Raw genomic sequence first — 105,319 nt, forward strand, 5'->3', positions numbered from 1 at the left:
TGCCTTATATTTTCAGGTCATCTCCATTGTCAAAGAAGAAGAAGATTCAACTGTACCAAGCATACGTGAGGTCCATTATGCTATACGCCGGAAGTTCCACAGCCAACACCAACTGGAGAAGATTAGAAGGCACCGAAACGTCATGCTACAGAATCATCGATGGCTCAGCATGGCAGGACCGGGTGACAAATGCAACCATCCAGGAAAGGCTCCAGTATACACCACTGAGGGAGGTGGCTGAGAAAAGGACACATTACTTCTTCCACCAGGCCACAAGAAGACTCCTAAAGACCAGGAATATCCTCGAGAATAACAGGATCCAGAGGATATTAAGAGAAAAACACCGTCTGATCGACCACATGATCAGACGATAGCCAGGTGGTTGCAAACCGGTCAGGAAAGTAGGTACGAGGCCAGAAAAAGTACCTACAGAAGAAGATGTCCAGGAAACAAACAACGAGTGAAGAACCAAGTCCCAAGGATGCAGTTCAGAGGAGGTGGTGCATATAGCGGAACACTTAGAAGAAGAAAATGAAATATCTTAAGTTAGAATGCAATGTAAATTTTATTAAAGCAATAAACGTTTTTATTTTATTTTTATTTTTATTTTTATTTTTATTTTTATTTTTATTTTTATTTTTATTTTTATTTTTATTTTTATTTTTATTTTTATTTTTATTTTTATTTTTATTTTTATTTTTATTTTTATTTTTATTTTTATTTTTATTTTTATTTTTATTTTTATTTTTATTTTTATTTTTATTTTTATTTTTATTTTTATTTTTATTTTTATTTTTATTTTTATTTTTATTTTTATTTTTATTTTTATTTTTATTTTTATTTTTATTTTTATTTTTATTTTTATTTTTATTTTTATTTTTATTTTTATTTTTATTTTTATTTTTATTTTTATTTTTATTTTTATTTTTATTTTTATTTTTATTTTATTTATTGAAACACACATGTCCCCCGGGGCTGGGGTTGATACGAGCATGTGTGTGTGTGTGTGTGTGACACTTTATAAAGTATAGTCATTTTTGCTTAAATAGTTATTTGTGATATAAGTGTTAAAAGTACACGTTTAAGGCACGCATGTGAAAGTTTGCAGAATGAGCGAAGCGAGTTCTGCAATTGACATGAATGGCTTAAAAATGTACTTTTTAACACGCATATCATACAATATTTTTTCTACAAACGTAATTACAGGACAATATCTACAAAAACTTTTACTTGAACTTGACTGACATTCCATTTTTATATTTTTTTGACATTACATCAAAATTGTCTATACGGTAAATACGAACTGCAGTGCCATAAAAATTTTAAAGCAATAGTGCCTTAAAGTAGCATTTTTAACGCTCGTATGGAGTGCTAAAAATTGCATTTTTAACACGGTTGTAGAAAAAATAATTTAAATAACATTGTTAGTATTAACTTTATTTATTTAGCGTATGGCTTAAGTCATCACAGAATATATTTAGATTTATGCATTATACAATGCATCACAAACAGATGTCCAATTTTTTTTATATATTTGATTGACCCTTCGGTTGCCATTACAAAGTCCATAGGGTCGCCAGTGTATGCTCTGCGTGGGCAGTCCTGAACAATGTGTCTGATTGTCTGTCTTTGTCTTGCAGCGCCGCAGTCACAAGAAGGCGAGGGAAGTTTACTCCATCTGTAGAGGGAGTCGGCGCATCTTCCACAATTTTTTCGAAATCGATTAAGGGCTGCCTAAATCTTACGGGGACCTTCAAATTCGCCAGTTTTTTCTATGATGTCCTGTAAACTATGGTAATGCGGATCTGTCTTAATTTCCCAATATTCTCTCCATCGGGTATTTAAGTCAAAGTTGGATTGCTGCAGCGCTTGAGCAGATTGTAGAGGGGGTAACCTGGATCGGAGACGGTCTCCAAGAATATCTGGGATGTCGTTGTGGACTAGAAGCTGGCGACTGTCCATTATTTTGTTATATTCTTTAACCAATGCATGTTTTCGGCGTAGGTTGGGTGGTGCTATATTACTAAGGGTAGGTACTGGGGTGTAGCGCTAGTTCGCCTCCACGTGGTGCACCCTGGGTAACGCTAAATGAACTAGCAAAATTTGGCGGCAGACAAACAAAAAAAAATCCTGCCAACATCACAGATTACAAACAGAAACCTTAGTATTAACTGTAGACTAAATTCACTTTGTTATTTGTAAAGCTGATAGTTTTACACAAATTCTGACCAAAAATTCTTTTAGATCAATTCAGGTCAAAGTTAGTCACTTTTTTAGCCACAGAAATAATTAGACTACAAAACATAAATAAGACAATGTGTGTTATCGAATGTAAAAAATTTGAAGATAAAATGAAAATACTGAAAGCCAAGAGTAAAGTAATGAACTACAAGCAACACCGAGTATACATATTATATGACCTAACACTAAAAGAGATAGAAACAAAAAGAAATCTTAGGAAGATAGCAGCAGAGGAAAAGACTAATGGGAAAAGGACAAAAATTGGCTATGGTTTCATAATTATTGAAGACATTAAGTGGAAATGGAATCAAAAAACAAGCCCGATAGAAAAAGTAACATACAATAAGAACCACCTCGTTCAAAAAACTATCTGAAGAAATCACAATGATGGACAGAGAAACAAAACAGGCACATAACAGGGACATCAGCAGATTTAAAGATCATAACACAAACGGAAGGAAAAGCAAATTGAAGTACAACTTAAATACAGAAAAGAACAAAACAACTCTGAAAATGGCGTCATGGAATGTAAGAGGTATAAATGGGAAGGAAATAGAACTGGGGGAAGAAATTAAAGGTAAGAACATTGAAACAGTAACTATAACAGAGACAAAGAAAAAAGGAAGAGGATCAATAATCTTAGAAAACGGAATCCTACTAATATACAGTGGAGTGGAAGAAACGAAGAGAGCCCAGGCAGGAGTAGCGTGCATGATAAAAAATGGCAGTATCAACAAAGTAAAAAATTTGATATATTACAACGAACGCATACTAAGAGTAGACATAGATATGGATACAGAGGAAACCAACGCGAACCTAATCATATGCTATGGACCAAATGAAGATGCAATAAAAAACGAAAAGAACGAGTTCTGGGATAAATTACAAGAAGTGATAAATGATTGTACAGAGAAAATTGTGATCACAGGAGACATGAACAATAAAGTAGGGAGAGAAGCTGAAAAATGGAGCAATGTCATTAAACCTTATGGGGAGGAAAAAATAAACAAAAATGGAAAATTACTACTCAAATTCTGACTAGAAAATAACCTGGTGATTATGAACACACACTTCCAATATAAAAAGATACACACAATCACAAGAGGAGTCAAATCAAGAGGAGAACAATCAATTATAGATTATACTAAGTATAGTACAAAAAACAGAGAAGAACTTAATAAGAGATGTAAGAGTGAAAAGGAGTTATAAAATTGGCAGTGACCACTATTTACTAGAAACCACATTCAGAAGCAAAAGAAAAGAAATAAAAAAGAGAGAGAACCTGAACAGAAAACACAAAGAAATAATAAAAATTTATAAACTAAGGGAAGAATCAACGAAAATAAGATACACAGAAGAGCTAGAGAAAGAGATGAACAATGAACATGACATAACAGAAACAATAGAAGAAGAATGGCGAAAATTTAAAAATGCGATGATAAAAATAGCTAAATCAATATATGTAACTACAAGAAATAACAACAGAGGAAAGCGAACATCTTGGTGGAACGATGAAGTGAAAAGAGAAATAAAAGAAAAGGAAAAATTATGGAAAGAGCATTATGGAAAGAAATTATACAAGACAAAACACAACAAAAATACGAAAATTATAAGAGACAAAGAACAAAAGTTAAAGATATAGTTAAGAAAGAGAAAAAGAAAAGTTGGGAAAAATTCGGAGAAAAAATGGAAGAAAACAGCACAGAAAACGTAAAATTATTTTATAGAACACTGAAAAATCTAAGAAGCAACAAAGAAACTAAGCTGAAACAAATAATGAACAAGGAAGGAACAATAATAAACGACGATAAGGAAATAATGGAAAGATGGAGGGAACATTTCCAGCTGATACTGAATGGAAATCAAGTTAATATAATGGAGAAGGAAAGCCACATCAATAGAGTATCCATGAGAAACACGGAAAATCCAGAAACTATAGAAAAAGAAGAACTGGAAGAAGCAATAAGAAAGAAAAAGATTGGAAAAGCACTAGGAAACGATGAAGTAGTACCATAAATGATGAAATATATAGGAGTAAAAGCAAAAGAAAAATTGTTATACATATATAAACTAATATGGAATAGAAAAGTAATACCCAGAGAATGGACGAATGCAGTAATTATACCTATATACAAGAAAGGAAACACAAGATACTGTAATAACTATAGAGGTATATCACTAATATGTGTAGCAGCAAAAGTATATGAAACCATAATAGAAAGGAAAATCAGAAAAGAAATAGAACACAAACTAGATGACGTACAAAGTGGATTCATGAAAGGACATAACACGCAAGACCATATATTCACCATGCAACAAGTAATAGAAAAATCCTTAAAGAAAAATAGAGAAATATATCTGAGCTTTATAGACATGGAAAAAGCATTCGACTCAATCAAAAGAAAAGATATATAGGAAAGCCTAAAGAAGAAACAAGTAAGTGAAGAACTGATAGAAGCAACAAAAAGTATATACATGAAAACAACAAATGCAGTAAGAATGTCAAATATACAGTCAGAACCATTCGAAACAACTCAAGGAGTTAGACAAGGGGGAAGTCTCAGTCCAGTGCTATTCATAAATGTAATAGATGAGATAGTGAAAGAATGTAAGAAAACTTTCACAAAATGCTGCATCGGTTGGAACAGAATGCAAATGATAAACGCTGAGATGTGTATATTTGCAGACGACATAGTATTAATTGCGGAAACAGCAGAAAAACTGAAATACAACTTAGAGAAATGGAATCTAGAAGCAAACAAATACAACTTAAACGTAAACAAAGAGAAGACTCAGATAATGAAAATCTCAAGGAAACAAGGGACGGAAGATCAAATAGAAGTAATGATAGATCAACAAAAAAGTTTTAGAGTTCTAAATCAGTTTTAGAGCAATAAATAAATCACCTGGTTGTAAGAAAAAATTCAACATCACGTATCTCGGAAACAAAGCATTTGCGGACATATGTTTATAAAGCAAACGGACATTATTTTTTCCCCTTAAAGTTTGTCATACTTATTTAGAAATTCCCTGTATTGATGAATAACATTGCTAGTTGTTAAAGTACCTAACTTTTTTATTATCCAACATAATCGAATGAATCAAAAAGCAAAATATTAAGAAAGTCTAAGGCTACAGTCAAGTTTTAATTTAAATATTTTATATACGCTGCAACATTCCACAGGGTGTTCCAAAATTTGAGGAAAAACACACTATCATTGTTACCCCCGGTATACAATGACACTTATCTCTTTAGCAATAATATTATTACATCGATATTCTTGAAGAATAAAGCTATAATATACTAAAAAAATCACTCAAACCGGACAACAGGTTTAGGAAATATGAAACGTCAAAATGTCCCATTTTTAAGGTGGTGCGTTAATTTTGATGCTTAGTGTATATATTTATATAATTTCATACAAATCGGTCTAGGCGTGGGAGGAGAATGACAACTAACACTATTACAAGAGAATTTTATAGATGTAAATAATTAGATGGCAACTAAAAATAGGGGTTGCTGATAGAAGGGTGAAAATTAAGGGTTGTGTGTATTTTTTAATGCTACATCATACAAAATTAAGGTAGATAAACTTCTCCAAAAAAATAAAATAAAATATCAGGGGGGCAACCCCCCTTATAACTTATGGGTATGAAAAATAGATTACAACCTATCTATTCACAGTCCTACAGGACAAACGTGTAGAATTTCATAAAAACCGGTCAATTAGTTTCGGAGAAGTATGATAACTAACACTGTTACAGGAGAATTTTATATTTATAGAAGTAGCTAACTTAAAAAAAATTAAGTAGTAATAAGTAGTAAATTAAATAAAAAAAGTGGCTAACTTTGACCGTAATTAACCTAGGAAATTTTTTTTTAATTTTTTTTGTAAAAATACCAGCTTTTCAAATCCTAAAGTAGATTTAGTCTATAGTCAATATTAACTACGGTATGCAAATTATTTATAAGCCATAAATGATTTTACTTTAGTAAAATATTTTCGGAATGTTAAAAATGACTTTTTATTGATTTTTTTAATAGGTTGAACACAAAACTCTTCACCTGGTTTCCACAGAATTGCTGTATCATTTTTATTTTCTGAGCAATAACATTGCAAAACAACTGTGGGAAAAACAAATTGAATAAAATTTAAATTAACTGACGAATTGCCTTGAAATTTTTTGTGTGTTATATTATGGTCTGTTTGACCCTACTTTTCATGCAATATCAAAGTTCATTTCGGCAAAAGTTATAGCATATTTTTGATATTCGAAATTTTATCCGTATTTTTAAATTTCCGAATCAACAAATGATCGTACCAAAATTCAAAAGCTGCCATCTGCTGCTATTTTATGTTTGTTTAAGGATTATTAGTTAAATAAGCGTTCTTTGTCCAGCATGTCCACTGTCGTATCATGTAAATTTATTCTTTCTACGATTAGGCTGTTATTAATTATATTTAGATTTTATTATTCTTTCTATTTTATAAAAGAAATAGTTATTCTCAATCTTCCATCAGTTTTTCGTCTTTGAGTATTAAATGTTCTTTTTTATTTCTTAGTATTAGAATAGAGTTGGTCTTTTAATTTTCTTTCTCCTAGGAGATCAGTCCAGTAGTGAAATCCTTCCTACCAGTCAGGACGCGGTGCTTAAATCATTTGATCTTCGCTAGAAAACCAACAGCCGATTGAGCGTGTGCGTTGTGTGCGTCGAAAATTCTTGCGTCCGATTTATGCTGCGACTAACACGCCTACACTAGCACAATTTATTTCCAGTACGCAAATATTTTCGACGAACATCTGATTCGACGCAAATTTTTACCAGTGAGGACATGGCAAGGATAATAAGCTAGAAATAGACCATATTCGGGACACTAAAAGATCCAGGTAGCTCACTACTTTTTTAGTTATTGTAGACCTATAGGAAGAAAATCTACCTGTTTCCTGTCTAGGGTCTGCGTCCGTTTTTAATTAGTAACAATTTAGTGCAAAAATCGCGATTTTTCGAATTTTTGCACCCCAAAGCTAAATAGTTGACATAAAATTACAAAATTTAATTTTCTATAACATTAAAAAACCTTCAAAATGCCGATTTTTGAAAGTTAAAAAGTTAATTTTTTGCTACGCAAACTGCAAAATAAGTGAACATCGTTATTTGTTAATAACTTTTACTAAAACTGTCTTAGAACTTGAGTGTTTCACCAAAAGTTGGGTATTAGGGTACTTAACAAACCCTCAAAATTTGACACCGATTCATTGATTAGTTTAAGAAATATTCTAATTGTTTATCCCAGAGACCTTTATTTTGCAATAACATAAGACAGAAAATAATGAAGATAGGGCAATTCTGTTATGCCAAATGAAAGTAGAAAACTGATTCTATCAAAATGTACTAAAAAAAGATAAAAAAATTATCTAATACAGTCATACAGTCGAACCCGCTTATTGGAATAGCCCTCGTGCCAAGCAAAAGTATTCCTATAACCGATATATTCTAATAACCGATCATTAGTGGCTAGTAAAACCGTTTCGGGATCTCAAATTTCTATTCCTTAAACCGGAATATTCCTATAACTGGTATTCTAATGAGCGGGTTCGACATAATCAAAAATCCTAATGCTAAATTTGTGAAATTTTGTAGTTTACAAACATTTAGAATAACTTTAAAAATATTGTCGGTAGAAAAAATCATTGTACATATAAGAAAAGCTGGTATCTTATACGAATTTTTAAAAAAGTTCAATTGATGACTAGTCGTGATAAGTGAAGGGGGAGATGGGAGCCGACAAATGCACGAGTTCAAAAACTAAAAAAGGCAACTTAAAACTACTATCATTTTCTATATCTCGGGATCTACTGAATATATTTTGATCGTTATTTTTTTAGTTTGGATGTCATTTTTCTGTACATTACAAATATGCAATTTGTCTAGACATTTATTAATTAATGAACAGTCTAATTTGTTTAAACAATTTTTGAAAAAATAATTTTTTCCCAAAAATCCATGATTTTAATCATACTATCGTTATTAATCATAGAAAAAGTGAAGGTATACGTTAATAAATAAATTATCTTCAATAAATAATTATCCAATAAAAATCATTTATTTATTAAAGTGTATTTTAACTATTTCTATGATCATTAATAGATTTATGATTAAAAATATTTAAAAAAATATATTTTTGTAAAAAAAAATTTTTTTCATGAATTGTTTAAACAAATTAGACTGTTCAAAAAGAAAGATCAAAATCCATTGAGTTGATCCGGAGATACAGAAAATTATATTCCTTTGAAATTGTTCCCCTTAGTAATCGTTTGAACTACATGTTTTAAAAATCGTAGAGGGTGCTGTAAAGTACAATGTTTGTGCAATTTAAAAAAAAAACACAAATTTCATTATTTAAAAAGCATTAATGAGATTCCTTAATTATTATAAACAAACTAGCTGTGATTTAAAAAAAAACATATGGCTAACTTTGTCCCAAACGAACCCAAGCTAATTTTTTTTTTATTTGAAAATTCGTGTCAAAATAGTATCTTTTCGAATATACAAAAATATTGTTTCTACGGACAATATTTTTAAAGTTATTCTAAATGTTTATAAACTACAAAATTTGAAAAATTTGGCATTAGGATTTTTGACTATATTAATTATTTTTTTTAACTTTTTTTAATACATTTTGATACTATCACGCTATCACTCTTATACTTTCATTTGACATACTCAGAATTGCCCTATCTTCATTATTTTCTGTCTTATATTATTGCAAAATAAAGGTCTCTGGGATAAACAAATAGAATAACCCTTAAACTAATTAATGGATCGGTCTCAAAATTTTTAAGGTTTGTTAAATACGCCAATACCCAACTTTGGGTAAAACACTAAAGTTCCAAGGTAGTTTTAGTAAAAGTTATTAACAAATAACGATTTTCACTTATTTTGCAGTTTGCGTAGCAACAAATTAACTTTTTAAATTTCAAAAATCGGCATTTTGAAGGTTTTTAAATGTTCTAGAAAACTGAATTTTGTAATTTTATGTCAACTATTTAGCTTTTGAATGGAGTGCATAAAATCTAAAGAATCGCGATTTTTGCACTAAATTGTTAATAATTAAAAAACGGACGCGAACTCTAGACAGGAAACAGGTAGGTTTTCTTCGAATAGGTCTACAATAACTAAAAAAGTAGTCAGCTACATGGATCTTTGAGTTTTTCGAGAAAATCCTTATTACTCTGGACTATAGCTTTACCGATGAGTTTTGCTCAAAATAAAGAATCACTAATATTTTATAATATATTTGTTTTTATTGTACATTTATTTATTTACTTATGTATTTATTATATTTATTTTATAGTCTATAAAGATTAAATTTATTCCAAAAACGAAATAATAAAACATACAATTATCAAGAAATAAACTAATTAGTTTTTCTATTTAAAAGCAGATAATAAATTCTTAGGCTTTTTCAGCTTTCGTTAGACACTCACGTATTTTATTCGTATCGTCACAGGTTGCAATTTTGTCGATGGCACCGATACAGGTCTTCAATGTTGCTATCGTAGCATCATCGTAGTGTGCAGCTGCTTTTGGAAAAGCTTTTTCGAATATATCTGTATTAATAGCACCAGATCCATCAATCATACCGTGTTTTTCTAGCATGCATTTCCAAAAACATCTTACTTCATTGGTATTTTTACGAGGTCTGGCTGAAATGTCGTCTGGTGCAGCTCCGGATTTTTTCAGACATTCGTCCATGCCCTCCGGTTTATCGTCGGCCCTTGAGGATTGGACCTGTAAAATAGAGAAAATATTAACTATGTTTTACTAGTAATAGCTATGGTAACATAATACAATGTAATATAACCCAAATCTAGATTTGTCGGTGGGTGTGTAAAAGAGTAGTGAAGCACAATACATAATGCCATATGCTTTTGGCATCGCTTAGCCTCTCCTACTCAATTTCTATCTTCACCTCCAAGTTGGTACACACCGGTAATCTAAGCAACCCGACTGGAGATTGGGTAATCAACCCTCAGTGGAAGGTGGGATCAGGTCTGGCGAAGAAGGGAGCCTTGTCATCCCATAAATAGGGAGTTGAACGAAGGGCTAACAACCCTTCCTTGTAAAACTGAATTGTTGCAAATACAATGGCTAATAAAACAAACAGACGGTGTGGTTCAGTCCTGGCAAGTATACTATTTAGTGCGTATTTGTCAGCTCCAAACAAAATAGTTATTTAGATAGTAGCTAATGAGTAAAAAAATTTTATTTTCGCATATATGCGTGTATAAGAGTGCGTTCAACTACTGTACGTAAGTACTCTTTAAAATTATATCACTGGAATTTATTATTTATCAGAAGTCGGTTTGATATAAAAAAATCTAAACACGTTTATTCCTTATCTATAACGACATGATAAAATCACCTGTTGTAAAACAGGTCCGTATTTCAGGATTTGCTTAGATTTAAATAATAAAGAAAATATGTCAAATCCGACTGCCGGGACTTCTGACTACAGGAGCGCCCAAATTGAAAACACTACTTAAACTTATTCTACTGCTTTGATCGAACAACAATTCCCAACGAAAGAACAAGCCATTGTATTCCCATCCATTGAAAACTTTAAACTTCAAGATTACCTGATTTCATTAGGAAAGTTGATCGAGCCCAAAAATATCCTATTTTCCTCAAGGCTTTCTAACATCAGAGTGTGTATGTACCTTGCAAACAAAAATGTTGTTGAAAATTTCATGAACAATTATGGAGGGTCTATAGAAATTAATAACCAAAAAGTTCGAGCACGCAAACTAATCACTCCATCAGAAAGACTAATTCTGTCAAACGCTTGTCCCACCATTCCGCATGCTGTATTAATTCAAGAAATTTAAAAATTGGGCCTTCAACCCATGTCTCCCATGTCATTTCTCAAGATAAGCGCCGATTTGCCGGAATTCAACCACATTTATAGTTTTAGACGACAAATTTTTATCACACCACCGCTTGCCCCAATACTTGAATCCATATTAATGAATTATGATAACATTAACTATAGGATTTATTTTGCACAAAATTCCTTGATCTGTTTTTCTTGTAAAAGGCCAGGCCATACCGCAGCAAATTGCAAAACAATCCAAGAATCAGTTTCTGAAAATTATAACCAAAACCCCCACTCCCAATCGTCTTCGCAACCCATACCTTCCCAAATACTTTCAACCAACCCCTCAAAAACTCCAACCTCACAACCAATTATCAATATAGATACAACACAGTCTACACTGGATGACATTGTTACACCTCCTCTAGCGCAAGATGCTAATTCAGAAAACCCAAGTCTTGAACCGTTTGTTAAACCTAATGGTGCTCCAGCTAAAAAACCAAAGAAAAGTAAGGGAAAGACTCCAACTCACGTACTCATGGAACCGACCAAGGCATTCATCTCAGAGCATAACCCTTCATTTGTTCTTGATTTTAATCAAATATCCGATCTATTTGAAAATGTTTATGGTGCATTTATACAGCGGTGCAGAAGGCAAAGGGAAACCACTGCACTATTTTCCCAAGAGAATTTCTTCCCATAACGATGACAATTTTGGTAAGTGAAGATGGAATGTGTAGCGACCCGACTCACACTCGGCGCCATCTCGGTTCCGGGTCGGATGGTGTGAAATTTGCTACCGGCTGCCAAGGTGTGAGGTACCAGGCACCTGGCAGAAATTGTGCGACTGAATCCAAATTTTCATTTAATTTAAGAAAATGTCAGCGAATTGGTACATGGAACGTCCAGGGACTGATCCAAAACCCTGGAAAGTTACACATAATTGAAAAAGAAATGGCAGACCACAATCTATCGGTACTGGGACTTTCAGAAACTCACTGGAGAGGAAAAGGGCATTTTAAAACAACTGCTGGCAACGTCGTCTATTTTTCAGGCCCAGATAACAAAAGTACAAATGGAATCGCAATAATTGTACCCTCTAAACTTAACGACTGAGTAATTGGATATAATACTATTGATGACAGGATAATATCCCTTAAAATGAGAATACCCACCAATACCCTACACCTTGTCCAGGTATACGCTCCTACAACAGCTGCACAAGAAGAAGACATCAACAGGTTCTATGGTCGTCTAGAAGAAACTGTTCGTTCTATTCCGAATCGTGAACTCGTCATAATTTTAGGAAATTTTAACGCCAAAGTGGGGTTATCTAATGAAAATATTGAAGGAGTGCTGGGCAAAAATGGACTGGGACAGAGAAATGAGAATGGCGACCGTCTAGTGGAGTTCTGTGTAGAACAACATCTTACAATTACATTCACGTTATATCAACATCCTCCACGGAGATTATACACATGGCGCAGCCCAGATGGACGAACAAGGAATCAAATAGACTACATCCTAATAAGATCAAGATGGAAGTCATCGTCCATAAACTGTAAAACATATCCTGGCGCAGACTGTGGAAGCGATCATCAACTCCTGGTATTGAACGTTCGACTGATTGGTATTGAACTCCTGGTATTGAAAGTCCCCAAAAGAAGACCCCAGAGAAAAGTCATGTCTCTAAGTCCATCAATGACTTCGAGCAAAACCTAGAAGATGCTCTTTCTTTAGACCAAGTAGATAGTGACCCTGAGAGCACTTCGATCTATCTGAAAGATAAGGTAATCGAGGCTGCAAAAGACTGTGAGGCAGCGGTTTCCACTGGCCGTAAGCCATGGATATCCGATAATACGTGGACTGTGATTCAACGCAGAAAAGAACATAAAACTAGATATGGAACAAACGATGAATACAGAGCGTTATCGAGAGAAATCAGAAAACAGTGCCGCAAAGATAAAGCTGATTACATCTCTCAAATATGCAGAGAGATAGAGGAACATGGCTGTCGAAATGAACCGAGGGACTTATTCCAGAAAATCAAACTCCTTACCAGAGAATTTAAACCTCAAACGTGGTCTGTAATAGATAAGGAAGGTGATTTAAAGACCGATACTGATGAAATATTGGAAACATGGCGAAACTACTGTGGCGAGCTATATAAAAACAACGAGGTATCAGCAGAAAATCAGTGGCCTTCTGACTACCCTAGAGAACCTACTGTCTTACTCGCTAAAGTCAAAGATGCAATTAAATCACTAAAGAGAAATAAATCCCCAGGCATTGATTCAATACCATGTGAAATACTACAGTTACTAGGTGACAAAGGATTACATATCATCCATTCTATCTGTGTCCCTGTTTGGAATTCAGGAAAATGGACATCTGATTGGTGTACCTCAATTTATATCCCACTACACAAAAAAGTAACTACTACCAGATGTGAAAACTACCGCACACTGTCACTAATTACACATGCTAGTAGAATCTTGTTGCATATCATCAAAAACAGATTAAAAACCTATCTATATTACCAAATACCTCAGGAACAAGCGGGGTTTGTAAAGGGTAAAGGTACAAGGGAACAAATCCTGAACCTGAGACAACTCATTGAAAAGTCTAGAGAATTTCAAGTACCTATGATTATATGCTTCGTGGACTACCAAAAGGCATTTGATTGTGTAAGCTGGATAAATCTGTGGTCAATTTTAATAGAAATGGGCGCACCAATGCACCTGGTGACACTTATTCAAAATCTGTACCAGTCTAATATAGCGACAGTACGACTAGATCAGAAGTTCTCAAACCAATTCAAGACCGAGAGAGGTGTTAGACAAGGATGCGTGTTATCACCTGACTTATTTAACATTTATGGTGAACATATCATGAGGATGGTTTTAGAATGATGGGCCGGTGGAGTAACAGTAGCTGGTAGGAAAATCTCCAATTCAAGATTTGCTGATGACACTACAATTATAGCAGCAAATGAGCAAGAAATGTTTGATCTTCTGCGAAGAGTTGAGTACGAAAGCAATAAAGTTGGTCTGAAAATCAATAAAGCTAAGACAAAAATAATGGTGGTCGACAGATTTGACACTATTCAACTGACTAACATATTACAGGAATACCAGATATTAAACACCTTTGTCTCTCTCGGGTCTAGTATAACTAACGATGGTAACTGTGAAACAGAAGTTCGGAGACGTATTGGTATGGCAAAAAATGCGATGAGTCGCCTAACTAAAGTTTGGAAAGACAGATCTATCTCTCAAAATATCAAGATGAGACTGGTGAATGCCCTTGTATTCTCAATATTTCTATACGGAACAGAGACTTGGACTCTTCGCGCATGCGAGCGCCAAAAAATTGATGCCTTTGAGATGTGGTGCTGGAGAAGAATGCTGCGCATACCTTGGATAGCTCATAGGACAAACGTTTCCATTCTAAACCAACTCAATATTAAAAAAAGGCTGTCCACATTATGTCTGCAACGAATTCTGCAATTCTTTGGTCACGTAGTTCGCAGAGGTGACAACAGTTTGGAAAGATTAATTGTTTCTAGAAACGTTCCGGGGAGAAGATCAAGAGGACGATCACCAACTAGATGGTCTGACCAAATAAAGCATTCAGCTGGAAACTCATTCTGCGAAGCTCTTAGAGCAGCTGAAGATAGAGACCAATGGAGAAACATTGCTAGGAATATTGGAAGAAATCACGATCCTCAGTAATGGGGAAACGACAGGAGAGAGTTGGTACACAGGACCCAGTCAGCATCATAAAAAACTACACTAGCGAATTTCAAGCTTTAGTGAAAATGCTAACAGCAATATACCCGTATTTCAAAAAAAGATCCATTAAAGTTAGATGTACAAAAATAAGAAAGAAACTAATGCAGCATTTACAGATGGCTTACTCGGATACTGAGGCATCAGAGACTGAAAGTGAGTTTTCTCAAGAATAGAGTCACGAACTTCTGTAACAATCCCAAATTTCAGTTTTATTTATTATAAATGGGCTTCTCATCAATTTTGCAGTGGAACATTAACGGTTTCTATAATAACCTCCCGATGCTCCAAATAATTCTGTCCAGACACAATCCAGATGTAATTTGTCTTCAGGAAACTAGTTTCAAAAATGAAAACATATCAATATGCTTTAAAAAAATTTAAAAATTACTGCAAAAATAGAACTAACCAAGAACAAGCCAGTGGTGGAGTAGCTATCTTTGTAAAAAGTCAATTGAAACTACAGTAGTTCCTCTCCAAACTAATCTAGAAGCAATTTGCATTAAAGTTAACTCAAGTCCAAATATCTACGTTTGTAACTTATACTTACCTTCATCAACGCAAGTAGACTCAGAAGTATTAACTGAACTCTTACAACAAATTCTCCAACCCAGACTTATTTTGGGCGATTTTAATGCTCACCACTTTTCATGGGTCTCTTCTACTATAAATACCAGAGGAAGATTGCTGGAAGAGATATTTGAACAGTCCAACCTTTCAGTCTTAAACGACGGCAGGCCCACTAGATTTAATATACAGAACGGTGAATCTTCATGTATAGACCTTACGATATGCAAACCAGGTCTGACCCCACAGCTCACCTGGGATAGACTGGATTTCCTATATAACAGTGATCACTACCCAATTTTTATTCATAACAACAAAAACCAATGTGGACACACATTTACCCCAAAATGGAATTTAAAAAACCTAACTGGAATCTTTTTTCAAATTTAGTCGAAAGCAGTATGACCACATTTAAAAGCACCTTAAATATAGACGAGACACTTAATAACATTGTTAGCATTATCACAGAAGCAGCAGAAAGAGTAATAGGAAAAACTTCATACATAAAACAACGCACCCCGGTCCCATGGTGGAATCATGAATGCAAAACAGCAGTTGAATCTAGCAAAAAAGCTTTTAACAAATACAAGCGCTACAAGACTGTCGAGAATAAAATTGAATATACAAAACAACGTGCTATAGCCAAGAAGACAACTAGAAATGCCAAACGCCAGTCATGGACTCAATATGTATCAACGTTAAATGCAAACACTCCCATGACTGAAGTATGGAACAAAGTCAGAAGAATATCTGGATTAAACAGCAATCATAATATCAAAAGCCTCGAGAGAAATGGAAAGGCAGTTACTAGTAATACTGAGATTGCTAAAATCCTTGCTAACACATACAAAAACCGATCCAGTAATATTAATTATAAAAAAATCTTTCATTAATTACAAACAACATGAAGAAAATAAGAAAATTAGCATTATACCTAACACAGATGAACCGTTAAATTTACCAATTTCTCAATTAGAGTATACGGAAGCATTATCAAATATCAAAGAAACTAGCGCTGGCTTGGACGATATTCCTAGTATTTTTATTAAACACCTTCCAGCGAGCGCTCACAAACAACTTCTAGATCTGTTTAATATTATTTGGCTTCAACATAAATTTCCTGAAAAATGGCATGAATCCATAGTAATACCTATACATAAACCTAATAGTATTAAAACAAGTCCCGAGTCATACAGGCCGATATCTTTAACATGCGCCATGTGTAAGTTACTAGAAAAGATTATTAACAATAGACTAAGACGGCACTTAAATAGACAAGATTGGATTATTCCAGAACAAAGTGGTTTTAGAGAGCAAAGGTCAACTATAGATAATATCATAGATTTGGAGAGTGACATTTTTGAAGCAGTCGCACTAAGGAGTAAATGTCTAGCGGTTTTCTTTGACACATCAAGAGCTTTCGATGCAGACTGGCATGACTATATAATAAAAAAATTACATAGTTGGAACATTCAAGGTCACAGCCTATTCTTTATTAAAAATTTCCTTCAAAATAGAACTTTCAGAGTTAGGACAAATAACATAACATCAGATATAATGTATCCAGAAAATGGTATCCCTCAAGGCTCGGTTGTAAGTCCTACCCTCTTCATAGTGGCAATCAATGATATTCTCAAAAACCTAAAATTGCCTGTAAAGGCACGAGTCTACGCGGATGATCTTGTAGTTTTTTGCAAAGGTAAAAATATACAAAATATATTTCGTCATACACAGAACTTTATACAAGACTTAGAAATCTGGTCACAAAAAACAGGTCTCTGTTTTCCGCTGAAAAAACTCGTTTCATCCTGTTTTCAAAGAAAAACGTCACAAACATTCCCAACCTAAGACTGTGATGAAAACCTAAAACGTGCAACGTCAATTAAGTTCTTGGGCATGACATTCGAAGAAACCCTAAGCTGGAAACTTCATATAACAAATCTGATGTTATCCTGTCAAAAGCGACTAAATCTTCTAAAAACTTTGGCCAATAAAGAATGGGGTGCGGATCGCCAAACACTTTTAATGTTATACAGAACATTAATCAGATCAAAATTAGATTATGGCTCTACTGTGTATTCTACAGCGGCTAAGACGCTGCTGAAAAAAACTTGACAGTCTTCACAATCTCGCTTTACGTATAACATCTGGAGCGTTTCGCTCAATACCAATCGAAAGTCTGTATTGTGAAGTTGGAGAACCCTCCTTAGAGGACAGAAGAGTTTATTTAAGTGTAGCATACGCCGCAAAAATCAGGTGTAACTCAAAAAACCCTACTATACAAAATTGTTTTACAGAATAGTTCCCAAATCTCTTTATAAATAAACCAAGAACGGCTAAACCCTTCTACGCAATAATTAGAAGCTACTTAAATCAATTAACCTACACGTTCCCAGAATGCTTTCCTTCCCAACTGTCCTCAATTCCTCCGTGGCAAATAAAGAACCCTCAGTGTCTAACACACCTCATTTCTTTCGATAAACATTCAACAAACCCACAGTTAATCAAATCCGCCTTCAATAATATACTCCACAACTACAAGGAGTATACAAATGTATACACCGATGCATCTAAATCAAATGAAGGCACTGGTGCTGCAGTCACAACCCCAACATCAACAAATAAATACAAACTCCCTTCAGAGTACTCCATTTCCTCTGCTGAATTATATGCTCTATACCAGGCCACTCTTGCTGTCAATGCATCCAGTAATACCAAATATATCATACTCACAGACTCTCTAAGTTCTGTACAGTCAATTCAATTTGTCTACCCATCTAATCCTTTGGTCATCAAAATAAAACAAGAAGTTCATACCGGTCAACTGGGAAAAATTATCATATTCCTGTGGATACCATCCCATATTGGAATTCAAGGAAATGAAGAGGCAGACAACGCTGCAAAGGAAGCTGCAACTAGTGATAGTGCGGAGTGTACGTAAAGTGCGGTATATGTGGGAAGAAAAGTGGAAAGTGTCATCGGCCAAGCTACGCGAATTTAAAAAATCGATAAAACCCTGGCCAACATTACCAACAAGTCGGAGAGACCAGGTAATATTAACGCGACTCCGATTAGGTCATACGCGATTAACTAATAGTCATGTGCTTTCCTACAAACAAGAACCAAGATGTGACAACTGTGAAGAAAAGTTAACAATCAAACATTTATTGGAGAAATGCGCAGCATTAACGCCAAAGCGCATGTTGTACAATATACCAAACAAACTAAGTGACATTTTAGGTCTACAGTGCAATATATCAAATTTAAAGAGTTTCCTAAGTTCAATTAACATTTTATACAATATCTAAACATACAAGTGTAATAAAAAATTATTGTTCGCTACTATTCTTTCGCTAATAGCCAATTTGGCTGATGCGATGTTGTTAATAAAAAAAAAACAACAGACGAATCTTATAACGACGAACTCATCAAAAAATGAACATGATTAGGGATTTCAGGAATCAAAAAATGGAATCTGGAATTACCAATTCTCTTAAAAGGCAGGATCTACGGCAGAAGAACTTGGAAAATACGGGATTGAAATATTGGCATTGCAGGAAATGAGATGGAAGAGCCAGGGAGAAATACGTAAGAATAAACTCTTACTGTAGGTATTACTCAGCAAATGAAATGAGATAAGGTAAAAGAGGAATAAGGTTTATAGATGATTAAATTGATTTAAACGATTGCGAAAATCCATTATCGCATTTGCAGCAATATCAGTCAGAATTTGCACCATATGACTCAAAGATAAACTGTGGTAGGTAAACTGATAATGTATATGCACAGACGGAAGAGGCTGATGAAGAAGGGGTTGAGAGATTCTATGGAGAACTACAAAAAGTATATGATAAAATCTAAAGACACGATGCTGTTATAACATTAGGCGATTTTAGTTCTAAGTTGAGGAAAGGAGAAACTTTTTTATACAGTGATGAGCGCACTAATAACCTGCAAAATAACGCAAAAGATGGAAAACACATTAATTTGTGAGATCAAAAAAAAAAAATAATGTGTGTACTTTGTACGCACGTAAGAAGTTATACTTCTACTACATATTATGTGATTTTTAAGACAATACCAAAAATTTAAAAAAATAAAAGAATAAAACGCACACAAACACATTGAAGAATGCCACAAAGAAAAAATTATTTCTGAACGATAATAATTGTTGGCAAAAATTTTAAATACGCATTTTCTGAAAAAAAAATTATATAACAAATATACTTACAATCATAAAATGCATAAAAAATAAAAAAATAAAAACTTGCATCGGGAATCGAACGCGTGAATTTCGGGGCGCTTTGATTCGTAATCGAAGCCTAGACTCATTCGTCCAATTCCACATTATTTGTCATGTGGAAAAATAGGGTAACTGAACGTTTTACTGTTTGACAGTTGTTTTGAATATAATTAAATTATGTAGTTTAAATTTTGTGGAAGAAAATATTAAAATATAACAAAACAGTAAGAAAACAATATATTAGATGAAGATTGGTAGAACTTTTGTTGGTAATCAAATTAAGTATGTAAATCAAAGCATTACATACCTACTAGATAAATAAATCTACGCCAAAAAATCATAATTTAAAAATTAAAAATGGGACCTAATTTGGGATTTCTCTCTAAAATCCCCATTCTTGAGAAAATAAATGTATGTATTCCAACCTAATCCAAATGTATAATTACAATATGATTATAATAAAAACTACTTACCAAATTAGAATGAGTTTTCCTTGTCCAAAATAGTCCAAAAGTCCAAAAATATAGGTATATGAAAACTATTTAAAAAGGCAGTATAACTATTAACTAACTTTGTTTCTTTTCCCACAAATTTCAAAACGCAACAACCATAAATAAATCAAACTACGTACAGCTGTGCCACAGCCGCCATATTGAATAATTTTTGACATGCCATTTGAACATCCAATCAGAACAAAGTTATAATGCGCATGCGCCGGAATCATAGGTTTTAACATATAAAAATTCACCCTCATATCGCCGGTAAAGAAGTATAACTTCAAAAATAAAACTAGTCGAAGTGGGAGACTTAGCGATAAAAACCTATAAATTTATATTCTACTTATTGTTTTCCACCTTTAGGGCCGGTTTTTCAGTGCTGGGTTAACCCAGATTTCTCGGTCACCGAAATTTTTATTGTTAATAAGTTTTTCAATACTAGGTTATCGCTTAAACCCGTTTAAGTTGACCAAGATTTTAACAGATACTCGCTATCATAGGTGGTTTAACTCCGAATTTTCCGACAGACTTGCTGACAGAAGAGGTTAGTTTTAATTATGACATTTTTTGTTATCGCGGAAAATATTGTATTATGTATTATTATATTTTTGATTATATCTTCATCATCAGATGAAGAATCGGAACTTGAATGCATTAATCATTTTTGTGTTATGTTATTTGTTATTTATAAAATAGGTTATGAAATTCTATCTTGTTTATTTTTCTGTCAAAAATCTATAGAATTGCACATCTTGGTTTAAAGCACTGAAAAACTATATAAGGGTTAAAATATTGGTTAAAATTTAAACTAGGTTAGCTAACCAAAATTTTAACCGCTCACTGAAAAACCGGGCCTTAGACGTATCGCACGAGTTTGGCAACTGTCACTGTGACAATGAGAATTGTAGTTGACATACTCCTCTGATACGTCTAAAGGCGGGAACAATGAATATAATGTAAATTTATAGGTTTTTAAGCCTATTTTATTTAAGCGAGCTAGACTTAACCAATTTCAAAGATACACGAGAAATAGCAGGGAAAATAATGAAAAGAGAACACATAGTGTAGGAAACAGAGGTTGAACCTCGCAAAATGGACACAAGTCCGGTTTTATCTTTTTTCTGGTATATCAATGGGTGCTAATTATGAGACTAACTTTTTCTTAAAAAATTTCGACCCGTAACCCCCATTTTCATCGCTTTAAAGGAGGTAATTTGTGGTTTTTTCGAAACGTAGCCCTTCCTGTACGTTTTGCAAAAAATTTACTTAATTGTAAAATGAAGAGGACTATATTTCCTGGTATTTATTTCCCGACAGCATATGTCTATCACCCACCGTTTAGCGGGGGTGGCGCCCCAAAGTTGACAAATTTAAAAAAAATTATTTTTCCCCAACTGTAATGAAAATTAAGAAGAAACCCTTCGTCAATTAATCACAAATAAGAGGCTGATTTTTTGATATAGGTTTCATTTAAGGGCAATTGCAAATTTTTTAATTACAGGGTCTTACATTTTAAAAAATCCCTTTTTATACCATCTGAACCACCTATGCTAGAGTAAAAAAACTTTCAGCGATTATCCATGTACTAGTGTTATTGACAAATTTGTATAATGCATAATAATTTGTATAATCAAAGTTCGAATAGAGAAAGCAAAAACAAACTTCAATAAAATGAGAAAGGTACTTTGTGCAAGAGAACTGAAATTAGACTTGAGAGTTGAAGGCTGGCAAGGTGTTATATTTTCTCGACTCTGCTTTACGGGATAGAAGCATGGACACTTAACGCATCGACTACTAAAGTTGGAAGCATTTGAACTGTGGGTGTATAGAAGAATCCTGAAGATATCATGGACCGAGCATATAACAAACAACGAAGTCATGAGAAGAGTCAACAAAAGACTGGAAATATTGGAAACCATCAAGACACGTAAACTGCAATACCTGGGGCATGTTATGCGTAATGAGAGATACAGAATACTTCAGTTGATTATACAGGGGAAAATCCAGGGCAAGAGAAGTGTAGGAAGGAGACGAATCTCGTGGTTGCGTAACTTGAGGGAATGGTACGGATGCACATCCACCGAACTATTCAGAGCAGCAGCATCTAAGATCAGAATAGCCATGATGATTGCCAACCTCTGTCGCGGAGATGGCACATGAAGAAGAAGATAATGCACCCCCATATTTTCCCCGGAACCACCCAAAAAAAAGAAGAATTAATAAATGAAATTAATCAAAAATTGAATTTTGGCCATCACTGTGGCTTTAGGGCGCAAAGAAAATAAAATATGCATAGGCCATAATGTGTAGCAGATAGTGTGTTCTTTTATTTTCTAATAAGCACTTTATCCATAAAATGATTAGGTGACGAAAAAAAAACCAAAACTGGAGACCGCCAAAGCATTTTTGAGGTTTACGGCGCCACTGTGCCGTAACGGTTGCTTATACAAAAAATGTAATAATACCTTATTTGTAGAAAAAATAGTGGGCTTTAAAACATGCTCTCCATGGTATAGGGGTAGTTTCTGCAGTTTATTTTTAAGGATAGCGGTAGTTTCCGCAGGGATGTTGCTATAATCATATATATTTATTAATTAAACCCTATTAATGGAGCATATTTGTCCATATGGGTCAAAAAGCAAAAAAAAACATTTTGTTTTCAACCCCCTTTATTTATTTCTTTTTGGCTACAGGGGTTGCATTAAAAATTGATTTTGGTGTCCATGCATGGGTAATAAGACCGTGCACAAAATGATATATGAAGCATTTTAATAAAGGGCATGGTGTGTGAAGGATTCCAAGAAAATCACTTTCTTTATTAATTCTCTTTTTTTTTTGGTGGTTCCGGAAAAAAATGGGGGTACATTATAGATATTTGTAAATAACACCAGTATATGGATAATCGCTAAAAGTTTTTTTTACTCTGGCATAGACGGTACAGATGGCATAAAAAGGGGTTTTTTAAAACGTAACACCCTGTAATTAAAAAACGGGAAATTGCCCTGGAACGAAGCCTATACCAAAAAATCAGCCACTTCTATGTGATTAATCTCCCTCAGGGTTTCTTCTTAATTTTCGTTACAGTTAGGGAAAAAAATTTCTTTTAAAACATCTTTTTCAAAAACTTGTCAACTTTGGGGCGCCACCCCCTCTAAATGGTAGGTGATAGACATATACTGTCGAAAAATTAATAGTAGGAAATACAGTCCTCTTCATTTTACTATTACATAAATTTTTTGCAAAACGTACAGGGAGGGCTACGTTTCGCAAAAACCACAAATTACCCCCTTTAAAGGGATGAAAAGGGGGGTTCCGGGGCGAAATTTTTTAAGAAAAATTTAGTCTTAGAATAAGCATCCCTTGATATACCAGAAAAAAAATAAAACCTAACTTGCGTCTATTTTGCGAGGTTCAACCTCTGTTTCCTATACCTACTAACAAGCGATAAGAAAAAAAAGAGAGGTTTTGAAAAAGCATTCTCAGAAAAAAGAATAACACAACTGATATCAGATAATCAAAGAATTGAACACGTGAATTCGTACATGTACTTAGGAATAACAGTTAATTCATGAGAAGGAAATACGTATAAGAATAACAGAAGCAGAATATGAAGCAAATTTTCACCTCTAACAGCCTCACCCTATCTTTCAAAATTCGACTTCTGAAATGTTATGTATTTTCGGTTTTTTATAGGAATGAAGGCGTGGACAATGACCGCAACATTTTGAAAAAGTAGAGACCTTCGAAATGTGGACTTTACGTATATTACGTATATTACGTCGTGACCCGTCAAAATAGCCCGGTCAAAACAGCCCCGTCAAAAAAGCCCCGTCAAAATAGCCCGAACACAAAATAGCCTCGACAAAATAGCCCGCTAACAAAATAGCCCCGACAAAATAGATCGCACACAAAATAGCCCCGGTCAAAACAGCCCCGGCTAAAATAGCCCTGGCTAAAACAGCCTCTTATAAATAATTACATAATTATTTATACAAGGTGTCCAAAAACTTTTTTTTAATTTAAATTATTTGACAAAAAGTATGAATGTATTTAATTTATTTAATTTAAAATGCATTTTACTGTTGCCCAAAAACAGAAAAAATGTTTATATCATAAATAAACATTGATTTTGGCTTAACTTAAATTTTCAAACTTCCAAGAGGCAGGGAAGACAGGACTCGAGTTCTCTGAAAAGACCATTTTTATTTAATGTGGTTAAGATAAACATCTGAATAGAGGATAATTACCGTTTCCAAAAAAATGTATTTTTAAGGAATTATTTCATGATGAATTCTGAAGGGAGCTTTTTTGTCGGGGCTATTTTGTCGGGGCTATTTTGTCGGCGGGCTATTATTCCGTGGCTATTTTGTCTGCAGGCTATTTTGTCGGAGCTATTTTGTGTGCGGGATATTATGTCGGGGCTATTTTGTCGGAACTTTTTTGACGGGGCTATTTTGACGGGGTACCATATTACGTATATTGCGTATATCCTGGACCGAGCACATGACCAACGAGGAGATACTACGCCGGAGAGGTAAAGAGAGAGAGGTAGGAATAACTATAAAGAAAAGAAAGTTGGAATACTTGGGCTACGTTATGAGGCACAATAAATATAGAGTACTATGCTGATCATCCAAGGGAAAATAGATAGCTGAAGGGGTCCAGGAAGTAAGAAACACTCGTGGCTCCAAAACTTACGGCAGTGGTTCGGATTGTCATCTTCCGAACTTTCCAGATCTGCCGTTAACAAAGTCAGAACAGCCATGTTAATTGCCAACGTTCGGAACGGACAAGACACATGGAAAAAGGAAATAGAATAACAACAGACACGAAAAAGAAAATTCTAAGCAGATATAAAGAATACATTGAAGGAAACCTAAACGCAGATATAGCCCAGTAAATGAACGGGAAATTCGGCGATAACGTGTAATTTTCAGGGGCAACTCCGAATTGCATAAAAATTTGGATTTAGGTTCTACTTACCCTCCACTTCAAAGTTGAACTTATGCTGTTGGTTGCTTTTACTTGGGGGGTGACCATCATCCCTTCTCGGGGGTGAATAAACATATGTTCAAGATAAGACCGGAAATGGATAAATTGACTAATTTTAAGCAACTATTGTTCTATAGAGTTTTTTACGTAAGTTAATACTTTTCGAGTTATTTGCCATTGAAAATGTTAATTTTTCGACAAAAAAACTACGTTTTCAGGCGGTTTTTCGCAAATAACTCAAAAAGTAAATATTTTATAGAAAAAAATGTTCTTAGCAAAAGTTTAGCAAAAAAAATTCAAAAAATGGTGTATCAGTAAAGTCTATCAATCAAATAAAAACAAAGTTGTAGCTCATGAAAAATACGTTCCTATTCGTCTAATTCCAAATCGAATATTTCAAAGTGAAATCACCGAAAAATTAAGCACTTTTCGGGAAAAACCCATTTAAACTTTTTTAAAATGTTTATAGAAGCTTTGTTTTAATTGTTAACAAAAGTTTTACCATTAAAAATAAGCGAGTTACGCTCAAAAGAAAGTTGGCCCTCTTTGTTTTTTGTAAAAAATCATGAAAATCTCCCCGTGTTTAGCTCCCAAAATGAAATTAATCGCTATCGCTGTACAAACAATTTACTAACCTGTCTATTTTTTATATGATGTGTCAGTCTCACCGGTTTAAAGTGTTTATTTTTGAAAGGGTTATAATTGAGAAAGCTTGAATGGGTCACTAATCACGAGTGTATGTAAATTTTGAACAGCCATATCTTATCCAATTTTTATCTTACGGAGAAACAAAATAAACTAGCATATATATAATAGCAAAACCTACATCTTTTTACTCTTTAAGATTTTTCTTATCACTAATACTTGTTAAGTTATTTTGAAAAAGTTAAATTCTTCAAAAATTTTTAGAAAATTTTTTTTACTATAAAACCAAATGTTTTAAAAAAGAAGCACTTCAAACCAATCAAACTTACAGATCATATAAACAATACACATACAGTTAAAATAGATGGTAAAGCCAAACGATTAATTTCATTTAGGGTGCTAAATAGAGGGAGGTTTTCACGATTTTTTTACCAAAACTTTTTTTCAGTGTAATTCGTTTATTTTTGATGCTGTAAACTTTTGTAAGAAACAAATAATAAGATTTTTTCGATACTTTAATAATGTTAATAAGGTTTTCCCGAAAAACGCTTCTTTCTTTGGTGATTTCGCGTTGAATTACTCGATTTGGAATTAGACGAATAAGAACGTATTTTTCTTGAGCTACAACTTTGCTTCTACTCAATTTGTAGATTTTACTGGTACACCATTTTTTTTTGTTTTTTTATAGGCTACACTTTTGCTAAAAATAATTTTTTCGATAAAATATTTACTTTTTGAGTTATTTGGGAAAAACCATCTGCAAACGTAGTTTTTTGTCGAAAAATCAACATTTTTAATCGCGAATAACTCGAAAAGTATTGACTTACGTAAAAAACTTTATAGAACAAAAGGTGCTTAAAATAAGTCAATTTATCCATTTCCGGCCTTATTTTAAACACGCGTTTGTCACCTCCCGAGAAGGGGTAAATGTCACCCCCCAAGTAAAAGCAACCAACGGCACAAATTCAACATTGAAGTAGATCGTAAGTAGAACTTAAATCTAAATTGTTATGCAATTCGGAGTTGCCGCTGGAAATTACACTCCAAAACGGTCATTTATTGGGCTAATAATGAAAATTAACAAAACGTGACAATATTATTATATTTGGCATAGTAGTGCAGCCATTGAAGCTTTTTAGCTCAGAAATTTTTTACTATGAACCGATTTACATGAAATTTTTAAATTAGGATTATCCTACCCTTAACTTCAAAAGTGATATTGACCCGAACTCCGTTTTCACCCTGGGGGTGGTTGCCACCCCTTTTCGGTGGTGGAATTTTTCATTTTCAAAATAGCCTCAGATATCGATGTATGACCTAATTTTAAGCAAAAAATGTTGTATAAAGTTTTTTCAAAAACCCAATACATACTTTTGAAGTTATTGGCAATTGAATTAGGAATTTTCTCACGATTTTCAACAGTTTTTTGCAAATATCTCCAAAAATAATAATAATAATATAAAAAAAATAAATATTATAATAAACAAAATAATAGCAGGTAAAAAATGAACAAACTGGTTTTTTAAAGAGTGTTTTAAGTGCAATATTAACCGAGATATTAAAGATCAAAGCCGTTTTTTATTTTGTGTGAAATTTAATCGATGTATTTATTCAATGCCATCTAGCGAAGAGCGAATAAATTTTGTGCATGCTCTTGAGAAAGGATTTTATAGTGCTTAAAATAAGCTTTAAAATGAGCACTGTTAAAAGTCTTTTGTACGTATAATGAGTGAGCTGTAATGAAAAAAAGAGGAACATCTAATGTTTTTTTTTAAATCAATGGATTTCATAAGTGCCATTTCCATCAAAATTAAAATTAATCATATTCCGTCTATAATCAACTTTAATATACAGAGTTTGATGGATTATAGCAGTTTCGCTGCTTTGGAACGCATATTTTTTGAAAAAATCACGATTTCAAGAAAAAACATTTTCGAATTTTTAAAAAAACCACCTACTTTTCATAATATCTCAAAAATAATGAAAGATTCGTAAAAAAGTGTAATAATAAAAAAAATAGGTTTTTTTCGAAAAACATTTTGGTTTGTTTGTTTTTCCTATCACACAGAAATTGACAGATATGATTGATTAAAGAGCGCGCTGTAGCGCAACCACAGTCTCTCTCGAGCCCTTTCCCTTCACCGTTTCAAAATAAAAGGTTTTTCACTACATATTATACTGAAAAAAGTTGTAGCTCTTTTAATTACCTTCACAATGGTGTTTATAAGTTGTGATAGCTTCAAAATTGAAGTAGTTATGTAGTGCAGTCACTGAAGGTTTTCACCTCCGATTTCGTTGAACCTCCATCATTTTTTATGAAAATTGGTGAGTAGTTAGAGGATACCTCAAGGAATAAAGGTGACATGATGCCAACTTGCGCTTTTACCCTGGGGGTGGATGCCACCCCTTCTCGGGGGTGAAAATTATTTGATTAAAAATAATACCATAAATCGATAGAGGGACAAATTCTAAGCAAACTTTGTTATATAAAGTTATTAATATAAATCAATACTTTTTGAGTTATTAAAGATCAAAGATTTTATTTTTTCTTAAAAAAATGCATGTTTTAAAGCTGTTTTTCACGTATAACTTAAAAACTATAAGCTTTTACAAAAAAGTTATTATTACCAAAATTAAAGATAATAAAAAGTTGAATACACTTCTCATTTAAAGAACTACACTAATGTTAATTCAAAGTAAGTTATCGGTAATTGAAGGTATATTGTTTTCGACGAGTACGCAAATCTAAGTATTCAAGCTTAAATAACGGGCAAACGATGCATTTTATAAAACATACCTATTAAACACTTAAGAAAGTAAAAAATTAAAAAATGAATAACCATTTTCAATTTCGTTGCAAAACGAAAATACAGCCGAACCATATTCCAGTCCAATCAGAGAGTGCTGCAAGCACCTCTACCGGTTTCGAAACTTATTAGTCTCTCATCAGGAGGCACATATGCTGCTCTCCCTGATCCAACCAAAACAAACCCCAGCGTGCAGTCCCGAATTGCAACGAACGAAATGGCATAGATGCCCTAGCGGCAACTGCTAGCAAAAGACTAAGTTTTCACTCTAATGGCATATAGCATATCCCACCAGAATGAAAACAATGGGAACCTTCTCTGGTTACACCTCCGAGGCTTCTACAATTTGCAAGCCATACGGATGCTGAGACTAAGGAAGATGAGGGAATTCTACAATTTACAATTCACGTCCCATCTGCTCAGCGCGGTAAAGTTCCAACGAGACTGGTTCCCTTCATACTCCACACAGAGTAAATGTAAATAAAAAATGAATAACCATTTTCAATTTCGTTGCAAAACGAAAATACAGCCGAACCATATTCCAGTCCAATCAGAGAGTGCTGCAAGCACCTCTACCGGTTTCGAAACTTATTAGTCTCTCATCAGGAGGCACATATGCTGCTCTCCCTGATCCAACCAAAACAAACCCCAGCGTGCAGTCCCGAATTGCAACGAACGAAATGGCATAGATGCCCTAGCGGCAACTGCTAGCAAAAGACTAAGTTTTCACTCTAATGGCATATAGCATATCCCACCAGAATGAAAACAATGGGAACCTTCTCTGGTTACACCTCCGAGGCTTCTACAATTTGCAAGCCATACGGATGCTGAGACTAAGGAAGATGAGGGAATTCTACAATTTACAATTCACGTCCCATCTGCTCAGCGCGGTAAAGTTCCAACGAGACTGGTTCCCTTCATACTCCACACAGAGTAAATGTAAATAAAAAATGAATAACCATTTTCAATTTCTTTGCAAAACGAAAATACAGCCGAACCATATTCCAGTCCAATCAGAGAGTGCTGCAAGCACCTCTACCGGTTTCGAAACTTATTAGTCTCTCATCAGGAGGCACATATGCTGCTCTCCCTGATCCAACCAAAACAAACCCCAGCGTGCAGTCCCGAATTGCAACGAACGAAATGGCATAGATGCCCTAGCGGCAACTGCTAGCAAAAGACTAAGTTTTCACTCTAATGGCATATAGCATATCCCAGACTTAAGAAAGTACTTCGGAATACCTATCAAATGAGCTACATAAGACGTTAATAGCATCAAAATTAAGCAAGTTATGTTGAAAATAAAAGAACCCTTTGGATTTTTTTTGGAAGAAGTGAAAAATAAAACATCGCCATTTCCACAAAAATTAAAATTTATAGAAATCCTTACAAGCGTTTCTTTATAATAGCATAAGTAATGATTTCAACAATTTTGACCGGTTTAGAATGCATATTTTTGAAAAAAAGATATAATTTTAAAAAATCAGAATTTTTCAGATTATCTTAATTTTCATTTTCTTTTAATAATAACTCCAAAAATACTCAATATACGAAAAAAATGATAAATAATCAAATTTTAGTTTTTTTGTATCAAATACTTTACCTGTTTTACTATTTCTGTAGGGTACAAAATAACCGAGATAGAAACGTTTAAAGCTTAAATTTTGCCTGCGAGAACCATGTAACCGGGCAATTTAACCTTTTATTTTTAAAGAAGTAAGGGGTTTAAAAAAATAAATTCAACGTGGTTTAAAAGCCCTTAGTATCAGCTTTCAAATGGTTTTTAGGCGAATCTCATGTCTCAAAATTAACGGAGTTATTTAAAAAAAAAACAATAACATTTTTTGGAAACATTTTTAAAAGATAACTTTTGAAAAATTTTTGGAGCATAAATTTTAATGCTATCAACTTGTTCGTGGGCTCATCTGATAGATATTTTTAAATACTTTGACAAATGTATACTAAGTTTGTGTTATAAGATGCATAATTTTCCCGTTATTTAAGCTTGAATACTTAGATTTGGGTAGTCGCCGAAAGAAATATACATTCAATTACCTACTCACTTTTAGTTAACACTAAAAAGTTTTTCTAGTGAGGAATTTTTTTCATTTTTTATTATCTTCAATTTTGGTAATAATAACTTTTTGTAAAAACTTATAGGTTTTGAATTATTTATAAAAAATCAGTTAAAAACATGCATTTTTCTCAGGAAAAATTAAAATCTTTAATCTTTAATAACTCAAAAAGTTATGATTAATTTCAATAACTTTATATAACAAATTTTGCTTAGAATTAGTCCCTCTATCGAATTATGGAGTTATTTTTAATAAAATAATTTTCACCCCCGAGAAGGGGTGGCATCCACCCCCAGGGTAAAAGCGCAAGTTGGCACCATGTCACCTTTGATCCTTGAGATATCCCCTAACCACTCACCAATTTTCATCCAAATCGATGGAGGTTCAACGAAATCGGAGGTAATAGCTCATATCCACCTTCAGTGACTCCACTAATGGCCCAAAAATTAAATCATACATATTCAATGTTTTAATTTAGAAGGGTTAAAGAACTTGAGCATATGATATTTCAGCATAGCTTTTTCGAGAACGTAGAACGATATTTAAATCCTTTTTAGTTTATCAAAAGAAATTTTTTATACAATTTTTAATCGAGGGGTTGATTTTAAGGGTTGAAAGGGGTTAACAATTAAATAATTAAGATAGAGAACGTAAAATATTTTTTACTCTATATTTAAGTCTTCTTGTCAAACCAAATTAATTTTTTGTAAATTTTTTGTATTTAGGGGTTGTTTTTAAGGGTTGACGGGTTAACAATATGATAATGAAGATAGAGAACGTAAAATATAATTTACTGTATATTTAAATCTTTTTATGTCATTCTAAATTCATTTTTTGTAAATTTTTTCGATTTAGGGGTTGTTTGCCAGGGTTGTACGATTTTCAAGGGGATTAAAATGAGTTAAAGATGAGGTTATTGTGTTCGAAAACACTTCACAATGTCACTTTTTATTATTAAACACGTTTTCTGGCGATACAAAGGGTTAATGTCAATTTTTCCATTAAGGAGTTGTTTTCACCCCTTAAAAATAAAAAACGGAGTTCCGGTCAATATCACTTTTGAATTTAAGGGTAAGATAAGAATAATTCCAAAATCTCATGTAAATCGGTTTATTGTAAAAAATTTCGGAAGTAATAGCTATTTGTATAACAAGGGAGGAAAGTGCTACTTTTCCTCCCGAGAATGAAGTTTACTGCCCGACGCGTAGCGGAGGGCAGTAATCATTCAAGGGAGGAAAAGACACTTTACTCCCATGTTATACATATGGTTTTTCCACCTTCCTCAAATAACAAGTAATTTTTTCATTTTTACTTAATTTATTTATGTAACTATAGTGTTTTTAATACAAAAACGTTATTACGTAGGTCAAAATTTTTGACGTAAGAGAACTGTTAAAACATTAGAATGGGACTTTTCATTATTACCATATATATAATAAACATGGCAATAATGAAAAGTCACATTCTAATGTTTTGACAGTTCTCTTACGTCAAAAATTTTGACCTACGTAATAACGTTTTTGTAGTAAAAATACTATAACCAACAAAATTTATTAGAACTAAAACTAACAAGTAGGTACAATATAACTGTCAACTGTCAAATATAAGTCAAATTATTAATGTAAACATTGTTAAATCAGAATAACAATTTACTGTTTTTTACCATTCTGCAAAATACAGAGTGTTTTTAAATAAACGTTAAAATATATAGATACTTACGTAATAGAAAATATATATTGTACAGGGCGTCAATAAGTTATATTTCATGAATGAAATACAATGACGTCACAATTTTGCTCCCTACAATCAGGTCCGGAAAAGTATACTTTCGGTAGAGGTAGGTGGAAAAAACCTATTTTACGCTTCAATGACTGCACTATAGCAGCAAATTGAAAATCCGAGTTATGAAGAAGTGGTTCAGATGATAAAAAAACTTAATAACAATAAACCGTCAGGAATGAACGGAATTTAGGCAGAATTTGGCAGAAAAATTGGCTAAGTAGAGTAGAGCGTCGATAATCCGAACCCTAGTAATCCGAACGATCGCTAATCCGAACGAAAAAAAAAATTATAAAATTAAAAAATATGATTGCGGACCGAATTTTTGAAATTAATATGACAATATGGGCAAAATATGACCGCGGATTTTTATTTTGTTTATGCAGAAATACATAGAATATATTTGTTTATTATGCAGGTGTTTTATTCCTTGTAACTAAAACGTATGTACATAATGTACATATACTATGTTTATGAGCTTTGTATGTATTTTGAACATATGTTCGATAATCCGAACAATTTGATAATCCGAACTACCCCTGTACCAATTAGTTCGGATTATCGACGCTCTACTGTAGTAATAAATCAATAATTTCTGTAAGAAAGCTGAATCATAGTTTTGCATGTGCAATCAGAAGGAGAAAGGCGAAACAAAATGAAACGAAATATTTTATTTTATTTAATTTTATGTATGAGCCACTCTCTCAAGCTACTTCTTAAGATAATTCTTAATAGAATCAAGCAGAAATGTGAAGAGACAATGGGAAACAAACAATTCGGTTTCAGAGAAGGATTGGGAACAAGGGAAGCTTTGTTCTCAATGTTAACATTACTTCAACGATCATGGGAAGTACAGAAACCAATTTACGTCTGCTTTATAGATTTTGAGAAGGCGTTTGATAGAGTTCAACATGATAGGTTGTTTGAATATCTAGAAATGATTGGAATAGATGATAAAGATCTGAGACTTTTACAACATCTATATTGGAATCAAGAAGCTTCTATTCTGGTAGACGGCAAAGAAACAGACAAAATTTGCATTCAAAGAGGTGTCAGACAGGGTTGTGTGTTATCCCCAACTTTGTTTAACGTATACTCAGAAATAATTTTTAATGAAGCCTTGGAAGGACAATGTGGAGTTCGAATCGGGGGAGAAACTATTAACAACATCAGATATGCAGACGAAACCGCGATCATGGCTGAAAATATCGAAGATCTTCACTTCCTTATTGATCGAGTCACTAGAGAATGCTCCAATAACGGACTTAACATAAATGCAACAAAGACAAAGTTACTTGTGGTTAGTAAACAAGACGTCGGCCCTATACAACTAATTGTCAATGATGAATCAATAACAAAAGTTAACCATTTTAAATACCTAGGATGTTGGATAAACGAGACACTAAATCCGGATGAAGAAATTAAAACTCGTATAGAAATTGCAAGAGGAGCATTTATGAAACTTAGATCTATTCTGAGGAACTCTCAGCTGAACTTACAACTAAGAATCAAGTTCCTAAAATGTTAGGTGTATCCTGTATTACTATATGGATGTGAAACATGGATCATGAAGGTTAACATGATGAACAAATTAGAAGCCTTTGAGATGTGGTCGTATCGTAGAATGCTCAGAATATCTTGGGTTCAACGCATTGCAAACAGAGAAGTCTTAAACAGAGTAGGTCAAGGCGAAGGTGATTTAATGAAGATGATAAAAAAGAGAAAACTTGAATATCTGGGGCATATAATGAGAGGTAGCAGATACAGGATGCTGCAGTTAATACTCAATGGAAAGATCGACGGAAAAAGTGGAATTGGTCGAAAGAAATATTCATGGCTCCGAAACCTTCGTCAATGGACTGGCTTATCAGCAGATCAATTATTACATGCCGCACAAGATTGAGAACGATATCGGCAAATGGTTATGGAAGCTACCCACGCCTAAAAATTTGGGCACGGTACTTAAAGAAGAAGATGAATGCAACAAAATAAAAATATCGACTAGAAAAGACGTGTGATCCCTAGTAGGTAAATATGAAGAGTTAAAAATTAACAAGTTACCTAAATAATTATTAACAAATTAAAAATACAGTTGCCTCTTAAATAAACTTACACATATTGCTACTGCTATTGCGATAAAAGTAAATGTTTTCGCCATTTTAACAGGTGATGGATAAATAATCACTGTCAAAAGTTGTAAAAAACAGGGCTTATATTCAAATTGGCATATTAATTTGTGTTCTTCACATAATAGTACGAAAATTGTTTATTAATTTTATGGTGGTATCTGTATATTGAACTGCTCTGGTGATGGGGTTGACTATCAGGAAGGCACTATGTGCTCATAACTACTTTATTTGGTTAAACTAATACCATATAAATGTATTCAGTTGATAGGTGACATTATTCTGCTCTAACGGCAGCAACCTCCCAAACCTAACTAACTAATTCGACTGGCCCACTGATCCCTCTAATCTGATCGTGTTCCCATATTTATCAAATACTTCGTTTTGTAAATATGTTTGTATATATTCTCGTTAGTGTGTCAAAATGAATAATCACAACCTTGTTGAGTAAGCAAAACGTGGACTTTAACTAAGGTGTTCTACTTTGCAATTATTATAACAAATATGCGTAATATTTATTGTTTTATAAATAAATATCTGACGAATACTTTAGTTAATTTAAGGATTTCTAAAATATCTAAATAATGAGATAAATCCCATTATATCATCCCCCTTAGAAAAGAAAATTTTCTGAGCCATGTACCGTGCTTCCTTTTTCCTCCCCGAAGAGAAGAAAAATTTCTTACTATCATCATCAACTGTCTACGTTATATGTATAGATTTATACAAATTTTTACAAAAAAATATATAAACAAAATTTACAAATATATACAATTTATTTCACTAATTATCAAACATCGTCTATTCTTAGTTAATTCTTTTCTTGTGACTCGCGAAAATCTATACTTAGAAATTGTATTTTATACTTTACTTTAATTTCAGAGGTTTAAAAAAAATTACAACTCCTTCATTTGAACTTACTTGTTAATTCTACTTCTTTACTAGACCCCTAAGACAAATCTTTTGATGTTCTCCAATTTTTAATATTCTTCTATTAGAAATTATCTCTTTTTCTTATTCTTCTTCATGTCTGGTACTTCACAATAACTACATATTTCTTCATTTTCTTTATACCTAGTACTTTCTTCATCGTGTACTATTAAACAAAAATCTTCTTCTTCTTCATATTTCTTCATTATTTCTTTATCATTTACTTTATATTTCATATATCTTCCTTCCTATATTTGTATTATTTTCATAGTTCTTCATTTATATATCATTTGCTTCATAAATTCTTCATTTTCTAACCCTTACCCACTCGATGGGTAGTTTTTCGCAACTTTATACCCTTGAATTTGCTTCCGGTCCTTTTGCACGTCCTTAGTCGTGAGAAGGTTAGTTCCAAAAAGACAAAATGGATAGTTGTGCGCTTGAAAAATCTTCTACATCTTGCATCCTTAAATTTCTTATCTGAACCTACTGCTCACCCTTAGTTGAGAATAGGATTACTTCAAAACAAAAATTGGGTATGCTAAAATCTTCTGATCTTCATTTTGTACCTTTTTTCTTGACAAGATTGTGTTTTTTTTTGTTTTGTCTAGATTGTCTCATATTAATTATGCTTTTATTATATTAAAAAATCAGTTATCTCATTACTTCATTATCATAAAACATTAAAAATCATATAAATTTATACTAAAATTCGACCAATATTAAAAACTTGAAATCAAAAATCTTATTGTCGGTATCCAAACTTCAACATTCAATAAAAATTCGAAAGAAAGTGGTAATAAAAATAGACTATATTTTATTTAAACAAATCACGAAAAATCTATTTACCTATCATTATTCTATCTAGCTAGGACTATTCTTTTTCAATCGTATTTATCTATATAACATCTATCTATCTAGGGTTATTTTTCCTATCTAGGGCCCTATACTATGTGCACATCTACTACCTATAAAATTAACCTAAAAGTTAAGAACGAGAAAAACTTATGAATAAACGCTAAATAAATAATGTGAGATTTTGCTATTTATTAAATAATAGTTTTTTCTCACTTAGTTCAGCTTAGTTCGGTTCGGTTCGCGAATGGTCACTAATTACGTCAAAAAAAAAGTCTCTATTTCTCTAATTGAGATACAGTCTTACATGACTTCATTTGGCTTAAATAAGTATATTTATATTATAGAATTTAAAGTTAGTTTACCTTAAAAAAAATTAAAGTAACTTAATATTATACTAAATATCTACATGTACTTGAAGCAATACAACGTATTCTTCTTAAATAGTACTTTTTACTGTATAAAATTCTTTTTAATTATTCGGTTTCCTAATCTTTTGTAGTCAAATCTTCTTTAAATTATCCTTAAAACTTGTCCTTCATTATGATAATTTTTAAGGCTTAATTGTCCATATTCTTTTGTCTTTTTCCTCCAATGGGGTTTCCTTGTCATATATCTTCCTTACGTCATTATAACTTGTATGTCTTTATTTTCTTCTTACATCATTACTTTCTTTTCTTCTTAAAATCATTGTATAAAAATTCTTGTATATCCTTGTACATACATAATTTTATTTTTTTTGTCATCTTCATGTTTTTTTTTTATTTCCTTTTTAGGATTCTTCTCTTTGTCTTGTCCTTTGTAAAAAAAATTCTCTCAATCTTCATTATCGTAATTCCATTAAAAATATTTCTAATTCACCTTTCCTAGTGTATAATTTCAGTAATTTTTGTCTTATGTAATGCGTAAAACTCTATTCAGCAAATTCCTCATGTATGTATTTCTGACTCGTAATTTCAGGGTCAGGTAACGACAATATAATATACTTTATGCCAAATAAAAGCCTGATATAGCATTTTGATCCGTTCAAGTTAAAAATAGATTTATGTATAATATGTAAGTACTCGTATTGAGTTAAAAATAGCTATTATGTAAATAAAAAAATCGTAAACACTTTTAAAAGTTCTATCTAGGTATTTAAATCAAAGTTCATCTATTTTCAAAAAATAAAATATAACATCACTTATGTAGTTAAAATATCAAGTAACTTGTCGAGTAAATGTTTCTTGAAACGAATATTATGAAAACTAGACCTAATTTACTAATTGTATTAAAAATAATTAATCCTAATTTATCCCAAAATAACTATATATTATGCATTTCACTAAATTATTAATAAAAAAAGAAAATTTTACGTGTATGTGAGACTGTATGCAATGAAAAAAAAATAGATTAAAAGTTACTCACGCGTACACTATTGTCATTGTCCACAATTAATTGTCCATGAAGTCTGGTCTTCTTGACGTTGGGCGTGGCTCCCATGTCTCCAAACCTTGTTCCTGCCGACGTCTGCTACTGCGACCCTGGATAGGTCTCTCCAACTCCATATTTCCCTCGCATACCTTATAATATGTACCATTTAATGTGAGGATGGATACGTTACCCCAAATTTTCTGCGCCTCCAGTTCCAGTTTCTTTCCATCTTCCAATTTTTTCCTTCTCTTCCAATTATAGAAGATCCTGGCAGGGTCGCCATATGGTGGTATCTGTATATTGAACTGCTCTGGTGATGGGGTTGACTATCAGGAAGGCACTATGTGCTCATAACTACTTTATTTGGTTAAACTAATACCATATAAATGTATTCAGTTGATAGGTGACATTATTCTGCTCTAACGGCAGCAACCTCCCAAACCTAACTAACTAATTCGACTGGCCCACTGATCCCTCTAATCTGATCGTGTTCCCATATTTATCAAATACTTCGTTTTGTAAATATGTTTGTATATATTCTCGTTAGTGTGTCAAAATGAATAATCACAACCTTGTTGAGTAAGCAAAACGTGGACTTTAACTAAGGTGTTCTACTTTGCAATTATTATAACAAATATGCGTAATATTTATTGTTTTATAAATAAATATCTGACGAATACTTTAGTTAATTTAAGGATTTCTAAAATATCTAAATAATGAGATAAATCCCATTATAATTTTTTGAAGGTAATTTCTAGTTCCGGATCCTAATTTAGAAAAAATATTTTAATAGACATAATTCAGACAACAAGTTCAAAACAAATTATCTCCACAAATTATGGCATTGTAAAAAAGGATTGGGAGTGGTTATGAATTACCTAAGTCCTAAGTATAAAAATTGTGTTTCATCTAGCTCTAGCATTAGGCGAGGAAACGAAGCATTTCATCTAGGAATTTTGTGCAGTAAGTTGAATCGTCATGCAACTTTTTGCATTCGATTGAGGAGAGTGTCAGAAAAGTTTGTGAACTAAAAATGTTCCATAAGAAAAATACAATCAAAGTGCATCTTGAAGAGATGGATTTTTTTTAACTCCTTTATTCTGCAATCTATCAGTAATGACAATAAGCGTCTTTGTTGATAAATGATTGTGACATGTACAGGAGGCTCCATTAAGCACCCATTAAGCTCCATTAAGCTATATAATATAGCTATTGCTAACTTTGTGGCATTACCTCTACTATTTACAATATTTTACTATTTACAAAAATATGCATATTACAAATTACTTAAACCTATTAATTAAGTCTCTTGGTTTGAATTTTTTTAATCTTCTTTCTTCATGTTCATGTAAGTCTTCAAACAACCGCTTGGCTAACTCGTTAGGATGTACAGACACTCTTTCTCGATATGTTGCACTATATTCACTTACCACTTCTTGCACTGTTGGAATTGCTAAGACTCGTTGGATCACGTAGTACGGAGCATCAAGAATCAGCCTTATCGTCTTGTTTTGGAACCTCTGTATTATATTTATGTTGCTGTTAGAAGCTGAATCCCAGAGCTGGATACCGTAGGTCCAAATGGGCTTTATAATGGCTTTGTAGACCAGCAGTTTGTTTTCTAGGGACAACTTGGAGTTTATGCCGATAATCCAGTATAGACGGCTTAGCTTTAGTCCTAACTGTTTGCGTTTAGTGAAAATATGTTTTCGCCATGTTAGTCTTCTGTCTAGGTGGATTCCCTAGTATTTTACATCTTCGGCTTGAGGTAAATTGTTGTTGTTAAGTTGTACTGGTGGGCAAGTTTCTCTACGGAGTGTAAATGTTACAGGTGTAGATTTTAGTTCATTTGCTTTCATGCGCCATTTCGACAGCCATTTTTGTATCTTGTTAAGGCAGATTTGAAGTTGTCTTGATGCCATCTTTATGTCTTCGTGTGAAGAGAGAGCAGCTGTATCGTCAGCAAATGTGGCTATTTTAACCATCGGTGTAGTAGGAAGATCACTTGTGTACAACAAATACAGGATAGGTCCGAGTACACTGCCTTGTGGTACCCCTGATTTTATGGCGTTCAGAGAAGAGTATTCTTGGTTTTGTCTGACAAGGAAGTGTCTATTGGTTAGGTATGATTTTAGTAGCAGGAAGTGGGGATATAGAAGTAGCTTCTTAATTTTGTAGAAGAGTCCAATATGCCAAACTTTATCGAATGATTGTGACATATCAATAAATGCAGCAGAACAATAACGTTTTTGTTGGAAGTCATCGTTAATCTTGTTAACTATTCTATGTACTTGTTCGATGGTGCCATGTTTGTTTCGGAATCCAAATTGGTAGTCTGGAATTAAGTGCATCATTCTGTTATCGACTTCATCTTTTTGACGTATATTTTCTCGAAAATTTTGGAGATAGCTGGTAGGAAGCTAATAGGTCGATCAAAGGTAACTTCTTCTAATTTTTTGGCTGGTTTGGGCATCATTATTATTTGTGCTACTTTCCAGATCTTTGGGTAGTACCCTAGTTTGAGGACGGCATTGAAGATATATATTAGTAATTTAAAGCATTTGGGTGTTGATTCCTGAAGCACTTTTCCTGTGATAAGATCATATTCTGGTGATTTTTTAATGTCAAGTTCATTCATGATTATATTTCTGGTTTCACTTACTAGAATTATTTTTATAGGCAGGTCCATTTGGATGGGTGCATTAAGTGTTTCGTCTATTTCTTTATCTTCTGAATGTTGCTCTGGATCGTATGGATGGAATACTTTTTTTAAGTGTTCGGTAAAGACTTCTGATTTTTCTTTGTCCTTTGTTGTCCATTTATTTCCGTTTCTAATTGGAGGATTAAACTGTTGAAGTTGTTTAAGCTTTTTTGTAGCCCTCCATAGTGCGTAGTCTGAGGCTACCGTTGGGGTTAAAGATTCTAAATAATTCTGAATGTTTTCATTTTTACTGTTCGATAATGTCTGTTTTAATTCTGTGGTAGCTCTGTTATATTTTCTTCTATTTTCTAGTGTTCTGTTTTTCATCCATTGTTTTCTCAGTTTTCTCTTAATATTTATTTTGTCCTTAATTGATTGGGGTGCGTTTGCTACTCCTTATCGGTATATTATTGGAGTTGCGTTCCATGCTGCTTGTTGAATTTTTGTCGTTAGGTTTTCTGTCGCGACGTCTATATCATTTTCTGTTTTAAGTGGAATACTTAGTGATATTAGATTATCTAAATTGTTTCTGTATTCTGAAGAGATGGAAAATGAAAAATTTATAACTCAGGGAATACTGACGGAAATGAGTTCAATTTTTATACTCGTATACAAAAAAATAACAAAAATTATAGCCACCTTTGAGCTTCACATTACAGCATTAGTTAGAATGTTACAGGGTTTTCGATAACATACATAGTGGCAGACCAAACTTTTGTTTTTTTAAATAGAACACCCTGTATTTTATTTTATATGCGAAATCTTCTTAACCTCTCCATTACAAAATAGAAACGTTTGGTATGCTATACAGAGTATTTACAAAGTTATTACCAATTTTATATGAGAATCTTAATAAGTTCAACTCCCTGTGTAAATAAAAATAAGCACAACGGCAAAGGTTTATTGATGCCATATTCTTTTATTTATTGTCAAAATTTTCATAAATGATTGATATTACTAATTTTATTTATATCGAATACAGGGTGAATCAAAACGCAAGTACATTATTTTCTCAGTCATTTTAAATGGTACACTGCGGTGCAAAAAAATCGATCCACCAAAAATTTTGTCATTTTTGATGTTTCGAATTTCCTAAACCTGTTGTCTGATTTAAGTGGTTTTTACCACGTTATAGCCTTATTTATTGACAATATCTCTATAATAATATTGTTGCTAGACAGTCAAACTATCATTGTATACCGGGTGTATGAATCAAACTGTGTTTTTTTCTCAAAGTTCGCATCACCCTGTGGACTATTCTGGCATTTATAAAATACTGAAACTAAAACTCAACTATAGTCTCAGGTATTCTTAACATTTTGTCTTTCGATTCATTCGCTTATGTTGGATAATAAAAAAGTTAGGTACTTTAACAACTGACCATGTTCGTCATCAGTACAGGATGTTTCTAAAATATTTGCACAAAACTTTAAGGGGTTATTGTACATGAGAAAATAATGACAATTTGCTTTATAATCAAATGTCCGCAAACACTTCGTTGTCGAAATACGGAATGTTGATTAATTAAATATTAATATTAATAAACATAATGAGCAGAACAATGAATGTAGCGGAAGAAACCTACGTTGAGTTGAAACAGAGTGCAGAAGAAGTAGGGCTAGCAATAAACACAAATAAAACAAAACTACTCATACAAACCAGATCAAATAGACCGGCGCAACAACACTTTATTGACGATATAGAACATGTGAATAGATTCACGTACCTAGGAATGGATCTGGTTGCAAGCAGTGAAGAAGAACCGGAAATAAATAGAAGGCTTGTGCTGGCAAATAAAGCATATTTCGCGATGGGCCACATATTCAAATCGCGAGACGTACACCGGAAAACAAAACTCCGGGTATATAAAACAATAATCAGGCCCATAGTAAGTTATGGCTGCGAAACATGGGTGGTGACACAGAAATCTGCCAATGCATTAGATGTGTTTGAAAGAAAAGTATTACCTAGGATACTGGGCCCAATAAGGGAAAATAACAACTGGCGAATTAGGTATAATAGAGAAATATACGAGCAATATAGCGAACCAACTCTAGCACAACACACTAAACTACAGAGATTACGGTGGGCAGGGCACGTGGTCCGCATGCATGAGAATAGAAACCCCAGAAAATTGCTGAATGCAAGAATGCAGGGCAGAAGACCGGTTGGAAGACCTAAAAAGAGATGGGAAGACGAAGTCGATGAGGATGCCAGGAACTTCCTGGGAACGCGTTCATGGAAAAGGACAGCGGTAAATCGAAATGATTGGAGAAGCTTATTGAAGGAGGCCAAGGCTCGATTTGGGCTGTAATGCCATTGGATGGATTGGATGGATGGATTAATTAAATATAAGTACTTTAAATTGAAAATTTAAAGTAATTTTTAGCGTAATTTAATTTGCAGCGAAATTGAAAATGGTTATTCATTTTTGATTTACATGCTTACGCTGATTGGAGTACGAAGGAAACCATTCTCGGTGGAGCTTTACCGCGCTGAGCAGATGGGACGTGAATTATAAATTGTAAAATGCCCTCATCTTCCTTAGTCTCAGCATCCGTTATGGCTTGCAAATTGTAGAAGCCTCGGAGGTGTAACCAGAGAAGGTTCCCATTGTTTTTGGTCTGGTAGGATGTGGAGCAACATTTTGGGTGTTGTTTTATGTGCTATTAGATTGAAATCTTAGTCTTTCGAAAATTAAGAGTTTTGCAAAAACAAAACTACCGTGCTCGAGTGACATCTGGCGGGTGTCGGACTCTACGATTTTGTTATTACAAAACTCTTAATTTTCAATTTAAAGTACTTATATTGAATTAATAAAGATTGTCGATCTCTTGTATGACAAATTTACAGCAGCGTTTTGTTAGTCCGATAACGTTAATAAGTTATGACCCGGGACGCGGAAACGCGTCCAGCCTGCACTCTGAAATTTTTCAGAAAGTGGTAGACTCGCTCAAACGAAGCAGTTAAGACCATTTTTAAGACTTTTGTAATCATCTTCCAAAATGAACGATGTACTGTGGACTATAAGACATAAAATTAATTTTTTGTTGACAATAAATCGTATATTCTGACAAATAAATGCATTTAATATTTTGGTTTACCTAAGTCTATCTTTTAGTCCATTGAATCACGGTTTTTGCTCCAAATTTACACATGTAGTTAACATGTAAAAGAAAAAAGGTGATATTGTGCCGATGTGTGCTTTTGCCCTGGGGGTGAGTTTCACCCCTTCTCGGAGGGGAAATGGACAAATTGACTAATTCTATGTAACTTTTTTTCTATAGAGGTTTTGCACTAAGTCAATACTTTTCGAGTTATTTGTGAGTGAGCGTTTTCAACAAAAAAACAACACGTTTTTAAACAGTTTTTCGCAAATAACTCAGAAAGTAAGTATTTATCGATAAAAAAGAATGTGTGTGTCCTTTGTACGCACGTAAGAAGTTATACTTCTATTATTATGATTTCAACGAAATTAATATACTTAAGAGGTTATTTGTATTTTATTTAAATATTAAACTAACTTTCTTTACCTCCAACTTTTGAAAATTTTTTATTAAGACGATACCAAAAATATAAAAAAAAGAATATGAATCGTAAGGGATTTGAACTCGGGACCTCTTGATCTCCGGTCACACGCTCTACCACTGAGCTATATTTCTTTTGCTTTGACAGGTTACAAGATTTTTCATACATACTGACAAATTTAATAGACCAAGTAAAGTATACAAAAATACTTTAAATATATTTACTATTATTATAAAATATCTTATTCCCCAGGAAGACAAATCCAAAGACACAAAAATTATAATCAATAATACATTTACTAAGAACACTAATATATCCCTATATATGATAAAATATGACTTATTTGCGCTGACAGCGCTGATACATACATATCTTAAAAGATTAGCAACGAAATACATACTGTATATGTACGCATGCGCTCGGCATTATAAAATTTCACTCTCGATCGTAAAGAAGTATAACTTCAAAAACATTCTTAGCAAAAATATACCATATAAAAAACTAAAAAAAAATGGTGTATGTATAAGGTCTGTAAACGCAGTAGAAGCAGAGTGGCTAAAGAAAAATAGGTTCATATTCGTCAAATTCCAAATCGAATATATCAACCTGAAATAAAAAAAAATGAAGCACTTTTTGGAGAAAATTCATTGCAAGTTTTATTTTTATTCTTAAAAGAAGCTTTATTTTTGTTTTATTAAAATGTTTCTAGCATCCAAAGTAAGCAAGTTACGCTCAAAATAAAGTTGGTCCTGGTCCATTTTTTTTAAACAAACGGGAAGTCACCACCTAATAAGCATCTCAAATGAAATTAATCGTTAGCGCTTCACGAGTTACTTTATCTATGTATTATTTATATGATCTGTATGATCTGTTCAAAGTGCTTATTTTTGAAGGGGCTGTAGTTGAAAGAGCTTAGTCTCTAGTTACTAGTCAATTATCACGCGTGTAAAGAAATTTTACACAGCCATATCTCAACCAATTTTGCATTACAGAAAAACAAAAATCCAAAATATTCAGAAAAGTCCAACCTACATTTCTTTACTCTTTGTGATTGTTGGTATCACTAATAAGTTTTAAGTCAAATAATATCTATTAATATTAAGTCAGATAATAATTTTAAAACCAAATTATATAAAAAATAAGCTCTTTGAATCGATAAAACTTACAGATCATATAAATAATACAGAAGTACAGCAACTTGTGAAGCGGTGATCGATTAATTCGAGTTAAGATACTGATTTTGGAGTGATTTTCCTGAGTTTTTTTAACAACTTTAGGGACTAACTTTATTTTGAGCGTAACTTTCTTACTTCTGATGCTAGAAACTTAACAAAAACAAAAATAAAGTTTATTTTATACACTTTAAAAAAGTAATGAGTTTTCCCCAAAAAGTGCATCATATTTTGGTTATTTCACATTGAAATATTCGCTTTGTTTGACGGATAAAGACGGATTTTTCATTAGCTACAACTTTGCTTCTACTGGGTCTAGAGATTTCATATATACACTATTTTTTCACTTTTTTAGACGCTATGTTTCTGAAAGCAATAGAATTTGTTTCGATAAAATACTTACTTTTTGAGTTATTTACAAAAAACTGCCTAAAAACGTGTTTTTTGTTAAAAAATGAAAATATTTACTCGCAATTAACTTGAATTGTATTAACTCGGTGAAAAATGCTATAGAACAAAAGTTGCTTAGAATTAGTTAGTTTATCCATTTCCGGACTTACTTTGAACATATATTTTTTCACCTCCTAGAAGGAGTGACACTCACCCCAGGGCAAAAGCACACGTCGGCTCAATATAATTTTTCTTTTTTGACATGTTACCTATTATGTGTGTGCAAAATTTCATATCAATCCATGCGGTTCTTTATACAGGGTGTTTCATTGGGAAACGGAAATACTTTAACTGTGAATAGAGGTCACCGAGGCGGTTCTAGGTATACTACATTTTTTGCCCTACCGACTTTTATAACCGACTTACAGGGTGTTTTATCGATTTTGCCAATTTCTTTCCTAAGCCATAACTTTAGAACCACCCTGTATACTTTTTTGCTATTTGGTACACATGTGTCTCATCCAAAACCCAAACGACCGATATACAAATCACAAGAAAAATCCAGGTCCGGCTTAAAAAAAATTATAAAGTAATTGTGACCTTAAAAAAACACCCTGTATATTAAAATTCTGAAAATCTGTTTGCATATTTAAAAAGAGCACAAGAAACTAAGTCTAACCGTTTACTTCAATTTTTCGGCCAGACAATTTTATGACTTTAATTTTGAAATTATATTGAATTTTTTAAGAACTCTGACATTAAAAAGCAGGTATTATTAACTTTTAATTATAAATTATTAAAGTTATTGAATAAATACTTATTTTAAAATTAGTCAATACTTATTAACACATTGGAACGACCCAATTATTAATTACAAGAAAAAGGCAGGTCCGGATTAACAAAAAAATATATAGTAATTGTGACCTTGAAAGAACACCTTGTATATTGACATTTTCAAAATTTGTTAGCACATTTTAAAACACCACAAAAATCTGAGTTTATCAGTTTGCTTTAATTTTAATTTATATACTTTAATTTTAAAATTAATTATATTGATACTTTTAAGAACACTGAAATTAAAAAGCGGATTTTTAAAGCACTTTTAACAATAAATTATTAAAGTTATTAAATAAATACCCATTTTAAAAATAATCAATACTTATTTACGACATTCGAACTACCCACTTACAAATCACAACAAAAATCCAGGTCCGGATTAACAAAACAATATCAAGTAATTGTAACCTTGAAACAACACCCTGTATATTGAAATTTTCAAAATCCGTTTGCACATAGGTATGAAACGAGCACAGAAAACTAAGTTTAATCGTTCGCTTAAATATTTTGGCCAGATAATTTAATGAATTTAATTTTGAAATTATGTCGAAATTTTTAAGAACTCTGGCAACTCATAATAAAAATTTCGATATAATTTCAAAGGTAATGTCATTAAATTGTCTGCACAAAAAATTAAAGCAGGACATTAAACTTAGTTTCTCGTGCTCTCTTCAGGTGTGCAAACGTATTTTAAAAATTTCAATATACAGGGTGTTTTTTCAAGGTCACAATTACTTTGTATTTTGTTGTTAATACGGACCTGGATTTTTCTTGTGATTAGTAAGTGAGTCCCTCTAACGCAGTAAATAATAACTGATTATTGTTAAAATTAGCATTTATTTATTAACTTGAATGATTTATTATTAAAAGTGCTTTAAAAACCTGCTTATTAATTTCAGGGTTTTTAAAAATTTTAATATATTTAATTACAAAATTAAAGGTAATAAATTTTTGCACAAAAATCAAAGTAAACCGATAAACTCGGAATTTTGTGGTCTTTTAAAATGTGGAATCAAATTTTAAAAATGTCAATATACAGGGTGTTATCTCAAGGTCAAAATTACTCTATGTTTTTTTGTTAATCCGGACCTGGATTTTTCTTGTGATTAATAATTGGGTCTTTCCAATGTGGTAAATAAGTCTTGATTCGTTTTAAAATGAGTATTTATTCAATAACTATAATAATCTATAATTAAAAGTTAATAATACCTGCTTTTTAATGTTGAGTTCCTAAAAAATTCAATATAATTTCAAAATTAAAATCAAAAAATTGTCTGGCCGAAAAATCCAAGCACACCATTAGACTTAGTTTTTTGTGCTCTTTTCAAATATGCAAACAGATTTTCAAAATTTCAATATACAGGGTGTTGTTTTAAGGTCACAATTACTTTATAATTTTTTGTTAATCCGGACCTGGATTTTTCTTGTGATTAGTATGTCGGTCGTTTGAATTTTGAATGAGACATATGTGTACCAAATATTAAAAAAATATACAGGGTGGTTCTAAAGTTATGGCTTAGGAAAGAAATGAGCAAAATCGATAAAACACCCTGTAACTCGGATATAAAAGTCGGTAGAGCAAAAAATTTAGTATACCTAGAACGGCTTCGGTGACCTCTATTCACTATTAAAGTATTTCCGTTTCCCAATGAAACACCCTGTAATGTGGAGCAAAAACCGTGATTCAATGTACTATTATTGTAAAGGTTTATTGTAAATCATGATTCGGAAGTGCTCCTCGTAACATTCAACGTGTCTTGGTTCGTTTATTTCTAGTGAATCTTTTTTGTGGTTTTAGCATAAAACCTTCAAATATATGTATTTTTGATTTTTACATGAAATCAATGGTTTTTTCTTTTAGATAGACTGGTGTATGTATATTCTCTCATTTACAATATTTTCTTGGTTTGGCGTGTACGGCAATATGTAGGTACTGCATACTGCTTTAAAATAAATGTAATCAAATGATTGGCTGTAAGAGGTTTTCACAGTGACGGTTTAAGGGATCATGGGGCCCTAGGCGGCCATAAGAAGTAGGCCCCTTTATAGCGACCATTTACTTAAAACAAATTTACAGATATTTATGTTGTTTTGGGAAGTAGTTACTCCAAAAATAAATTACGACAATGTAAAAAAGATCATTTTTCTTTATTTTTTACATTTCGCAACAACTTCTCATTAATAGTCCATAGCTAATATGCCAAAGAAAAAAACGGATATTGTGCCGATATGTGATTTTGCCCTGGGTATGAGTGCCACCCCTTCGGGGGTGAAAAAACATACATTAAAAAACATACAAAATAAGTGCGGAACTGGATAAACTGATTAATTCTAAGTAACTTTTGTTCTATCGAGTTTTTTCACTAAATCATTACTTTTTGAGTTATTTTCGAGTGAATATGCTCATTTTTCAGCAAAAAACACGTTTTTAGACGGTTTTTCGCAAATAACTCCGAAATTAAGTATTTTATCGAAAAAATATTGTTAGGAAAAATATAGCGTATACAAAATTAAAAAAAAAATGGTGTATGTATGAAGTATGTAGACCCAGTATAAGCAGAACTGGAGCTAATGGAAAGTAGATTCTTATTCAACAAATTCCAAATCAAATATTTCAACGTAAATAACCAAAAAATGAAGAACTTTTTTAAAGTGTTAAATTTTGTTTTTTTAACAAGTTTCAAGTACCTATCAAAATTAAGCAAGTAAAGCTTAAAATATTGTTGATTCCTTTTTTTTGGCAAAAAAATTTTGGAAATTTATGAAAATCTGGAAAAAACTTAGAAGTATATTATTTATATGATCTGTAAGTTTCACTGGTTCACAGTGCTTATATTTCAAAACAAATTTAAAAAAATTAAAATAAAACAAATTTTTTGAAATTTTGAAAATAAAATGTTCTTTTTTTAAAATAATTTAAAAATTATTAGTGGTACCAAAAATCTTAAAGAGTAAAAAAATGAAGGTTTTGCTTTTCTGAATATTTTAGATTTTTTTTGGAAGATAAAAATTGGTTAAGATATGACTGTTCAAAATTGGCATACCCTGGGTAGAGAATTTTTCATTTATTAAAAATTAATAAATGAAAATAGTTTCTATCCTTGTGGGATCGGTACTCACCGGAGGGATCGCAGACGTTCGGATACAATTAGCGTCTCTTTGCAAAAACAATGACGACTTTGCTAAGTAACAAGACATTTACTTAACACACACACTACCCATTATGATTACACTAGGTTTCTGATTGAAAAAATCCAATGTACCATGTCAGTGCCCATTAGTTGTTGTCGAGGCATTAAGCCAAATAAAAAATTGCATACACTCGTGATTAGCGACTTATTCAAGCCCTTTCTACTACAGCCCTTTTATAAATAAGCACTTTATACCGATAAAACTCACAGAGCATATAAACAATACATAAGTAAAGTAGCTTGTGAAGCGGTAAGGATTAATTTCATTTGGGATGCTAATTAGGGGGTTATTTTCACCAGTTTTTTTTACCAAAAAAATTGGATCAACTTTATTCTGAGCGTATCTTGCTTACTTTTTATGCTAGAAATTAAAAAAAAAACAAGAATAATGCTTTTTTTTAAACATTTAAACAAGTTATGATGAGTTTTCCATAAATATTGCTTCACTTTTTGACTATTTCACGTTGAAACATCCGATTGGAATTTGACGAATAAGAACTTACTTTTCATTAGCTACAACTCTACTTCTACTGGGTCTACAGACTGCACACATATACCATTTTTTCAATTTTTTAAAAGCTATATTTTTGCTAAGAATATTTTTCGATGAAATAGTTACTTTTTGAGTTATTTGCGAAAAACCGTCTAAAAACGTGTTATTTTTTGTTGAAAAATGAAGATATTCACTTGCAAATAACTAGAAAAGTATTGACTTGATGAAAAGACTCTATTGAACAAAAGTTGCTTAGAGTTTATCCACTTCCGGACGTATTTTGACGGTATATTTTTTCACCCCCGAGAAGGGATGGGCTCAACCGTAGAGCAAAAACACACATTGGCACAATATCTCTTTTTTCTTTGACATGTTAGCTATGGTTATACCAAATTTCATGTCAATCCAAACTCTTGTTTCAAATCCAAAGGTTCTTTAATATCCGGAGGTTTTGCAATATTTTACCGTGAGTGAATGGACCATAAGGCCCATCGGTGGGTAGAAATTGAAAAAAAAAAACGTAGCATGCCAAAATAATTACCAGTTTCTAAGCAAAATTGATTACCAAATTGAGGAAATGATTAAAACATGGAATATAAAAATGGCTTTGAAGATAACTGCTTAATTTGTCTCGAAGTCGGTTGTATTTTCCTGATATTTGACAGAAGACAAAGAAAAAAACTGAGTTTGATTGGAAATTATAAATAAACCATCCTCTTTTTTTTTGTCTCTGTTATCTCTATTTGATTTTTTTAACATTTCAATTTTTTTTTAATTACTGCTTAAATAATTCAATATTAATTAATGCATTTGGGTGGGATGCGGGCCCCATCAAGTGCCCGGGCCCTAGGCGGCCGCCTAGTCCGCCTAATGGTTAATCCGGCACTGGGTTTTCATCTTCTGTTATATACAACGGAATTAAAAAAAAACAATAAAATTAAAATTACTGATTGTTTTATTTTAATGTTTCAGAAATAGAAATGTTTATTGTTTAAATGACTTAATAATACAATCTCTAATCTTTGCTGTATCGTCACATGTGACAATTTTTCCAACAGTTGCCAAACACTTTTTAAGATCAGTTAATGTTGAAGCATCCAATTTCGCAGTAACTTTCGGAAACGATTTCTCAAACACGTCTGGATTTAAGACTCCACTTGCGTCCAACATTCCATCTTTCTCCATAATACATTTCCAAAAGCATCTAATTTCGGAGGATTCCTTACGAGGTCTAGCAAAGACGTCAGCTTCAGCTGCTCCTGACTTAGCAAGACACTCTGCTGTGTGTTCAGGTTTGTCGTCGGCTTTTAGACCATGAATCTAGAAAAAGATTAGGTAATCAGATAAAAGGGGTCTCAGCAAGGATAACTACGTGGAATAGAGTATTATACTCCCTATCATCAATACTAAGAGCTAAGCTGCTAAAAAGAAAATTTAAATTAAGACTGTACATGTTAACTATTTGCCCAGTTGCTACTGTACAAGATTTATATTAGCATTCAAAAAAATAAGAGTAATCCATATCGATTTAATTTTTAAAGTCTCAAACAAATATTATTTACATGTATTGTTTACATTACGTAAATAGGTGAATTGATCTTGCAATGTAGGCCACTCGTTTTGAAAACATCTTTGTCAGCAATTATTTTACTATTAGTATTTTCATGGTCACATTCAGGGGTAGTCAATCATAACAAAAACAATTACGATTTATTTATAGATACGGAGAAAGTAAAGAGGAGAGACTAGGGACCGTTCAAGTATTACGTAACGCAGATTGGGGGGGGGGGGAATCTTCAAAAATTGCGTTACGAAATAGTTAAACGCCCATTGGAGTGCGTTACGTAGGGGGGGAGGGGTCAAACATCTTCAAAAATCGCGTTACGTAATACTTGAACGCTCCCTTATTCATTATTCAGAAACCGACGTGGTTATAGTAGAGACATTATACATACCGACACCAACTAGTTACTGTCGTACATGGTGACTTAAATAAATATATTTCGGTAATTGTGTTTTTCAACCAGAAAATGTGTTTAACATTGACGAATCAGGGTTAACTACTGTACAAACGAGACCACAGAAAATTTTTGCAACAAAAGGAAAAAAGAAAGTTGGTATTCTTAGTAGTGCTGAGCGTGGTAGACATTGTACTGTGGTATGTGCCATGAATGCAATCGGAACTTTTATACCACCAGTTTTTATTTTCTCCAGAAAGAGATCAAGACTGAACTTATAGATAATGCGCCACCTGGAAGCAAAGCATTTTGCCAAGAGAGAGGATGGATGACGAGTGAGTTATTTTTAAAATGGCTTGAACACTTCGCACATCATACCAGACCGTCTCTTGATAATCGAATTCTGTTGCTGTTAGATGGTCATGGAAGTCACAAAAAATTAAAGGTTTTGGAGTATACCAAAAAGATCGGAATTGTGTTATTTTGCTTTCCCGCTTATTGTACACACCGTGTACAACCATTAGACGTAGGGTTCTTTGGACCCCTACAAACATATTATGACCAAGAAATCCAATTATGGCTAAAGCAAAATCCAGGCAGAATCGTGACCGATTTTCAAATAGCTGGTCTTTTTTTACCGCGTTTTTAAAGAGTGCTACACCTTCTAATGCTATTAACTCATTTGCCAAACCAGGAATAGTGCCATACAATCCAGAGATCTTCGAGGACTGGATGTTTGCTCCATCGTTAACCACAGAGAGAATTTTGGTTCAACAGGAGCCTGGTGAGAAGGAAACCGATAGTATAGAAGAAAAACGCTTACAAACATCCACTGTTCAATCTGAAATTAAAATGTCAGAAGCTAATGTACCTGGATCTTCATTTGTGCAGAATATTAGAAGTAGTATTGTTGAATTGTCATCGCTTCCAGTAGGCTCCCGTAACACTGAAAAAAGGCAAAAACGTGGGAAGACCGGTGTGCTCAATTCTTCTTCAGACCTGATTGAGCTTAGACAGAAGGAAGAAGAAAAGGCAATTAAAGAAAGGAAAAAACTGGCAAGAAGGGCCAAGAAGAAAGTTTTAATGAAAAAAAAAATGGCAGTCACGAAGAAGAAGAAGAAGAACCGGAATTTGAAAATGATCTTGAAGATGACAACTCGGATGTAGGGTGTTTGTATTGTAATGAACTGTACTCCCAATCTAAATCAAAGGAAATGTGGATTCGGTGTCTGAGATGTAATTCATGGTTCCACGCAGAATGTGCGGGTATGGAAAAAAAGTTAAGCACTTTATATGCGAATTGTGTTCGTAAATAATATTATTTGCTCAATAACCTTTTAGGTAAGTTAGTAGAATATTACGCATTTATTTTTAAATTTTTGTTGTTATTTTTCTTAATAAATCATACAAATTAATTTTTTTTATTTTAAAATAAATGGTGTACCATTATAGGATTCGTGGGTCGCCTATGATGGCATACTTTCTAATAAAGAAAAAAATTAAAAGCATGCCAAAAATGTTCAAAATCAGTATTCTATTGTACAAAACCTAAAATTTAGCTTAAGTTGGAATCACTTGGCACTACAAAAAAGTCTCTAACATTTTAAATAACCATAAAAAATTGAGTTAAAGTTAGGTATGCCATCATAGGCGACTTTCCCCTATGTATATGTCTAACACGGACAACCGCAGAGTAGATTTAAGAGAGTAGGTACGAATTACTTCGGGCGCCATTTGCAATTTGTACTGGGGACTTTTGAGTTGTAGTCTGAACGGACAATATATAATACACAATAATAGGTCTGGATCCCGCGTATGAAAAAAAGTTGATTAATAGCAAGCTGAAAATTTGTTAATAGCTTAAAGGTGTCTAGTCGGATAAACTTTAATATATGGGAACACTGTAGCAGGGGCAGTTTTAATTGTGGAACAGGTTAAAAATTTGGAACGCTCAGATCAGGAAAACGGCACATTTATTTTGTCCGACAGAACAGACTTAAACTCTCCGAACATTGTCAAATAAACGTCAAATTGAAAGGCAGTTTATTTAGAAGTCCTCCTAAAAATTATTAATTTTTAAGGTATTTTCTCAACTTTTTGAGTATTGCTAGTTGTATAAAGAAGTACTAAACTAGTGCTCTGTAAGAAAGTGTGAAATTTCGCGACTAGAAGTTAAATTTCAGAAAACAAGTAATATGGAAGGTATACCACCCGAACCTCCAGATAAAGAGAAATTTTATGTAGAAATGGAAGGAGATGGGATGATGGAATATGAGGAATTAAATAAAAATAGGCTAAATAATAAGGTAACAAACAAACAAAATCAAACTAGTAGCACTATTGAGGTAAGTAACAAATTTAGTTCCAATGACGATGAAACTTTGACAAATTTAAATCAAACAGATAAGTCAGGTAAGTAAAATTTAAATAAATAATAAATTTAAGATTAAAACATAGATATCAATTTGGAGATAATGCACCTTATATAGTACATATAGGAAATAAAAACGGTAACATCGATCGATTACACAGGATCGGCACGGCCCGATTGATTTTAAGTTCAGTACCTGAAATTGAAAATAATATAACACAAATTACAATAGTTGGTAGAAATAAAATCAAGGTAGAACTAAATAATTTTGCTAGTGCTAATAAATTAATTGATTCTGAAATTCTAAAAAGCAAACAGTACGAGGCATATATTCCAACGTTTTTTACTCAAAAGAAAGGTGTTATAAAATTGGTAGATAAAGAGATAGAAGATAATGATTTATTATCATTAATTAAACCTAGATTTGGAATTAAGTTCGAAGTATTACATGTAAAAATAATTATGCGGAAAGTGATTCAAGATAATGGTAATACTATTTATGTAAAAACAGGAACCGTAATTGTCACTTTTAAAGGTCAGTCTATACCAAAAAATGTAATAATAGAAAAAATGATATACAAGGTGGAAAATTATACACCCAGAATAATCCAATGTTTAAAGTGTTTGAGATTTGGGCATATAAGTGCTCAATGTAGAGGAAAAGATAGGTGTGAAAGATGTGGCGAAGAACACAACAAATCTAATTGTTCCAATCCGAATAATTTACTTTGTGTATTGTGCAAAGGAAACCACAGCGCTACTGACAAGGGAGCAGATTGTACAGAAAGACAAAAACAGGAATATATTAAAAAAGTTATGAATAATGAAAATATAACATATTATGAAGCTAATAATAAATATAAAAATATTATTCAACAGTAAGCAAAGAACAAGAAAATACTTCAAATAAATATACAATATATAAACGAAAACAATCAAGTAGTATTGATTCTAGTAGTGTAGATAAAGAAACAATGGAAGCACGCAGAAAAATTTTTCAAACACCAAAAGTACAAAGTCAGCCTTGTTATAATCTTAATAATCCCATTTATTCTAACAAAACACAAACACAAAACGATAATCAAAATAATATAGGAGAAATAATAGTAAATTTTATTTCAGCAACATTAAATCAAATTAATCACAATTTAGATAAAAAAACGTTGGAATTATTAAAAAACAATATTTCACAATTATTATTACCTCGTGATGGCTAACGTTTCATTTCTTGAATGGAATGCGAGATCAATTAAAACAAATAAGGGTTATTTAGAAAAATTCTTGTATGACAATAAAATAGATATAGGATTAATATCAGAAACTTGGTTAAAAAAATGTAATTTTATTAACTTTACTGGTTATAATGTCTTTAGGAATGATAGAGATGACGGATATGGTGGAGTAGCCATAATTTAAAAAAAATTAATTTAATTTTACAACAGTCCTACTTTTCACCAAATCAATGACATAATGTGCAATAGCATATCAATTAAAATTCAATCCGGCAAAAAGATAAACATTTATTCAATATACGTAAAACCCAATCTTAAAATCACAGTAAATGAATGGAAAAAGTTTTTTAATAGTCTAGAGAAGCCGTTTATCATTGGTGGTGATTTTAATAGCCACAATTCTGTTTGGGGTTGTAGTACTGTAGACACTATAGGAAAAAATCTGTTAGAAGCTATTGAGGACTGTAATCTTGTAATTTTAAATAATGGTAAAGAAACTTTGATGCGTAGACCGAACAGCAATAATAAATCTGCAATAGATCTTACAATATGCTCAGCAAATATTAGTCATTTTTTCGATTGGGATGTTGTGGACGAGACATTAGGATCAAACCATTTTGCTATTGTTATTAAGTCAAATATTAATGTTAATAAAGCGGAATGTGTAAATACAAAATTCCAGTGGAACATAAATAAAGCGGATTGGTCTCTTTTCTCTTCTATCACTGATAATTTTATGGAAATTGATAATAATTTAAGTTACCAACAATTTTTAAATAAATTAAACGAATATTGTAAGATATGTATACCGGAGAAGAGAACAGGGACTAATCCACGATTTAGAAAAACTTGGTGGAATGACAATTGTAAAAAGGTAATACAAGAACAAAAACTAGCTTTACGCAAGTTTAAACTACAGTCTAATATACAAAATTATATAAATTATAATAAATGTGTAGCAAAAACCAAAAAAGTTGTATTAGAGAGTAAGCGTAATGCATGGAGAAATTTTTGTAAAACTTTAAACAAAAATACACCAATTAAAGATATGTGGAATCAAGCCAAACGATTACAAAACATTTTTAAACCACAAGTAAATCCAGTGACGGAAGGAGAATGGGTTGAGGAGTTTTTAAGAAAATTATGTCCAGATAATATATTTTCAAAAATTAATGTAATGGAAAGGAAAAATTCTAACCATCCACTTTCAGTTCCATTTAGTTTCTGTGAATTAGAAATAAGCCTTAAGAATAAGAAAAATACTTCTCCAGGTATAGATAATGTACATTATATTATGTTGGCCAATTTACATCAAAAAGGAAAAGAAACACTATTAAATTTTTTTAATCAAATATGGCTATCAGAAGATATTCCAGATAACTGGAGAGAGTACCGGGTGATTCCTATTCTCAAAACAAATCGGAATCCTGATTCAGCAGAATCTTATAGAGGTATTTCATTAAGCTCCTGCATAACAAAACACTGGAAAGAATGATAAAACTTAGGCTCGTAAGTTGGCTAGAAAAAAACAATAAATTATCACAAACACAATTTGGATTTCGAAAAAATCATTCTACTGTGGAAGCAGTGAGCCATTTGGTAACAGATATCAATTTAGCGTTTACGAAAAATTCTTCAGTAATAGCTCTTTGATTAGATGTCGAAGCAGCATACGACAACGTTAATTTAAATATACTATATAACAAAATGATACAAATAGGTCTGCCAGAATATTTCTGTCAAAAAATAATAAAATTGTATGACTGTAGAAAAATTTATATATCGGTAAATAATAACACATTTGGTCCAAGACTAGCGATGGGTGGTTTACCTCAAGGAGGAATATTAAGCCCTTTGTTATATTTAATTTACACTTCTGATATAGAAAAAAATTTAAACTCAACAAATATTTTACAATTTGCAGATGATATAGTTATTTATCAAGAAAACATTAAAATAGAAAATGCAGTCAAATCCATTGAAGAAGGAGACAAACATATTAAAATATAGAGTGAATTACATGGACTAAATATATCTGATTCCAAAACCAAATTATGTATTTTTACAAGAAAACGAAAAGAAATACCCAATCACATCTTAATAAACAATATATCCTATCCTGTACAAAGTTATGTTAAATATTTGGGTATTACTCTGGATAGACAGCTTCTCTGGAAAGAACATATAGACCATATAGTTAAAAAAAAACAGAAAAAGGAATAAACCTTCTTCGATTCGTATCACACTTCAGTTCCAAATATTTCTTTGTTGTTATTTAAAAATAATATAAGAGCTATATTCGACTACGGATCAATATTATACAGTGATGCATCACAGTGTCATTTAAATAAAATAGACAAGATCATTAATAAATCCCTTAGATTGTGTATAGGAGCCCTAAGAAGTACACCGATAAATAACCTACAAGTTGAATGCTGTGAAATACCGATGGATATAAGACGAAAAAAACTTGGCATCAGCCTTTTAGTTAGATTGTATGAAAAAAAGGCAAGTTTAATTTTCAAAATACATCAACTGTTTTTAGCAGACTTGACAGAAAAATATTGGATAAAAAAGAAAACTTTAAATATAGTAGATTTATATTCAAAAATGATAATATATGATAAACAACTATATAAATATGACATACACCCAAATTATAATATCGAATTTAACACTATGGAACAAGTTCAGGTATGCTTTTTAAGGGACTATAGCAATTTGCCTCTATCTTTAAGAAAATTAGTGTTTATCTCCGACAGTTCACAAATGTTCAAAGATTATTGTATGCTACATACAGATGCATCAAAAAATATTGAAGGTGTGGGGTGTGCCTATTGGGATAGCAGTAATAAAATTAGTAAAATGTTTAAACTAAATTCTATTATGAGTATATACACAGCTGAATTAATAGCGATAATGGAAGCACTAAAATATTTATCTAATATAAATCATTCAAAGTTTATAATTTTTAGTGACAGTAAAAGTTCTCTTAGTAAAATTAGTGCTATAAATCCTAAATCAAAAGTGAACTACATTGAATTATATATCATAAATAAAATTAAAGAACTTCAGCAACAAGGAAAGTCTGTTAAGTTGGCATGGGTTAAAAGCCACTGTGGAATAACTGGAAATGAAATGGTAGATGAATTGGCTAAAAACGCGGTGACACAAGGAGTATTAACCCATTATCTTTGTACGCCAAAAGATATTGAATCAAATTTATTCAAAGAGATTAAGAAAGAATGGAAAGAAAGGTATATTGATGAAAACGTAAATACAGGAAACCACTACAGATCAATCAGAAACTATATAACGGATAAACCTTGGTTTCCTAACATGGAGTCGACAAAAGATATGACAAGAACCATATGCAGAATGAGATTTGACCACTGTCTTACACCATCATATTTATTTAAAATTAATATAGCTGATAGTCCACAATGTATTTGTGGACAGTTGGGCAATCTACAACACAAAATTTTGACCTGTTCTCTTATCTCTAATAAAGTTAATATGTTTCTAAATTCACTGTATTCTTTGACTGATGTCCACCATCCTATTAATTTAAATTATTTATTAACATTAGAAAATAATGAGTTGGTAAACCGACTATTGTATAAACATAATTTAGATATTAAGCTTAAATTGTAATTGTAAACTATAGAGTAAATAATTCTTGTAAATTGTTATATGTTAAAAGAAAAAAAAAGAAAAGAAAAAAAAAGAAAAAGAAAAGAAAAGAAATATAAAAAAATAATAAAAAAAATAAAAAAAAAACAAAAAAAGAAAGAAAAATATATAAAAAAGATGTATAAAAAAATAGAAAAAAAAATATATAATAATTAAAAAAATATAAAAAATATGTAGATAAGAATGAATGACGAACTTGGACAGTCCATAGTAAAATAGCTTTCGAATTAAGTAGAGGGCTAAAGAAGAATATTGCAGATTTTACTGTGGAACTCTGAGAACATCATTTAGAAAAAAATAAATAAAAAAAATATATCAAAATTTATTAAAAAAATACAACCAATAATTATTTATTAGTAGAATTGTTTATTATATTAGTATTAGTTTTAGGATAAGATACGAAAAAATGACTAATAAAATAAAAAATAATAAAATTGGCGAATGGATTTAGTGTCCGCAGTCATATAAACCCAAACAAACAACAACAACTCTCCGAACAGAGATTAAACTCTCATGCAAAAATCAGACTGCTATTTATCACCTGTCATAATTCCTGTCATTTGACATATTCTACATGTTCTACTCATTAAAACGCCCATTTGGTGATAAATAGCAGTCTGATTTTTGCATGAGAGTTTAATCTCTGTTCGGAGAGTTTAAGTCTGTTCTGTCGGACAAAATACATGTGCCGTTTTCGTGGTCTGACCGTTCCAAATTTTTAACCTGTTCCACAATTAAAACTTCCCCTGTTCCCGTGTTCCCATATATCAAAGTTTGTCTGACTAGACACCCTTAAGCTATTAACAAATTTTCAGCTTGCTATTAATCAACTTTTTTTTCATACGCGGGATCCAGACCTATAACCATAAATTAGCAGTATTGTAGCTTCCAAGTCTACTAATAGATGGAGCTGCAGAAAGTCTCACTCTCCTTTGCCAGCTCCAGGAGAGTATATAGGTCAGTTGAAACAAGTCTGATGGAGTTTGTAACCCGGAGGCTGGAGTACCCCAGGGAGCGGTCCTGTCACCTCTGCTGTACACGATATACACCGCTGATGTACCTAGAACACCAGGTACCCTTATGAGCCTCTACGCCGACGACACAGCGATAGCGGCCAAACATAGAAACGTAGATATAGCAGTGACCAACCTGCAAACAGCGCTACAAGAAATAGAGGAATGGAGTATAAAATGGAAAATAGCCATCAACTCGGAAAAGACACAAGCGGTTCTACACAAGAAAGGAAGACAACAGCCAGAGGAACAGCTGACGGTACAGAACAGCCCCATCGAGTGGAAAAACGAAGCAAAATACCTAGGAGTCATCATGGACAAAGGATTAACCTTCCAAAAACATGTAGAAGCCACAGTACAGAAGGCCAACATAGCAAAAGCAACACTAAGAGGACTTACAGGCAGAAAAAGCAAATTAAGACTAAAAACAAGGTTAAGATTGATAAACAGCATTATACTACCGGTATTAACATACGCATCTCTCGCATGGGGACAAGTATGTAACACCCACAAAAAGAAGATACAAGCGGTCCACAACAGCAGCTTGAGAGAAGCCGCCAGAGTCCCAAGATACGTAGCAGAAAGATTCCTGTTCAGAGAACTCCAACAGGTGAGAGTCACCGAAATTATGACAGACAAGGCAAGGGTCAAATTCGCGGAACTGGAGCACCACCCAAGTCACATACTGCGAGAGATGCTAAGGTATGATGAGTTCCACCGATGGAAGCACAAACGTCCGAAACAGCAAATAGTGGAATAAAGTGAACAAAAGTGAAAAGTGATAGTAGTCAGTTCGTAGCTCGAAAAGAAGTGCCGAAGACAGCGTTACACACGAAGATCCAACACCACGATCACCTTCAAGGTAAGCCAATTATAGAAAATTACAGAAGGGCGCAAGCCCCCAAAAAAATATATATAACATATAAAAAAGGCGTAAGCCCCCAAAAAAATATAATAAACCAAAAAAAAACACATAAAAACTCGAGCAACAAGTCATTGGGCAGAGCCCAATAGGGCTCAGCACAATGACTTGGGGCCCAAGCAAGCAATTTTAGTTACCGCGGATAAGTAAGTAAGACGATAAAGGCATAGAGCGCATCACGCTGAGCCTAAGATTTTTGCATTCGATTAGGGTACCACATGGAATCTTATTTCCCAGGATTCCGGTTTGCCGGTTTGATCTATTTAGAAGTGTGTACAAGTCATACAGTCTGCTTCAATTTAAAAGTAAAAATCCTGTTTCTTGTAAAATTATTCAAGAAAATGCATTAGAAGTTGTAAGGAAAAGGTGGATGGCAAATTTGAGAAAAATAAGAAATTTTGTAAGCAAAACAATATTTTCTTCAAATTTGTATGTGGCGAAGCAGTTGCTGTAGATTTATTGGTGGTTTCTAAATGAAAGGAAAACTGACCACATACTAATGAAAGTATACTCTCCGCTAGACATTTTTAACGCAGATGAGACGGGATTATTTTTTTAGAGTTTAGAGCATTACCCAAGAAAACTTATAACCTGAAAGGAGAAAGGTGCACTGAAGGTAAGGCTTTTAAAGATAGGATCACAATTCTATTTTGCACCAATATGTTGGGGGCCAAAGAAAGGGCAATGGTAACCGGGAAAAGTAAAATTCCTCATTGGTTCAAGGGTTTACACGCAGAACAATCACCTATCAAATTGTACAGCAATAAGAAGTGGATAACAAATGACAAGGGAAATGATGACAGACTGGCTAATTAAATTTGTTAAAAACCGGAGGGACGGCCGAAGTTCGAATACAATTAGCGTCTCTTTGCAAATACAATGACGTCGACTTTGCAAAGTAACAAGACACTTACTCAACACACACACTACACATTACTCTAGGTACCTAATTGGAAAAATACACTGTACCATCACCATGCCAATGACAAAAATAAAAAAAGTTGTTAAAAGAATGCAGAGAGAAAATCGAAAAGTTCTTTTGTTCCTAGACAATGCTGCGTTTATGTAATATTAAACTAATATTTCTATTATGTATATACACATACATACATGCACTTATTTTTTAAAATTTTAAAATAACACATTTTTTCTCTTCAACGCACACCTCCTTTAAACGGACACTTTATGCGGAACGACTACTGTCCGTTCAAGAGAGATTCACTGTACACGATTGAAAATTAAAATCATTAAAAAATAATCACTACAATCAATTGTGGCTTAATCCCATACAATCATAATATTTCACAAATATGCCACAAAAAAAAACAGAGTTAGAACCTTTTCATATTTATGGGCACAACAGCCAATTTTTGACACCTTTCATTAAACTTGTTTTTGGGTGATTTAATTTGTGGTAGTGGAGCCCAAGCGGGAATTTTTTCAGTTACTAGAACGCGTCAGATTATCATATGGGGAGAAACCTGGTACCCTGCAGATGTACCTCTAGCATATTATATCGGCTCTTAACACAGGGGAGTTCATTAAGGGGGGCCCGAAAAAAACCTAGTTACTAGAACGCGTCAGATTATCATATGGGGAGAAACCTGGTACCCTGCAGATGTACCTCTACCATATTATATCGGCTCTTAACACAGGGGAGTTCGTTAAGGGGGGCCCGAAAAAAAACCTATCCTTAAAAAAACTCGAAATTAAGATAAGGTAAGTTAAGTACATGCAAAAGAGTCTATATTTAAAAAATCTGGCGATTTGAGCCGGGCGTAAGGAAATAGGTGAGTCCCAAAGTTTCACAAGAAAAAAAGGAATATTTCGCGAAATGAATGACAGATCGAAAAATTAAAAAATACGTGCTCAATATTTTTTAAAATTCTATCGAATGATACCAAATACGACTTCCCACTGAGAGGGGTGGAGGGTAAATTTAATATTTTAAATACGAATCCCGCGATATTTCGCGAAATGAACATCAGATCGAAAAACTGTAAAATACACTTATTCAATATTTTTGAAAAATATATCGAATTGCATCAAACACGACCCCCCACGGAGGTGGGGTGGGGGGTTACTTTAAAATCTTAAATAGGAGTCCCATTTTTTATTGCAGATTTGGATTCCTTACGTAAAAATAGGTAACTTTTATTCGAAACATTTTTTCGAATTATGGATAGATGGCGTTATAATCGGAAAAATGATTGTTGGAAATGGAAAATTAAATTAAAAATGGAAAACTTAACTTAACTTTTTTTGGTTTTAGGACCAACTTTTCACATCCCAATAGGTCCCCATAACGCTCGAGTGACTGCACATTTGGCATACTTTGCTCCCCTACCATGGGAAAACGAGACAAACATAAGAAATCGACATAATGCTTCATTAGCAGAAATCAAAATTATTAGCTCGGTAAAAAATACTCATAAAAAAAATAAAAACTGATGAAGATTAAATTCCAGCTTTTTTGGAAATGGCGAGTTTAATCAGTGTTAAAATTATGAAAATTTAATAATTACTGCTTGGTATAGCGGCAAAGACAATAGTATACATAACTGACAAATTGCAGGACCTGCATAGTTTGGAAATTGCAGGAAATATGAAGAAAGTGATAGAACAAAATTAAAACTCAATATGCCAGCAGTTAAATATTTAATCAAACCTATTGATAACAAAAAAAAACTATTAAAGTAACTCAAGATTTTAAAACCTTAACAAAACACTCCCTAACTTTGCTCATATCGTCACAGATGACAATTTTTCCGATAGTTGCCAAACATTTCTTTATATCAGTTATCTGCTGAGGTTGCATATTAACAGCAGCTTTTGGGAAAGCTTTTTCAAACAAGTCGACGTTTACAACACCAGCTGCATCCAACATATTACTTCTTTCTAACATACATTTCCAGAAGCAGTGAATTTCTTGAGAGTATTTACGAGGTCTTGCAAAAACATCGGCTTCGAGGGCCCCTGACTTTGCTAGACATTCTGGTGTGCCTTCCGGGCGATCATCAGCGGCATTTAAACACGAAAACTAGAAACACAAAGTAATGTTAAAGAAAGTGTGGTGGCAAAAGTTTCACGAATAATCCTAACGAATGAAAAATGTTTATCAAGGTTTACACCAATTATTCTGCGAAACATTAAACGAATTTATAGAAATTTGTTGATCGATTCGCTGCGAATAAATTATTATTATCTAGTTCTCTCTAGTTCTAGTTCTTTATAAATTATTATCTAGTTCTCTCATATTCTTATAGCTGTATCCGTGACCCGTCAAAATAGCCCGGTCAAAACAGCCTCGTCAAAAAAGCCCCGTCAAAATAACCCGAACACAAAATAGTCTCGACAAAATAGCCCGCAAACAAAATAGCCCGCAAACAAAATAGCCCCGACAAAATAGATCGCACACAAAATAGCCACGGTCAAAACAGCCCCGGCTAAAATAGACCCGGCTAAAACAGCCTTTTATAAACAATTACATAATTGGAGTATGAAGTAGTGGAGTATGAAGGGAACCATTCTCGTTGGAACTTTACCGCGCTGAGCACATGGGACGTGAATTGCAAATTGTAGAATTCCCTCATCTTCCTTAGTCTCAGCATCCGTATGGCTTGCAAATTGTAGAAGCCTCGGAGGTGTAACCAGAGAAGGTTCCCATTGTTTTCATTCTGGTGGGATGTAGAATAGCATTATGTTGTTTTATATGCCATTAGAGTGAAAACTTAGTCTTTTTGCTAGCAGTTGCCGCTAGGGCATATATGCCGTTTCGTTCGTTGCAATCCGGGACTGCACGCTGGGGTTTGTTTTAGTTGGATCGGGGAGAGCAGCATATGTGCCTCCTGATGAGAGACTAATAAGTTTCGAAACCGGTAGAGGTGCTTGCAGCACTTTCTGATTGGACTAGAATATGGTTCGGCTGTATTTTCGTTTTGCAACGAAATTGAAAATGGTTATTTATTTTTGATTTACATTTACTCTGTGTGGAGTATGAAGGGAACCATTCTCGTTGGAACTTTACCGCGCTGAGCAGATGGGACTTGAATTGCAAATTGTAGAATTCCCTCATCTTCCTTAGTCTCAGCATCCGTATGGCTTGCAAATTGTAGAAGCCTCGGAGGTGTAACCAGAGAAGGTTCCCATTGTTTTCATTCTGGTGGGATGTAGAATAGCATTATGTTGTTTTATATGCCATTAGAGTGAAAACTTAGTCTTTTTGCTAGCAGTTGCCGCTAGGGCATCTATGCCATTTCGTTCGTTGCAATCCGGGACTGCACGCTGGGGTTTGTTTTGGTTGGATCGGGGAGAGCAGCATATGTGCCTCCTGATGAGAGACTAATAAGTTTCGAAACCGGTAGAGGTGCTTGCAGCACTCTCTGATTGGACTAGAATATGGTTCGGCTGTATTTTCGTTTTGCAACGAGATTGAAAATGGTTATTCATTTTTGAATTACATAATTATTTATACAAGGTGTCCAATAACTTTTTAACTTAAATGTTCAAACTTCCAAGAGGCAGGAAAGACAGGACTCGAGTTCTCTGAAAAGACAATTTTTATTTAATGTGGTTAAGATAAACATCTCAATAGAGGATAATTACCATTTCCGAAAATGTATTTTTAAGCTGTTATTTCATGATGAATTTTGAAGGGAGCTTTCTTTCGGGGCTATTTTGTCGGGGCTATTTTGTCGGGGCTATTATGTCGGGGCTATTTTGTCGGCGGGCTATTATTCCGCGGCTATTTTGTCTGCAGGCTATTTTGTCGGAGCTATTTTGTGTGGGGGATATTATGTCGGGGCTATTTTATCGAAACTTTTTCGACGGGGCTATTTTGACGGGGTACCAGCTGTATCACATATAATAAAGAACGTGCCTCGTAATGGCGGGATATGGAGAACTATACACTGGTTGCAGGAGAGTCCTTAATGTCCTGACCAGTACAGAAAAATGTAGGTGGGTGCGTGTAAATATTGCACTTTAATTCAATCGGTAAATGTGTTGTCCACGGTGTTGTCCACGTGTTGGTGTGTTGTCCAAATCATACTGAACACGAGGCTAAGATAAGGCGTTCAGGCATCAAATGCCTAGTGAAGAACACCATGACAAATAAGAAAATAAAATAAAGAGGTTTGCTTATATTTAAGAGACGAAGTGAATACTACCCAGATTAATCTGAGCAAGAACAAAACGAACATTACCTGCGATCAGTTCAGAGGCATAATTACAGCCATTTCATCGAAAAATAGCCATAATAGCTCGATCAAAGGACACAAAACTTTACGAAAACCTTAAAAAAATAAAGGAAGGATGAAAATTTGGCAATAGGTAGTTGCAATAGCCTATTATTATATAAGAAAAAGTTTACAATTCTACATCGCCTCCATTTTTTGTAAAATGGAAGGGAATACCCCCTTCTCAGGGGTGAAAAATATACATTCGAAATAAGTCAGGAATTGGATAAAATGACTAATTCTAAGCAACTTTTCTTCTATAGAATTTTTTCACTAAATCAATACTTTTCGAGTTATTTGCGAGTGAATATGTTCATTTTTAACAAAGAAAAATATGTTTTTGTAAGGTTTTTCGCATATAACTCAAAAAGTAAGTGTTTTATCGAAAAAAATATTCTTAGTAAAAATATAGCTAAAAATAATTTAAAAAAAATGTATATGCATGAAGTCTGTAGACCCAGTGAAAGCATAGTTGTAGCTAATGAAAAGTAAGTTCTTTTTCGTCAAATTTCAAATCGAATATATCAACGTGAAATAACCAAAAAACGGAGCACTATTAGGAGAAACTCATTATAACTTTTTTAAAGTGTTTTTATATTGTTTATATGATCTGTAAGTTTCATCGGTTCAAATTGCTTATTTTTTAAAAGGCTGTAGTTAAAATGTCTTGAACGAGTCACTAATCACGAGTGTATGCATATTTTAAACAATCATAACATGTCTAATGGGAAAACGAGTAATCCAAAATTTTCAGAAAAGCAAAATATACATTATATTACTCTTTGAGATGTTTGGTACTACTAATAATTTTTAAGTTATAAAAAAATTCTTTTAAAAATATTTTTTTAAACTGAGATCTTGGAACCAATGAAACTTATAGCTCATATAAACAATACATAAGTAAATTAACCTGTGAAGCGGTAACGATTAGTTTTATTTGGATGCTAATTAGGGGGTGATTTTCGCGATTGATTTTACCAAAAAATCAAAGAGACCAACAATATTTAGAGCGTAACTCACTTACTTTTAATGTTGGAAGTTTTTTTAAAAAACAAAAATAAACCTTTTTTTAAACACTTAAAAGTTGTAATGAGTTTTATCCGTGCTTAGTTTTTTGGTTATTTCACGTTGAAATATTCGATTTGAAATTTGACGAAAAATAACTTACTTTTCATTAGCTACACCTCTGCTTCTAGTGGGTCTACAGACATCATGCATACATCATTTTTTAAACTTTTTTATAAGCTATATTTTTGCTCAGTATATTTTTGTCGATAGAATACTTACGTTTTGAGTTATTTGCGAAACACCGTACAAAAACATGTTTTTCTTCGTTAAAAATGAACATATTCACTCGCAAATAACTCGAAAAGTATTGACTTAATGAAACAATACTATAGAACAAAAGTTACTTAGAATTAGCCATTTTATCCAATTCCGGACATATTTTGAATGTATATTTTTCAACCCTGAGAAGGGGGTTGTAGAATTGTAAACTTTATCTTATATAATAATAGGCAATTTCAACTAACTATTCCCAAATTTCCACCTTTTTTAATTTTTTTTGGGTCAGATTGTTCTTTGATCGAGCTTTAATGGGTGATTTTAATGCAGATGTAAGTTGACGTAAGAAAGGATATAAAAAAATAAATTAACTAATATGAGAGTAACCCATAACGTTGTGTGGGATAATAGTCCTCCACGTGGCGCCTCCTCAGGTGGGAGATAGAGATATGGGTGAAATCGGTGAAATGAAATACCCGGGGTCGACCAAATCTAGAAGACATGAAGTGACTGACGCAAAATGGACGGCTGTAAATAGTGTCTGACCCAGAATGGGTAGCTGAAAACTCAAAAACCCAAAATCCCAAACTGGTCAGACCAACCCAACGAAAGAGGAGAAATCCTGATCGTTTTCTTCTTCAGAATAACTTATGCCAAATGAACAGCATCTTACACAAAAAACAACAAAGAAAATGACTTGACAAACCCCGGATAGCAAAACTAAAAACGAAATACAGTGGTACCTCGACATACGAGGGTAATTCGTTCCGTAACCTTGCTCGTATGTCAAATTGCTCGTATGCTCTGAACCAAAAAAGTACGTAAATATAATGAAAAAACATTGATTCAAAAACGGGGAGCATTAATTTTCGTCCAAAGATCAGTAGCATTGGTTCAATGTAAGTAGATACATTAACTAATGCTCAAAAACATTAGTTTTTATGAATTAGTACGTTAATTCAATGTACTTTCTAGTTAAGAATCAATGTATCGTTACAATGAATCAATGTATCGGTACATTGAATCAATGGATCGGTACATTGAATCAATGTATCGGTACATTAATTATTAACAAGAAAGTACATTGAATAAACGTACTAATTCATAGAAGTTAATGTTTTTGAGCATTAGTTAATGTATATACTTACATTGGACCAACGATACTGATCTTTGGACGAAAATTAATGCTCCCCGTTTTTGAATCAATGTTTTTTTCATTATATTTACGTAGTTTTTTGGTTCAGCGAATGTCATCTTCATGTATATTTGTATATATAACATACAAATAGTTCCTGAAGATGGTTGATTGGGTCCTCGGGTAGAGTTTCACCATGTTCCCAGAGGTTTAATCCCTGAACATCGGCGTTTAGCCATTTTAAATTTATTTCAACATAATTAGATTTATTTATAATCACAACCATTGTTTGGTTCTGGGGCTATTTTGCAAGTATTCAAATTCACTGATGATGGACCGATAGGTTTGAAAACGTTCTGATGAACTCATTTTATTGAATCCATTGGGATTCTAAAAATTTTTAGTAAATATACCTTTTACATAGAAGTGGTTTTTACTTCATGTTCCAGTTTGTTTAACTATAAGGTATAGAGCCAATCCAGGGAACTACCCTTTTTAGATTAAAATTATAGGTTGAAGCACCGATTTTTTGCCGATTCTCAAACTAACCTTATGTATCTATAAGTTTAAATAAAGAAAAAACATATAATTTTAATTAACACAAACAACTTTTTATAATGTAATTTGGAAAAAACTGAAGAACTAAATATAACAGGAATTGATTCTTCTTATAAAATATATAAAAATATATCTATTTATATTATTAAAAAAAAATGTATACCTAATATCGTGAAAATAAATATATCTACAGTAACATCTCCATAAATACATCTCTCTGGGACTAATTATCACCACCCATACAAAAAACAAATTGTTGAATGGCATTTTTCTTTGATTTCAAAAATCGAATATGATCTTTGACTTCTTGCTGGATCTTGTTACTGCATGTTAGCCATCTACAATTTATATAATTAATTAATTATTATAAAAAAATAAATCTAAATAGTGAACATAGTTGTATTTTTGGGTATCACTTTTTTTATAGAAATATTTTAATTTATCCTGAAAAAAATTGCTAGATGTTGAGATGTTTATTTTACTTTGATAGATACTACCGACTGCAAGAGTTAATAATATTTTTGAATTATTTACGGTTTAATCACCTAAAGATTTAATTTACCAATCTTTTATAAGATTATACCATTTAGAAATATTTTCACATGGTTCCTATTTTCTTTTACCTACGTGTCGAATTAGCTTTTGAAAAAATTTATAGAGAACAAAAATTAATTAATACTAGATGCAGGATTGAATAATGAAATAGGTACTTACATTCTGTAATGTCTTCATGGGTAGTCTTTTCAAATAAAAATCTATTTGTTTTATGCTTGATATGACTTTCACACCGAAGAAATGAGATAATTCTTTCGAAATTGCTGTCCCATCCATCAATAAGTTTATTTCTATTTCCAAATGCCACTCCAAAGTCCATATCAATCTGGAAAAGTGGAAATAGAAATCCAAAAAATAATTTATAAATAGTTAAAAATATATGTAAATACATACCTTAGAAAAATCAACCAAATCACTAGTGCCAAACACCGCTCCTCAGAGTCTGCAGGGTGACTGTCTGCTAGGAGGCTGCAACTGTTGTCACGTGATTTTTTACACCAATAAAAACACTTATAGAGTTTTAAGAAATGTATCGGTTTATGTACAAGATTGTTGCAACAATGTATTGATCATTGATTCAGGTATATTACATTAATACAATGATTGCGTTACATCAAAACAATGTATTGAGTTATTAATCAAAGTTGAAAGCATTGATTTAATGTTACGAAAACATTGATTCAATAAACGAGTTCGTAATTTAAAGAACACTGTTCATTAGTGCAACGTTTTATATTCATTAATTTAACCGCATAATCCTGATGTATAGTTTCATATATACAATGAACAAATTATTAGTATTATGAAAAAAGTCATTGGATAGACAAAACGATTCATTGGATTAATGATTCTACTCATTATTTTTTAATGAATATAATTACATTGTAATAATGAATATGGTCTCTACTTAATGACTACGTGTTTATAGTATTAACGAAATTTTCATTGAATCAATGTAAAAAAAGTCAATGATTGGCGTTCATTGATACTATGTACAATAATTTGTTCAGTGTGTCAAAGCAATTTTCTCCATTGAAATTAACTGAAATGTCATTAATCCGTTCCAGTACCAAAAAAAAAAACACTTTAGTTGTATTTGTTAAGTGTTTTTAAATAAGAAAAATGTCAAGCGCTTAATTTTCGTTATTTGTCTTCGCTTTTTTCGTCACACTTTGCTCATTTTTATCTGCAGCTCGTTTAAAAAAACTGTCCAAAAAGGTTTGTTCCCTTTCATAAATCGCTCGTGCCTTCTCACATATGATGCTTTTTGTTAAGGTTCCTCCTTGATGCTGCTTCTCTGTCACCCACACCATCAGTAGTTTCTCCATCTTTTCATGGAGAGAGGTCCGGAGCTTGGAAATTATTGTAACGCCCTTAGCTGGCATTATACCCTTTATCACCTCCTTCAAGTTAGAAGTAGGTAGTCAAAAAGAGGCGAATTTTAATAAAAAGCGGTTTCTCGTATCTCGAGAAATTTTGCTTACATCGTAAGCATTCGATTTGCTATCTCAAATTTTGCTCTCAAATTTTGCTCTCGTATCTCAAATTTTGCTCTCATCTCCAAGCAAAACATCGCTCGCTCGGCGGCTCGTACCTCAAAACACTCGTATATTAGGGCGCTCGTATATCGAGGTACCACTGTAGACTATAATTAGCAGCCAAAGAGAAATCGTTCAAGACGTGACTGTCCTAAACAAATTCTACAGAGGTATTGATTATTATCGAATGTTACAGGATATGTCGATAAAGAGGATTGCTATTGGTATGACCAAAGTTAGAAAGTTGTGGAGAAATTAAATTAGAGAAGCCAACCCCAAACAGGGATAAAGGGTAAAGAGAATGACGATGACATGTTATTAAAATACCATGGAATATCACTTCGGACTAAATAAACATCTTAAGGTAAATTTTAATTAAATTTCAGATAGGAAACAGTTTTACAAGTTCCATTTTGTTGACAATACCTTGCGTACTGACAGGCCAAACACCTGAATAGCGAAAGTGGTTTATTCCTTTGTGGTTTATTCCTAAAATATATTAGGACTAATGAAAACTGGATGTAAATCGTAGAAATGAAATATATCTGGTGATTATTATAATACAATACATGAAAAAAAACTTACACATAACGCTACGGCAATAACTAACACACTTAGTAATTTTGACATTTTTTCTACACTATTAATGGTGTTATACAAAGTTACTTCGTAAATAATATAATAGCATTTGGTAAATTTTGAATTGGAATTTATATAAAATACGACAAATTTGATTACTTTAGTTAACAATAACATTTATTAAACCCAATATTTGGTGTAATTTATATTTCCTGCTACAAAATATTAATAGATCTTGCACAATAGCCGAAGGCTAGCCCAGGGGAAAACGAAATTGTTAAAATCGTAATAATGTATTTCTCTTAAGGGGATGGGTACGTATTTTCGGCTGCACTGCTATTCAATGGGGATTCATTTTTTTCGAATCCTGAGAAAACTAATAAGTATTTTTGAAAAAAAAATTATTTTTGAAAGATTACGTTATTAGCTAGGGCCGAAAGTCCCTGAGAACTTCTATAATGTTTATTTTTATAAGTTACAGGGGTGAAAAACTAAGAGAAATTTAAGTGTGACTTTTAATTCCAAATATCTCATTCAAAATAAACTTTTTATTTATTCTAAGGGACTTTCGGCCATCGGTAATATTTAGTCTTTCATTCTGCGTTTAAAATTTTCAAAAATATTTATTGGTTTTTTCAGGATTCGAAAAAAAGTGAACACAATGTCCGTGGTAATATTTTCCAAATTTATCTTTGTCTTACAACGCACTCAGTCGAATAGAATATTGTCAGCATATTGTCAGTCAGACAGTGACAATCAGTGACAATTTTAAATATTTGACATGGCATCGGGAATATTTTGAGTTGTTGATTAAATAATATTGATATATAGTGTATTTGATAAATAATTGATTTAAGACGTGAATAAAAAGTTATTTATTTTGTATTATTTGTGGAAGATCCAAGCAGAGAATACATCACGATAATATATTCTGTGATCCAAGTAGTTTGTTGTTAAAGATGTTCAAAATTGTAAGCGTTCCATAGTAACAATATATTATTAAAAAATCACTTTAACACTTTTTCTATTTTCTCGATTGCGTATTAGTTTTTGTTGTACATATAAATTATTACAATCACTAAATACATAGTTAGTGAAAACATTATCACATTTATTAACTGAATTAATAATTTGCAATTATACAAATAACAGTTATCCAAGAACATTCAAAAACCATATCTTTAAGTTAATGATGACATTTTCAACTAGAATGACATTGTATTAGTAATGTTTACATATCCATCTCAGTGTGAATTTTACTACACTTAATTTGCCGTGTAAAGGCAGAAAAAGTAGGGATAGCCGTAAAATATTTGCGAATTATGTACCGATGGCCTTAAGATTAAAAAGTGTATCAGAAAAATGAAAATCACTATAATAATAATTTATATCATCTTAATATTTCTGTTCAAAAAAATAAAATAAATATTCTAATTGAAAAGTAAGATTGTTTTGCCTTCGCATTGCAACTGAATAAAAATGGTATACATTTTTATTTTATAGTCGTATTACTCCGTAGAGTAACTAGGTGCATTTTTCCGTTGGAACTTTACCAGCTGCAGACGGGGGATGTGAATTGCATAGTGTAGAATTCCTTCCCTCTCGTCTTCACTGCAGCATCCATTTGACTTGCAAATTGTAGAAGTCTTGGAGGTGTCACCAGGAAAGTGTACCAATAAGTTTTCAATTTAAAAATCTTTTAGTAATATTTTTAATATTTTCAATATTAATAATTTACTATTAGGATTGAAAACTAATTCGTCTTTCAATGCCAGATGGCGCTAGCCACCTACTATCATCACTTCAGTTGCAATGGGTGGAAAAAGCTCTCGATGCGAATCAGTTAAAATATGGAGAACAGTGCCTACGTTCTTTCCGATGAGGCTCCAATAAGAGCCGAAAATCGCGATTCAAGGGACTGGACTGCACTCCGTATTCTAATTGAAAAGTAAGATTGTTTTGCCTTCGCATTGCAACTGAATAAAAATGGTATACATTTTTATTTTATAAAATAAACTACATTCACACATAAATATAAAAATCTATTTCCAAATGTATTTCCAAAATTTAAGAGCACAATCTTTCTTGTGTTAGTATACAGAGTGAGTTTTATGTATGGAATGCCTCAATTATCTCGGAAACGGCTTGCACGATTTTTATAGATTCTGGTAATTGTCTTCTAAGGCGGACCATTCTTGCTCTGATTTGTAGTACCTCTAGTGGTACGATTTTCGATGTTGGATCTAAAATCATGCCGTGAATGGGGCGGTTGGGTTAGTGGTATCACTAGTAATACGACTAGTGATACCACTAGTGATATTACTAAGAAAGTTGGAGCGTGAATGCTGATGTTGGGTGTTGGATTAAAAATTTCCACTACACTGCGAGTCATAAGTTATTAACTTAAAGGATATAGAAAATGTATGCTCATTTTCATAGTTGATTTTTTCGTGAACGGATTAACGAATTTCGCTAATTTATTTTTATGTTAGATATTTCTTTAATATTTACACAGTTGTACAAAGATTTAATTAAAATTATTTTTTGTACTTATACAGGGTGGAAGAAAAATAATGTTTCTCTTATGTTAAGTTTGAAACACCCTGTAGGGGGAACGAGGTACAAATCTGTGTTTAGATCGGAATCGAAATGTACATAGTATTATGTTTTGTGAACATTTTGTTTTTGTGAAGATAAAGAAAATAACAAAGAAAATAGGTGGTTTTACTCCTTAACATGTATTTTAACTGAAACAAAACTAAATTAACACTATTAAATAACATAAGAGAGACGAGATTGTTTAATGGAGGCTCTATGATGTTTTGGGGTGGAATTTCCCTGAAAGTAAGACGGATTTGGTGTCTACCTGGAGGCTCTTTAAATATCGAGAGGTACATTACACATATTCTTTTTCTTTGAACACTCTTTTTCTTTCGCACTATATATAGGAAATAATTTCGTCTTAGTGGTATGATAAGACATGATCTCCTCACGGATCGCAGTCGTCAGTTAAAACACATATTAAAAAGTAAAACCGTCTAGTTTCTTTGTAATTAAAGATATCAGAGAAATTAAAAAATAAATGGTTCACAAAAGATGAGACTACAACATAGTATCAATGCATAACCACCATTTTACCTTTTCCTCAGGTGTATAAATAAAGGGTGTCTTAAATTTTTTTCGATTAAAACACATGTTAAACTACAAAACCAACCGTCTATTTTCTTTGTTTCTAAAGGTATCAGGCACATTAAAAAAACAAAATGTTCGTAAAACATAAGACTATAATACGATTCCAATTCATACTCATTATTGTACCTTGTTCTCCCTACAGGGTGTTTCAAACTTAACATAAGAAAAACATTTCTTTTCCTCCACTCGGTATAAGTACAAAAAATAAGTTTAAGTAAATCTTTGCACAACTTTGTTAATACTAAAGAAATACCTAAAATAGTAAAAAAATTAGCGGGACTCGTTAATTCGTTCACGAAAAAATCAATTATGAAAATGAGCATAAATTTTCTATATCCCTAACTTATGCCTCGCAGTATATTACGTATGGGATGTCTACAAGTTTCTTTACGCAAACATTCCTAGTTTGCAAATATTTAATAGAAAATAAAATGTCACAAAAATTACCCTTATTAAAATACACGATTCTTTATTATCTACTTTTTGTTGGGACCAATAATTTTCTTTTCTGTAAATAAAGACCAGTTTCTTATTAACCTAAAACTATTTTCTTTTGGCATCTTATGCAAATTTACTATTTGATTTGGGAATAAGCCATGATATTAGTTATACATTAAATTTATTTGATGTTTCGACTTCCACTTCGGAACATTTTCATAACGATTTCAGAATTAGAAGTCGAAACGTCAAATAAATTTAATTTCTAACTAACATTGTGCTTTATTCCCAATTAAAATGGTAAATTTGCTACGAGACCGCACTGTAACTAGTATTTCCTCCGTGTATACAATTTGCTTACAACATCAGCTCCGAACAAAATCTCAATTATTACATCGCTGAGCAAAGATCCCTAGGTTCGCAAATAAATAAAAGAAATTAACTTTTAATGGCACGAAAAATTGCTACTATTAAAAATACATGATACACCGACACACAGCAAAGTAAATCGCAGCTCCAGTTTAGAACAAGTTTTTATTTCTTTCTACAATACAATATAACTACCCTACATCTTAAAAAGTCATAAAAATTACAAGCGTCGTAAAAATTAATTAGTTCATATCAGCCCTAGACAAATGCTAGAGAAACGAAACTTATGGCATACTTAATTATGAAACCTCAACTGATGTACCCAATTTTTTAAAAACACAAATCCTCCGAATTATATTTTGCATAGACTTTACTCGATACATTTTTTAGTGTACACCATCGTGAAAACAGGTGACTGAAAGGTAAGACCTTTGTTGGCGGCTAGATAGATAAAATGTTGGGACGTGAATGGTGCCGAATATCCAACTAGTAATACCACTAGTAGTACCACTAGAGGTACTACAAATCAGATCGTGAATGGCCCAGTTAACGCGAACGATATTATAGTGGTATTTAGATTGTTGCCAGACCTTCCATTTTTGTCAGACATTCTAATGAATTTTCTTATTTCAAATGGAATACACTCTATATTTTTTGCGTTTTTAAGTCTTTAAGAAATACTAATTATTTTTTATATAATATTCCCTATACCTAAATGCTGTAATTTCGGAGTTATTGCTACATTTTTTTAAAACAAATTATAAAAATCATATTTTTGGGGCAGGGCAGACATTAATTTAGGTTATTTAGATATTTGTCTTCTTCTTTCTAGCATGTTCAATCATGCTAGTAGGCCACTGCCTGTTCATTGCCATCAAGTCTTCCCCGGAAGATGAGGTCCAGCATTCTCGCCATCGTTTTGGTGGTCTACCTTGTGGTCTTTTACCTATTGGGTTATTCGTTTTTGCGCTATTAACGAGTCTGCTGTCATTTATTCTCTTTATATGTTTGTTCCAATATCTTCGTCTCTCTCTGACCCACCTTCCTATGTCCTGTATTCCATAGATTTTTCTGATGTCTTCACTTCTTATTCTGTCACCTAGAGATTTGCTTTTTATACTCCTTAGTGTTCTCATGTCAACTGTTCTCATCATTTGTAACGTTGTATTTGTGTCTGGTCTTGTTTCTGCCGCATATTTATGTTACAATAGGTCTTATTGTTGTTTTATATATTTTGACTTTGCTTTCAGTATTTAAATATTTGTTGTTCCATACGTTTTACTTCAGGCATCTTGAGATTCTAGCTGCTTTCATTGTTTATTCTCTGACCTGTTTTGAGAGATTTACATAGCTTGTTATTTCCGCACCAAGATATTTGAAGTGATTCACCTGTCCCACAGTTTTGGAGTCAATTTCCAATTTGCATCTTATCGGTTCTTTGGAAATTACTAGGCACTCAGTCTTCTCGTTGTTGATGAGTATATTTCGTTCTTTAGCTTAAGTATTAAATGTATGCAGTAGCCTTTGGAGATTGTCTTCAGAATCGGCGATAAGGAGAGCATCGTCAGCGCAGCAAACGACTCTAAAGAATGTGTTTCCCATCTTAAATCCAGTTGTTCTGGGAAGGTTTTCTCTGATTCTGTCCATTATTAAATTAAATACGAAAGGGCTTAGTGACTCGCCTTGACGGATTCCTGTGTTTATAACTATGTCTTCTTTTGTCAAATATCCCACTCCTATTTTTGTTTTACATTGTTTGTTAATATCGTGTACTAGGTTAATTAGCCTGAGGTTTAGCCTCTTTTCTCCCATCGTTTCTAACATGTCCTTTAATCGCACTCTGTCAAAATCCTTGATCATATCGATGAAACACATATATGCAGATCTATTAAATTCTATGGATTTTCAGCTATCTCTCTGATAACAAATATTGCATCAATGGTAGATATATTTTTCCGGAAACCAGTGTTATTTTCGTATAGTTTTCTAATGATTTTCCCGATAAGTAATTTGTGCTTATTTTATTTTAAAACATTATTTTATAGTTGTTGATTATCGCGGATTTTCGCGCTAATTTCCTTAAAACATGAACACAATAAGATGAATTTGAAATAAATTAATAAATAATATCTAAATATTAGTATATTTATTATTATATTGCATGTATTATAATATATTATTATAATGCCATATTACAAGGTATTTTACTTTCCCGCACGCCGTGCGGAAAAGTGCAACTTTCGGAAACGAAATGCGTGCGGGAAAGTTGCTCTTTTAGCACGGCCGTAGAAAAACAATTTTTAATGTCGTTCTGAAGCTATTTCTTTGTGGCATTTTTACAATAAACTATTTTCAATGGGAAATAAGCCACAATTTTACCAAAAAAATTTACAAAAAAATAAAATAAAATAATTTTTTGGTAAAATTGTGGCTTATTTCCCATTGAAAATAGTTGATTATAAAAAATTTTTTTAAACCAAATTCACAAAAATAATTTCTCTATTTCGAAATTTTTTTTAGATAATATGGGTCATTCTGAGCAAAACAGGTCTCCCGTCATTTTTGTCTAAAATTGACTGTTGTCGAGTTATATGCGATTAAAAATTTAAAAAATGCGAAAATGGCCATTTTCAAGGCTTAATAACTCGATTAAAAATATTATTATGAAATTCAAGAAGTCACCAAATCAAGTTTCAGACCCCTTCTTCAAGGTTCTGAAGAGATTTTTGTCATTATTTTATTACAAAGCTGTTATTTTTAATTATTAACAATTAGCGCTATAGTCTAGGATGTATCGTCGCCCCCGTTAGTGAACTTAGTCAAAAAGAGGTCCTTTTAACATATCCACAGGGTGCCGTGCAGTGCCGTGGTCGAAAAATTGTTTAAACGATTTTTTTTAAACAAATTCACAAAAATAATTTTTTCACTCCGATCAATTTTTTTTAGATAATTTGGGACATTCTGAGCAAAAAAGGTATGTTGTGATTTTTCTCTAAAATTGAATGTTGTCGAGTTATACGCGATTTAAAATTTCAAAAATGCGAAAATTGCCATATAACTTGGCAACAATCCATTTTAGAGAAAAATCACAAGAGACCTTCTTTGCTCAGAATAACCCAAATTATCTAAAAGGAATCGTGCGCAATAAAAAATTATTTTTGTGAATTTGTTTAAAAAAAATTGTTTAAACAATTTTTCGACCACGGCACCACCCGGCACCCTATGGATGTGTTATAAGGACATCTTTTTGAGTAAGTTTGTGCAAAAAAATCTAATCGAAATAGTTTCGCTAACGGGGGCGGCGATACAGTTGATAGCGCTAATTGTTAATAATAAAAAATAGCAGCTTTGTAATATAATAATGACAAAAATCTCTTCAGGACCTTGAAGAAGGGGTTTGGAAACTGATTTGGTCACTTTTTGAATTTGAAAATAATAATTTTTAATCGAGTTATTAAAATGGGCATTTTCGCATTTTTCAAATTTTTAATCGCATAATACTCGACAACAATTAATTTTAGAGAAAAATCACAAGAGACCTTTTTTGCTCAGAATGACCCAAGTTATCAAAAAAAAAATATTGTTTGAAATGAAAAATTTATTTTTGTGAATTTGTTTGAAAAATTTTTTAAACAATTTTTAGACCATGGCACCGCCCGGCACTCTGTGGATATGCTATAAGTACCTCTTTTTGAGTAGGTTTGTGCAAAAAATCGAATCATCCCGGTCTAAATGGTAGGGGAGCAAATTATGATAAATGTGCAGTCACTCGAGCGTTATGGGGCTCTATTGGACTGTGAAGAGTAGGTCCCAAAACCAAAAAAAGTTAAGTAAAGTTTTCCATTTCAGTGGGAACTTTCCAATTTTAATCTAATTATCCATTTCCAACAATCGTTTTTTAGATTATAGCGCCATCTATCCATAATTCGAAAAAATGTCTCGAATAAAAGTTACTTATTTTTACGTAAGAAATTCCATTTAAGATTTTAAAGTAAACCCTCACCCCACCTTCGTGGAAGGTCGTGTTTGGTGCCATTCGATAGATTTTTCAAAAATATTGAATAAGTGTATTTTTCAGTTTTTCGATCTGATGTCCATTTCGCGAAGTATCTCGGGATTCGTATTTAAAATTTTAAATTTACCCCCCACCCCTCTCCGTGGGAAGTCGTGTTTGGTATCATTCGATAGATTTTTAAAAAATATTCGCTTTTTTCTTGTGAAACTTTGGGACTCACCCATTTCCTTATCGTCATATTTTTGAAATATAGACTGTTTTGCATGTACTTAACTTACCTTATCTTTATCTGACGATTTCGAGTTTTTCTAAGGATATATTTTTTTTTCGGCCCCCTCTTAACGAACTCCCCTGCATTAGGAGCCAATATATGGTATAGGAACATTTTTATGGTACAAGGTTTCTCTCCATGTAATAATTTGACGCGCTCGAGTAACTGCAAAAATCCCCGCTTGGGCTCCCCTACAATAATAGATTTCCTCCTCCGGCTTGGGTATTACCTCAATAAATTATACTCTCCCCATTGCATTATAGTTATTAAGGTGCCAAGAGTATTATAAGGATAATAACGCTTGAGGTCAATGGCGTATAGCGGTTGGTGAATCGTAAAACGGGCCATAGGAAACTCAATGTAAAATTCTAAACTATTCCTGCTTCCCTAATTATTTTACATCAAAAGTCATGACAGAATATTTGTAGATGATTGAAATCTGTATTAAAATCAAAAGTAAATTGTTCTACGATTTAAACGCATTTCAAAATTTTGAAAAATATAATACATTTACCACAGTAGGTATGTGTGTAAAAGTTATACAACACGTTACTATTTAACTGACAGTGCTCACACCATTGACTGAATAAAAAATCTTTATTATTAATACTTTCTCCGCAACTGAGGGTATCTTATCAACTGTATTGTTTTTAAACAATAAATGATAAAATAAAAATATTAGCAGTTCAAAAATGTGAAAATAATAACTTCAGGTGAAACAGTAGCGATAAACAGGTAGCGAAAACGCGTTCCAAGATTGCGGCTGTAATTTTGAATATTTTTTCGAGATATTTGGCACACGTATTCGTAATATAATAAAGAATGGCGGTACAGCCAATTTGAAAAATATATTAATATGTGGAAATTACTTTGTAATTAAATACAATATTAAAAAAACGAGCCTGTACCGCTATTAAAAAGAACAAAAAAATACACTTTCTTCAAATAAACTTGTTTATCCGATGCCTAGATTTTGTGTCATTTTGGAACTACTAATGAAATAAAAAATTTTAGTAGTTCCAAAATGACACAAAATCTAGGCATCGGATAAAAAAGTTTATTTGAAGAAAGTGTATTTTTTTGTTCTTCTTAATGGCGGTACAGGCTCGTTTTTTTAATATTGTATTTAATTACGGAGTAATTTCCACATATTAATATATTTTTCAAATTGGGCTCTGTACCGCCATTCTTTATTATATTACGAATACGTGTGCCAAATATCTCTAAAAAATATTCCAAATTACAGCCGCAATCTTGGAACGCGTTTTTGCTACCTGTTGATCGCTACTGTTTCCTCTTCATTGTGACACGTTATTGCACTGTGTGTGGCTTAATTTTGGGTGATAAACTGAAAAATGTATTACATTTTTACAAAATTTTGGAATATGTTTAATTCTTAGAACAATTTTTAACAGTTGTTTTCAGTACAGATTTCAATCTTCTACAAATAGTTTCGAATGTCTTTTGATGTAAAATAATTAGGGAAGCAGGAATTCAACAGTTTAGAATTTTGCATTGCGTTTCCTATGGCCCGTTTTCCAATTCACCACCCGGGATACCGAAGGCCTATTACCCGAGGTATATAGGGTGAGGCAGATAAAGGGCCTATTAGAAATATCTCGAGAACTAAAGGTAACTGAATTATGAAAATTGTAATAATGGGGTTTTGAAGACTGATCTATTTAATGAAAATATTTTCATCTACTTGGTACTTCCGGTTATACCGGAAGTTGCTTATAACTTCGTTTTTTTTTAAATGGGATATTTTGAAATTTTTGGATCCTCCTCAATTTCTTCTTTCTTAAAATATAATGTTTTGTAACATTATACAGGGTAGGTTGAAAGATAATTACGTTTTCTTATTAATTTCGTAGCAACATTCACACACTGTAGGATTGTAGTAGTTTGACATAATAAACTCTATTTATGTTCAAATGATTTTTAATATAGTCTACTATTGTTAAAAATTATTAGTATAGCTAAATTTTTAATTTTAGTATACAGGGTGGGTCTAAACTCGGAATGAGTATTTTCTGAGTTTTCTTAAATGGAACACCCTACATTTTAGTATTGTAATGAAATGATATTTCATGGTACTTTTTTATTTCTTAAGCATTCCCTATACCTAACTGCTTTAATTTGTGCTTAATTGTTAATCGCACCAACAATCTTAACTTCGATGGTATTTTGACAGTTCAACCATTATTGGCAGTTTTAAGTATCACTCTAGATTAATATGTATTAATTTTCAAAAAATTATTTGTGATTGAATATTTTCATATTTTCACATATTTTATGTTGCAATTAATGTTTTGCTTTAATCACCAATAACTCACAAATTAAAGCAGTTAGGTATAGGGAATGCTTAAGTAATTAAAATGTACCATAAAACAGTATTTCATTACAATACTAAAATACAGGGTGTTCCATTTAAGAAAACTCAGAAAATACTCATTCCGAGTTTCGACCAACCCTGTATACTAAAACGAAAAATTTAACTATACCAATAATTCGTGACAATAGTAGACTATATTAAAAATCATTTGAACATAAATAGAGTTTATTATGTCAAACTACTACAAGGCTACAGGGGGTGAATATTGCTACGAAATTAATAAGAAAACGTAATTATCTTTTAAGCTACCCTGTATAATATTACAAAACCTTATATTTAAAGAAAGAAGAAATCGAGGAGAATCCAAAAATGTAAAAATATACAGGGTGTCCCATTTAAAAAAACGAAGTTACAATCCTCTTCCGGTATAACCGAAAGTAGCAAAGAGACCAAAATATTTTCATTAAATAGTTCACACCTCAAAACCCCTGTATAACAATTTTCATGATTTTCTTACCTTTAGTTCTCGAGATATTTCTAATAGGCCCTTTATCTGCCTCACCCTGTATACGTTGAGCGAAAGCGTTATTATCTACAATACCCGTGGTTCCGACTAAATTCTTCTTTATATTCAAAAAATTTGAATGAATTTTGAATTAATTACTTTTCAAATAAGTACATTTAGCAGCAATAGTCGTAACGTAATTGTGGTAACTATAGTTTTACTTAGATTTTTATTTGTCAACTTGACAGTATTTAACTAGTTATTTAAATTTAACGCCCAAGGGAGTCATTTTTCAAAATAACGCCCTAGGGAATTATATCATATTTAACTGACTTGTTGATGAAATCATAATATCATTTTTTGTCAAATAATATACCAGTCGGACATTAATAAATTATTGTATTAACGAGGCTTTTAAAAATCATGATATTTTTGCATGTCACATTTTTACCACCATTTTACTAAGATACTGTCCTAAATGTGAAAACGTGGGTCCCCTTTTTAAATTTAATTTTGACGTCAATATAAATACTTTGTTATGAAAACATCAAATTATTGGAGACCTCTATGAAAACATGTACAATTATTTGAGTTTTATAATATTATAATTCAATTACAGTAGGTTCCATTTCGATACCTAATTTGTATATATTATAATACATTTTACACAACTGGGTTACATAAATTTAACATAATACCTTAATATCTTTTGTGAAGGTCCACCATTCGACATATCTACCAACATTATTTACATAATTCATTACCAGCCTAAATCATCATGGATTCATATACGAAACATCTTCAGATAAAGACATCAAGTGGTAATATATATTTTTTATTTCCATCTTAATTTTACATACCCACAACCCTGTTATAACTACCCTTTAATTCACCTAGATATTGAACTTCTTCTTCTTCCTATTTTATAAAAAGGCTCATGCCTGTTTTATTTCGGTTTTTAGCCACAATTGACGGTGTCTCACCCCTTTTCCTTAGTCGTTCCAATGATCTTCTTCCATTTGGTGATTTGGCTCTTGTTATTCGTTCTATCCAATTTTCTGTCATTCTTTCTATGTGTTGATTCCATTCTATTTTCCTGTTTTTGGTCCATATGTTTATTTCTTACGTACCACATCTCGCTCTTATTTCCTCACTTCTTAATCTGTCCCTTAGAGTTTGGTTTGTTATTTTTCGTAAGACTTTCATTTCTGCTGTTTCCAGCTGTACGTCATTATCGGTCTTATTGTTGATTTATATATTAGGGTGGGTCGAAAAACAATAATGTTTCATTTTGTAATCGCTATACCGCGGAAAACTTGCCTTTGGGGTATATATGTAAAGTGCAAAGTAAAATAAAGTTAAATATTGAACCCTCAGCTAGCGCATCATACTTAAAATTTAGTTTTTTTCAGAAATCAAGACATTTTTCAATTATTTTTACAATCTTTAGCCAATAATATTTAAACGTGCTATACTGAAAACTGTTTAGTTACTAGTTTAAAAAATAGGAAATAAATTTGAAACAGACAATATCTTTTAATTTGCGGTAGCGCAAAATACTAAAAAATTGTTAAAATTCACATATTAGTACCTTAAAAGAAGGTGTGGTCTAGTGTGTTGTGTTGGGTGTTAATAGCACAATCCATTTTTTGTTCTTTTACTTTACACCACATTTAATTGGAATAGAATTATTATAGTGTGTTTAAACTTATAAAAGATATAAAAAAACAACTTATAATTTTAATAACATGCTTAATTGAAAAAAAAAAAAACCAAATTGTAGCCAAACAATGTCAACAAATTAAATAAAATTTTGACTTTAGCAAGAGTCTTTCACTCATTATTTCTGGGTAGGTTGAAGCTGCGCTTGCTGTCAAATTTTGGCATCGAAACTCTGGATGATACGGCAGATCTTATGAAACCATCTCGTTCCTAACCACTAGGAGGACTAGTTAATGGCAATATTTTGAGTAAAGATGAATAGTATCTTCTAGACAAAACTTGTGCGATAAAGTCAGGCAACTGCCCTGTGGACTTATCTGTTCGAGAACCGGGTCCACTTTCCCACTCTCGATGGTTGACTAGAGCTAACAGAGTTTTGAGACTGTATGTAAGTGTGGAAACGTTTTCAGTTGAACATGAATTGTTAGTCTCCTCCATTTTTAAATCATACATGCCTGTATGGTTCAAAATAAAGTACAGCAAATACATAACAGATCGACCTGAACACGTTTTTGAGGCTATCAAATCAACCAGATTTCTACCAGAGAATTTAATTAAAGTAGTTGATCCTGTAATCGAAAGAAATGCATTTTTCCCACCCAGAAAATTTGCTACTGTACTGAGGATGATAGTGGATGAAAGGAAACACATAAGAGAATTGGGATTCCTAAGAATAATCAAAGTAAGGATATTAGCTACAGAAACAGAAAGAATTAGGGTTTTTCTACCTCCAAAAATCACCTTTCATGCGACTGACTCTACTGAATTATTTCATTGGAACACCAGTGAAATTACACCACCATCACTGTTACGGAGAGTCCCTGATGATGAAGTTTGGGCTAAAATCACTGCTGGTGAAACACCCCAGGATTGGAACTTTGGAAAATTTCCATGTCATACTCAAGCCGTGGAACGCTGCGTCAAGTTAGTGACTGAAGCATCTAAAAAAGTCGTCGGTGCTAAGTAATGAGATGGTTTCATTAGATCTGCCGTAGCATCCAGAGCTTCGATGTCAAAGTTTGACAGCAAGCGCAGGTTCAACGTACCCACTCAGAAATAATGAGTAAAAGACTCTTTCTAAAGTCAAAATTTCATTTAATTTGTTTACATTGTTTGGCAATAATTTGGTTTCTTTTTTGTTTCAAATGAACATATTATTAAAATTATAAGTTGTTTTATTTATATCCTTTATAACTTTAAACACACTATAATAATTATATTCCAATTAAATGGAGTGTAAAGTAAAAGAACAAAAAATGGATTGTGCTAATAACACCCAACACAACATACTATACCACACCTTCTTTTAAGGTGCTAATATGTGAATTTTAACAATTTTTGAGTATTTTGCGCTACCGCAAATTAAAAGATATTGTCTGTTTCAAATTTATTTCATATTTTTTAAACTATTAACTAAACAGTTTTCGGTAGAGCACGTTCAAATATTATTGGCTAAAGATTGTAAAAATAATTGAAGAATGTCTTGATTTCTGAAAAGAGCTAAACTTTAAGTGTGATGCGCTAGCTGGGGGTTCAATATATAACTTTATTTTATTTTGCATTTTACTTATATACCCCAAAGGCAAGTTTTCCGCGGTAAAGCGATTAAAAAATGAAACATTATTGTTTTTCGACCCACCCTATTATATACAGCGTGTCTACTTAAGTTGGAAACATATGAGAAACTTTTTTATTATTAATTTTACGAAAAAAAGGTATTCTTTATAAAAAGTTCTGCATGCCCCAAAACCTAAGATTCAATCATCAGATATCAAATTTTCTCAATATTATACGAGGTATGTCAAAAAATATGAATTTCGGTCAAGGGTAAAGTACCTTTATGTCTCTCAATATCGAAAATTCTTATGATAAAAAGTTGTTTGGAATTAAAAACTAAGATCAAAAATGCAATAACATGCTTCTAATAATTGAAAAAAAAATTGTTTCTCAAATTTATGAATACCCAACTTCGTTTTTAATTATTAGATACAAATATGATAACACGTTTATTATTCATTTTACGAAAAAAAGTTATTCTTAGTCTAAAATCTAAGACACAACCATGATATATCAACTTTTATTAATTTTATACGAGGTGTGTCAAAAAATATGAAATTCGCTCAAGATTATAGTATCTTTATATTTCACAATATTTCAATTAGAAGGATGTAATTGCATATTGAAACATAGTTTTTAATTCTAAACAACTTTTTTAATAACCGTTTTCAATATTGTGAAAAATAAAGGTACTTTACTCTTGAGTGAAATTAATATTTTTTACATATCTCGTATAAAATTAATAAAATGTGAAATCTGATGGTTGCATCTTCGGTCTTAGGAAATACAGAGCTTTTTATAAAGAATGCCTTTTTTTCGTAAAAGTAATAATAAAAGAGTTATCGTATGTGTAATAAATAAAAACGAAGTTAGTATCAATAAATTTGAGAAAAATTTATAAAATATTTTTTTCCAATTATTAGCATGTAATTGCATATTTGATCTTAGTTTTTATTTCCAAACAACTTTTCATAATAAGAATTTTCGATATTGAGAGAAATAAAGGTACTTTACTCTTGAACGAAGTTCATATTTTTTGACATACCTCGTATAATATTGACAAAATTTGATATCTGATGATTGAATCTTAGGTTCTAGAGCATGGAGAACTTTTTATAAAGAATAACTTTTTTTCGTAAAATGAATAACAAAAAAGTTTCCCATATGTTTCCAACTTAAGTAGACACGCTGTATACTGGTTTTAGTTTCCGCTGTGAAATGTTTGTTTCTCCAGATTGTGTTGTTGAGACATCCTGTTTGTCTGTTCGCCATGGTAACTTGTTTTTGTACCTCTTCTTCCACTTTTCCGTAGCTTGACAGTTTTATTCCCAAGTATTCCGTTTCCATCACTTGTTCTATTATTTTGTTATTTAAAACCAGTCTACGTCGTCTCGGTTCCACTGATATCAATATCGATTTAATTTTCTCTGTTGAGATCACTATGTTGTATATGAGCGCCGTGTCTTCGCATTCTTTAATTAATCTTCGTAGGCCATCTTCATTTTTGGCTGTTATTATGGCGTCGTCGGCGTAGAATATTTATCATTGGTTTTTACTGAATACAGTGATATTCCCTTTTCATAAAATAAATGTATCACGTCCCGAATTCTGACTCTATCAAACGCTTTCTTCAAATCTAACAGGCACATAATATTATATTGTTAAATAATTTTTATGGGGAGAATTTAGAGAATTAATTTTATGTCAAAGACCACGAGATCGTAAATTTTCATCGCCCTGTATATAGCCAAAATTTGTAAATAATATAATTTAGCCGTAAGCAGTGTTTCGTGGAAAGGGGAAATGTTTAGTGGTAATGATTCTACGAACGGACTTAAAACTATGTAAAATTCAAACAATGAACTAAAATACGGTCGGTTTAGAAAGTGAGTATTCGCGTTTGAAATTAACAATAGAATGTTTCTAAATGGTTTTCTAGAAAGAAACGACGGTAAACAAATTTGTTTAGTTTTAGAATAGAGGGTTTTTCTAGGATATAAGAAAAAGTTTAATTTTAATATCTCCTGGAAATTAACAAGATAGAAAATTTGTATACAACACTATTTGTTCTTGAGAAATGAAAGTAGGGATTTAATTTGTAGAGAATGCTTGTGATTGGCGAGGAGAATAATTGAGGGAGAATAGTGTGGTTGAGTCTCAGAATGATGAGGGAAAAAGATTGATTGTGTAATTAAGATCGGAAGGGAGCAGTCCAGCTTGAAAGGTAGTAATTTTGTGTAAAGTGGTGAATTTGGTGGCCGTGTAAGCAGATTCGTGTTGAGACGAAATCGTGATCGAGTCGAGAAGTTCAATCTCCTCGTGTCCGAATAGATTCCAGTTTCTGTCTGGAACGAGTAGCCGGTTTGTATCAATTTTGCACAAGATATCGAGCTGAGAGAAAAAAATCTTGGAATTATAAAGATTGATATTGTTTGTATCGAGTCAGAGATTAAATAGAGGAGAGATTTCGAGCGAGTGCTGTTTTTTGTTTGTGAAACAGTTTGGAATAGAAAGAACGTAGCAGCATCCGAGAAGCACGTGTGGGAGCACCGAGGACAACACAATCCATGAGAAGAAGTAAAGAAGATAGAAAAAGGTTAGTCATTATTTGTGAAAAGGAGAGAGTTGTTGTATATTACTAGAGAGCGGAATATATGCAAAGTGCATATAGATGCATATATTGCATATTCTCAGACAACAAACACAACATTGCATATTTAAGCTAAACACGATTTATTTTGCATATTTTAAAAATAAATTATATAAAAGTTTAAAATTTTCCTCTTTTAGTTGGAATTATATAACTTCGATATGAACGAGCTCGTTATTTATCTATCTATCGCTCATTATTATCTATCTGGACTTTCCCATTACTACCTGAATTTAACAATTATGGGTGTTCCCAGAAAAATAATATTTTATTAGCGTAGCAAGTCGGCCGTCCAAATTCAAAACCTAGTATGTGCTTTTGATAAAAGTTTAGAGGAAAGCGAGAAAACACTTTTTACTTAGCCGTAGAAGATGATGAAGTATATTCTAGAGTATTACTGTTACATTTCGTTAACAATTAAGTATTCTTTGTCTTGAGGAATAAATTGTTCTAAATATTCGCTTAGAGCAAGTTCTACAAGCAATACTTTATTGGAAAATTGAAACATGATAACTCGGAGTTATTTACAAATTGATAACCTAGTATGTTCACGTACTAAGTTATGATTTTGTATTGTGATGCATTTGTAAATTAGTAATATTATTTGGTTACTCGTAAGGTGGTAAGGCGAAGTGTGAAAAATTATAATTCCATACATTACATTAAAATATTTATTCCTTCATTCTAAGTTAAAACTTAAAACTAGATTCTACAATATAAAAAAATATATAAAACAAATAAAATACGAACTTCTTTTTAAATAACAGCTGCTATTTATGGCTAACAAAATAAACCGTAACAATTAAAACGTCGTGAAGTAAAGTTAGTAATCTTCGACCATTTCACCAGTACTGACTAAACCAATGGAATTATCATTTATGGGTAAAGTGAACCAGAACTGCTTTCTGGATTCTGACATTAGGGGCACAAGTTTTGTCATAATTGTTTGTTTTTTTTTGAGTTCTTAATACCCCGTGGATGGTCGGTGCTCCTTGGCTCAGCGTTGATATTAAATTTTTTGGTAGAAAATCTAATTCTTTATATTCGTCCTCAAGTAAAGAATTTTTAAAGAATAGATTTCTATTTCCTTCGACGAAGTGTACCTCTACCACCGAATTTAATGTAAAATTTTTTAGCAGATCATCATCTTTTCGCGACTGTCTCCTTTTTGTCTCCCATTTATAAAAGTTATTTACTTCTAAAACTGTTACGGTAGCAGGTCGAGATTTATGAACGATGTTTTTAAAATCAGTAAAATCATATAAACCATTTTTTATTTATTTTTTTTTCAATATGTGCATGTACACCATCTGCTGACATATGTGTATATCCTTTTGTAAGATATTTAATAGTAATGCTCTTTGTGGAGAATAAAGGTGAATTCACTGTTGTAAATGCAGTGTACAGCCTCCAATTTTTATTTTGTGCCGACAGTTGTCGGCCCACAAGTAGAGGTGTTGTAAATCTCTTTCATGATTTAATACTGCACATATGGCATTAACTATGTCACTGGCAGTTCGGCCTGCTTGTGCCTCGTGCCACAAAATGCAAATTGGGTTTTCTTTGCTGTTTTTTTCTAAAGGTGCAAAAGTTAAATTGAAAGTTACTAACCTGCTAATAAAAAAAGAATACTTGATATTTGGCATATCAGGCAATAAAAATACTTTTTTAAATCCATACTTGATTTGATCCGAATTCGCGATCACAGAGTCCAGGCGGTACTTTTCTATTGCAGTGTCTGCTTTCAATCTATGTGCGTCGTGCTTATGTATAAGCTCTTCTGATAAGACTTGTGGCGGATGAATTTTTTTTGCTTCATTTTCGTATGACAAGCAGTCGACTCATTTATCTCCCTTTGGGGCGAAAAATGAAATTTTCATTTCTTTTATAGTCTTTCTATATGTTTCAGATGAGCATTTAGTTGTGGCATGTTTACTTTTGAAAACATCGTACATGGCAGTAAATGTCAAAGTCCTTGATAAATATCGCGTAAGCGGAGCATGCTTCCTTCTGTAGTGGCTGACATTGGGATTAAAACTAAGAATATGTTCCTCATTAGAACATCTATCTAATCTTGGTTTCTTACCGCCTCTGATCTCTTTTACCGATGCATACATCGCGCTTCGCTTTACAGCTTTAATTAATTCTGTAATTACTCCATCACTATGAAAGCCTAAAGTGTCCAAGAGAAAATTTACGGCAAACCTGAATATTTTCAGATTGATTTTTGGGAAGAAAATATGCTCGCGATTCATTTTTGGCATACCCATTTCCATAATTTTTAACTTTTCGCCGCTGAACATTTGTAAAACGAACACATTTATTTAGAAAAACACGTCTACTAGTTTACGCCAAACTCCAATAATTTTCCCATAGAGCAAGCCGTTCTTCTATTGAAAATAAACTACATTTTCGTTTGCAACTTCCTTTGCAGCTATCAACTATTAAGGTATGCTTTAACTTTTGTTTTACGATCTTGTTCTTCTCTTTATTTTATTTGCTAATAGAACTGCTTCGAAAGTTAGGATTATTTACATAAATTGGGCCTGGATATGCAGCAATAAAATCGGAAGTATCATTTTTTGTTAGTTTACGCTGAAGCTGATCAATAACTTCTACTGTATATTCCGGACTTGAAGGATTGGCGTTGGCGTCAAAGTAATCTACAAACTCATTTGATGGAAGATCTAATGGTGGAATAAAATCGGTATCTGCGATTGAGTCGTCATCGGAAAATATATCAGAAATATCTGTCTCGTCTTATCGAGTATCTTGTAAACCATCACACCTATCGCCAGTAGTAAATGGGAAATTATCCACCACTTCATGTAAGATGCGGCTGCAACTTGGAATTTCAACTGTTTTTATATCAGGACGGTCAGCTGGTATATCAGTGCTTGTGCTGCATATATTTACATTAGTAGGCAATGTTCTGAAATAAAAAAACTGTCTATAATAATAAGGCAAAAATATCCACCAACTATATATTCATAAAAACATATAAAATCATCAGCGAAGCGTAATTATTACTTACGATATATGGGGAGATATCTCAGGTTCTTCGTCTCTATCTAAACCACTCTTGCACCTCCTGGCAGCATCCAACATTAATTGGGTCCGACGGCGACGGTGGTATTGGGACATTGTTATGTATTAAATAGTGTGATGTTAATGTCTTTTTGGTCCCAATTAATTAAAACTCTACTGTTTGGATAACTTTATATTTACATCGTATAAACGGTGATTCAACCATAGTTGTTTACAAATACAAATCATTACCTATACCACACATTTGTACATATCAAGTATCTAATTATAACAACTCTTGAATTTACCTATGCTGCATTTTTATACACTACCTAACCTCACGTATTAATTCACGGTCAGGAGTCATTGTCTTCGAGCATGGCTAATACACTACATTATATTTTGATAAAGATATTTACAACTTAATTTATATAGGTTGTCCCAACTATATTACATCTCCCTGTTTTAAAATGAGATATATTTCTCTTTCCCTTTTACAAAATGTTTATGGTTACCTAATACTATTTTGAAAAATTAAATTTCCTAACTATGCTAACTAACTGTAACATGGTACATTTCAGATCAATCAATTTTTCCCTAAACATGTATATTCTTTTTCCTATTTTACACAAAAGTTCATATTTTCCCTATACTAAAACTGGTATTTTATAACCTATTACTAGTTCACGTACTTTCACGTCGTGTCTTTTCGTCCCTTTTTTTTCCGTTCACTAATTCACTTCATCAAAACAGTGTCCACAGTGAATGAAATTGATCCTAACTTTTAAATAGTCTTTTAGTGCCTATAAGTCGTAACTAATCTAATTGTAATAAAATCTCGACTTTAATACTTCCTAAGCTAAGCTAAATATTACCTAAACTTCTATTAAATGGTATATAAAAAAAAGAATTTAACGTTACTTTACTATTTCATCTTATTTTTTCAGTCTTATTTTGATTTATTTATATACGCCTTACTAACTTTAAAATATTGTACCTATAATAAAAATGTAATCTCTCTAAAAAACTTCTAATGTGTCTCTAAAAACTTCTAATAACTCTCTTGTACCTATAATAAAGATTTAATCTCTGTTGCTGAATGTCTAAAAATTTCACTTTTTGTGTCCCTTTGCTTACTATCTACTAACACTTATTGTAAGGTATTGTCTATCCTTAATTCAAACACTTCCATTTTCCGCGAAAATTTAACCTGAATTCATTATATACATTTAAAAATAAGTTATTTATAATCAACATTACTTTAGAGAAAAAAAAAACTTACAGCTTTAATTCTTAGACATAATTCAATGATTAGCTATTTATTTGATATTATTCTTAATTTTGCTTCTTTTCTTGCAATTTTTATGTGTCTTCTTTCATTTTTCCCACATATTTTAATAAAAAATTATCTTTTTTCTCTTCTTCTTCTTGTCTGGTACTACAACTATATATTATATTTCTTCATATAATAGCACTTCTACAGTGTATATAATTCATCTTCATATACATATTTCATATAACAATCATATATCATTTATCTGATATATCATTTCATATAACATCATAATCATCACTTCATATACTAGCTCCGATACCTTCGTTTTACCTTAATAAAAGAGGTTTCACTCGGATGGCTTAGTTCTCCGCCAATATTAACCCGAATTTTCGCCCTGATCTGTACGCACCATTTAGGTGGTATAGTTAACTCAAAACACGAAATAGGTATTTTATGCGGTTCAAATTCTTCTAAAAATATCACAACCTCAATCCCTTGCTTTGAGGCCGTTGTTTATTCACGAATAATCATGAATAAAATAGGTACTCTCAAAACAGAGAGTGGGTCTCTAATAAGCTTTCAAGCTTCTATAAATCACTTAGTACCTTCCTAATTTGACAAGAGCAGTGGGTTTCTTATTGTCTCTAGTTGCCTCATAATATTTAGCTTATAATATTGTTAGCTCTTCTTCTTATCTATATAGTCCTCCAGATTCCTTATCTCGACGCATCAGGTCGGTTCGTTAAAAATAAATCTCTTGCTTATAGCAATGTTTGTCTTAAGCTCTTATATTAAAGTATGTCATCACTAATCATTATTCATTAAAAAAAATCATTTATATATCATTAGTCACACAAAAATTATTAATTCAAGTTCATATCATAAAAAAATTTAACACAAAATCGATAAAAATGTATCTATAGAATCAATAAATATCAATAATAAAAACAACTGGCTAATAAAAATTCAATAATAGTATACATATTCGTCAATAAAAAAATAGCATATGCAAAAGTTAGATAAAAATATTCAAAATAAGTTTATATCTCAAACTTCGATAGAAATTTTTGGAAAAAATTCGATATTCCATAAAATATTCAAAAATAACCGTACTAAAAATCGAAATCGGATAGAGATTTTTCAAATAAATTCAATAAAAATTCAAAATTCAATAATAGCATATATAATAAACTTCGATAAAAATATTCAATTCAAAATCACTTCATGTTTCAAAATTCATAGATATTCTTAAAAAAATCGATACTTCATAAATTATTCAAAAATCAGAAAAGATAAATATTTAATGTTCAATAATAATATAAAAACGAGGGAAGCATTTTTAATAAAGATAGACATTCTTACTTACATTTTATCACTTGTGTCTTTTTTTCACTGGGTTCTCTGCATTCTTCCTGTCCTGGTCTGGTCCATTTTCCGCCGTCGGTGTTTCCAATTTTTGTCGCCCATCTCTGCTCCTTTCAGAAGAACTCCTCTAATCTGCAGGATCAGCCATGTATTAAATAGTGTGATGTTAATGTCTTTTTGGTCCCAATTAATTAAAACTCTATTGTTTGGATAACTTTATATTTACATCGTATTAACGGTGATTCAACCATAGTTGTTTACAAATACAAATCATTACCTATACCACACATTTGTACATATCAAGTATCTAATTATAACAACTCTTGAATTTACCTATGCTGCATTTTTATACACTACCTAATATGTAAACCTCACGTATTAATTCACGGTCAGGAGTCATTGTCTTCGAGCATGGCTAATACACTACATTATATTTTGATAAAGATATTTACAACTTAATTTATGTAGGTTGTCCCAACTATATTACAGTTATACTGAATAGATTCGAACACGTTGTTTGTGTCTATGCTTTTATAAGCGACTTTCTGAAAGAAATATTCATTAACAGCAAGTTTAGTAGTTAGTATCAGTAAGGATATATATTAAGGCATTCCAATCCCTAATAATAAGGTGGCTCCCATTACCCACTGGCTCTCATTACTAGTGTTGCCCAAATGCAAGACCAAGACGAGACTTGGACAGTCTTGGTCTTGGTCTTGCACCAGTACACCTGGTCTTGGTCTTGGTCTTGGTATTGCACTCCCAGTCTTGGTCTTGCAGCAAGAGTCTTGCAAGTCTCGCAGTTACCCACTAGCATATTGCTATTTATTAATAGACAACTCACATTAGCTGGGTTTTAACCCACGATCTAACTAAACTATCCCTGCCTATACTCTAACTAACTGGGCTATCTACCATGTCCCACGGGAGTCAGTCTGTTTCTTAATGATCTCCTAATGCGGCCGATATTATAGTGGTAATTACAGATTGTTGCCAGATCTCGCGTTTTTTTGAAAATATAATGAACTTTCGTATTTCGAATAGAACACCCTGTATATTTTTGCATTTTGAACCATAATAACTACTAATTAATTTTCATGTAATATTTCCTATACCGAAATGCCGTAATTTCTGAGTTACTTCTATATTTATTTTAAAAAAATTAAACCAATTATAAAAATCAATTGTTTCAGCCCTGTCTGACTTATTTTAGGTTCTTTGAATCATATGGAACAAAAAAGGTCTTTTGTAGTTTTTGCCTAAAGTTATTCGTTTCCGAGTTATAAACAATTTAAAACTGAAAAAAAATTGAAAAATTACGATTTTCATGGCTCAAAAACACAAATAAAAAATAATATTTTCGAAATCTCGAAGTGCCTAAACTGAAGTTTAAACTTTATTTTTCAGTTGTCGATAAGTAATTTGTTTATTTCATTTTAGAAAACATTGTTTTTTAGTTTTTAATGCAGCCCGATCGCCCATCCTCTCATAAGTTCTTCATTAACAATAAAAAACAATGGCAAAATCACACATGGGCCAATATCTCTTTTTATAATATAATAACAAATATCTCTTTTTTTGAAATTTGAAGGTTTGCGAATTTAACCGTGTTAATAACATTTTACCGTGCGCGAATGGACTATACAGGGTAGCCAGGCATTATCTTATCTAGTGCTTTTTCAGCAAAAAATTTTGTTTGGCCGATTGATCTAATATCTAACTGCACACCTTGCAAACAGTTTATAAGTAGACGTTTAGTCTTTACGATATGGATAAGGAAAAACAATTGAGTGGTTGTCCGTAACTGTAACAGTGGATATTGGATATGGTATTCGTATTATATTTTTATCACCTTATAGGCAACATACTTCTTTAAAAGTTTCAATGCGATATTATTATACACACAACACAAGAAGATTATTTTATGAAAGGCTGCTATGTATTCGCAAAATCTAGACAATTGCTCAATTGTAATTAATTTCGGAGCGAAGGCGTCGTCTGATATTAGGAAAGAATGAAATATTTTATTTTTACATTGTATAATAATTTATTATGACCTCTGAGTACGTATCCAATAAATAAGTGTTCATACTTTTAATTCGGTATATATGTTCATCGTATTGTTCATAATGCGAATAAATCCAATTTTCCAAATTTTTGTTACATATTTTTTTGTATCTCATAGTCTCTAAGCATATACCCGAACATAATATAGAGGGTGTAACAAAAATACAGGTCATAAATTAAATCACCTATTCTAGGACCAAAAATAGTTCTAATGAACCTAACTTACCTTAGTACAAATATGCATATAAAAAAAGTTACAGCACTTTGAAGTTACAAAATGAAAATCGATTTTTTCCAATATATCGAAAACTATTAGATTTTTTATTGAAAATGGACATGTGGCATTTACAGTGAAATTTGTGCACCCCATAAAAATGTTATGGGGGTTTTATTCAATTAAACCCATCCAAACTTTTGTGTACGTTCCAATTAAATTATTACTGTGATACTATTAGTTAAATTCAATATTTTTAAAACTTTTTTGGTTCTTAGTATTTTTTCGACAAGGCAGTTTTTATCGAGTTGCGGCTTCTTTTCTAATATGTTTACGTAGAGATTTTATGGGGGTTTTGTTCCTTTAAACCTCCCAAATGGTTGTGTACGTTCCAATTAAACTATTACTGCGATACTATTAGTTAAACACAGTATTTTTAAAACTTTTTTGCTTCTTTGTATTTTTTCGATAAGGCACTTTTATTTAGATGTGACTTCTTTTTTAATATGGTTTAAATATGGTTTAATATGGTATAATAAATTTTCCTATTATTATCAAGTCTCCATAATCGTACTTAGCCATATCCAGATGAACATAACATAATGTGGCCATATACAAATATGTGGTGAATGTGACAAATAATATGCAAAATATCTCGACAAATACTGACTTTTCGAAAAAGTACCAGGAGACAAAAAAGTTTTTAAAGCATTGTGTTTAACTAATGGTACTACAATTATAATCAAATTGAAACGTACACAAAAGTTGGGGGGTTTAAAAGAACACCCGATAAAATTTTTATCGGGTGTCTAAATTTCACTATAATTTTTTCTTAAGATACTACTGCCCTAAGAATGCCACATGTTCATTTTCAATAAAAAATCTCCAATAGTTTTCGACATATTGGAAAAAATCGATTTTCATTTTGTAACTTCAAAGGACTGTAACTTTTTTTATGTGCACATTTGTACTGAGGTAAGTTAGGTTCAATCGAACTATTTTTGGTCCCAGAATATGTGATTAAATTTATGACCTGTATTTTTGTTACACCCTGTATTATTCCATAAAACGACACTCAAACTGCAAGACGCAAGAGTCTCGCAGGCTTAGTCTTGTTCTTGCTCAAGTCTTGCACGGTCAGTCTTGGTCTTGGTCTTGCTAAAATAAGACGGTCTTGGTCTTGGTCTTGGTCTTGCTAAAATGCAAGAACAAGACCAAGACTGCAAGACCAAGACCGATTTTGGGCAACACTACTCATTACCCCTATCTCTCCTAGTTACCTATTTTCCAAATCAAACACCTTGACAATAATGAAAATCAATTGTTTATTACATGTTACTAATAGATTGCAACCAACCTGCGACAAAATTAACTTAAAAATAGTTGGTATATTTTAATAAAATTAAAATAGCAATTTAGCCTAAAAGACGTAAACAAAAATATACTTACGATGTATTAAATTTCTCTGAGTAATACTACTCCTCACACGCCTTATCTAAATTACACTGACCAAACCAAAACAGTTTGTCTTGTAGTCTGTCTGTAGTTTGTCAAAATACAAAATACTACTGTATTTTGACAACGACACCCGATTTGGCCGTCGAAACGTTAATAAAATTATTTTTTCAATTTAATTGTGGCTTATTTCCCATCTAAATAGTTAATCATAAAAATTCCACAAGGAAATAGCTTCAGAACAACAGTAACTGGTATGATATATATGCCAAAAAATTACAATTTAAAAAGAAAAATCGACCTGTTTCGGGATTTTTCCTTAAAGTCACCAGCTTGCGACATTGCGAATTTATTCCTTTCATTTGCACCGTATTAAATGAGTAAAATTTATTTTTTTTTATATATAGAACCCATCACCATCCCATGATAAAATTTTTATGTTATTAACAGCAGTACTATGTATTTGTAGTAATATTATGAAAATTTTAAAGTATTCTTGTTCTCATGATCATTTTTCAGTGCGTCACAGTTTTTCGATTTCTCTCTAATGCATTAAGTTTGATGAGACGGAAAAAGCGGTAGCTCCGTGATTAAACACAAAAATAATGCAGCATTACAATGGTTATATACATAAGATGTCTATTCCTAACCTACGTTTGATTCGTTGATATTTAGAATGCGCGTTTTTTCTAGCCAATCAAATACACGTATTACGAACATTTGACGAAAACTTCGTCCATTTTGGCCATTTTTTAGAAGTGTCAAAGAGTCAAGTGACGGTTATTATTCAGGTCAGTATTTTGTGTACCTGTCATTTTGAAATTTCGAATTCGACTTCCCTTGTGTTTCACAACTTTTTGTGCATTATTTTGTGTTTTGGTTTAGAATTTAGTTCGTTAAAAGTTAGTTTTGTATTTTGGTTTAGAATTTAATTCGTTAGAAGTTAGTTTATACTCCAGGTCATTATGCAAGAAAAATATCCATAGTAAGGAGACGTAACCCATGGCTGAAGAACCTTAGGAACTGGTTTGGATGTAATAACAATGAATTATTTAGAGCCGCGGTTTCAGAAATAAAGATCGCTCTGATGATTACCAACTTTTTAAGCGGAGACAGCACCTAGAGAAGAAGATGAAAACACAGTTTATCGATAGTTTTGTGTCATTTTTTAATGTTTCCATATTTATAAATTTAATTAACAATATTGTTTACTTTTTAATTTTATTCCCCTTTATAAAAAATGCCATGTTAACATATTGTGTAAAAATCAAATCTACTAAATTACTAATTAGTTTAGTTCCACAAGCTTTTCATCTAAAGTACGATTCTGGCATCTGTCAGATTCGTCAATAAGTACATGAAATAAGTATCGACACACCCAATACAGTATATGACGTCATAATTAATGACGCACTGAAAAATGATCATGAGAACAAGAATATATACTTTTTGGAAATATATTTTGGAAAATCAAAATATATTTTTTTTGTTTGAAAAAAATTTGTTTATCATAACGTCATGTTGTATATGTCACTGTAAAGAGCTTTAAAAATGCTGCAAAATGACACTTCTTCCAGCATTCTAGCTTAATTAGGACAGCTTCTACAACCATTCCAATAAAGTATTGTCGCGGTGTTTTGGATTTTTTTGCAAAATTTTACATAACCATAGTTCGGAAACGGCTTGAGATAAAAATTTAAAATTTTGTATTTTTCTTCACCTAATCATCCACTATGAGTATTCTAAATTTTAACAAAATCTAAATAGGTCAGGAAAAAATTAATTCAAAGTGTGTTGATTTGACCTGGAGTAGCTCGCCCCTGTAATTTTTTTGTTCGCCCTTGTTTATATTATAGTTGAAAAATTGAAATATAAATGTACGTCAGCATTTAAAAAATTCTCAATTTCAATACAGATGGCTTACTAATCAGCTGCTCAGTTATAATAATGAAATAATGTTTACGTTTAAGAAACTTAATTCATTATTTGACAATAATTAGTTGTACTAATTCATCAATTCAGTTAGCTGCATTTTGTAATTTATTACATTGATGTAAATTCAATATGATATATCGTGAAGCCGACATGAATCGAGACATATTTTGATCCTAGAAAAATATGTTATTTTAAAAATGCGGTAGATGTTTACCATACAATGTTTTGAAACCGTGACTCTTTCATTATCCGTGCGTATGCGCACGCAAGTCTCATGCGTATTAAGGATTTCACCATTTATGATCATCCCATCCTTACATTTTCCTAAAGCTTCTTGGTGGTGAAACATATACAGCCCTGTCTTACAAAGAATTTCTATTTCTTTCGACATTTTATTCTCAATTCTAATTTGGACTTTCTGATTCTAGGAGAGGTTTGAAATTACTCTGATGTCGCGGCTGTCGATGTTTTTAAGTTTTTTTTTTGTTTATTAGGCAATCTGTTATAACATATAACAATAGGCACATTTCATCTGAGAAAAAATGACATGAAGAGATTGTGACCAGCGCCACACATCTCTATAGAGATAATATTAAATTACTGTATTACATATATTAACTTAGCTACTGTAACAATTTTAATGTGTGTGCGGTAAATCTAATGGTATCTGTCTCTTTAACCGTTTTGTTTCCTGACTGTTGTCTAACAAATTAATTGCAAGCACATTCGCGTGGCTTTCAAGCCGTACGATGTATTTTGCACTTAACTCCACTATCACTTCACTGACGGTTTTCGTTTCCAGATCATTGTAAATATCCCTGTTAGTAACAAACCACGGAGCATCGATTATTGAACGTAACACCTTGGACTGGAATCTCTCAATTATGGATACATTCGACTTGGATGCTGTACCTTAGAGCTGCAGACCATATGCCCAGACTGATTTGAATATTGTGTTGTAGACTAGCAGTTTATTTCTTGTCGTGAGCTTAGACTTACGCCCTAGAAGCCAATAATGCTTACTAAATTTTATGCCCAGTTGTTTCCGTTTGTTCCATATATGGGTTCTCCAGGTTAATCCCCTGTTCAAGTGCATGCCCAGATATTTTACAGAGGTAACTGAGGGAATTACCTTAATATTTATTGTTACTGTAGGTGATTCACCGTGACATTTTGTAAAAACAATATGGTTTGATTTTTGTTCATTCAATTTAATTCTCCAATTTTGTGCCCATGTATTTATTTGACTTAATACTCTCTGGAGTTTTGCAGCAGCTTCGACGGGGTTTTTGTGTACTGCTAGGATTGCAGTATCGTCTGCAAAGGTGGTGGTCATTGTATCACGATTTGTGGGTAAGTCTGCTGTGTAAATCAGATACAGTTGTGGTCCCAGAACGCTTCCTTGCGGTACCCCTGATCTGATGAGATATAGTTTTGTAAAGGCTGACTCAAACTTCACTCCAAAGTATCTTTCTGATAAATATGACTTAAGGAGTGTATATAGTTCCTCTGGTAAGTTCTTTTTCAGTTTATACAACAGTCCTTGATGCCAAACTTTATCAAAAGTCTGGCTAACATCGAGGAATGCTGCTGAACGGTAACTTTTTTCTTCAAATGTTTTATTTATAACGTTGACCACTCTGTGAACTTGTTCGACGGTACCATGCTCTTTCCTAAAGCCAAATTGGTGGTCGGGTATCATATTTCTGTCTGTTAGTATTTGTAAAAGTCTTTTTTCTATTATTTTTTCCATGATCTTAGACATTACTGGCATTAAACTAATTGGTCGATATGAAGTGGGCTAAATTGGAGGTTTTCCTAATTTTTGTATAAGGATAATTTCAGCAATTTTTCATTGGACTGGGAAGTGTTTTAGACTTAGTACCGCATTACACAATTGAGTTAACATTTTAATTGCTTTGGTAGGTAGATTTTTAATTACCTCACCTTTGATTAACTCATAGCCAGGTGCTTTCTTTTTTATTAGATTATTGTTGATTATGTTTTGAACTTCCTTGGGTGAAACGTGTAGTGTGTTTTCTCCTGTCGGGGTTTGGTTCTGTAGGAAATTGTAAATTTCTTGATCGTTATTTGATGCAGCAGCTGGTATAGGTTTGAAAACTTCTTCTAGGTATTCGCCGAAAGTTTCTGCCTTTTCATTGTTTGTTCTGGCCCATGTTCCGTTGGATTTTCTAATTGGTGGGATATGACGATGTTGCTGTTTTAATTTTTTTGTAGCCTTCCATAGCGCATAATCGCTGACATCTGACGGCGTTAAATTTTCTAGGTATTATTGAACGCTGTTATTTTTTAGTTGTTTTAGTAGTTCCTTTAATTGTCGTGCTGCTCTATTGAGCCTTAACTTGTCATCTGTTTTAAGTTTTAAGGTATTAATTAGTTTATCGTGCTGTACCTTGTCAAATGCTTTTTCGAAATCAATAAAGCGTAGGTACATATCTTGGTTCATGTCTACATTTCTTCGAATCAGCACATTTATACCGAATAATGCTTTCCTAGTTCCTAGCCGTTTCTAAAGCCTAATTATCATCATCTAGCTTGCTGTAAATTCTGTTGTGGATAACTCGTAGAACTACTTTCAAAGCATGGCTCATTAATGCAATTGTACGGTGTTGTACGTAGTGTCTTGTATCAATGACTATATATTATTATGATCTACTTGGTTTGGTTGCGAAAAGTAATGGAAAGTCGATAAAGTATCTTTATTTTTATCTTAATTGCATTTGCAGTAATAGTTTTGTTGGCGAAGATAGTCCATGAGTGGTTCCTAACTGTTTCGCATGCGCAGTTCCGTTTTCAACGGCTTCAAGCCGTTGCAACTCTTTCAAGAGTTGTATTTCTAAAACCGGAAGTCCTAGGTCAAATTTCTTACCTTTAGTACCATCCTTGGACTACTAGCTTTCATTCGACCCCTCATTTGTTATTCTACCTGGTATAATGACACAGCAGTTGTGTTTACGGAGAGACAGACAGACAGACAGACAGACAGACGGACGGAGAGACGGACGTGGATAATTCAGTTTTCACATTTTTTCAAAATTAGGTGAAAGCAAAATTTTCAATTTCAATACAGATACTCACTAATAATAAGCTGTTCAGATTAGTCCAGAAAGCCAATGCGCATCCGCTAGGAAAAATATTCTAATTCGGATTTTTTGCACAATCTTACTCAAAAAGGACTCTTTTTAACAAATTTGCGTGTTGCCAGGACCAAAAGGTGGTCAAAATTTTTTTAAAAGTTTTTTTTTTGTTTTTTTCCTAAAATTATTTTTTTGCATGGAAAAAAGTTTTTTTTAGGTTTTTTGGATCATTCCAAACACAAAAGTTCTTTAGCGACTTTTCTCTAAAATTGATAGTTTTTGACATATAAGCGACTAAAAATTGAAAAATTGCGAAATCGGCCATTTTTAACCCTCAAAAACTATGTGAAAAACTGAAAATTTGAATGTTGCCAAGGTAGGTAGATATTTTTTAAACATCGATTGATGAAATTCCGAAGAGTTTTTTGCGATACAATATTCAAAACTCCTTTGTTTTTTAATTGCTAATCAAGCGTGGGCGACACTATTTTCCACCGACAGTATGGTGCAAATGAAAAGAATAAATTCGTTATTTCGTAAACTGGAGGCTTTAAGGGAAAATCTCGAAACAGGTCGATTTTTATTTTTAAGTTATGATATTGTGGCATATATGGTATACTAGTGACGTCATCCATCTGGACGTGATAACGTAATCGATGATTTTTTTAAATGAGAATAGGGGTCGTATGCTAGCTCATTTGAAAGGCTCTTCAATTCTCTATTCAATAATATAAACATTTACATAATTATTTGTACAGGGTGTCCAAAAAATTTTTATTAAATTAAATTATTTGACAAAAAAAGAAGTAGAAGGACACCTGGTATAAATAATTATGTAAATGTTTACATTACTGAATAGAGAATTGAAGAACCTTTCAAATGAGCTACCACACGACCCCTATTCTCATTTAAAAAATCATCGATTACGTCATCACGCCCAGACGGACGACGTCACTAGTATACCATATATGCCACTATATCATAACTTAAAAATAAAAATCGACCTGGTTCGGGATTTTTCCTTAAAGTCGCCGGTTTACCAAATAACGAATTTATTCCTTTCATTTGCACCATGCTGTAGGTGGAAAATAGTGTCGCGCACGCTTGATTAGCAATTAAAAAACAAAGGAGTTTTGAATATTGTATTGCAAAAAACTCTTCGGGATTTCATCAATCGAATTCGTTTAACGAATATCTACCTACCTTGGCAACATTCAAATTTTCAGTTTTTAACATAGTCTTTGAGGGTTAAAAATGGCCGATTTCGTAATTTTTCAATTTTTAATCGCTTATATGTCAAAAACTATCAATTTTAGAGAAAAGTCACTAAAGACCTTTTCTATTTGGAATGATCCAAAAAACATAAAAAAAAATTTTCCATTCAAAAAACATAATTTTAGGAAAAAAACAAAAAAAAAATAAAAAAAAAATTTTACCACCTTTTGGTCCTGGCAACATGCAAATTTGTTAAAAGGAGTCCTTTTTGAGTAAGATTGTGCAAAAAATCCGAATCAGAATATTTTTCCTAGCGGATGCCCAGTGGCTTTCTGGACTAGATGTTTATGTTTAAGAAATTTAGTTCATTATTTGATAGTTAGTTG

At 32.4% G+C, this 105,319-nt stretch overlaps 2 protein-coding genes across 4 annotated transcripts; both read right to left on the minus strand.

The window, feature by feature from the left end:
• Positions 1–9,524: 9,524 nt before the first annotated feature.
• Positions 9,525–34,701, minus strand: LOC126881105 (uncharacterized). 2 transcript variants are annotated; one of them, XM_050645149.1, is made up of 2 exons: positions 34,630–34,701; positions 9,525–10,036 (listed from the first exon to the last, which is right to left on the minus strand). In XM_050645149.1, exons 1-2 carry the CDS (start codon positions 34,672–34,674, stop codon positions 9,701–9,703), a joined length of 381 nt encoding a protein of 126 aa, XP_050501106.1. In that variant the 5' UTR covers positions 34,675–34,701; the 3' UTR covers positions 9,525–9,700. The 2 variants fall into 2 exon arrangements, with proteins under 2 accessions (XP_050501106.1, XP_050501105.1); XM_050645148.1 differs by lacking the exon at positions 34,630–34,701 and adding an exon at positions 10,097–10,218.
• Positions 34,702–51,089: 16,388 nt separating this feature from the next.
• On the minus strand, positions 51,090–72,382 carry LOC126881107 (uncharacterized). 2 transcript variants are annotated; one of them, XM_050645152.1, is made up of 2 exons: positions 72,234–72,352; positions 51,090–51,472 (listed from the first exon to the last, which is right to left on the minus strand). In XM_050645152.1, the coding sequence occupies exons 1-2, from the start codon at positions 72,276–72,278 to the stop codon at positions 51,137–51,139; spliced, it is 381 nt and encodes a 126-aa protein (XP_050501109.1). In that variant the 5' UTR covers positions 72,279–72,352; the 3' UTR covers positions 51,090–51,136. The 2 variants fall into 2 exon arrangements, with proteins under 2 accessions (XP_050501109.1, XP_050501108.1); XM_050645151.1 differs by lacking the exon at positions 51,090–51,472 and adding an exon at positions 63,983–64,381 and having other exon boundaries at positions 72,234–72,382.
• Between the last annotated feature and the right edge of the window lie 32,937 nt (positions 72,383–105,319).

The sequence above is a fragment of the Diabrotica virgifera genome, chromosome 3 (genome assembly GCF_917563875.1).
Source record: "Diabrotica virgifera virgifera chromosome 3, PGI_DIABVI_V3a".
In the NCBI taxonomy this organism is placed as follows: Eukaryota; Metazoa; Arthropoda; class Insecta; order Coleoptera; family Chrysomelidae; genus Diabrotica; species Diabrotica virgifera.

Coding starts and splice junctions, on each gene's coding strand:
- LOC126881105 (XM_050645148.1), bottom strand. CDS start 10,183: ATGCCAAAAGCATATGGCATTATGTATTGTGCTTCACTACTCTTTTAC. Junction 10,037..10,096: donor GATTTGGGTTATATTACATT/GTATTATGTTAC, acceptor TCTATTTTACAG/GTCCAATCCTCAAGGGCCGA.
- LOC126881107 (XM_050645151.1), bottom strand. CDS start 72,278: ATGTCAAAATTACTAAGTGTGTTAGTTATTGCCGTAGCGTTATGT. Junction 64,382..72,233: donor TTATTGCCGTAGCGTTATGT/GTAAGTTTTTTT, acceptor TTGTGTTTCTAG/TTTTCGTGTTTAAATGCCGC.